The sequence below is a fragment of the Mobula birostris genome, chromosome 6 (assembly GCF_030028105.1).
Source record: "Mobula birostris isolate sMobBir1 chromosome 6, sMobBir1.hap1, whole genome shotgun sequence".
Taxonomy (NCBI): Eukaryota; Metazoa; Chordata; class Chondrichthyes; order Myliobatiformes; family Myliobatidae; genus Mobula; species Mobula birostris.
The window spans coordinates 77859523-78003701 of record NC_092375.1 but is presented as its reverse complement, the minus strand read 5'-3'; the positions used below and the strand labels follow the sequence as shown (position 1 = coordinate 78003701).

Genomic DNA, 144179 nt, shown 5'->3' with positions numbered 1-144179 from the left:
ATTTTCCAATGTCCTATAGATTCAGGATCAATTCCTGTGGATCGGAGGGTGGCTAATATTGTCCCTCTCTTCAAGAAGGGAGAAAGAGAGAAAACAGGGAATTATAGACTGGTTAGCCTGATGTCGGTGGTGGGAAAGATGCTGGAGTCAATTATAAAAGATGAAATTACGACACATTTGGATAGCAGTAACAGGATTGGTCCGAGTCAGCATGGATTTAGGAAGGGAAAATCGTGCTTGACTAATCTTCTGGAATTTTTTGCGGATGTAACTATGAAAATGGACAAGGGAGAGCCAGTGGATGTAGTGTACCTGGACTTTCAGAAAGCCTTTGATAAAGTCCCACATAGGAGATTAGTGGGCAAAATTAGGGCACATGGTATTGGGAGCAGAGTACTGACATGGATTGAAAATTGGCTGGCTGACGGAAAACAAAGAGTAGCGATTAACGGGTCCCTTTTAGAATGGCAGGCGGTGACCAGTGGGGTATCACAGGGTTCAGTGCTGGGACCGCAGCTGTTTACAATGTATATTAATGATTTAGATGAGGGAATTAAAAGTAACATTAGCAAATTTGCTGATGACACAAAGCTGGGTGGCAGTATGAAATGTGAGGAGGATGTTATGAGAATGCAGGGTGACTTGGACAGGCTGGGTGAGTGGGCAGATGCATGGCAGATGCAGTTTAATGTGGATAAATGTGAGGTTATCCACTTTGGTGGTAAGAACAGGAAGGCAGATTATTATCTAAATGGAGTCAAGTTAGGAAAAGGGGAAGAACAATGAGATCTAGGTATTCTTGTACATCAGTCACTGAAAACAAGCAGGCTGTGAAGAAAGCTAATGGCATGCTGGCCTTCATAACAAGGGAAACTGAGTATAAGAGCAAAGAGGTCCTCCTGCAGCTGCACAGGACTCTGGTGAGACCACACCTGGAGTACTCTGTGCAGTTTTGGTCTCCAAATTTGAGGAAGGACATTCTTGCTATTGAGGGAGTGCAGCATAGGTTCACAAGGTTAATTCCCGGGAAGGCAGGACTGTCATATGTTGAAAGATTGGAGCAACTGGGTTTGTATACTCTGGAATTTAGAAGGCTGAGAGGGGATCTTATTGAAACATATAAGATTATTAAGGGATTGGACACACTGCAGACAGGAAGCATGTTCCCGCTGATGGGTGAGTCCAGAATCAGAGGCCACAGTTTAAGAGTAAGGGATAGGCCATTTAGAATGGAGTTGAGGAAAAACTTTTTCACCCAGAGAATGATGGATATATAGAATGCTCTGCCCCAGAAGGCTGTGGAGGCCAAGTCTCTGGATACTTTCAAGAAAGGGATGGATAGAGCTCTTAAAGATAGCAGAATCAAAGGTTATGGGGATAAGGCAGGAACTGGATACTGATTGTGGAAGTTCAGCCATGATCACAGTGAATGGCGGTGCTGGCTCGAAGGGCCGAATGGCCTACTCCTGCACCTATTGTCTATTTTCTATTGTTTAACGTACAGAAGTATCTTCCAGTCTTTTACATGAACCTGGTCACAAATAACACAAACTAATGCTCTGATTTCAAAAAAATATACTTTTACCAAATTGAGGTTCTTGCAATTATTGATACATTTGAACCTGTTAACTTTTACCATTGTGCATCTCCTTTTTCCATATATGATTAAATACTTCAATACAGCAATATAATTTCTTGCTCTTAGTTGATTATCTTCTTGTTTTTGTTTGGCAAGTCACAATTATTCAGCCATATAATGCACACAAGATAAGCTGATGATTAGTAGTTGTCTTGACTCTGAGGGAACAGCTGGCAAGCTTACACTTTTTTTTTACACGGACTTCTCTGAGAGGGAATGCGTTACTAGTGAATTTGTCTACTAATCAGTGCATTGAACCAAGGCCCTATTATCATTCATAGGTGCGTGCAAAATGTTACTCTGACAGGAGCTTGACAGACAGAAATGCTGTCAATACTCAATAGGCCAGACTGCATCTATGGGAAGAGAGACAGAGTGAATGTTTTAGGTGAAGAGCATAAGACCATAAGACATGGGAGCAGAATTAGGCCATTTGGCACATCAAGTCTCCTCTCCGATTTCATCATGGCTGATTTATCATTCCTTTCAACCTCATTTTCCTGCCTTCCCCCTATAACTTTTGACACCCTGGCTAATCAAGAACCTATCAACCTCTGCTTTAAATAACTTGGCCTCATTGTCTGTGGCATTGAATTCCGCAAATTGAACACTGAGAAATTCCTCCTATTCTTTGTTCTAAGGGGACAGATGTTCCTCTATGTTGAAGCTGTACCTTCTGATCCTAGATTGCCCCACTATAGGAAACATCTTCTCCACATTCACCCTATCTAGGCTTTTCAAAATGAGTTCCCACCTCATTTTTATAAACTCTGGCGAGTACAGGCACAGAGCCATCAAGTGTTCCACTACATTAACCCTTTCATTCCTGGAATCATTCTTGTGAAGCTCCTGTGGCCCTCCTCCAATGCCAGAACATCTTTCCTTGGATAAGGGGACCAGAACTGCTCACAATATTCTGTGTGGTCTGGCCAATGCCTTATAAAGCCTCAGCATTATATCCTTATTCTTATATTCCCAGTCCTCTTTGAAATGAAAGCTAACATTTCATTTGCCTTCCTTACCACCAAGTCAACCTGCAAGTTAACCTTTATGGAATCCTAAACAAGGACTCTCAAGTCCCTTTGCACCTCTGATTTTTGAATTTTCTCCCAATTTAGAAAATAGTCTATGCATTTATTCCTTCCACCACAGTGCATGACCATATACTTCCGTCGACTATATTCCATATGCTACTTCTTTGTCCATTCTCCCAATCTGTTTAAGTCCTTCTACAGACTCCTTGCTTTCTAAACACTATCTTCCCCTCCACCTATTTTTGTATCATCCACAAAATTGGACACAAACCATCAATTCCATCATGCAAATCATTGACATATAACATGAAAAGAAGTGACCTTAATACCAATCCCTGCAGAACACCATTAGTCTCTGGCAGCCAACCAGAATCATTTATTTTATCCCCACTCTGTCTCCTGCCTGTCAGCCAATCTTTTATTGACGCAAGTATGTTTCCTGTAATACCATGGGCTCTTATCTAATCAGACACGTGCGGCAACTTGTCAAAGGTCTGAAAATCCAAATAAGCAACATCCAAAGACTCTCCTTTTCTATCCTGCCTGTTATTTCCTCAAAGGAATCTAACAGATTTGTCAGGCAAGATTTCCTCTTAAGTAAACCATTCTGACTTCAGCCTATTTTAACACAGAAAACCTACAGCACAATACTGTGCTGAACATATACTTACTTTAGAAATTACCTAGGGTTACCCATAGCCCTCTAATTTTTTAAGCTCCATGTACCTATCTAGGAGTCTCTTAAATGGCACACTGGCTTTCAGTTCGACGTTCTAATCTATAGATGATTTTAATGGCATCAGCCTTATGCCTTATCATGCAATGTGCAATTGACATCTCCAACGCAGAAGTTAAACCAAGTTTTTCTGACTTTATATAGTCTGTGCTCAGGGATTTCAAAAGACTTCACATACTCCTTTGACAAGGAAAGGATTACAAAGGAAATCTCACCATCTAAGCTCACTTTAAAATCAAATTCTAATTTTGTATTGTTCTATATATTTTCTGAATTTATTGACTGACAATATATTCAGGACAATAAGGTTGTAAAACTTTCACAGCTTATCAGTAACAGAGCAGATCAAGCAGAATCAACTAATGTTTCTTACGTTAACTTGGCTCAATTGCTAATCTAAGAGGCTCTTCCCCTGCATCTTATTGAAGAATATCATTAGAGGTAATGAAGGACAGGAAATTCTAAGTATGAAATAGCAAATCCATTCAAAGAGTAGATAAGACTGGATTCATAAGGAAGAAGAATGTTTCGATGGTACTGTATTTCCCAAAACATCCCAAAATCCAGGTCACCTTTTTGCAGTGCATTGACAAATGGCCAATTTGAGCATAGCAAAATACTCCAAAACGGCAATGTGTTCTTTTCAGTGACATTGAAATGGGATATAAAAACATAGAAACATTCAAAATCTACAGCACAATACAGGCCCTTCAGCCCACAATGCTGTGCCGAACAACAACTTACTTAGGAATTACCCTAGGTTAGCCATAGCCCTCTATTTTTCTAAGCTCCATGCACCTATCCAGAAGTCTCTTAAAAGACCCTATCATATCCACCTCCATCACTGTTACTGGCAGCCCATTCCACGCACTCACCACTCTCTGCGTAAAACACTTAACCCTGACATCTCCTCTGTACTTACTTACAAACACCTTAAAACTGTGCCCTCTCGTGCAAGCCATTTCAGCCCTGGGAAAAAGCCGCTGACCATCCACCCGATCAATGCCTCTCATCATCTTATACACCTCTATCAGGTCACCTCCCATCCTCCGCTACTCAAAGGAAAAAGGCCAAGTTCACTCTACCTATTCTCATAAGGCACGATCCCCAGTTCAGGCAACATCCTTGCAAACCTCCGCTGCACCCTTCCTATACTTTCCACATGCTTCCTGTGGTGAGGTGACCAGAACTGAGCACAGTACTCCAAGTGAGATCTGATCAGGGTCCTATATGGCTGTAGCATTACCTCTCGGCTCTTAAACTCAATTCCATGGTTGATGAAGGCCAATGCACCATATGCCTTCTTAACCACACAGTCAATCTGCGTAGAAGCTTTGAGTGTCCTATGGATGCAGACCCCAAGATCCCTCTGATCCTCCACACTGCCAAGAGTCTTACCATTGATACTATATTCTGCCATCATATTTGACCTACCAAAATGAGCCACCTCACACTTATCTGGGTTGAACTCCATCTGCCACTTCTCAGCCCAGTTTAGCATCCTATCAATGTCCCACTGTAACCTCTGATAGCCCACCACACTATCCACAACACCCCCAACCTTTGTGTCATCAGCAAATTTACTAACCCATCCCTCCACTTCCTCATCCAGGTCATTTATAAAAATCAGAAAGAGAAGGGGTCCCAGAAAAAATCCCTGAGGCAGACCACTGGTCACCAAACTCCATGAAGAATATGACCTGTCTACAACCACTCTTTGCCTTCTGTGGGCAAGCCAGTTCTGGATCCACAAATCAAGGTCCCCATGGATCCCATGCCTCCTTACTTTCTCAATCAGCCTTGTATGGGGTGCCTTTTAAAGTGCCTTGCTGAAATCCATTTACACTACATCTACTGCTCTACTTTCATCAACATGTTTAGTCATATCCTCAAAAATTCAGTCAGGCACATAAGGCACGACCTGCCTTTGACAAAGCCATGCTGAATATTCCTAATAATATTCTGCCTCTCAAATGTTCATAAATCTTGCCTCTCTAGATGTTTTCCATCAACTTACCAACCAACCACTACTTTATCATGTTCAACTACCCTGAATACTCATCCTTAATAATGGATTCCCAAACACTGAAGTAAGGCTATAATTTCTTTTCTTTTGCCTCTTTCTCTTCTTAAAGAGTTGAGCAACATTTGCAATTTTCCAGAACCATTCCTGATTCTTAAAATCATTATTAATGCTGCCACAATCACTTATTTCAGATCCCTGGGGGTATAGTCCATCTGGTTCAGGTGACCTTTCCACTTTCAGACCTTTTAGCTTCCCAAGCACCTTCTTCACAGTAATAGAAACTACACTCACTTCTGCCCCATGATACTCTCAAATTTCCGGCATACTACTGAAGTCTTCCACAGTGAAGACAAACACAAAATACTTACTAAGTTTATCTGCCATTTCTTTGTCCCCATTATGATCTCTCAGGTGTCAATTTCCAGCAGTCCAATATTCCAATTTGCCTCTCTTTTACTCTTTATATATCTGAAAAATCTTTTGGTATCCTCTTTGGTAATATTGTTTAGCTTACCTTCATATTTCATCTCTCCTTATGGCTTTTTATTTGCTTGCTGTTGATTTTTAAAAGCTTTTCCATCCTCTAAATTTCCACTAATTTTTTGCTATATTATGTACACTTTCCTTTCTTTTTATGCATCTCTGACCTCCCTTGTCAGCCACAGTTGCCTCATCCTCCCTTTGGAATACTTTTTCATCATTGGATTTATCTATCCTGCGCCTTCTGAATTGACACAGATCAGTCATTGCTGTTCTGCCGTCTTCCCGGATAGTGTCCCCTTCCAAAAAACTTTGGTCAGCTCCTCTCTCCAAACTCTATAATTTCCTTTTAATCCACTGTAATACTGACACATCTGATTTTCCTTTTTCCCTCTCAAACTGCAGGGTGAATTCTATCATAGTGATTACTGCCTCCTAAAGATTCCTTTACCTTAAACTCCTTAATCTAATCTGGTTCAGTTCACTACACCAAATCCAGAATTGCATTTCCCCTAATGGGCTCAACCACATGACGCTCTAAAAAGCTATCTCATTCTACAAATTCCCTCTCTTGGGATCCAGCACCAACCTAATTTTCCCAATCTACCTGCGTATTAAAATCCCCCATTGACTATCATAACTTTGCACTTTTTACATGCTTTTTCTATCTCTGTATTGATTTATATCACACATCTTGACTACTGTTCAAAGACCTGTATATAACTCCCATCATGGTATTTTTAGCCTTGCAGTGTTTTAACTCTGCACCAAAGGATTCTACAACTTCCGATCCAATGTTTCCTCTTTCTGTGGATTTGAATTCATGTCTTTTACCAACAGAGGCAGACCAAACCCTCTGCCTATCAGCCTGTACTTTCAGTACAATGTGTACCCTTGGATGTTATGCTCCCAACAATGATCTTCTTTCGGCCATGGCTCAGTGATGCCCACAATGTCATACCTGCCAATCAGTAACTGCTACAAGATCATCTCCCTTATTCCGTATACTGTGTGCATTCAACTATAACGTTCATCAGAACATTTCTTGAGCAATGTTTGTCCATTGATTTCTACAGCCCTGGAACAGGCTACATGTTTACTTTTTCCCTGCTTTTGGAGGAGCTTGCTATGTGTCTATGCAGCCAGACTTCCTAACTTATCTTTCAAACGTACCAGCACTGATTGCAACATATTCACTGATGTCCTGAGCTGAAGGAAAGCAATATTTGAATGCAAATCCTTGAAGCAATAGCTTATGATTAGGCACTTCCTCCTTCATGTAAAGATCAAAGATATTGCCAAATAATCTGTCAGATGGTCAAATCACTAACAATTTAATGTAGTAAAACAGATTTTTAAAAATGATATATATAAAAGTGTTCAGATACAGCTTAATTCAGAAACTATTCTCTGAACTAATGGTTTGGGTAAAGGTGTTGGAGGTGATAGAATTCATTTGCAGCTATAAAGCTTATTTCATTGAAGGCTACCATCAGATAACAATGTCACCATAGGATTACTAATGTTTTATTACCACTGACTATTTATTATAACACCTGTGTGGCTCTTTCCTGAATTTCCTCACCTGAAGCATTCAATTCTATCAGTGCACGGTCACATTTCACAACTGTTTGAATTATCATTAGTTTGCATTGTCTTGGATAGATTTGGATTTCTATTTCCTTCCCACACTGGCACTTAGAACCACCATTAATTCTACTGCAGTAATAAAATGAGCAACTGTAGCACTGAACTTATTGAAGGTCTTTCAAGTTTTATCGGGAATGTGAAGGAGGAGAAGGCCCTTCTAATGTTTGTCACTTCAGTTTGCTGACTTGCTCACAGGAAGTCACAATTCTCACATTTATTGCCTGTTCCTAATTTCCACTCAACTGAATAGTCAAACACATGTAGGACAGATAGGCTAAGGGTGGCAGATTTCGTGTCCTGAAGGAATTTGGGTATTTACAACATTTCACTGGTTTCATGCTTTACAGTTATTATTTTTTTGTTACTCGAATTTAAATTCTGCATCCAGCATTGAGGTGGAAGTGAAGATTTCCAGATCCCAGCCCCCTCCCAGATACTAGTGCAATAATATCACCATAGTACCACACACCCATTATAAGCATAAACATCATGGAATTCACTTAAACTACCCTCTCTTTGTGCTCAAAGCTTTAATAATCTCATCAGTGTGGTAAATTCCAAAGGTCTGTCGTCCTTTTAATGAAGGAACTTCTCTCTGTCTTTTTAGTTTATCCCATAACTGAAGTTACAGACTGTTGCTTTCAATAATGTTTTTTGCCCAACTACTACTGAACAGAAGTGTAGTAGTAGTTATTATATGAAAGAGTGAATGATTTAATGAACCAGAAAAAACTGAATAATTGGAACTAGCAACATCATTTGTAATACTAAATTTAGAATAGGTCCTGTACTTGTATAATCAATAACAGCATTGATCTTAATTATAAAACAAAATCAAATGCATCAATATCAGGTGTAGAAGTTGAGATGATTAGTGAGTAAGTGTAGATGATACAAGTGAAGGTAATTAATATATCTGCTATATTCCAATGAACTCTGTGCTGTCATAGCATCACCAATTGACAATTGAGGTTCAACTGGTTCATGAGGTGCTCCAAGGAAGGAAAATCATTCTTCTTTGGCCATCTGAACAGAGCTGTAGTCACATACCAACACTTTTGACGTTTATCTGTCTCCTGAAGTGGATACGTGGGTTTGAATGGGAAATCCTGGCCTCTGTACCACTGATCTGTTTCTTTAAATAACTGGCCACTGTCATTTCTACCTAGTAACTGTCTGCATTTGCCTCACGAGGTCAGGGTTAATTACTTTTATTAAAGCCAACATTTAAAATTAAGCTTTTTTAAAGACGTTAATACCAGTATCAAAAGCAGAAGGGTGCTTTATGAATGTGTTAACACGCTTTACTCTTAACATGCATTCTTAATCTGTGCATTAAGATTACACATAGAATATGCATAGCAGGTTGCTAACTATTTGAAGTCATTGGTATCTCATTGGCAAACTAACTCTATTGCCATGCTGATGTTCATATACTTATCCTACTGTGGGCTGCTTTGAAATTAACACAGATTGATACACTGATATCAGCACATTCTCAGCCTGGGTAATCCTCATTCTATCCTCGTGTTCCTTTAATGTTTGGGTAGGGATAGATATGAGTGTTATCAAATAATATTGTACTACATGGTTCTTGTGGAAAAGGCTGCAACTTGTCCATAAGCAAGAGATTGGACTGAGTAGAAATGAAATGGGTATTGTACATTCGGAAAACAACTCTGATTGAGCTAGAGACATGATCAGACGCACGTCAGCTCTGGCAGGGTTTGCAGGCCATTGCTTCCAAAAAGGCGAAGCCTAACATTATGAATAGCTGGGATGCTTCACTCCCAGATGAGCTCAATACCTTTTATGAATGCTTTTAATGGGAGATTAAAACTATACCTGTGTGAATCCCTGCAACATCTGATGACCCTGTGATCTTTGTCTCAGAGGCCAACGTCAGAATATCTTTCAAGAGGTGAATCCTCACAAAGCGTCAGAGCCTGATGGTATACCTGGTAGGGCACTGGAAATCTGTGCCAGCCAACTGGTGTGAGTGTTCAAGGACATCTTCAATCTCTCACTGCTGGGGTTAGAGGTTTCCACCTGCTTCAAAAGGGCAACAATCTTACCAGTGCTCAACGAGCATAGGGTGAATTGCCTCAGTTACACTCACATCTACTGTCATGAAGTGCTTTGAGAGGGTAGTCACGGCCAGAATCAACTCCTACCTAAGCAAGGACCTGGACCCGCTGCAATTTGCCTAACATCTCCATAGGTCTATGGCCAATGCAATCCTACGAGCTCTCCACTCAGACTTGTATCATCTGGACAATAGCAACACCTACATTAGTCTTCTGTTTATAGATTACTGCTCAGCATTCAACACCATCATACCCTTAGTGCTAATCAATAAGCTTCAAAAACTAGGCCTCTATACCTTCCTCTAACTGGATCCTTGTCTTCCACATCAGAAGCCCACAAACAGTGGCGGATTGGAAATAACATCTCCTCCTTGCTGACAATCAAGACACAATTGCCTCTGATCTGGGCCGACATTTACGTGCTGGGTGGCACCTCATTAATTAGCTTGTTTATTTCCGCTCTTTTCTTAGATATGTGTTGGGTGTGTCCCGGCTACCGCTGCATTCTTCGTGGCAATGTATCGGTCCGCGGCCCAGGGGTTGGGGTGGTGGGGCACTGGGGTGTCGTCTCATTGTTGTCTGTTTCCATCAGGTCAGGCAGGTCATCTTCTTCTATGTCTGCCTGCCTCGATGTTGAAGGTCGAGGTTCGTCGTCTGTTGTGGCTGATGTGGAAGGCTTAAAAAACGACAGTATGCTTGACTGCTTAGCCTCGCACATTTTTCTATCATACAGTTCTTTGTAAGCACTCAAACCATCCTGCGAATATGCCGTAAACCTATGTACCCTTTCAAACCTAAAGTCGTACTTTTCTGCAATTATTGCAGCGAAAATCTCACGAAGTTGCTTTACGTTCAGTTCCTGGACGATTTCACTTTTGGTCCGTTCACTACTGCATTCGGTTTCAATTGTTATCCTTTCCTCTTCCAATTGCATCAGCTCTTCATCTATCAGTTCTTGGTCATGGGATGCCAAAACCTCTTCAACATCATCTTCATCAACTTCCACAAGCCAAACTCACTTTGTCCTTACTTCGTTCACCACGATCGAAACGCTTAATTATGTCTAGTTTTACGCTAAGTGCAACACCCTTACGAGCTCTTTTAGGCTTTTCTGATACCTTAGAACTCATCTTGCTAACGGCTGCTCACAGGCACGTGTTTAAGCAATGCCGGCGAGAATGCAGTTCCAGGGGAGGAGCTTGGCTGCTTGGGGGCACGCGCTGCCTTTTTTTCGCGCGCTTGCCTTTTATCGCACGCTGCTTTTTTCGTAACGGTGAAAACACCTTCTGTTAACGAAAACAGGTAACTAATGTAGGTCTTTCGTAACAGCGAGGTTTCGTAAAGCGAACGTTCGAAAAGTGGGGGACACCTGTAAACCAAAACTGCTCTATACATTTATATCATTTCTTTGCCACTTAGGTAACTCCACATTTATATAGTATTTCCTCAGTTCAAAGTAAATTTATTATCAAAGTATGTATATGTCACTATATACAACCATGAGATTCATTTTCTTGCAGGCATACTTAATAAATACATAATAGACTAATAACCATAGTAGAATTAATTAAAGACAGCACCACCTTGGTACTCAACCAATGTGCAAATGACAATGAACTGAGCAAATACAAAAAGAAGAAATAATAACAATAATTAAATCAGCAATAATTTCTGAGAACATGAGATGAAGAGTCCTTGAAAGTGAGTCCATAGGTTGTGGGAACATTTCAATGATGGGGCAGATGAATCTGTCTCTTTTGGTTCAAAAGCCTGATAGTTGAGGGGTAATAACTCTTGCTGGACCTGTTCTTATGAGTCCTGAGCGTCCTGTACCATCTTTCTGATGGTAGCAGTGACCTGGGTGGTGGGGGTCCCTGATGATGGATGCTAGTTTTCCGCAACAACGCTTTGTGTTCATGGGGAGGTCTTTACCTGTGATGGACTGAGCCATATCCACTACTCGTTGTAGGATTTTCCATTCAGTAACATTGGTGTTTCCATATCAGGATGTGATGCAGCTAGTGAATATACTCTCCACCACACACCTATAGAAATTTGTCGAAGTTCTAGATGTCATGCCAGTTCATCACGAACTCCTAAGAAACTAGAGGTGCTGCTGTGTTTTCTTGGTAATTGCACTTATGTACTGGGCCCAAGACAGGTTCTCCGAAATATTAACACTGAGGAATTTAAAATTGCTAATTCTCTCCACCTCCGATTCTCTGATGAGGACTGGCTCATGGATATCTGGTTTCCTCCTCCTGAAGTTAATAATCAGCTCGTCGGTCTTGCTCACATTGAGTAAGACGTTGTTGTTATAGAAACATAGAAACATAGAAAATAGGTGCAGGAGCAACCCATTCGGCCCTTTGAGCCTGCACCGCCATTCAGTATGGTCATGGCTGATCATCCAACTCAGAACCCTGTACCTGCCTTCTCTCCATACCCCCAATCCCTTTAGCCACAAGGGCCATATCTAACTCCCTCTTAAATATAGCCAATGAACTGGCCTCAACTGTTTCCTGTGGCAGAGAATTCCACAGATTCTACTACTCTCTGTGTGAAGAAGTTTTTCCTCATCTCGGTCCTAAAAGGCTTCCCCTTTATCCTCAAACTCTGACCCCTCGTTCAGGACTTCCCCAACATCGGGAACAATCTTCCTACATTTAGCCTGTCCAATCCCTTTCGAATTTTATACGTTTCATTAAGATCCCCCCTCAATCTTCTGAATTCCAGAGAGTATAAGCCTAGCCGATCCAGTCTTTCATCATATGAAAGTCCTGCCATCCCAGGAATCAATCTGGTGAACCTTCTTTATGCTCCGTCTATGGCAAGAATTTCTTTCCTCAGATTAGGGGACCAAAACTGCACACAATACTCTAGGTGTGGTCTCACCAAGGCCTTGTACAACTGCAGTAGTACCTCCCTGCTCCTATACTCGAATCGTCTTGCTATGAATGCCAGCATACCATTCACCTTTTTCACTGCCTGCTGTACCTGCATGCCCACTTTCAATGACTGGTGTACAATGACACCCAGGTCTCATTGCACCTCCCCTTTTCCTAATCGGCCACCATTCAGATAATGATCTGTTTTCCTGCTTTTACCACCAAAGTGGATAACCTCACATTTATCCACATGAAATTGCATCTGCCATGAATTTGCCCACTCACCTAACCTATCTAAGTCACTCTGCATCCTCTTCACAGCTAACACTGCCGCCCAGCTTCGTGTCATCTGCAAACTTGGAGATGCTGCATTTAATTCCCTTGTCTAAGTCATTAATATATATTGTAAACAACTGGGGTCCCAGCACTGAGCCTTGCGGTACCCCACTCGTCACTGCCTGTCATTCTGAAGAGGTCCCGTTTATTCCCACTCTTTGCTTCCTGTCTGCCAACCAATTCTCTATCCACATCAATACCATACCCTGAATTCCCTGTGCGTTAAGTTTGCACACTAATCTCCTGTGTGGAAACCTTGTCAAAAGCCTTTTGAAAATCCAAATATACCACATCCACTGGTTCTCCCCTATCCACTCTACTAGTTACATCCTCAAAAAATTCTATGAGATTCATCAGACATGATTTTCCTTTCACAAATCCATGCTGACTTTGTCCGATGATTTCACTGCCTTCCAAATGTGCTGTTATCACATCTTTGATAACTGACTCTAGCATTTTCCCCACCACCGATGTCAGGCTTACCGGTCTGTAATTCCCCGGTTTCTCTGTCCCTCCTTTTTCAAAAAGTGGGGTTACATTAGCCACCCTCCAATCCTCAGGAACTAGTCCAGAATCGAAAGAGTTTTGAAAAATTATCACTAATGCGTCCACTATTTCTTGTGCTACTTCCTAAAGCACTCTGGGATGCAGACCATCTGGCCCAGGGGATTTATCTGTCTTCAATCCCTTCAATTTACCTAACACCACTTCCCTACTGACATGTATTTCCCTCAGTTCCTCCATCTCACTAGACCCTCGGTCCCCTACTATTTCTGGAAGATTATTTATGTCCTCCTTAGTGAAGACAGAACCAAAGTAGTTATTCAATTGGTCTGCCATGTCCTTGCTCTTCATGATCAATTCACCTGTTTCTGACTGTAAGGGACTTTTGTCTTAACCGATCTTTTTCTTTTCACATATCTATAAAAGCTTTTACAGTCAGTTTTTATGTTCCCTGCCAGCTTTCTCTCATAATCTTTTTTCCCTTTCCTAATTAAGCCCTTTGTCCTCCTCTGCTGGACTATGAATTTCTCCCAGTCCTCAGGTGTGCTACTTTTTCTCGCTAATTTGTATGTTTCTTCTTTGGAATTGATACTTATGACACCACCCAACCAAATTTTCAATCTCCCTCCTCTCTAATGATTTGTCACCATCTTTGATTGGGCCTATGACAGTGGTGTTGTCAGCAGACTTGAATATGGCTTTGTAGCTGTGCTTAGTCACACTGTCATAACTGCAAAGCAAGTAAAGCAGGAGGCTAAGCTCACAGCCTTGTCTGCACCTGTGCTGATGGAGATTGTAGAGGAGATGTTGTTGCCAACCTGAACTGACTGGGGTCTGCAAGTGGAGAATTCAAGGATCCAATTGCACAAGGAGTTATAGAGGCCAAGGTCTTGAAGCTTATTGATTAGTTTTGCAGGGAGGATGGTTTTGAATGCTGAGCTTTAGTTGATAAAGAGCATTCTGAAGTATGCTTCTTTGCTCTTCAGACATTCCAGGGTTGAGTGAAGAGCCAATGAAATGGCATCTGCTGTGGACCTATTGTGCCAGTAGATAAATGGGAGTGGATCCAAGTCACTTTGTAGGCAGGAGTTGATATGTTTCATAACAAACCTTTCAGAACATTTTGTCACTATGGACGTTAGGCATTGAGGCACGTTACCACATTCTTCTTAGGTGCCAGCATAACTGAAGACTGCTTGAAGCAGATAGATACCTCAGGTTGCCGAAGCAAGTGGTTAAAGATCTCAGTGAGCACTCCAGCCAGTTGATCAGCACAGGTGTTTAGGTACATGGCCAGGTACCCCGTCTGGGCTGGATGCTTTTTGTGGGTTCACCCTCCTGAAGGCTGCTCGCATGTCAGCCTCAGAGACTGAAATTGCAGGATTATCGGGGGTTGAGGCAGTTCGTGATGGTTCCTCCATGCTTTATCAGTCAAAGTAAGCATAGAAGACATTGAGCTCATTTGGAAGTGAAACCCTATTGATGCCTTTGTCTCTTGATTTTACTATGAGCGGTGATAATATTCAATCGCTGCCACAACTGTCGAGCATTCTTTATTGATTCAAGTTTAGTCAGGAATTCCATTTCACCCATGAGTTGGCTTTCCGGAGACTGCACCTGGACCTTTTGTAACTTCCTGGTCACCAGACTTGAATGCCTCTAACCTGGCCCTCAGCAGTTTGCGGAACTCAGGGTTCATCCAGGACTTTTGGTTGGGGAAGATCCTGAATGACTTTGGGGGACACACTCATCTACAACTTTAATAAAGTCTGTGACAACCATTCAGATCCACAGATGAGTCCTTGAACAAGCCCAGTCCTCTAAATTGGAGCAATTCCATACCTCCCATGACCACCTCTTTGTCATCCTAATCTCTGGAGTTTTGCTTTTTAGCCTCTGCCTCAAAGACAGCCAAGTGATCCAATTTTCAATTTTTACACAACAGGTCTAAAAGCTTTTTGGGGAACACAGGTCCCAGCTACCCACCATTTACACTGTGAATCTAATTTCCTTGAGTACATAAAACTCCCAACTTATTAACAGATTTGTTATTGATATGCTGCTTGATTTGTTTCCCTCTACTCTGCATGCTTCTTTGAGCTAAGCAACTTAACTGGTGTTACCTGTTTTGAAACAAGCCAAATTAAATAACCCATTGTCCTATACCACACCTCTTGAGCAGTTAGATGGGATTATGGCCCTGCAGTCTGCAGTCTGCAGGATGAACCTACGTTCTTACGGGATATGGGATGTCTCGGAACGGGTCCAGAATATTCTGAAGGGGGAGAGCGAGCAGTCAGTTGTCTTGGTACATGTTGGTACCAATGACATAGATAGGACAGGGGAGGAGGTCCTGAACAGAGATTTCTGGGAGTTAGGAAGGAAGCTGAGAACCAGGACCTCCAGGGTAGTAATCTCGGGATTGCTACCTGTGCCACGTGCTAGCGAGGGCAAGAGTAGTCGGATCAGGCAGATGAATGCGTGGCTGAGAGACTGGTGCAGGGAGCAGGGCTTCAGATTCTTGGATAATTGGGATCTCTTCTGGGGGAAGTACGACCTGTTCAAAATGGACAGGTTACACCTGAACCCGAAGGGGACCAATATCCTGGCGGGAAGGTTTAATTGAGCTGTTAGGGAGGGTTTAAACTAATTTGGCAGGAGGATGGGAACCGGAATGATAGAGTGGAGGAAGGGGAAAACAGAAATAAATCTAAGATAGTGAGCAGTAAAGATGTCAGGAAAGACAGGCAGGTGATGGGGCAAATTTGTAGCCACTGGGATGAGTTGCAGTGCAATAAAATTGCAGTGAAATCAAAGCGAAAAGTACCAAATACTGGTCTTAAGGTGTTATACTTAAATGCACGCAGCATAGGGAATAAGGTGGATGATCTTGTCATACAGCTACAGATTGGCAGGTATGATATTGTGGCCATCACTGAGACCTGGCTAAAGGATGCATGTCTCGGGGAGCTGAACGTCCAAGGATACACGGTGTATCGGAAGGATAGGAGGGTAGGCAGAGGGGGAGGCGTGGCTTTATTGGTAAGAAATGATATTAAATCATTAGAAAGAGGTGATATAGGATCAGAAGGTGCAGAATCTTTACGGGTTGAGCTAAGAAATCGCAGGGGTAAAAGGACCGTGATGGCAGTTATTTATAGGCCTCCAAACAGCTGCAGTGATGTGGACTACAAATTAAAACAGGAAATAGAAAAGGCTTGTCAGAAGGGCACTGTTATGATAATTGTGGGGGATTTTAACATGCGAGTGGATTGGGAAAATCAGGTCAGCACTGGATCTCAAGAGAGAGAATTTGTAGAATGACTGCGAGATGGCTTTTTAGAACAGCTTGTCGTTGAGCCCACTAGGGGATCGGCTGTACTGGATTGGGTATTGTGTAATGAACCGGAGGTGATTAGAGGCATTAAGGTAAAGGAACCCTTAGGAGGCAGTGATCATAACATGATTGAGTTCACTGTGAAATTTGAAAAAGAGATGCCGAAATCCGATGTGTCGGTATTTCAGTGGAGTAAAGGAAATTATAGTGGCATGAGAGAGGAACTGGCCAAAGTTGACTGGAAAGAGACACTGGTGGGAAGGACGGCAGAGCAGCAGTGGCTGGAGTTTATGCGAGAAGTGAGGAAGGTGCAAGACAGGTATATTCCAAAACAGGAAAAAATTTTCAAATGGAGAAAGGATGCAACCATGGTTGACTAGAGAAGTCAAAGCCAAAGTTAAAGCAAAGCAGAGGACATACAAGGAAGAAAAAATTAGTGAGAAGACAAAGGATTGGGAAGTTTTTAAAAGCTTACAAAAGGAAACTAAGAAGGTCATTAAGAGGGAAAAGATTAACTATGAAAGGAAGATAGCAGATAATATCAAAGAGGATACTAAAAGCTTTTTCAGGTATATAAAGAGTACAAGACAGGTGAGAGAGGATATAGGACCAATAGAAAATGATGCTGGAGAATTTGTAATGGGAGATAAGGAGATGGTAGAGGAACTGAATGGGTATTTTGCATCAGTCTTCACTGAGGAAGACATCAGCAGTATACCGGATACTCAAGGGTGGCAGGGAAGAGAAGTGTGCGCAGTCACAATTACGACAGAGAAAGTACTCAGGAAGCTGAATAGTCTAAAGGTAGATAAATCTCCCGGACCAGATGGAATGCACCCTCGTGCTCTGAAGGAAGTAGCTGTGGAGATTGCGGGGGCATTAGCGATGATACTTCAAAAGTCGATAGATTCAGGCATGGTTCCGGAGGACTGGAAGATTGCAAATGTCACTCCGCTATTTAAGAAGGGGGCAAGGAAGCAGAAAGGAAATTATAGGCCTGTTAGTTTGACATCGGTGGTTGGGAAGTTGTTGGAATCGATTGTCGAAGATGAAATTACAGAGTACCTGGAGGCATATGACAAGATAGGCAGAACTCAGCATGGATTCCCTAAAGGAAATTCCTGCCTGACAAACCTATTACAATCTTTTGAGGAAATTACAATTTGGCTAGACAAGGGAAATGCAGTGGATGTTGTATATTTGGATTTTCAGAAGGCTTTTGACAAGGTGCCACACATGAGGCTACTTAAAAAGATAAGAGCCCATGGAATTACAGGAAAGTTACATACGTGGATAGAGCATTGGCTGATTAGAAGGAAACAGAGAGTGGGGATAAACCTATTCTGGTTGGCTGCTGGTTACCAGTGGTGTTCCACAGGGTCCGTGTTGAGGCCGCTTCTTTTTACATTGTACATCAACAATTTGGATTATGGAATAGATGGCTTTGTGGCTAAGTTTGTTGATGATATGAAGATAGGTGGAGGGGCCGGTAGTGCTGAGGAAACAGAGAGTCTACAGAGAGACTTGGATAGATTGGAAGAATGGGCAAAGAAGTGGCAAATGAAATACAATGTTGGAAAGTGTATGGTTATGCACTTTGGCAGAAAAAATAAATGGGCAGACTATTATTTAAATGGGGAAAGAATTCAAAGTTCTGAGATGCAACGGGACTTGGGAGTCCTCGTACAGGATATCCTTAAGGTTAACCTCCAGGCTGAGTCGGTAGTGAAAAAGGCAAATGCAATGTTGGCATTCATTTCTAGAGGAATAGAGTATAGGAGCAGGGATGTGATGTTGAGGCTCTATAAGGTGCTGGTGAGACCTCACTTGGAGTACTGTGGGCAGTTTTGGTCTCCTTATTTAAGAAAGGATGTGCTGGCGTTGGAGAGGGTACAGAGAAGATTCACTGGAATGATTTCGGGAATGAGAGGGTTAACATATGAGGAACGTTTGTCCACTCTTGGACTGTATTCCTTGGAGTTTAGAAGAATGAGGGGAGACCTCACAGAAACACTTCAAATGCTGAAAGGCATGGACAGAGTGGATGTGGCAAAGTTGTTTCCCATGATGGGGGAGTCTAGTATGAGAGGGCATGACTTAAGGATTGAAGGGCGCCCATTCAGACAGAAATGCAAAGAAATTTTTTTAGCCAGAGGGTGGTGAATCTATGGGATTTGTTGCCACGGGCAGCAGTAGAGGCCAAGTCATTGGATGTATTTAAGGCAGAGATTGATAGGTATCTGAGTAACCGGGGCATCAAAGGTTATGGTGAGAAGGCGGGGGACTGGGACTAAATGGGAGGATGGATCAGCTCATGATAAAATGGCGGAGCAGACTCGATGGGCCCAGAAGCCGACTTCTGCTCCTTTGTCTTACGGTCTTAACTTCAAGCTGATTACTGCTTTCCATTTACATTGTAGGATCTGAAAACTGGCTCTTATTTATATCCGGAAACTAAACAAATCATATAGTTTGAAGTTTAACTTACACTGTTTGAACCTGCAAATGACAGCTGCTATGTTAAGGAAGCTGAGATTGGCAAAACATGAGACCCCCTATTCCTGGAAGCGAATATCCAATACCCTAGCAAGTTCTACCGATGGACCATGGAGAGCATTCTAACTGGTTTCATCACTGTCTGCTATGGAGAGGCCACTACACAGGATCAGAAAGTTGCAAACTCAGCCAACCAAGTTGTTTCAGATTGCGTCCACGATATCCTGCAGTGGAAGGGAGAACAGTCAGAGGTCGTGGCACTCATTGGTACCAATGACATAGGTATGAAAAGGGAAGAGGTCCTGAAAACAGACTACAAGGAGTTAGGAAGGAAGTTGAGAAGCAGGACCTCAAAGGTAGTAATCTCAGGATCACTGCCTGTGCCACACGACAGTGAGTATAGGAATAGAATGAGATGGAAGATAAATGTGTGGCTGAGGGATTGCAACAGGGAGCAGGGATTCAAATCTGGACTTCTTTTGGGGCAGGTATGACCTGAACAAAAAGGATGGGTTGCACTTGAATTCCAGGGGGACCAAATCCTGGCGGGGAGGTTTGCTAAGGCTACTGGGGAAAGTTTAAACTAGAAATGTTGGGGGGTGGGAACTGAACTGGGGAAACTGGGGAAGAGGCGGTTGGCTCACAAATAGAGAAAGCTTGGAGACAGAGTGTGAGGGAGAATAGGCAGGTCATAGAGAAGGGACACGCTCAGACCAATGGTTTGAGATATGTCTATTTTAACGCAAAGAGTATTGTGAACAAAGTGGATGAGCTTAGAGCGTGGATCAGTATTTGGAGCTGTGATGTAGTGGCCATTACAGAGACTTAGATGGCTCAGGGACAGGAATGGTTACTTCAAGTGCCAGGTATTAGATGTTTCAGAAAGGACAAGGAGGGAGGCAAAAGAGGTGGGGGCATGGCACTGCTGATCAGAAGTAGTGTCACGGCTACAGAAAAGGTGGATGCCATGGAGGGATAGTCTACGGAGACTCTATGGGTAGATGTTAGGAACAGGAAGGGGTCAATAACTTTACTGGGTGTTTTTTTATAGGCCACCCAATAGTAACAGGGATATCGAGGAGCAGATAGGAAAACAGATCCTGGAAAGGTATAATAATAACAGAATTGTCATGGTGGGAGATTTTAATTTCCCAAATATCGATTGGCATCTCCAAGAGCAAGGGGTTTAGATGGGGTGGAGTTTGTTAGGTGTGTTCAGGAAGGTTTCTTGACACAATATGTAGATAAGCCTACAAGAGGAGAGACTGTACTTGATTTGGTATTGGGAAATGAACCTGGTCAGGTGTCAGATCTCTCAGTAGGAGAGCATTTTGGAGATAGTGATCATAATTCTATCTCCTTTACAATAGCATTGGAGAGAGATAGGAACAGACAAGCTAGAAAAGCGTTTAATTGGAGTAAGGGGAATTATGAGGCTATCAGGCAGGAACTTGGCAGCTTAAATTGGGAACAGATGTTCTCAGGGAAAGGTACGGAAGAACTGTGGCAAATGTTCAGGGGATATTTGTGTGGGGTTCTGCATAGGTACGCTCCAATGAGACAGGGAAGTTATGGTAGGGTACAGGAACCGTGGTGTACAAAGGCTGTAATAAATCTAGTCAAGAAGAAAAGAAAAGCTTACGAAAGGTTCAGAGAGCTAGGTAATATTAGAGATCTAGAAGTTTATGAGGCTAACAGGAAGCAGCTTAAGGAGGAAATTAGGAGAGCCAGAAGGGGCCACGAGAAGGCCTTGGCGGGCAGGATTAAGGAAAACCCCAAGGCATTCTACAAGTATGTGAAGAGCAAGAGGATAAGACAAGTCAAGTCAGGTCACTTTTTATTGTCATTTCAACCATAACTGTTGGTACAGTACACAGTAAAAATGAGAAAATGTTTTTCAGGACCATGGTGCTACATGAACAATACAAAAACTACACTGAACTACACAAAAAAAACACAAAACCACACTAGACTACAGATATACCCAGGACTGCATAAAGTGCACAAAACAGTGCAGGCATTACAATAAATAATAAACAAGACAATATGCACAGTAGAGGGCAGTAGGTTGGTGTCAGTCCAGACTCTGGATATTGAAGAGTCTGATGACTTGAGGGAAGAAACTGTTACATAGCCTGGTCGTGACAGCCCGAATACTTTGGTGCCTTTTGCGTGTGGTGTAAACGTCTGTAATGGCGGGAAGAGAGACCCCGATGATCTTCTCAGCTGACCTCACTATCCGCTGCAGGGTCTTGCGATCTGAGACGGTGCAATTTCTGAACCAGGCAGTGATACAGCTGCTCAGGATGCTCTCAATACAACCTCGGTAGAATGTGGTGAGGTTGGGGGGTGGGAGATGGACTTTTCTCAGCCATCACAAAAAGTAGAGATGCTGCTGGGCTTTCTTTGCTATGGAGCTGGTGCTGAGGGACCAGGTGAGATTCTCTGCCAGGTGAACACCAAGAAATTTGGTGCTCTTAGCGATCTCTACAGAGGAGTCGTCGTTGTTCAGTGGAGAGTGGTCGTTCCGTGTCCTCCTGAAGTCAACAACCATCTCTTTTGTTTTGTTTACATTCAGAGACAGGTTGTTGGCTTTGCACCAGTCTGTTAGCCACTGCACCTCCTCTCTGTATGCTGACTCATCTTTCTTGCTGATGAGACCCACCACGGTCATGTCATCGGTGAACTTCATGATGTGGTTCGAGCTGTGTGTTGCAGCACAGTCGTGGGTCAGCAGAGTGAACAGTAGTGGACTGAGCACACAGCCCTGGGGGGACCCCGTGCTCAGTGTGATGATGTTGGAGATGCTGCTTCCAATCCAGACTGACTGAGGTCTCCCAGTCAGGAAGTCTAGGATCCAGTTGCAGAGGGAGATGTTCAGGCCCAGAAGACTCAGCTTTCCAATCAGTTTCTGAGGAATGATTGTGTTGAATGCTGAACTGAAGTCTATGAACAGCATTCGAACATACGTGTCTTTTTTGTCCAGGTGGGTTAGGGCCAGGTGGAGGGTGATGGCAATGGCATCGTCTGTTGAACGGTTCGGATGGTACGTGAACTGCAGAGGGTCCAGTGAGGGGGGCAGCAGGGCCTTGATTTGCCTCATGATGAGCCTCTCGAAACACCTCATGATGATGGATGTGAGTGCGACGGGACGGTAGTCATTGAGGCAGGACACTGAAGACTTCTTCAGCACGGGGATGATGGTGGCGGCCTTGAAGCACGTAGGAACGACGGCGCTGCTCAGGGAGATGTTGAAGATCTCAGTAAGAATCTCTGCTAGCTTCTCTGCACATCCTCTAAACACTCTGCCAGGAATATTGTCTGGTCTGGCAGCCTTCCGTGGGTTGACCCCACACAGGGTTCTCCTCACATCGGCCACGGTAAGACACAGCACCTGGTCGTTTGGAGGAGGGGTGCTCTTCCTCGCCACCATGTCATTTTCCGCCTGAAAACGAGCATAGAAGTTATTCAATGCATCTGGGAGGGAGGCATCACTGGCAAAGGCGGATGGTGTTGTCTTGTAGTTGGTGACGTCCTGAATGCCCTTCCACATGCACCGCGTGTCACCGCTGTCCTGGAAGTGGCTGTGGATTCGCTGGGCGCGTGCACACTTTGTCTCTCTGATGGCCCGGGACAGCTTGGTCCTCGCCTTTGTTAGGGCTGCCTTGTAGCCTGCTCTGAAAGCGGAGTCACGGGTCCTCAGCTGCGTACGCACCTCCGTGGTCATCCATGGCTTCTGGTTAGGGCGTGTAGTCATAGACCTATCTATATAGACCTATATACACGTGAAAGAATAGGACCTATCAATGTGTGACAGTGGGAAAGTGTGTATGGAACCAGAGGAAATAGCAGAGGTACTTAATGAATACTTCAGTATTCACTATGGAAAAGGATCTTGGTGATTGTAGTGCTGACTTGCAGCAGACTGAAAAGCTTGAGCATGTAGATATTAAGGAAGAGGATGTGCTGGAGCTTTTGAAAAGCATCAAGTTGGATAAGTTTCTGGGACTGGATGAGATGTACTCCAGGCTACTGTGGGAGGCGAGGAAGGAGACTGTTGAGTCTCAGGCGATGATCTTTGCATCATCAATGGGGACAGGAGAGGTTCCAGAGGATTGGAGGTTTGCGGATGTTGTTCCCTTATTCAAGAAAGGGAGTAGAGATAGCTCAGGAAATTATAGACCAGTGAGTCTTACTCCAGTAGTTGGTAAGTTGATGGAGAAGGTCCTGAGAGGCAGGATTTATGAACATTTGGAGAGGTATAATATGATTAGGAATAGTCAGCATGGCTTTGTCAAAGGCAGGTCGTGCCTTATGAGCTTGTTTGATTTTTTTGAGGATGTGACTAAACACATTGATGAAGGAAGAGCAGTAGATGTAGTGTGTATGGATTTCAGCAAGGCATTTGATAAGGTACCCCATGCAAGGCTTATTGAGGAAGTAAGGAGGGATGGAATCCAAGGGGATATTGCTTTGTGGATCCAGAACTGGCTTGCCCACAGAAAACAAAGAGTGGTTGCAGACGGGTCATATTCTGCATGGGGGTCAGTGACCAGTGGTGTGTCTCAGGGATCTGTTCTGAGACCCTTACTCTTGGTGATTTTTATAAATGACCTGGATGAGGTAGTGGTGGGAGGGGTCAGTAAGTTTGCTGATGACACAAAGGTTGGGGGTGTTGTGGATAGTGTGAAGGGCTGTCAGAGGTTACAGCGGGACATTAATAGGATGCAAAACTGGGCTGAGAAGTGGCAGATGGAGTTCAACCCAGATAAGTGTGAGGTGGTTCATTTTGGTAGGTCAAATATGATGGCAGAATATAGTATTAATGGTAAGACTCTTAGCAGTGTGGAGGATCAGAGGGATCTTGGGGTCCGAGTCCATAGGACACTCAAGGCAGCCGTGTAGATTGACTCTGTGGTTAAGATGGCATACGGTGTGTTGGCCTTCATGAATCGTGGGATTGAGTTTAAGAGCCGAGAGGTAATGTTGCAGCTATATAGGACTCTGGGCAGACTCCACTTGCAGTACTGTGCTCAATTCTGGTCACCTCACTACAGGAAGGATGTGGAAACCATAGAAAGGGTGCAGAAGAGATTTACAAGGATGTTGCTTGGATTAGGGAGCATGCCTTATGAAAACAGGTTGAGCGAACTCGGCCTTTTCTCCTTGGAGCGACGGAGGATGAACGGTGACCTGATAGATGTGTATAAGATGATGAGAGGCATTAATCATGTGGATAGTCAGAGGCTTTTTCCCAGGGCTGAAATGGTTGTTACAAGAGGACACAGGTTTAAGGTGCTTGGGAGTAGGTATGGCAGAGATGTCAGGGGTAAGTTTTTTTTACGCAGAAAGTGGTGAGTTTGTGGAATGGGCTGCCAGCAATGGTGGTGGAGACGGATACGATAGGGTGTTTTAAGAGGCTTTTAGATAGGTACATGGAGCCTAGAAAAATAGAGGGCTATGGTTAACCCTAGTAATTTCTAAGTTAGGGACATGTTCGGCACAACTTTGTGGGCCAAAGGGCCTGTATTGTGCTGTAGGTTTTCTATGTTTCTATGTTTCTAACTCCATCATGGTACGAGCCTACCCAGCAATGAAGACATCTTCAAAAGGTGATGCGTCACCTTTATCCATTATTAAGTGACCCTTCATCCAGGACATGCCCTCTTCTCATTGCTGCCATCAAGTAGGAGGTACAGGAACCTGAAGACACACACTAAGCATTTTTGGAACAGCTTCTTCCTCTCTGCCATCAGATTTCTGAATGGACACTGCACCTTTGTACACTACCTCTATATTTTTCTCTCTCCTTTTGCACTACTTAGTGATGCATCCCACCCTGTTGACCCTGCTAGTGCTTCCCTGTATTTGCTGAGACTAAAACGTCAAGGAAGTAACTGCAGCATTGGAGGACAGTGTAAAACAGATGGAATAGCTTGGTAACTTACTCAACATTGTTCAAGATGTACAGAACTTTTTAAGTAATTTAAAGCAGAGATTGGGGATTAATGAATAATAAAGCTGATATACTATCTTTCAAAATGCAAATAGCTCTGCTAGATTTCTACCAACCTGATTTGTAATCTTCTCAGTGTTGATCCAATCCACTTTCCCTTCACGTGTTACACTAAACATCAAATATATTCAAATGTTTTCAGTTATATTGCAGTTTGTGAAATCTATCTGGTATACTTAAAACAGTGATTTTCTACCTAAGCATCATTATTAACTTGCTTTATCTTTAGGGACCAAAAACTTTTATATGGCTTTCCTAGATTTTCATTTCAATATAAATTTCCTGCAGTAGACCCTAATAATAGGCTATGCTGCTGTTACTTCTCAGAACCAAATAGGCAGCAGGGGCATTGGTATCTCTGCAGGGTCCTCCAGTATGTGAATTTAATAAGGGCTCACAATAAGATATATTTTTCCTTTGAAAACCTCTCGACACCATGGTACCACAGACTAATAGATAATGTTGAGCTAAGAAAACAGCCAGAGGAGGAGTAATTCAGTGGAAGTGCTAATTGGAAATGTAACTCTACAGCCAACAACGTGAAGACACCTCTGCACTAATGAGCTGAACATAAATATGCACAAACAGTTATATAGCCATTTGAATTCAGAAACAATAACCCAAGTATGATTTTGCTTCACATTTTCAGCATTTATAAATAATTCTTCATTTTGGGCTTGACACATTGCTTCTGGCAGTTTGGTATTTAAGTGCACAGTCTTAGAAAATTAATAAATTGTAAATTAAACATGGAGGCTTGGAGCATCCTCTCTGCAACTGGAGGAGATGCCTTCCACACCTACCTTTCAGAGGCTTGGGTGCTCATTCCCCAAGTACAATAGGCTCCTCAGAGCTTTTGCATTAGCAAGAGTGAAGTAATTTTGTGAATGCTTCAGGTGTCATTATTTACTCAATGTCATTTTTAGCTGATACTGTTGTGTTGACTTGTTCTGTTTTTTTTCCTGGAGTTAATCCCGTCCAGGCAGTGGTGCAACTCCCAAACTTTATCATGTCTGATACTTTCAAGCAAATTGGTCTGGAAGTGGCAGTTGCTGCTTGTTTGCAGAAGATGCAATGTTTATCAAGGCTGCAGGAGAACAATAAAATCAATTTACAAACCAATGGCATGAACCTGTTCATAGTTGTGTCACCTTACACTCATAGACAGCTCATTCTGTACACTGCTTGTATTGACCATTGACTCTTCTTTTCAAACAAACACAAAACTGCCTTCTGATACTTCTTGTTCAGATATATCATGATGACACAGATGAATAAAAGATGCCTCCTGAGCAACCAAAGGGTCACTTGCGTGCTTACTGTGACCTTATAAAGCCACTTGAGCAAACTCTCACATGCTTGTTCTGCCCCTAAGTGGAAGTGAAGGTGATTCTCAACTCCCTAGACACTGCAGCTGCTAGATGTGTCACATCTCATACCTTTCTGATCTCTGCATCATCAAAGAGGCCACTAATGCTCTCTAGTCAGGTTCATCTATTTCTCAATCGGTCCATTCCAGGCTTCCCCAGAGTGCCAGCATGCAGCCTCTCACTCACTCCAAAGGCCAGGTTCGGCCAAAAAAAATCTTTAAGAAGCAAGAAGCTATGTTCTCCTGAAAAAAGGTTAATTAAATAGCCAATGACATGAACCAGCATTCATAGGCACCACACATTAAGCACTCACAACTTACTCTGAATACTGCTGTACTGAACACTAACCCTTCCTTGCATCCTTTGCTGCAGTCAAAGCTGTGTGCTTAGCATGAGACTGTTAGGGTATGCACCCGACCCTGCTAACCTCCAGGGTTTAGATGCTCAAGTTTGCCGGGGTACAGATAACTGCTGTGTTCCCTTTAAAGATTCGGGGTCCGCTCCACTAACTGGCTGTCTTGTTTTGGTGCCAAGATTTGGATATTCAAAGAGCACCTGGACTCAAGCTCAGGGCTCAATCACAGCTCAACTTTGATTCAGTCTGTGATTGTGTTTAGGATTTCTGTCTTGTTTGGATTCTTGTCTTGTCTCAGCAGGTTCTTGTCTAGCACCTAGTCAGGGACCCTGTTCTCTTCTCAGCCTCGAAATCATGTTTCGATTCTAGTGTCGGATACTCCAACAGTTGGGTCCTAACCGTCTTCGCCCAGGCCTCTCATCACAGAGACCATCAGAAGTTCCAGTGATACCATTATTTATTTGTTTCTAGCCAGCTGTTGCTTTCAAGAGGCATACTGCCCCTAAGGATGGACTTTAGGGGTTCATGGTATCCCTCCCTCGATACATTGATCACTCCAGTCACAGCTATTTCACCTTCCATAGCTTAGTGGACAATCCTGAAGGAAATATCAACACCACTCCAGCAACCCTAGGCAGAATTTAGTATGCAGGCTGGTATACTTTACAACCGCCCTGCTATTGACTGAAAACAAAGTCAGCTCATTTCTGCTTCAATAGAGCAAGGCAGGGAGCAGCTGCTAAGACAGAATGAGAGAGAGGGAAAATGAAGGAGAGGGAACAAGGTAGAAAGGCAAACGGGAAGGGAGAGGGAAGGGGACTGAGGGAGGGAGCTTATTTTAAGGAAGTTTGAACGCAAGGTTTGAATAGATGGAAGAGCTAGACATGTGAAAGAAATATCTTAACTTGTGGGACGCAAGAGATTCTGCAGATGCTGGAAATCCAGAGTAACACACACAAAATGCTGAAGAAACTCAGCAGGTCAGGCAGCATCTAAGGAGAGGAATGAAGAGGCAACATTTTGGGCCAACGTCTTAATGAAGGGTCTTGGCCTGAAACCTCAGCTCTTTATTTCTCTTCATAGATGCTGCTTGACCTGCTGACTTCCCCCAGCATTTTGTTGTGTTAACTTGTGAGAATTTGCCTTGACCTAACTGATAAAAAGGGGATCCCTAATGATGAATCTGCCTTCTTGAGGCACTGCCTTTTGAAGAAGTTCTCAAGAGGCTTGCGCACGTGATAAAGCTAGCTGAGTCTACAATCTTTTGCAGTCTCTGTTGATTCTGCGCATTGGAGCCCCCATAGCAGATGGTGATGCAACCAGTCAGACAGCTCCCCACAGTACACCTGTGAAAATATACTAGAGTCTTTGGTGATATACCAAACCTCCTCAAACTCACCGAGGAGTGAAGACCCAAGGTCAATATTTTAGGAACAGCTATTCCCCGCACTTTCAGATTTCTGAACTGTCTATGAACCTATGAATACTACTTCACCATTTCTCTTTTGCACTATTTATTGCAGCTTATAGTAATTTCATTTTGCACTATACTGCTGCCACAAAATAATACATTTTATGACATATTTAAGTGATAATAAACCTGATTTTGATTCTGAACTCGAGAGCGCACTAAAAATATTTGCGAGGATGAAAGGATATAAAAGGCCACGATAGAGTAGATATGGAGAGTATGTTTCCAATAGTGGGAAAGTCTGGAACCAAAGGGCACAGTATCAGCATAGAAGGATTGTCCCTTATGAACAGAGATGGGGAGAAATGTCTTTAGCCAGAGGATGGTGAAACGGTGGGATTCAATGCCACAGAGGGCTGTGGAGATCATGTCATTGGGTATATTTAAAAAGGAGTTAGATATGTTCTTGATTACTGAGGGTGTCAAACGTTACAGAAAAAAGGAAGTAGAATGGAGTTGAAATGGAACATAAATCAGCCATGATCAAATGGCCTATGCCTTATAGTTTTATGGGCTTATGTTGCCTGGGACTGCTGGGATAGAGCTATCAAGAGAGATTGGATAAGCTGGGTGTGTCTTCCCTGGAGTGAAGGAGGCTGAGGGTGTGACCTTATAGAATATATAAAATAGTGAGGCATGTAGATAAGACAGATGATCACAGACATTTTCTCCAGTGTACGGGAATCTAAAATTAGAGGGCATGCATTAAAAATATGAGAAAAATATTTGAATGAGACAATGGGGCAATCTTTTCTTACTGAGGGTGTTCGGCATATGGAAAAAGCTGCCAGAGGAATTGGAATCAAGTTTATTATCACTAATATGAGAAAATCTGCAGATGCTGGAAATCCAAGCAACAAACACAAAATGCTGGAGGAACACAGCAGACCATGCAGCATCTATGGAATAGAGCGAACAGTTGACGATTCAGGCAGAGAGCCCTCAGCAGGACTGGAAAGAAAAAGATGAGAAGTTAGAGCAAGAAGGTGGGGGGAGGGGAGGGATAAGTCCATGGTGATAGGTGATGAGTGAAACCGGGAAATGGGGGAGGGGTGAAGTAAAGAGCTGGGAAGCTGATAGGTGAAAGGTATAAAGGGCTGCAGAAGGGGAATCTGATAGGGGAGGGTAGAAGACCATGGAAGAAAGGGAAAGGGGAGGAGCACCAGAGGGAGGTGATGGACAGATAAGGAGATAGGCGGGTGGGAAGTGGGAATAATGAAGGGGGAAGCAATTACTGGAAGTTTAAGAAATCAATGCTCATGCCATCAGGTTGGAGGCTACCCAGACAGAATATAAGGTGTTGCTCCTCGAATCTGAGTTGGTGATTGAAAGTGTGGATCTGACAGAGGATAAAGTATTGCCAATTATTAATTTTTATTGGGTTGGCAGCAGTAGACTGTAGAAGTTGTAGAATTGGGCTAAGCATTGACAGAAGGGACTATCTCAGATTACCACTTTGGTCAGCATGGAGGAGCTCAGCTGTACTGTATGATTGAGGTTTTCAAAATTATAATGAGTTTGGATTTTAAAAATTTGTGCTCGGAAAAGCAAAACCACAGTGATGACTGGGAAGTTTAATGCATTCAAAAATATTCAACAATCAACAAATTGTTATAGTCCATTTATCAGATCTGACTGGTCTTTTAAAACATATTCTGTATTAAGAGTCAGTGTGGCTGACTACATAATAAAAGTCTGGCTTTCTTAAATGATAATGCAAAGACAAACTTACTAAGAGTGGATGTAACTTAGATTAATTGCCACTTAACATAAATGTGGTACAGTCAACTACATTTTGCTTACACTTCAGAAGATGTCAGCAAGCAGCAACAGTGGGTTAAGTTCCCCACTTCCTTTCATGAACGAAGGCATAATCGAAGTACTGCGTATGGGAGTTGGGATGTTATGTTCAAGTTGTATAAAGCATCGGTGAGACCTAATTTAGAGTATTATGTGCAGTTTTCGTCACCTACCTACAGGAAAAATGCAGGTAAGGTTGAAAAAGTACAGAGAAAATTTACAGGATATTGTCAGGACTGGAGGACCAGAGTTATAAGTAAAGATTGAATAAGTAATTGGTACTTAGAAGTAATTGGTACAAGCTGTGGCAGCCGGATCTCTGGCACTGAGTCTGGTTCTGCAGTGCAGAAGGGAGGGTGGAAGAAGAGGAGATTGGTAGTGATAGGGGACTCGATAGTTAGAGGTACAGAAAGGAGTTTCTGTGGTCGTGACAGAGACTCCTGGATGGTTTGTTGCCTCCCAGGTGCCAGGGTCAGGGATGTCTCTGATCGCGTGCACAGCATTTTGAAGTGGGAGGGTGATCAGCCAGATGTCATGGTACACATCGGTACCAATGACGTAGGAAGAAAGAGTGAGGAGGTCCTGAAAAGTGAATATAGAGAGCTTGGTAGGAAGTTAAAAAGCAGGACCTCGAGGGTGGTAATCTTAGGATTGCTACATGTGCCATGTACCAGTGAGGGTAAGAATAGGATGCTCTGGCGGATGAACATGTGGCTGAGGAACTGGTGTAGGGAGCAGGGTTTCAGATTTCAGGATCATTGGAACCTCTTCTGGAGCAGGTGGGACCTGTACAAGAGAGACAGGTTACACCTGAACTACAAGGGGACCAATATCCTTGCAGGGAGGTTTGTTACTGCTTTTGGGGAGGGTTTAAACTAGATTTGCAGGGGGATGGGAACCAGAGTGCCCGAGCAGATAGCGGAGCGCGGTGAAAATAAATGATGTTAAAAGTTCATGCAAAGTCACAAATAGAAGGGTTGTGAGTGGTGGTAATAATCTTCTGAGGTGTGTCTATTTCAATGCAAGGAGTATTGTGGGGAAGGCTGACGAGCTGAGGGTGTGGATTGACACATGGAATTATGACATTATAGCCATTAGTGAAACTTGGCTGCAGGAGGGGCAGGACTGGCAGCTTAATGTTCCAGGGTTCCGATGTTTCAGACATGATAGAGGCAGAGGAATGAAGGGTGGCGGTGGCATTGCTAGTCAGGGAAAACGTTACAGCAGTACTCAGGCAGGACAGATTAGAGGGCTTGTCTACCGAGGCCATGTGGGTGGAGCTGAGAAACAGGAAAGGTATGACCACATTAATGGGGTTGTATTATAGACCACTCAATAGTCAGTGAGAATTGGAGGAGCAAATCTGCAGAGAGATAGCAGACAACTGCAGGAAACATGAAGTTGTGATAGTAGGGGATTTTAATTTTCCACATATTGATTGCGATTCCCATATTGTTAAAAGTCTAGACAGGTTAGAATTTGTAAAATGTGTTCAGGAAAGTTTTTTAAATCAGTATATAGAGGTACCAACTAGAGAGGATGCAATATTAGATCTCCTATTAGGAAACTGGTTAAGACAGGTGACGGAAGTGTGTGTAGGGGAACACCTTGGTTCCAGTGATCATAACACCATTAGTTTCAACTTGATCATGGATAAAGATAGATCTGCTCCTTGGGTTGAGGTTCTAAACTGGAAAAAGGCCAAATTTGAAGAAATCAGAAAGGATCTAAGAAGTGTGGATTGGGACAGGTTGTTCTCTGGCAAGGATGTGATTGGTAAGTGGGAGGCCTTCAAAGGAGAAATTTTGAGAGTGCAGAGTTTGTATGTTCCTGTCAGGATTAAAGGTAAAGTGAATAAGAATAAGGAACCTTGGTTCTCAAGGGATATTGGAACTCTGATAAAGAAGGAAAGAGAGATGTATGACATGTATAGGAAACAGGGAGCAAATAATGTACTTGAGGAGTATAAAAAGTGCAAAAAATTACTTAAGAAAGAAATCAGGAAGGCTAAAAGAAGACATGAGGTTGCTTTGGCAGTCAAGGTGAAGGATAATCCAAAGAGCTTCTACAGGTATATTAAGAGCAAAATGATAGTAAGGGATAAAATTGGTCCTCTTGAAGATCAGAAAAATGGTTCAGCACAGCCAAGAAGGGCCAAAAGGCCTGTTTCTGTGCTGTATTGTTCTATGGTTCTATGGTTCTAAGATTGAGGGGAGATTTGATAGAGGTATATAAATTTAACAAAGGTTTCACTGAGGTTGGGTGGGACAACAACTAGAGGTCAAGGGTTAAGTGAGAAAGATGATACTAGCATGGATAAAAGATTGGCAGACTGGCAGGAGGCAAAAGTGTGGGAATAGAGGGTTTTTTTTCTGTTTGGCTGCCAGTGATAAGTGGTGTCCCGCAGGAGTCTATGTTGAAACCACCTCCTTTCATGTTATATGTCAATGATTTGGATGACAGAATTAATGGTTTTCTGGCCAGTTTTGTGGACAATATGAACATAGGTCGATGGGCAGGTATTGTTGAGGAAACAGGATTCTGTTGAAGGACTTAGACAGATTGGGAGAATGGGCAATGAACTGGCAGATGGAATATGTGTAGGGAATTGTATAGTCATGCATTTTGGTAGAAGGAGTATTTTCTAAATGGAGAGAAAATTTAAAAACAAATCAAATGGACTTAGGAAGGATTTGGGAGTCCTAAAAATGATGGAACAATGTACAGGGAGGAGGTCAAACACCTAGAGAGCTGGTGCAGTGATAACAACTTGATGTTTAATGTCACCAAAACCAAGGAGATGATCGTCGATTTCAGACAGTCTCAGCCTGAGCACACACTCCTCAGCATCAACGGCTCCACAGTGGAGAGAGCGGAGAGAGTGGAAAACATCAAGTTCCTTGAGGTGCAGATCTCGGACAATCTCACCTGGTCCAGGAACACCACTGGGATTGTAAAACAGGCCCAGCAGAGATTGCACTTTCTGAGGAAGCTTAAACAAGCATCACTCCCCACTAACATCTTAACTACATTCTACAGAGGCGTGGTTGAGAGTGTGCTGACCTTTTGCATCACAACCTGGTACTCCAGCTGCAGTGCTGTCGACAAAAAAAGCCTTGCAGAGGGTGGTTAGGGGAGCAGAGAAGGTTTTTGGGATCTCCCTACCTTCTGTCCAAGACCTCTTTCAGAGTCGATGCCTCCAGGAGGTACGGTACATCATTAAAAACCCCTCGCACCCTCTCCATGAACTGTTTGTTCTTCTGCCGTCAGGCAAACATTACAGGAGCATCAAAACTAAAACTACAAGGCTATTAAACAGCTTTCTCCCACAGGCAGTCAGACTGCTAAATAGCTGCTCTACCTGACTCTGCTTTGGACACTTTTAACTTGCACTGGACACTTATAACTTGATTTTAACTGATATGTGGCTATTGTGTTTTACTATTTATTGTTATTTTCATTATTTAGTGTTGGTTTTGTTATGTTATGATTGCACTGCTCCTGGGAAACGCTGTCTCATTCTGCCCTGCGGAGCTGATGTACGGTTAGAATGACAATAAAGCTTTTTGTATCTTTGTAACTTGCAGATTGTGTCACAACCATGGACTTGGCCGCGGTGTCGGTTCACCCTCGCAGGGAGGCTGCAGAAAGGGTTCAGCAATCTCGCTCATGACTGAGCAGGTTCCAGCCAAATAGTGTTTCATTGTGGTGGTACTTAACTCTCTTCTCTCATTCTGGTCTTGGGGAGATAGGACAAAAAGCACAGCAGTGTCTACACTCCCTGCTTACCTTTGTCCTTGTTCTCAGAACGAAGACTACTATTTAGACTGATGCTGTAAAAGAGCAGTATGAATTTAGTATTAAGTTACTGCTTCCTAGACACGGTGTCTGTGTTAGCTTTCAGTGTCAGGATTTTAGTTAACAGCCTTGTTGACAGAGCATTTATTGTTTTTCCTTAATTCTGTACAGTTCATATTAAATGTCAGTGAACTGCTCATCTGCTTTTCTTTCCTTCTGCACTTGGGCTATAACAGCACAAATGTCAGGCTGACTCAGTGGTAAGGAAGGCAAATGCAATGTTAACACTTATTTCAACACGACTATAATACAACAGCAAGAATGCAATACTGAGACTTTCTAAGGCATTGGTCAGGCAGCATGGAGTACTGTAGCAGTTTTAGGCCCCTGATCTAAGCAAAGATATGCTGGCATTGGAGAGGGTCCTGAGGTGGTTCAAGAGAATGATTTTGGGAATGAACGGGGTTAATGTATGCATAGCATTTGATGGCTGAGCCTGTACTCACTGGAGTTTAGAAGAATGAGGGGGATCTCATTGAAGCCTATCAAATATTGAAAGGCCTAGATAGAATGGAGGTGGAGAGGATGTTTCCTATGGAGAGGGAGTCCAGCCTCAGAATAGAAGGATGTCTCTTTAGAACAGAGCTGAGGAGGAATTTCTTTAGTCAGAGAGTACTGAATCTCTGAAATTCATTGCCACAGATGACTGTGGAGCCATATCATTGGGTACATTCAATGCAGAAGATGATAGGTTATTGAATAGTCAGGGTGTTAAAGGTAAGGGGGAGAATTAAGAGAATGGGATCGAGAGAGATAATAAATCAGCCATGATGGAATGGCGGAGCAGATTCAATGGGCTGAATAGCCTAATTCTGCTCCTATGTCTTATGGTTTTATGAACTATTTAGTACCTGAGCCAATTCATCCACTTTTTTTTTAAATACAAGTATAAAGTGCCTTGGGATTCTCCTTGACCCTTCTCACAAGGATATTTCATGGCCTCTTGGTTTTCCTGTTTCATGGCCACCAGCGTTCCTTGCCTGAACACTTTCCTGTTTTCTCTGTATCCCTCAAAGCCCCAGTCTGATTTTAGCTTCCTAATCTATACATATGTTTCTTTTCACTTGGGCTAAATCTTGGACCTCTCAGGTCATCTAACATTCTCTTAGCTTACCACCTTGTCCTTACTCTACTAAAACGTGCTGATCCTGAACTCAGATCAGTTGATCTTTAAACAGTTCCCATACATCAGACGAGGACTTGTCCGACAACCACTGCTTCCAGTCAACGTCTCAATGCTCCCCCCTCATCCTGTCTTAATTTACCATTCCCCAATTTAGTACCTTCATGTAAGATCTAATTTAAGCTTACTCATAACTATCTCAAAATATAGTGAGTTGTGGTCACTATTTCCTAAATGCTCACCCACTTTCAAGCCTGTCATCTGGCCTGGTTCACTACCCAAAACCAGATCCATTATATTCTCTCCTTTAGTTGGAATCTCCACATACTCTTTCAAGAGCCAGACTTAGGTGCCTTGAGGAAATCCTGCCCCATCTAAGCCTTCAGATTTAAGGACGTGCCAATCAATCCAGGGAAGCTCATGTCCTCTCAGAATGACAACCCTGTTGTTTCTGCACCTTTCCATAATCAGACTATTTTAGTTATTGCAGGGAGGGGGCTAAAGTATAATCTCTTCAGTGTAATTACACATTTATTTCTGAACTCCATCCAAATAGGCTCTGTGTAAAAGCCCTCCAGTTTACTCTTTGAGTACTGTTGTAACATTCTTCCTTGTCAGTAGTGTAACTCTCTTACCATTTTAATCATGTCTAAAGCAATGAAACCCCTGAATGTCGAGTTGCCAGTTCTGTCTTGTAAGGAAAGTGTTAATGCGATTCCCCCTTGGTATATTCTAACATGTTGCTGGAAGATGATAATGAGAATGTGTACGGGAGTCAGATAGATCAGCGAGTTGAGTGGTATCACAACAACTCAATGCCAGCAAGATCAAGGAATTGATTGTGGACACTCTGAAAGGGGAAATCAGGAGAACACACACTGGACCTCATCGAGAGGTTAACAGTGGAAAGAATGAGCAGCTTCAAGTTACTTGGCATCAATATCTCAGAAGGTCTATCCTCGGCCCATCATATTGATGAAATCATGAAGAAGGCATGCCAGCAGTTGAACTTCATTAGGTGATTGAGAAGATTTGGAATGTCATCAAAGACTAGCAAAGTTCTACTGATACACTAGGGAGACCATTCTGACCTGTTGCCTCACCACCTGGTATGGAGGCTCCAATGCACATGAAAAGAACTGTAAAGGACTGTAGATTCAGCCACTCCATCATGGGCACAACCTTCCCCACCATCAATGGCATATTCAAAAGAAAGTGCTTCAAGAAGGTGGCATCCATCATTGGGTACCCTCCCCATTCAGGACATGCCCTCTTCTCATTTCTGCTATTGGGGAAGAGGTACAGGAGCCTGAAGATGCACACTCAATTGTTTAGGAGCTTTCAGTCATGTTAGGGAGCAATTATGATCCATAGAGAAATGCATCAAAACGATGTGGAAAGAACTGGGATAATCCAGGAAAATAAAGGTCAGGCAACTTTATATCAGTGGTATGAAAACCAATGGGGAAAAAAAATCAGGATTTACTCACGTGTGGAAGGCATGGATTTATTAGGAATAGTCTGCATGGCTTTAAGGTGAGAGGGAAAGAATTTAAAGAGTTATGAAGGTGTCTTTTTACACAGAGTGGTAGGTACCTGGAGTGTTCTCCCATGGGAGATGGTGGAAGCAAATACGATAGCACATTTAAGAGAGCGACAAATGAACAGGCAGTGAATAGGTGGGAACAGGAGTTGGGAATAATTAAAAATACATCATGGATGGTGCAGACATGCTCTTACCTGTGCTTGTTCTATATTCTAGAGGAAAAGTGAAAAAGTGGTTTCATAAGCATGAATAAAGAAAGGCAATCAACAAGCCTGAGGTACTGACAAGGACAGAGAGAACTCTGATGGTCTAAATTGATTTGGTATGTTAGAGAATGTATCCTGGGGGCAGCCCTTTGCAAAGAGTGAGTGCAGGAAACAGTGAAGGTGGAGATGAGAACAGACAAACTCTTAACTGTGATACAGCACCTGTAAAACTACAAACTAACTAGAAGCAAACTGAGACTGTTATTGCTCACTGCTTCTGGAGAAGATTAATATTTAAAAGAAAAAGTAAGAAATGAACATTAAAAATGGGTCAGGAAGAAACCACTTGCCATATCTGTCCTGAAAAAGAGTTTTCTTATTTTGTGTTTGTGATCTCAGGTTTCAGACACCCCATTCTGTATCTATCTCATCAAGCCCATAAGAATTCTATACATTTTAATGTACTCACTTCTCTCACTATTACAAAGCAGCACACAAAAAACGTTGGAGGAACTCAGCAGCTCAGGCAGCATCTATGGAAATGAATAGGTAGTCGAAACGAATAGATGGCAGAAGTTGCAGAATACAATGTGTTGGATGTGGAGTCTGATGGGTTGGTGGATAAGAACAAGAGGAATCCTATCACTATTAAGGTGGTGGAAAGTTGCGGTGATACTATTACACATAGCAGCACAGGCCCGATCTGCTTAACCTTTCCTCATATGACACATCCCTTTGTTGCACTCCTTTTATTGAAAGTGTATTTTCTTTAGGCAGGGATACCAGCTAGGTACACGTTATTGCAAGCAGGTCACACAAGCTCCCAAAGTAATGTCTCTACATTTTTCATTGGGTTATGTTAACACTGAGTCCATTGTCAGTCATCAAGCACCAATTTCTACTATCCTATACTGATAGTGCCCTAACATTCCAATCAAATCTCCTGAGATTCGACCACTTACCCGCACACTTTCCATGGCCAGTAACCTACCGATCCACATGTCTTTGGGGTGTGGACGGAATCCATAGTAACCAGGCCGACGCACACACTCACACAGGGAGAATGTGCAAACTCCACATCGACAGCACCCAAAGTTAGGATTGAACCGGGTCATGGAAGCGGTGAGCCCGTTCTACTAGTTGCACTGTCATGCCATGCATTGACGCTGACCATGTACTCATGCACACGTGCTGATTGCTTGATGTACCTTCATGTTAATTTTAGTGTTTAGTGTACCAAGTCACTCCAACACCAAAATACTTTTCAAGCTCTTACCTGTTCTACAGATCTTGCATTTCTCTTCAGGAGATGACCCAGTCACTGTCTTTTGGGAAGATTATGCGTGTATATCAAAGGTAATGAGATGTGAAGTTAATCCCAGTGGCTTCAGACTGAGAGAGATAACAGATTAAGGATTGTATTTTTATATATACTGGAAAATAATCTTCAGCAATAAACTAAAGTACACTAAGCTTAGCATTACATCACAACATAGTTGATAAACCTTTCCTTTAATCATCAGAGCACTTTGCAGAAAACTGAGAAACTTGTGAAAAGTAGGGTTGCAGATCTTGGCGTTTCTGAATTGTAGGAGTATTCATCTTATGCTGCACATTGTGTTAGTTTATCACTGACTCACTAAAATAATTTCACTAGCATTACAGCAAAAATATATCCAATTTCACACATCCATTTTCATTTAGTTTGATAAGATTGGATGTCCTTTTGAGAATATTGAATACACCTTATCACAACTGTCAGATGTTGCTCTAAGCTGTATTGAAACTGAAACGTCTGCCTGCAGGTCCCTATCTAATTGGCACATCAGTCTAATTTACAACAGTATAATCATTGATTCTTCATCATTGCTGGGTTAAAATGCTGGAACTCTCAACCCAACAGACTTTGAGAATACTCATGGAATACAATAGAGTCATGGGGCATGGAAACAGGCCATTCTGACCACCATGTCCATACTGACCCAACTGTTATTAATCACATCTTTCATCAGTTGATCTATGCTGTTCCATGACTAGATGATTCAAATACTTTGTCTAGACACCTTGTAAATGCTATCAGATACTCTGCCTCCAGCACTCTCTGAGACACTGTATTCCAAGTACTCTCTGGATGGAAATCCTCCCCCAGCATGTCCTCTCTAAATCTCCTATCACTTTCTCCAGATCTATACCACCCAGTTTTACCTTCAACGGGACAGTAGCAGTTTCAGCGGATGTCTCAGCTTCGTCTTCTTGCTGACAGGAGATGAGAAACATAAAAAAGAGAAAGAAAAAAACTTACTTAAGTTTTAGGAAGTGATGATCAGACAGGGATCTAGAGAGTTAAAAGGTAGCCAGGAAGGAGCTGAAAAATGGACTTAAGAGAGCTAGAAGGGGGCATGAGAAGACCTTGATGAATAGGACTAAGGAAACCCCAAGGGGTGCAACATGTGTGTGAAGAACAGAAGGATGACTAGAGTGAGGGTAGGACCAATGAGGGATCGAAGAAGAAACATGTGCCTGGAGACCGAGGAGGTAGGGAAAGTCCTTAATAAATACCTTGCTTCAGTATCGCACAAGAATCTGCACTGGGTTGAGGACTGTGCACCCGCAACCCCCCCGCCCCCCCTCTGCTCAGTGCTGCCCTCCTCAGTGAGCTAGTCGGAAGAACAAGCTGGGCTAGGACAACTTACCATCAGTTTCGTCATGCCACTGAGGGACTTGGGCTATACTTTCACTTCTTTGTATGCTTTTCTGCAATCACAACTATATGTGCTATTTGTGCTATGTGTAGTGTGCTGTTGGTAATGTGCTTAACTGGCTATATTCATGTATGGTTGAATAGTAATTAAGCTTCAACCTGAACTAGTCACCAGTGAGACGGACCTTGATGTTTGTGAGGATGGCATAAAGCACACTGATATTCCAGAACATGTCAACATGAAAGAGAAAGAAGTTGTGCTGGAGCTTTTGAAATTTTAGAATTAAAGAGACAGGAGCGGGTAACCATACTCCAGGGAATTGGAGTGTCGTAACTTCGATTCCTGTTGTTGTTCTGTTGGAACCATGACAGGATCTGGGGAAGTTTGGCCATGTAGATTCAGAATTGGCTTGTACATCGAAGAAAGAAAGTGGCTGTAGATGGAACATGTTCCACCTGGAGTTTGGTGACCAGTGGTGTTTTGTAGGGATCTGCTCTGCGACCACAGCTGTTTTGATTTTTATAAATGACTTGGATGAGGAAGTGAATGGATGGGTTAGTAACTTTGCAGATGACATGAAGGTTGGCGGAGATGCAGATATTGTAGAAGGTTGTCATAGGTTGCAACAAGACAATGACAGGATGCAGAGAAATGGCAGATGGTGTTCAACCAGGAAAAGTGTAGGGTGATTCACTTTGGAAGGTCGAATTTGAAGGCATAATTCAGGGTTAATGCAGGATCCTTAACTGTGGAGGAACAGGGGGATATTGGGGTTCACATCCACAGATCCATGAAAATTGCTGCACAAGCTCGTAGGTCTGTTAAGAAGACATACGTTGTGTTGCCTTTCATTAGTCAGGGGTCTAAGTTCAAAAGCTCTAAGGAAATGTTGCAGCTGTTCAAAGACCTGTTATGTCACACTTGGGATATTGTGTTTAGTTCCAGTTGCCTTATTATAGGAAGGATATTGAAGCTTTAGAGGGTGCAAAGGAGATTGACCAAGATGCCACACGGATAGGAAATTATGTCTTTTGAAGACAGGTTGAGCAAACTAGTGCTTTTTCTTTGGTGTGAGGAACAATGAGAGGCAACTGGATGGTGGAGTACAAGATGTTAAGAGGCATAGATTGAATGGATAGTTGGAGACGTTTTTTTGCCAGGGAAGAATGATTGAATACAATGGGGCATAATTTTAAGGTGATTGGAGGAAAGTATATAGGGGATGTCAGAGGTAAGTTTCTTGCGCAGAGTGTGGTGGGTGTATGGAGTGCCCTGCCAAGGATGGTAGAGGCAGCTACATTAGGGGCATTTAAGATGATGGATGGAAAATGGAGGACTATGTGGGAAGAAAGGGTTAGATTAATTTTAGAGTAAGTTAAAAGGTTAGCACAGCATCACAAGCCAAAGGGCCTGTACTGTGCTATATCTCAAGTGCAATAATGGATATCAGTGGTGCAATGATACTGAAAAACAAATTTAAATCAAAAAACATGAGATAAATTTAATCCCAAGTGTGGGTGAAAAGATTAAAAGTTTAAATTTTTTGATCAATGCAACCTGCCATCAATACTCCCACCTCCTGATTTTATCTGCGTGTTAGCAAAAAACCGTTGTAACCACTTAATGAGTTTAGGCACACAAGCAAGCACATGCTAGTATATTTAACAACCTTAATTGACACTAATGAGGCTTTTCTGCTTTCTTTTAAGCAGCATTCTAGATTTTGTCTGTCAGTGAATTTTGTTTTGTGGTTTCAAGGAACTGATAAGTATGCACGGATGTTCAGGTAGACATAAAAAAAACTTTACAGCACCTTATAAATAAAATGTCCTTGAATTGGTACCCAAATTTGCTCTGGCAAAGGTTTGTGGGGAGTTCTTGTGTGCACACAACTTTCTGTTAACAGAGGATCTCACATTGGCAGAGGCAGCTGGGGAAGCAAGCTCGATGCCTTTATGGCATTTCAGAGGACAAAGACTAAAGGAGGCCATGAGGGCCTGGCATGGTCAGAACATTCACAAAAGGATTTGCACAGAGACGTGCATATTTGTGAAGTGAGAATGACATGATGGGAACTACTCAAACTGCAGGATTCTTTACAATTGACACATATACTCACTTTTCTCAAGCTGGTTAAATCACTAAACCACATCCTAGTAGGAATCCAGGTCCTGAACACCGCACTCTTGCCTCTCTCTCTCTTTCCCCTTCCTCTGACCAAGCCCAAGGTCAACTGATTCATTGCCAGCTGGGGAAAGCTCCCAGACTTCAGGAAGAGTCGTTAAACCTTCCTGATGGTCCCTGCTGGAGATCAGTGCTGAGTACTTCCAATTTCTATTTACATGCTCATCTACTAAGTACAGTTGTGACCGTGCCACCTCTGCATCTCAGTTGAATGAAATCCAAGGGACAAAATTAATTATTACAATTAAGGAGATTATAGACTACAAATCTGTTCATTTCACATTTGAGCTGCGCTCGAACACTTCCATCCTTCCCACTCAGAAGCTGCCTTCTTATTGATATCAGGCAAATTAGGAAGTTGGGTTCTATGGGTTCAATGAAACAAACAATAAATTCACAGGGACTGTCAGTAGCAGAACAAGTTGTGCGGGTGGCATGAATTGTACAAGAAGCCAATGGGTTATCTTGGTGCCAAACTCACTTCCAACACGTGGAAACTCATGCAGCATCCAAATCTTGGCCTATAAAAGCTAAAGTGGTCAGGTTATTTGATAGTTTTATATTATTTCCAATAAAGGTTAATATATTCATAGAGTCACAGAGTACCGCAGTACAGGAACAGGCCCTTCAGCCCGTCTATTCTGGAAAATTCACTATTTCTATCCACCCTGTTTTTTATTTATTTATATCAAAGTCAGTCTCAATTAATGAACTGCCTCCATCTGCTGATGGAGATGACCAAGCCAAGTGCACCCTCCAAAGCAGCAGAGAGAATAGAGGAGTTTACATCAATTACTCACCCTTGTGTGCAACCCACTCACATATATCCTCCTCAAAGAGCCCTGGAAGGATCCAGATTTGAGAGAATTGGGTGTCCTGGCTCAGTAGGTCCAGCAAAGCGCCAACTTCTATCGAAGCCAAAAACTGATAGCTCTGTCTGAGTATCTGTAAACACCGCTCAATCTCAAATTCTCCTACTTTGGGTAAACTGCATTCTTTGTATCAAAACTGGTGACTTCTGCTGCAAGTCATCCATCTGATGGCGAGTTAAAATTTCTCTCTGCTGGTCCACTGAGTATATCCCACAGCCCTGTTATTGGCAACTTGTTTTGCTTCTTCGTCCATGGAATCACTCTCTAACTGGTCTCATTAACACACTTGACTCAATGACTGCTCATCCTCACAACAACCTTACCTCATTATCACTGATATTCTCTTCATCAGATCCATACTCCCTTCCATGTCATCTACAACTTAAAATTATGTTCCTTTTGATCTTCCACATTTCTGGAAAAGGATATTCAATTTGAGACATTAGCTCTGTTTCTCTTTCCACAGATGCTGACTGACCTCTTGTCCTGTGGGGGCATATGGCTTATTCTGCTTGTTGAAAGCTGCTTCCATCATGATTGGTTAATTTAGAAACTGCATTAGCTTTTCCCATTGGCTGGCTGCCTGATGTCCAGTTTCAAATATCCCAGGTATAAAATAACACATGGAAGAGGCTTGCTCTCTCTCTTCCTTTGTTTAAGGCAAGTGGTGCACATAACCATTGGGAAGGTATGCTCTCCTCACTTTTAGCTAAGTGTGTCAGTTGAATGTTCAACTTTCTAGTTTCTGTAAATTGGGGAACATGAATGTTTGGCCGAATTTTTACTGTTTGCAAATAAATGATTAATGTACTTAATCGCAGTCAGTGTTTTCTGTCTCACTCGCCAAAACTGTGAACCTGATTCAACTTTACACCTACTGAGTGTTGCTAAGTTTCTTTCCACGATCCCATCAGTTGCAGTGTTTTAACTGTCATAGAAAAACATTTTTTCCTGCGGATGTCACAAATCAGACAGGATTAAAACTGACTATTTGCACAAGGACACCAAAATGAGTGGCAGGTGTGGACATGACATCTGAGGAGCCCCTGTATTATGGCTCATGCTTCAGAATCCCTGGGGAAGTTTCAGAGCATTTTCTTCAGACCTTGATAGAGAATTAGGCTTTACATCTGTGCAGAAATAATTTCTCTGCTGACATTTGTTGGTTGAGTTCAATAATTCAAGTCATTATTTCAGTACCTAAACAAAAACAGAGTATCTTAGCTCTGGGCTGAAGTTATTTCATTGGAATTTTGAACAGTACAAGTGTTCAGAGGCACATTTCATTGGGATCACATTACCAAATGTACACACTTCACCATGGCTATAATTCCCTAGTATGTGCTCCAATTGATAAATTCAGAATGACAAGAAGACTATCCAACAGTAACACTCATATTGAAGAGATCTGGTATGTCAACAAATACACTCAAAAACCTCTATAGATGTACCATGGAGAGCATTCTGACAGGCTGCATCACTGTCTGGTGGTGGGGGGGGGGGGAGGGGGAGGTCCTACTGCACAGGACAGATGTTTGTAAATTTAGCTGGCTCCATCTTGGGTACTAGCCTACAAAGTACCCAGAACATCTTCAAATCTTCAAGGAACCGTGTCTCAGAGAGGCAGCATCCATTATTAAGGACCTCCAACATCCAGGGTATGCCCTTTTCTCACTGTTACCATCAGATAGGCGGTACAGAAGCTGTGAAATTTATTTGTTATTATTATTATATTTTGTTTTTTTTCTTATATATTATGCATTGTATTGAACTGCTGCTGCTAAGTTAAACAAATTTCACGACACATGCCGGTGATAATAAACCTGATTCTGATTCTGTTCCACCATAATGAAGAACTTTGACAGGCTGGTGATGGTTAGAATTAACTCTTGCCTGAGCAGGAATCTAAAGCCACTCCAATTTGCCTAATGCAGCAGCTGGTCTCCAGTGGACGTAATCTCACTGGCTCTGCCCTCTGCTTTGGAGCACCTAGACAACAACAAAGCATACACCAGGCTGCAGTTTATTGATCACAGCTCACCATTCACTACCACCAATGCCTCGTAACTGATCAATAAGATTTAAAACCTGGTCCTCCCTATCTCCTTCTGCGACTGGATCCTTGACTTCCAGTGAACGTAGCTCGGTAGCCTAGTGGTTAACACAACACTTTACAGTACAGGTGACACGGGTTCAATTCCCACCACTGCCTGTAAGGAGTTTGTACGTTCTCCCCTGACCACCTGGGTTTCCTCCTGATGTTCTGGTTTCCTCCCACAGTCCAAAGACATACCGGTCGGTAGGTTAATTGGTCATTGTAAATTGACTGGATTAAATTGGGGGATTGCTGGGTAGCACAGCTCAAAGAGCCAGAGGGCCTATTTTGCGCTGTATCCCAATAAATAAATAAATAAACAGGAAGTGGATCAATAACATCTCTTCCTCACTGACAGTCAACACAGGTGCACTTCAAGGATGTCTGTTTAGATCAATGCTCTACTCTCTCTATGCTAATGACTTGTGGCTAACCACAGCTTACATGTCATCTATAATATCACAGGTGATGGTACTGTTGTTGGTAAAATCTCAAATGGCGATGAGGAGGCTTACAGGAGCGAGATAGGTGAGCCGGATGACCGATGTTGCAAAAATCAAGCAGAAACTCAACAACAGCTAGACCAGGGAAATGACTGCGGACTTCAGGAAGAAAACACGCCATTAAGTCAACAGAGACTCTACAGTAAATTTCTACAGATGCATGGTAGAGAGCATTCTGACAGTTTGCATCACAGCCCAGTACAGAGGCTTCTGTGCACAGGATTGCAAGAGGCTGCAGAGGGTTGTATTCTCAGCTAAATCCATTAAAGTGCACAATGTACCCCATCGCTGAAGGTGGCAGCATCCATCACTAAGGATTCTCACTATCCACGATATGCCCTCTTCTCATTACTATCATCAGGGAGGGAAAACAGGAGCCCTATGACCCAAACTCTAATTCAGGAACAGGTTCTTCCCGTCCACCATCAGATTTCAGACCATGAACAAACACCATCTCATTATTCCTTTCTTGCACTAATTTATTTATGCAGTATTTTATATCTTTGCACTGACTTGCTAATACAAAACAACAAATTTCACATCATAACAACGAGATCGTAAATCTGACGTATAGCCAGAAGAAAAGAATAAGGACCAATGGGAATGCTGGGATTTTCTATATATTCTACTTTCGAGCAGGAAACTAAGGTAAGAGGATGAAACTGACTCGCAAGTGCCGGTTCACATGACATTTGTTTTATTGAAAAAAAAGGGCAGCAGGTACAATGTAAACAAGAAAGCATACAAGTATTCTGCATCACCTCAGTGCAAACATTTGCAAAGTATTAAGCACACATCAGATGCAGTGCCACTGATTCACTATTGTATGACAATTGCCACTTCACTTATTAAATGTACACAGATATACAAAACAATAAATACTTTTGCCATTGTTTTCTAAGTAATAAAATTGTTCAGTGGTAACTTGTCTCTCGATATATTCTTGATTTTGGTGAAAAAAATAAATATCTTTACCATATTACAAGTTTACTTCTTTGGGGAGGAAAATGCAATAAAGGGAAGGAGATGGCAGCTTTAGCTCTACAAGGCTGCCATCCATATCATGCCACTGGACAAATGGACAATCACAGCATCATAAGCACTGATCTGTGTGTTAAGCCATAAAGAATAAGAGGTACTGCAGGCAAACATAAAGAGTCCTTTTGTGGTCCATATGTTCACACAACTCAAGAGTAATGCATCACCACAGACTTAATGTCCATATTCTTGCACAAATGTAACACTTTAAATCCTAATAGCTTGTTCCTGTGCTTTACTGGTCTGTGTTCCACATTCTGCTTTCTAAATGTTGGTTTCAGTAGCAAATGGACTAAGAGGGTATCGGAGGTGTATGGAGGCATCTTTACAATGGACGGGATATTCCTCTCATGAGAGGGATTATTAGTACGTCATGTGAGTGTAGATGCCTCAGAAGGAGAAGTTAGTAACTATGGCAATGTATGGCTTCAGAGAAAGTTGGGAGGTAAAATGAGAAAGCCAAAGTCTTGGTCAAGAGAGAGTCAGGCCTGGGATTGGCAACAGGAGAACAGGAAGTTAGGAACATGGCAACATAGGAGATGAAGTCAGTTCTTTAGCCCTTGAACCTGTTTAGTGTTGTCATGCTTAATCTGTCACCTAACTTTTTCTGTTCCTCCATATCCATTAATATCTTGATTTGCAATAATCTGTCAAAAAAGATATAGCATAGCTAATACACCAGCTCTCCAGGTTCGAAGGCTAGTATTTCAATAGCATTTGTGGTTATTTCTGATACTTGTCTTCAATCACCAAACCTCTTTGGAACTCTACTATTTCCTGCTTCTCACACTTTTAGAAAATAATCCATTCTGTTCAATTGTCCCACACTGAAAAGTTAGGGTAGGGATTTGGGGAGTCAAAATATATGATTGAGTAGCAAGAAAGAGAGGAGGTGGGAGAGGAGAGCTGATTAAAGGAGAAAAGAGTAATTGGAGATTGAGATAGTGAGGTGAAGTGGTACTCAAAGCTATAGTGCCTATAAAAAGTATTCACCACTCCCTCTGGAAGTTTTTATGCTTTATCGTTTTACAACATTGAATTACAGTGGATTTAATTTGGCTTTTTTGACACTGATCAACAGAAAGCAAATTTCTACAAATTGGTCTAAATTTATTACAATTATTTAAAACAAAATAATTGATTGCATAATTAATCACCCCCTTCAAGTTGGTATTTAATACGAGGGGTGATTGATAAGTTCGTGGCCTAAGGTTAAAGGAGTCAATTTTAGAAAACCTAGCACATTTATTTTTCCTATATTTACACACTTTGTCCAGCGGTCGTGGAGCATACAAATCCCTTCTTTGTAGAAGTCGGCGTCTTGGACCTCCAGAAGTGGTCCACAGTAGGGGTGATTGATAAGTTCATGGCCCAAGGTAGAAGGAGATGAGTTATTCACTTCAAACTTTCTGCATTTTCACTCAAAGAGTTGAACTGCACGTATGTTTAATGGGAGCTGTATAACTCATTTCCATCTACCTTAGGCCACGAACTTATCAATCACCCCTACTGTGGACCACCTGGTGGTTCAAGGTGATCTCATTACGTGCACGTGCAGTTCAACTCTTTGAGTGATAATGCAGAAAGTTTGAAATTAATAACTCATCTCCTTCTACCTTCGGCCACAAACTTATCAATCATCCCTGCTGTGGATCACTTCTACAAAGAAGGGATCTGTATGCTCCACGACTGCTGGACTACATGCATACATGTAGGAGGCGACTATGTTGAAAAATAAATGTGCTAGGTTTTCTAAAATTGACTCCTTCTAACTTAGGCCACAAACTTATTAATCACCCCTCGTAGATGCACCTTTGGCAACAATTACAGCCTTGAGTCTGTGTGGATAGGTCTCTATCAGCTTTGCACATCTGGACACTACTATCTTTCCACATTCTTCTTTACAAAACTGCTCAAACTCTGTCAGATTGCATGGGGATCATGAGTGAACAGTCCTTTTCAAGTGCAACCACTTCTCAATTGGATTGAGGTTTAGATTCTGACTTGACCACACCAGGACATTAATTTTGCTGTTTTTAAGATATTCCTGTGCAGTTTTGGCTTTATGTTTAGGGTCATTGTCTTGCTGGAAAACAAACCTTCTCCCAAGTTGCAGTTCTCTTGTGGACTGCATCAAGTTTTCTTCCAGGACCTCCCTGTATTATCATGTATTCATTTTGCCCTCTACCTTCATAAAGCTTTCCAGGGCCTGTTTCAGTGAAGCATCCCCACAGCATGATGCTGCCATAAGATCTGGGTGCAGAATTAGGCCATTCAGCCCATCAATTCTGCTTCTTCATTCCATTATGGCTGATTCTGGATCCCCACTCATGCTTCACCATAGGGATGGTATATTTTTGATGATATGTGGTGATTGGCTTCTGCCAAACATAGCCTTTAGTCTGATGGCCAAAAAACTCAATTTTGGTTTCATCAGACTATAAAACCTCCCTCCAACTGACTTCGGAGTCTCCCACGTGCCTTCTGGCAAACTGTAGCCGAGATTTCATGAGAGTTTTTTTTTCAACAGTTGACTTTCTCTTTGCCACTCTCCCATAAAGCTGTGATTGGTGAAGCACCTGGACAACAGTTATTGTATGTACAGTCTCTCCCATCTCAGCCACTAAAGCTTGTAACTCCTCCAGAGTTGTCTTAGGTCTCTTAGTAGTCCTCTTACTGGTCCTCTTCTTGTACAGTCATTCAATTTTTGAGGACAGCCTGCTCTAGGCAGATTTACAGCTGTGCCATATTCTTTTTATTTCTTGATGATTGTCTTAACTGTACTCCAAGGGATATTCAGTGACTTGGAAATTTTCTTGTATTCATCTCCTGACTTATGTTTTTCAATATCTTTTTCACAGAGTTGCTGGGAATGTTCTTTTGTCTTCATAGTGTAGTTTTTGCCAGGATACTAATGTATTTTTAACTACAATCAATTGAAGCACCTCAACTGCACACAGGTGATCTCCATTTAACTAATTATGTGACTTCCAAAATCAGTTGGCTGCACCAGTGATGATTTGGTCTGTCATATTAAAGGGGGTGAATACTTAATGAAATCAATTATTTTGTGTTTTTATATCTATAATTAATTTAGATCACTTCATAGAGATCTGGTTTCACTTTGACATGAAAGAGTCTTTTCCTGTTGATCAGTGTCTAAAAGGCCAAAATAAATCCACTTTGATTCAATGTGATAAAACTATAAAACACGTATGCTTGCAATGGGATCCAGTGGAAAGTGATGTCACCCAGGCTTAATAAAGGTTGGAACAGATATGCTCCAATTGTAAGCGGAGGAAGGAGTGATGAAACAAAGGTATGCAGATGTTGAAGCCAAGTCCTATGGTGCATTGTTGACATGCAAGTTGGATAGAGTTACAGATATGCATGAAGGACAAATGAATCTAGCGAATGGTCTTGGTGCTACCTGGGACTAAGTATGGCTTAACCCATTTCATTAAGGACCCATTGTGATAACTGGAACACATCATCTCATCATTCAGAGAGAGGAATGCACAATATATTGTATCATCCACACCTCCTGGTTTACTCTGGAAAAGTGCTCAAATTACAACCATGATTTGCATTTTCTATGTCAAAATACATGCAGGTCATGCATTCTTCAGATCTATGGGAAATGATGGAGTTCACAGTTCCCTTCATCATTGCACCTTTCTACGAAATTCAGAGATTCAAAGAGACAATGACAGCTAGTTTTGGTTGCTAGTGATTGCTAGGTCTGGCAAAACCAAAAGTACAGGCATTGACATCACAAACTCTATTAATGCATCATTTCCTAAAGGTATTTCAGTAAAGTATGCACCATTTATTTACAATTACTATATTAGTTATATGTAACAAACATACTGTATAGATTGTCATACATTTTAGCTAACAAATTAGAGGTTTTAGAGAAGTGAATATGCTGATCATTTTCTTTGCACACTGTTGAGGCTTTCATACAGGGGACAATGCACTTGATCAGGCTCAAGTTTGAAAATCAAAATTAAAATGACAGCATCAATAACAGAGTATTCTATCAAAAACACAAAGTAGCAGATTTAACATTAATTGATTTGCTAAATACTGAAAATGTGTAATGAGCAACAATGGATTTGTGGTTTTCCCAATGCAAAATCATCCAAACAAGTTGAAGAATAGAGGAATTTATATTTTATTTCCCAAAGTGACCAGAGAATCTCCAGAACTTGCAAAGCACAAAGACACAAGAAAGTTACGAAGGGCTTCTTCACAAGGGGATCCTGAAGGGATTCTTCACTAAGGCACTACATTTTTCCTTTGCACATGGCCCTTACAAAATATCTCAGAAGATACAGAAAACCTGTTTCTGTGCTTTAAATCTTGAATGAACTTTGCAGCTGTGATGCTCATTTTATGCTGTGTGAGATTCTTCTGTCAGTTATTTTGAGTCCTGAAAGTGAATAAGATTGGAAACTACTGGATTTCCAGACTAGATCTTTAATGAGACTTTTAAACACAATGCCTTAACTATAAGTAACACACTTAAAGTGCCGGAGGAAATGAGCAAGTCAGGCAGTATCTATGGAGGGGAATAAACAGTTGATGTTTTGGGCTGAGACCTTTCATCAGAACCAGAATGGAAGAGGGAAGAAAACAGAATAAGAAGCTGGGGGGAGGGGTAAGAATACAAACTGCTTTGTCTTAGGTGAAACCAGGTGAAGAGGAAGTTGGATGGGTGGGGGTGGGGGAGGTGACAGGTTGAAGAAGAAGGAATCTTATAGGCTAAGACACAGGACTATGGAAGAAGGGTAAGGAGGAGATCACCAGAGACAGGTGATGGGTAGTTGAGGGGAAGAGAAGGGAAGAGAGGGGAATCAGAATTCCCTCCTTTCCCTCTGACCTGGTTTCGCCTATCACTTGCCAGCATGTATTCCTTCCCTTTCCGCCACCTTCTTACTCTGGCTTCTTCTCCCTTCCTTTCCAGTCCTGATGGAGGAAATCAGCCCAGAATGTAGGCTGTTCATTCCCTTCCATAGATGCTGTCTGACTGGCTGAGTTCCTCCAGCATTTTGTGTTGCTCAAGACTTCCGGCATCTGCAGAATCTCTTGTGTTAACTGTAAGTTAGTGGTTTAATATTAAAGGAAAATGATGAATTATATTACATGTTACAGGATTGTAATCCATTGATGAGCCTTTACATGAATTACAACACTTTTGCACTAATTGGGCAGAAAACCTTTGAGAATTTCGGAGTCACAGAAATGGGGTGGAAACTATAGGTTTCATTCCCATTTTATCACTCATGCACAGCATGCTTGCATTGAACATAAGAGCATAAGAAATAGGAACAGGAGCAGGCTATCTGGCCCATCGAGCCTGCTCCGCCATTCAATAAAATCATGGCTGATCTGGCCATGGACTCATCTCCACCAACCTGCCTTTTCCTTGTTAACCTTTAATTCCCCTACTATACCATTCCCCGACATTGTGTATTTAGAAGAGCTAAGTTATCAAGAAAACACATGTATTTAAAAACTAGGACTGTAGCAGGCTTGGTTTTGGAGTTCATAGATGCATGACAATGTAAAGTTTACTAGGAGTGACACGACACCCAAATTTATATCTTCCACCAATAAATGCTTGGGAAATATTGCTATCTTTAATTTTTAATTTCTTTCCGGTGATTTCAATAACTACCCTAAAAGCTGTGTATGTCCCTTTGAGCTATCTATATTTAAGAGTGGTGCTTATTAATTGCTTAACATCCTTTTTACAGCTAAGTTTATCCTGATTTTATTTTAATGTGACACTCAGCATTGAGGAAAACCCAACAACAGCAGAGAATGGAATGACCCCACACACTCCTCAGAGTAGATCTTATTTTATGAAAAAGCTTTCCCTGGTATATTTCAATAGGCACCTAATCAATGAAAAAAATGCTAAATTAAGTGTCAAGTTCAGTCTGGGTTTGATTCTTTTTCTACTAATATTTCCATCTATTTAACTAAAGCTGATTTCATTCAAATCACTGGTTGAGCAAATTTAAATTGCGATGACGTCATTGGGACTGTGGGAAAATTCAAATATTTGCAAGCAGCATTCAAAGCAGTGAGCAGCAATGTGAGCAGATGTGAATGCAAGTTTGCTCATTGTCCCTGTAAGCCTGCTGTGGGAAAGTAGCAGGCAGAAGATAATTCTTTGTTCTGGTAATTTACTGGAACATTTACCTGTTTAAAATAAGTAAGGATCATCTCCAGGTTCGAAACTGGATATATCATTAGATTGAATTGAAATCAACAGGGGTCCCAAATTCTGGCAATGATCCACTAGATTTTCATTTAGCATTGAGAATCCATTTGGGTTTTTGATTTCACTACAATGAGTTTTTGTTGATACTGACAGTGTCCCCTATATGAAAACATGATTGCACTTCTGTCCAGGTGTACAGAACAAGATAGATTTAGGACTGACCTGGTCCTGAAGTCATTATCTACAGGGTGATATGGCAGAAACTGGATTGCCTTTTGTTGAACCTACCAAGATACTCATAGTCCCAAATAAGCACCTCTGAAATGTTACCCTTACAATATGTTTTAAAATTGTTTATCATGTAGTGATTCTGTTCTCCTGCTTTGGCAGAGTACTTCTCTCTACTATAGAAAGCAGTGCATTAACCTTAACAGAATACACACACTCAGTGGCCACACTATTAGATACCTCCTGTCCCTAATAAAGTGGTCACTAAGCATATGTTCACGGTCTTCTGCTGCTGTAGCCCACCTACTTCAAAGTTCGATCTGTTGTATATTCAGAGATGCTCTCCTGTTCACCACTGCTGTAAAACACCATTATGTGAGTTCCTGTCACCTTTCAGTCAGCTTGAACCCCTCTAACTCCTCTCATCAACAAGGTGTTTGCGCCCATAGAACTGACACTCCCTGGATGTTTTGCTTTTATTTTACACACCATTCTCTATAAATTAGAAAAACTGCTGTGCATGAAAATCCCAGGAAGTCAGCAATTTCTGAAATATTCAAATCACCTTATCTGGCAGCCACAATCATTCTACGGTCCAAGTTATTTAGATCACATTTATTCCCCATTCTGATGTTTGGTCTGAACAACAGCAGAACCTCTTGACTGCACGTCTGCATGCTTTAATGCACCAAGTTGCTGCCACATGATTAGCTGATTATGTATTTGCATTAACAAGCAGGTGCACCGGTGTACCTAATAAAGTGGCCACTGAACGTATTATCCTTTCTTTGTATGAAACAAAGAATGGTTTCATACGGAAAGTGAAAAGTATCTGTGTCAATAACTAAACTGTATACAGGTTCTGTTTACTGCCAGTGGTAAAATCCAGCTCTTTCTTTTAAAAATATGTTTTCTTAACATTCCTGCCCATAACCTTATCAACTTGGTGAGCCTCCCAACTCAAAAGGGCAAGTCCTCCTCTAATACCAAGGAGTATATCCTGCTTGCTCATGACTGAATGCAGATCCACATTTAACATTCAGTTTTGTTTTTTAATTCGGTTTACCTTGTTATAAGTTTGACACCTGTGGAGACAAACGACAGGAGCTCCTCAGTGAAAGACTGTATGCTGCTCCCTAACCTTCAGGACTGCACATCTCCTTGGAGTTCCAATCCTTGAGGTTAAAGAAAGTCTTCAAATGACCATGATCCATTCCATTTTCTTCCAGTTTTTTCATTGCTTCTCTCATGAAATCAGAAAATCTTGTCTGATATTATTTTAAGACTGCTACCTAGGTGATATCTCATCCTGCACAGCTGAAAAACTATGATAGTCAATGTGGTTTTGATGATGGCGACATCAAGATTGAGCCCTTTCTTTACTTGGAGTCCATGCGAGGTCACTTTCCCACATAGGTAACTGGAGAGTGAACAGGTGCTGCCTACATTCCAGTCACATGCACAATAAAATGGCTTCTTTTTAAACTGAGTCCACAAAATCACACTTGATAGTGTTATTTTTGCTCTTCTCATCCAGTTCTTTAGGGAAATTATCACCCTAGTACACTACAACCAAAGACATTCCACCTCATTCTTGTTCATTGGGGGAAACATTTAGAAATAGAAAGCTGTCCTTTTTCTGGTGCAGTAAAAGCACGATATGGTTGTGCTGCACGTCATTTGTGAAATTTGATTCTATCGATGGCGATGGAATTTCTGAAACAGGCAAGTACATAACCTACTACAATACACATTCAATGAGAACAAATTCCTACCTGATTTCTATACAGTACAAATTAGGAATTCTGTGTGGATACACATCCCATATCCATTGTACCTTTCAATATGATAAACATGCTTGATATACCTCAGCATTAGATGTCATGTATCCATCTAACATTTAAACAAATGCCTTGCTTTACACTTATATTAATAAATGTCCACGCTTTGAAAGAATACCAAACTGGTCCTTCTGTAACAAACAATATTACTTATTGCCTCCCGCAACTCGCCCTGAGAGAGAGTCTGGCAAACCACTACTTCTGTGGCTTATCTTTGGTAAACCTTTACTCCCTGATGGCTTTCCCATTAATAGGGAGGGCCCACTGCATATCAAGACTATCCCTGGCATTTCAAAGTAAACTGCTTTAATCTGAATTACATCCTTTACTCTGTCAAAAACCCAACTTTGTTCCAAGTCCCAACATTCTCCACCTGGCCCAAAGATTCTTTTCACATTCTCTTCATTGAGACTGGCTTTCACTGGGCATGCTATGATTGAAAGTCCAGATGTGCATCTTCTAATGGTGCTGCCTGGCAGCCCTATACATAACCTTCTTGATGAGCAAAGTTCCCGTTGATTAGACTGAAGCTTCCAATTGAATGGTTGGTGCTCTTGAGGGATGTCATGCGTGAAGCCGTGGTGCTCTTGCCCATGCTGGCCGATCGAATGAGCAGATGGCTCCTGCAGCAAAACAGATTGTTGTTGAATTGTTTTCTGAAGGTCTTGCTTAGCAGGTAGAGGGCGAAGGGGTTGATGCAGGAGTTGCTGAAGGCCAGAATCCTTGCACAAATGCTGCCAACCAAGTGTGCCAAGGAAGTGTCCACCTGCCTGTAATGGTAGGAGCGGTACAGGTAGATGATATGACTGGGGAGCCAGCTAACAGCAAAGAAACCCACAAATACCAGCACCGTCTTTGCAAGTCTTTTCCTGGATTCCATCTGTGAATAAAATGAAACAGAAAGACTGAGACTTTCCAATGCATGAGAAATTTGTGGAAAAATTAAGACTGTAATGAACACTCAGCATGATTCTACTGATTAGAGTTGCATAAGAAAACTAAATTAGGAACAATACCGAGAAGAAACTAAAGAGACAAGAGGTTAAACACAATCTTTCAACAGACCACTGAATTATAACCTTTGAATTCATGGGACAGTTTCCGACAGATCTTTTAACAGCATAAGGAACTGGTAGCGGTGGGTTATTGATTCATCAAACAATGTGCCGGTCCAGAAGAGCTGCTGCCACTTTGCTCAAAAACTCTGGGTTCGATTCTGACCCCTGATGCTGTCTGTGTGGGGCTGACCCTCCCTGTCTATGTGGGTTCCCTCCAACATCCTAAAGACGTGCAGACCAATAGGCTAATGGACAGTGGTACATCTTGTGGGCGACTGGTTGAAGCTGAAGGCAATTGATGGGAATGTGGGGAGGATAGAATATGATTTGTGCAGTATCAGTGTAAATCAGTGTTTGATTGTCAACGCAGACTTGGTGATCTGATTGGCCTGTTTCTCTGCTTATGACTCCATAGATTTCCTTTGAGCAGTTTGTAGACTAGGAAGCAACAGACAAAATGCTGGAGGAACTCTGTAGGTCCTGCAACATTAGTAGAGGGAAATCGACAGTCAATGTCTGAGGTTGAGATCCTTCACCTGGACTCGGAGAACAAGGAGTGGGACAAGCAGCTTTTGATCACTCCGTTGACATTGGGCCAAGCTAGTATGCAGAGGATAGTCGTGAATTTTTGTATCCCTGATTGCTTCTCATCTAGACTGGACCTATGCTTCAGGTTGTAGCGTCCCTTTGAGTCAAACTCTCCTATAAACACAGACCTGAAATAAATCAGAAGAAAAGTGAAGAAATCAGTCAGCTGAGCAGCAGTTTCCAGTGCAATGGACTATTGGTTGGCAACTGCTACAGAGAGTCAAGGTGAGGTGACCCCTAAAGAATCAAAATTCTCATTGCTCAAACTGAAATATTTAAGCAGATATTAATCCTGAAGTAAAGAAGAGCATGCAAATGAAAACTGTGCGAATAAAACAATAATTGGAGGTTGCATCACAAGCTGGTGATGAGAGTTTATGCTAAGAAGGATGGAGTGCAGAAGCCTGGGTTGATCTACATTGAGCAAGGAAAGACAGGAGTGGAAAGAAGAGAGAATATCTGTAGTGGAAGGGATTTTTGATTATATTGTTTTTTTTTTCCAAGACAAGAAGTGAGAAATGATCTCTTTGACACTGTACTAATCCATAGAATTGAAATTAAATGAAAAATATGATACTCTCCTAACTTCTAGAAAAGAGAATTCAATTACAAAGAGTTCTTACATATAATTAAGGCTAACTACAAAGTATCCAGTTATTGGAATCAGTAATTTAATTGGTATCCAAGAATCCAATTAGACAAAATGGAGAACCCCAAAATGCTCAGCTTTAATTTGCAATAAATAACTTACTGATATCTACAGGAAATACTTCAATGCGACATTTAGTTTTTCTTTCACAACATGCACACCATATGGAATAAGGCAGATGAACTCGTAGCACAGCTACAGATAGGTATGTATGATGTTGCAGGCATCACTGAATCATAGCTGAAAGAATATTATAGCTGGGAGCTTAATGTCCAAGGATACACATTGTATCGAAAGGACAGGCAGGAAGGCAGAAGGGGTGTTGTTGCTCTGTTGGTAAAAATGAAATCAAATCATTAGAAAAAGGTGAAATAGGGTTGGAAAGTATTGAATTGTCATGGGTAGAACTAAGGAACTGTATTAGTAAAAAGACCCTGATGGGAGTTATATTCCCACCACCAAACAGTAGTGAGGATATGGTCTACAAATTACAATGGGAGATAGAAAATGCATGTCAGAAGGCCAGTGTTACAATAGTCATGGGGGATTTCAATATGCAGGTAGATTGGGAAAATCAGGTTGGTGCTGAATCCCAAGAGGGGGATTTTCTAGAGTGCCTATGAGATGGCCTTTAGAGCAGCTCATGGTTGAGCCCACAAGGGGATCAGCTATTCTGGATTGGGTGTTGTGCAATGAACCAGAATTAATTAGAGAACTTATGGTAAAAGACTTTTAGGGGCAAGTGATCATAATATGATTGAATTCACCCTGAAATCTGAGAAGGAGAAGGTAAAGTTGGATGTATCCATAAGACAGTGCCATGAGAGAGGAGTTGGCCAAAACTGACTGGAAAAGAACACTGGCAGGGATGATAGCAGAGCAGCAATGGCTGAAATTTCTGAAAGCAATTCGGAAGGCACAGGATACATACATCCCAAAAAGGAAGACGTATTCTAAAGGCAAGGCGACAGAATGCGTCTGACAGGGATGTCAAAACCAACATAAAAACCAAAGAGAGGGCATATAATGAAATCAAAAATAGAGGGAAGTTAGACAATTGGGAAGTTTTTGAACACCAACAGAAGGCAACAAAAAAAAGTCATTAAGAAGGAGGATGGAATATGAAAGTAAGCTAGCCAATAATATTAAAGAGGATACCACAAGTTTCTTCTGATATATAAAGTGTAAAAGAGAGATGACAGTGGATACAAGAAAACTGGAAAATAATGCTGGAGAGGTAGTAATGGGGGAATAAGGAACTGGTGGACAAACTGAATAAGTATCTTGCATCACTCTTCACCGTAGAAGAGACTAGAAGTTCTAGAGTGTCAGGGGTTAGAAGTGTGTGAGGTTGCCGTTACTAGGGAGGAGGTTCTTGGGAAACTGAAAGGTCTGAAGGTAGATAACCCATAGCTCAGATGGTTTAGACCTTAGGGTTCTGAAAGAGATGCACTGAAGTGATTGTGGAGGCATTAGTAATCATCTTTCAAGAATCTCAAGATTCTGGAATGTTTCCAGGAGACTGGAAAATTACAAATGTCACTCCACTCCTCAAGAAGGAAGAGGGACAAAAGAAAGACAATTATAAGCCAGTTTGTCTGACCTCAGTGGTTGGGAAGATGTTGGTATCAATTGCTAAAGACCACTTCTTTTTACGTTATATGTCAATGGCTTGGATATTGAAATTGATAGGTTTGTTGCAAAGTATGCAGATGACACAAAGATAGGTGGAGGGGCAGGTCATTTGAGGAAGTACTGAGGCTACAGAAGGACTTAGACAGATTAGGAGAATGGGCAAAGAACTGGCAGATGGAATACAGTGTCGGGAAGTTTATGGTCATGCACCTTGGTAGAAGAAGTGAAAGGATTGACTATTTTGTTAATGGAGAGAAAATTCAAAAAGGCGCAAAGGGCCTTGGAATTCCTTGTGCAGGATTCCCTAAAGGTCGATTTGCTGTTTGAGTCTGTGGTGAGGAAAGCAAATGTGATGTTAGCATTCATTTCAAGAGGTCTGGAATATAAAAGCAAGGATGTAATGTTGAGGCTTTATAAAGCATTGACGAGGTTTCACTTGGAGTTTTGTGAGCAACTTTGGTCTCTTCATCTTATAAAGGATGTGAACGATGTGAGAAGGTGGAAAGGAAATTCACGCAAATGATTCCAGGGTTGAACAGCTTTTCATATGTAGAGCGTCTGTTGGCTCTGGGCCTGTATTCACAAGTTCCTACACATAGCAGTAAAAACAAAATGAATGAAAAATCCACTCTTCAGAGTTAAATATTAACTGGACATCAAGGAGGTCTGCCACATGGCATGGTAAGTATAACAGGGTAATCACAATATACTGTAGCTAGGAGGAATGTGAAAAGAGCTTTATTCTTAGCTGCTGCCTGTGGTTGTTTGATGTTGAGTATCTGTAGCCCCAAATTAGGCAATTTTTCCACTTCTTACCTTCCTGACTGTTTATGGTTTGTTTCTACTAGTTTTACATTTTTTCTAGAGATCTCCAGGGATTGAAACCACTGGAAGAACTCAATGCGTCCAGCATCATATGGGGAGACAAACGGATGAATGATGTTTCGGGTCGAGATCCTGCATCAGGACTGATACATAGTCTCAAGCATGCAGAGATCCTCCAGCAGTTTGCTTTGTAGCGCTGGGAGTGCAGGCAGCTTGCTACTGACATGGACTCGAGGCAGACGGCAGTGGTTCAGGAGATAACATTCAACCTGGGATATACCATTAAACACTCCTAGCATGAAGAATGCAGACACAGCAGCAGAACCAGGACTAAGTCAACATGAAATCCCACAGCTCATAACTTCTTGATTAATAATGTAATTAAGTAATAACTCCATTTGAATTAACAAATCAAAGTGATTCATATTGAACAATTAACACAGTGTGTGATATTCCGCAGGACAGGAAGGGACAGCATCCTGCTACTCTAGACTTGTCTGTCGGTTTCTGATTTATATGACATACTCAGCTGCATCCAACTACTGTTCCCAGTTGCTATGATATGGGATAGCATTTGTAGAAAGTATTTTCAAAATAGGAAGCAATGCTTTCTCGCTGACACAGTGCAGTCATATCTGTCTCCCTGCACATTAATCCATAGACTACCCATACAGCATTGTACAAGATCAACATATTTCAAAAGTACTTCACTGGCTCCAAGGATATCCTGAGAATGTGGCAGATGTTCATATATTCTTGATTGGTCATACTTTCTCCTAATGTTTCCACTCTTGTTGTAACACTTTCTGTTCATTTCCACCATCCAATGTCTCAGCACTCACTCCTTATGACTGTTATAAATCAAATAGTACATTTCCAGCACCAGAAAGGGCACAGTGATTCCAGTCCCTCTATTCTGTCTGTCATAATTTCCATTTCCACATCCCAGGAAATATCTTAATTCCTATTTCTTTTTTTTCTGTGTCAATATCACCATTCCCATCTCAAATCCTTGGCTCATATCACATTTTCTATTCCCATATCAGAATCCCCAACCTGTGTAACATTTCCCTGGCTCAAATTCTTTGTTGTTACTTAGTATTCCTGTAAAGTGCTGTAGGATCTATTTGGCCCGTAATGTATGAGCTCTGAATAGAAGTGCATAGAAGTCAGAAGGTAGTGATGGAAGAGACTTATTCAAGCTGGTGGTCTTTAATAAGAGGTGTTCTGCAGGGATTGTGCTGGGACTTTCGCTGTATGCGATGTATATAAATGAACTGAATGAAAACATAGATGGGTGGTTTAGTAAAACAGCAGATGTAACCAAGATTGGTGGAGTTGTGGATAGTGTAGGAGACTGGCAAAGAATACATGCGATATAGATCACTTGCAGTTATGGGCTGAGAAATGGCGGATGGAGTTTAACCCAGATAAATGTGAGATGCTGGTAGGGCAAATGCAAAGAAACGGTATACTGTTAAGAACAATGTCCCAACATTATTGCTGAGCACAGAGATCTTAGGATTCAAGTTCACAGGTCCTTGAAAGTGGCTATATAGTTCGATAGGGCGGTTCAGAAAGCTTATGGAAGGCTTGCTTTTATTAATTAAGACATTGAGTTGAAGAACTCCTGAGGTTAGGTTGCCACTTTATAAAACTCTGGTTAGGCCACATCTGGAATATTGTGTACAGCTCTGGTCACCCCATTACACGAATGATGTTGAGGCTTTGGCGAGAGTGCTGCAGAGATTGACCAGGATGCTGCCTGGTTTAGAGGGGTGTGCTATCACGAGAGGCCAGATAAACATGGGTTGTTTTCTCTGGAGTGACTGAGGGGACATCTGATTGAGGTTTAAAAGATTTTGAGAGGCAAAGATAGAGTGGACAGAAACTACCTGTTTCCCAGGGTTGAAATGTCTAATACCAGAGGGCTTTCATTGAAAGTGAGAGGGTGTAGGTTCTAGGGGGATGTGAGGGGTAAGGGTTTCACTCAGAGGGTTGTGGAGGCCTGGAATGCGCTGCCTGGTATGGTGGTAGAGGCAAATACATTTGAAGCTTTGAAGACATGCTTGGATAGGCACATGGATGTAAAGAAGATGGAGGGATATGGGCATTGTGTAAGTTAGGAGGGATTAGTGTTTAGGTGTTTTTGATTTGCTTTTTAGCTGGTTCAGCACAACGCTGAGGGCCAAATGACCTGTTCCTGTGATGTACACTTCTATGTTCTATGTTCTCTGTCAACCCACTAGCAAAAGAAACTTAAATTTTGAATTAATGCTTTAGTGTATTAGTGCATTGAAAATAATCCGTCAAGTTGTTAAGAGATTAGGCTGACCTTTTGCCTTAACTCCAATCCCACAAAACGTGAATATTTTGAACACTGATCTCAGAAATCTAGGATAGAAGCTTTTCCACAGTACTACACACACGCAGGTATACTTTGATAGAACCATGTTGCAACGTCAGTCACTATGATGTAGAATAAGGCTCAGTACTGTGGCTGAACAAAAGACATTTCATCACAATTTTGTAATATTTTAGTCCATGCTTGTGATGATTATTATTCATTATAAGGCCTGTGCACAACCCATGGATACAGTATTTGCTCTGTAATAGAAACACAATGCTTTTAAGAAGATGTGGTAGATTTTAAATAATATTGCATTACTGGGGGGTAAGCAAAATTACTGAACACACACTTACATGCTCTTGGGCAGCCACATAAAAAAAGAGAATATCAGAGGCCAAAGCTAAAGATTTAGTTGTGCTTTTAAGAAGAAATGCAACCATTGTTTGAAAAGGAAGGCATATAATAGCCTTTGGGCCTACACTGGAATTCTGAAGAACGAGGGCTTATTTCCCTGAAACCCGTCAAATGTTGAAAGGCCTTGATAGAGTGGATGTAGAGAGGATGCTCTCTGTGGTGGGGAAGTCTAAGACCAGAGGACACAGCTGTGAGAAGAGACTTTGAAGGGGATGGCTTGGACCCAAATGCTGCAGTGTCCGAAGTAAGGATCGAGATATGGTATCAAACTGGATCGAGAGCTGAGCACAAAACAAACGCTAGATGATATCACTAGTAGGGCCTACGATTGAGCACCGACCTCAGCTCAGGTGCTCTTTAAATTCTCAATTTTTGGTGTCTGAAATATGATTGCCAATTAGCGAGTCCGTCCTGAACCCTTAAAGGGACAGCGCCAGCCATCCATACGCCGGAAAGTTCGAGCATCTGAATTCCAGCAGACGATAGAACTGATTGTGGACTTCAGGAATGGTAAGATGAAGGAGCTCATACCAATCCTCATAGAGGGATCAGAAGTGGAGAGAGAGTGAACAGCTTCAAGTTGCTTGGTGTCAAGATCTCCGAGGATCTAACCTGGTCCCAACATATCAATGTAGTCATAAAGAAAGCAAGACAGTGGCTATACTTTATTAGGAGTTTGAAGAGATTTGGCATGTCAACAAATACACTCAAAAAGTTCTATAGTTGTACCATGGAGAGCATTCTGACAGGCTGCATCACTGTCTGGTATGGTGGGGCTACTGTGCAGGACCGAAAGGAGCTGCAGAAGTTATAATTCTAGTTGCTCCATCTTGGGCACTAGCCTACAAAGTACCCAGGACATCTTTAGGGAGCGGTGTCACAGAAAGACAGTGTCCATTATTAAGGACCTCCAACATCCAGGGCATGCTCTTTTCTCACTGTTATCATCAGGTAGGAGATACAGAAACCTGAAGGCACACACTCAGCAATTCAGGAACAGTTTCTTCCTCTCTGCCATCCGATTCCTAAATGGACATTGAAGCTTTGGACACTACCTCACTTTTGTTTAATATACAGTATTTCTGATTATGCACATTTTAAAAAATCTATTCAATGCATGTAATTGATTTACTTGTTTATTTATTATTATGTTTTATTTTTTTTCTCTCTCTCTGCTAGATTATGTATTGCATTGAACTGCTGCTGTTAAATTAACAAATTTCACGTCACATGCTGGTGATAATAAACCTGATTCTGATTCTGGTGCAGTTGGGAGCATCTCATAACAGGACCCTCATCCCTACAGCTGACTGCTGACGGCGCTGGCTGCTTGGAGGGGCGGTGATGGTAGTCATTGATGAGAGCTGGATCCAAGGTGTCTCTTTCAGGCACCCAGCATCTCTCCTTGGGTCCGGATCTTTCCCAGTCCATGAGGTATTGCTGAGCATCCCAAACAGTATGTGAGTCCACTGTGAAGGCCTGTTCACCATAAATAAACTTGGGAGGTGGCAGGGCTGATGGTGTTGGGGCTAAGGGGCTGGTGCAGACAGGTTTTAATTTAGAGATGTGGAAGGTGGGATTGATCTTTAGGGTCTTGGGGAGCTGCAATGTGCAAGCCACTGACTTTACCTTCCTCAGGACTTTGAAGGGGCTAATGAACTTGGATGCCAACTTTCTAGACTCCTCCCGAGAAGGCAAATCATGAGTGGACAGCCAGACCTGTTGCTCCGGCTGCAAAGCAAATTCCTGTCTTCTCCTTCGGCCTACCTTGGTCTCTGCCTTCCAAGTAGAGGCCAGCAAAATCTCCCTTGCCCTAATCCATTTTTATTTGCAGTGTTGGAAGAGACTTTGTCCAGAAGGACCCCAACCTCAGCCTCCTGTTCCAGAAAGAGAGGCAGAGGATAACCAAACTGGCACTCGGACGGCGATACCCCATGCCCTGAATGCTGTAACCTCTGTCCACATCAAATGGTCGCTCCACTCATCAGGTCTTTCTGAGGCCTGGCATCTTAGGGTACATTCTAAATCTTGGTTGGTCTGCTCCTCTGGCCATTGGACTGTGGGTGAAACCCAGAGGAAAGATTGCTGTGGCCCCAATCAGCCAGAAATATGATGTGAATTGTGGACCACGATCCGAGACAATGTCCACTGGGAATCAATGGATTCTTAAGACCTAGTCCAGGACAATTTTGTTCATCTCTGCCACAGATGGTAGCTTCTCAAAGGCAATGAACTTGCAGGCTTTTGAACATTGATCAACAACTACCATGATGACCGACTTCCCCTTAGATGGCAGGAGACCCATGACAAGGTCCATAGAGACATGCGCCCTTGGTCTTTCCAGAACAGGTCGGGGGTGGAGGAGCCCTTGAGGTTGGATAGGGGGCTCCTTGTTCCAGGCTCACATTTAACATGCCTGCTCGTACTGCCGAAAACCTTTCATCATTCCAGGCCACCAATAGCCCCTCTTGATAAACTCAAGGGTCCTGGCAATCTCTGGGTAAGTGGTCATCCTCAATGAATGTCCCCATTGGAGTATCTGAGACGGATGAACAGCTGATGCGGAAGACTGTTCTTAAACCCCTCTAGCCAGTGACACCATCCCTCCAAGGCTAACAACTGCAGGAAGCTCCCAATTCCTGATGTCAAGTCTCTCTCTGCCAGGGATAGCCACCTGGAGAAGAATGCACAATGGTATAGTTTACTGTCTGAAGGTGATTGTTGAGACAAGATGGCACCTACTCTGATGTCTGAAGTGTCCAACACCACAAGGAATGGAAGGTCCGGTTTAGGAGAAACCAAAATGGGAGATGATGTGCACCATTGCTTAAGCTCTACAAAGGCAACCTCCAGTTCAGCAGTCCAGATAAAAGGACCTGTGGATCTCTTAATTAGTGCTGTCAGTGGAGCTGCCACCAAGCCAAAGTTCCTGATGAGCTTCCAGTAGAAGTTTTCAAACCCCATGAACCGTTGGACTTGTTTGACACTGGATGTTTGACGCCAGTTTCTAACTGCTTGGGTCTTAGTAAGGCGTATCTTGAGATTGCCATCGGAGATAATGAAACCCAAAAATAAAAAGGTCGTTCACGTGAAATTTGGACTTCTCCAGCTTAATATAAATTCCATGGTACAGCTCTTTAAGATAACTCTGACGTAAGTGACATGCTTCTCCATGAACTTGGAGAAGATTAGGATATCATCCAAGTGGTCAAAGGCATACTTATGGAGCGTATCCTGGAACACGAAATTTATAAAGGCTTGAAAGACTGTTGGAGTGTTCACAAGACCGAAGGGCATAACCAGTACGCATAGTGTCCCCTTGGTGTATTGAATGTTGTTTTTCACTTATCATCCTCCTTCATACAAACCAGATTTTATGCACTCTGCAGGTCTAGCTTCATGAATACCCTTGCTCCTTGGAGCATCTTGAAGGCCCTATTCATTATTAGAAGGGGGTAATGATTCTTGGCCATTATGCAGTTCAACCCCCCCAATAATCAATGCATGGCCATAGGCTTCCATCTTTCTTTTGTATGGAGAAGAATCCTGCATCGGCTGCTGAGTTGGAGGGCTAAATGAAGCCCATGGTAAGAGTATCCTTTATATACTCTTCCTTTGAGCTTCTCTCTGGGCCTGAGAGCCTTTATAACTGACCCTATGGAGGACAAGTACCAGGCAGTAGGTCAATAGGACAGTCGCTGGATCGGTGCGGTGGAAGAGTCGAGGCCTTTCCCTTACTGAAGGTTTCCTCCAAGTCCTTCTAGACAGAAGGAATTTCGACTGATTTGGGTTCTGCAATCTCGTCCGGATCTTCCATTGAGGACAACTCCTGAGGTTTCTTAGGTAGTGGAGGTAATTCAACAGACCTCCGAATTCCCTCCCTAGGTTCACAGAACACTTTCACAGAAACAATGGCCAAATCAGAGACCAAATCCCTGTTTGTATCCTCAGGTGATAGCACTGAGGCAGACAGATGGTCTCAGTTCCGCTGGGAATAGACCTCAAGGGTCTCCATATCAGAACCTTTCCTTTCCTCGAGACTGAGTCGTTGGATTCCTTAGGCTTAGCTGCAACTTTCCGAGACTGCTCAGGCATCTCCTCGGTTTGGTCCTCTGCTCAACTAGAGATTCCCTCTCTCTAGTTTCCGTCTGATCCTGACTAGACTGGGATGGGACATGCACAGTCCCGTTGCTGGGACTGGCTTTTCTGTTCCTGAGGGAAGGACTAGGTCTCCAGAAGGCCCCAGGTTACCTCGCACTGAAGGCTGGCCCCTTGTTGGTTATTGGTCTCAGGAGAGTCTGGGGGGGCCGACACACCACCCCGCAAACAAATCTCTTCCAATGACTGGACCAAACAATGACTTTCCCCTCCCTCCAGTCCATGGATGGTTTATGCTGGGATAGCCAAGCATACCCGAGGATCAGGGGTATTAGTGATGAGTCAATGGTGTAGAAACTAATGTCCTCCACATGATCCCCTATCGTCATCTACAAAACCCCAGTCTGTTGCTGGATCTGCCTGGAAACTGGCAGGCGGCCGTCCAACACAGTTGCAGGCATAGACTGGCTCAACTCTCGCAGCAGAATCTCAAGCCAAGAGGCAGTTCCTAAGTCCAGGTAATTACCTGCTGCCCCAGAGTCCACAAAAGCCTTCACCTGCCAAGGGTTCTTACCCGAGGTGAACTCTGCCTTCAGCATGAAACCAGAATCAGTGGGATTGGGCATAGTGGCTGATACTGTCATAGTCCTCCTGACACAGGATGGTCATAGCAGTTTTCCCAGTGGATGCAGCCTGGGACATTCACACTTCCCCATGTTAAAAGCAGCTACCTTGATTCCGATGCCAGGACCTCTCATTGGTGGTGAGTCTAGTGCAACCAAACTGCATAGGCTCGACAGATCTTGAGTAGGAGACAGGCTGGTCATAGTCCACGGTTAGTGAGTGGAACTGCGATGCACTTCAACAGGACTTGGACCAGCTCTCTTCGGCCAGCTGCAGCAGTCCCACTCTCACTCTGCCAGGCAATTATTGAGATGAATGGACTGATAGACCAGGACCTCTAAGTTCTCTACTGGCTCGCCCAAGGCACGGGTAACCTTCAACTCATCTCGGAGTCTGTGGCAGTGTTGAGTGCCCAAGGCCTCCCTGTTCCAGCCACGCTGTTGGGCCAAGGTCCGAAGTTCGATCACGTAGTTAGCACTGACCGTCCACCCTGTTGAATCAGGCGGTCTGATGTTTGGCTGATTACTGCAGAGTGATGGAATGCCTTCCTCATGGCGGCCATGAATTCCTCCGATTCCGAGCAAATCTCCGACCTACGTTTCCAATGTGCAGTGGCCCAGGCCAGGGCGCTCCCATTCAGAAGTGAGATAATGAAGGCCAATTTTCTGCTCTCCAAAGGGAACTGGGACGACTGGAATTCAAACACTAATAAGCATTGGATAAGGAAGCTACGGCAAGAATTCTAGTCACTGTCAAATCTCTACAATGTACTGGCTCCGCAGAGAGACTGACTGGCTCTCCCGAGTGACTCTGACATCCTTCCTGCAAAAGTTGACAGGAGTCTACCTGCAGGTCATGAATCTCCAGGCTCTGTCTGGAAATTCTCTCACTGTGGTTGGCCACAGCAGGCGAAAGCCTCTGATATTCCTCTGGCTCCATACTGGCTCAATTGTACTGTGACAATAGTCCTTGGTTTGGCCCCAAATGCTGGAGTATCCAAAGCCAGGATCGAGACACAGTATCAAACTGGATGGAAGACTGAGCACAAAACAAATGCTAGATGGAATCATGAGCAAGACTTACGATTGAGCACCGAACTTCAGTTCAGGTGCTCTTTAAATACTCAATTCTTGGAGCTCAAAACATGATTGCCAGTTAGCAAGGGCACATCCTGAATCCTTTAAGGGACCTCGCTAGCTATCCATACTCCGGAGAATTAAAGTGTCTATATCCCAGAAGCTGGTGTGGTTGGGAGCATCTCATAACAACAGTCTCAGAATAGAGAGGAGTGCTTTTAGAATGGAGATAAGGATAAATTTCTTTAGCTAGAGAGTGGTGAATCTGTGCAATTCATTGCCACAGGTGGCTGTGGAGGCTAAGTCGTTGGGTACATTTAATGCAGAGGTTGATCCATTCTTGATTAGCCAGGGCATGAAGGGATACGGGAGAAGGAGATCGGGGCTGAGAGGGAAAATGGATCAGCCATAATAAAGTGGCCAACCATTTTGATGGGCCAAATGGCCTAATTCTGCTCCTATATCTTATTCAACCTTCATCAATTGGGTATTTAACTTATAAGTTATGAGTTAATTTAAAAAAAACAATTTCAGCTTGTTAGATATCTTAAATAAATGCAGGAAGTTGCTGAAGATATTCAGCAGGCCAGACAGTCTTTACACAGAGAGGAATAGAGTTAACATTCCAGGTCAATATGCTTTTTCAGAGTTGTATAAGCTCAGAGACAGAGAAGTTTTATGTGGAGAGAGTATTGAAGGAAAGGTCAATGTGAATGGGAATTTCTCGCAAGTCCTGTAATGCAGAGAAAAAAATAAAAGGAGGAGAAACTGCAAGGTAAAAGAATTAAATAGATAAAAAATCTGAGGACATTACAACCTCCAGGTCCTCCAGCGGTCCACAGATGGTGTCTGACCAACTGGGTTTCTCCAGTTGGTTGTTTTTGGCTTAAGTCCCTAGTGTCTCCACTCTTTCGTTCTGTCATTTTGCCTGTCACCTTTTTGGCTCAGCAACACACACAAAATGCTGGAGGAACTCAGCAGGCCAGGCAGCATTTACAGAAAAGAGTAAATAGTTAATATTTCAGTCTAAGACCCTTCATCCGGATCTTTTTGCCTCAGTTTCTTTTTGTGTACTCTGGCTTTCTTGAATATCCTATATTACCCTCAGTGGCACATTTTACAGGTAACAGACCTTAACCTACTACTTAACTGCCATATTAAGTCTTTCAGTTTTCTCAAGTCATCTTGGTATTGGAGAGAGATTAGATGTTCCTGGTGGTAATGCAATAGTTGGAAGAATAAAAATGGAAAATTGGAAAAAACATGGTTGTAAAAATGGAAATACACTGGTCTTGCTGATTTTTATTCATCCTGAAAATGAATATAAAAGAAAGATGCAGCATCTGCTAATGAATGCTGCTGGCAATCTAAATTCTGTGCCAGAAGCACTATATCCTAATAGTCTCCATTGCTGTTCCATGTTAATTCATCTACACAAAATGCAGAGTAGATAAATAGTCTGCATAAACTTGTGTTGTTGTCCATTTAAGTATAAGAAAGTAGAGTGATTAGTTCAGTGTTTAAAACATTACAAGGATTCAGTAGGGTAGACATTTCCCTCCACTAAGGGTTTCAGGAATGAGATACAACATAATTAAAATGAGGACATTAGCCTATTCATGCATGGATTCAGGAAACAAATTTTCACACAAGATTTTTAACTGTCTCTTTACCAAAGACTGTGACTGCAGCAAGAATTTGCAATTTCAACACGGAGAATTTTAACACTGAGGAACATGGGCCAAAGGAAGATAATTGATGCTGAATTACAGGTAAACTGATCTAAGTGAACAGTGGAATAGACTGACAGGGCTGGGAGGTTTGTCGCTGGGTCCCATGTTCAGCACGTTCAATCACAGTGCACATGCTGTCCTCATTAAAATGAATAGATGAAACAAATAAGATTGGCTGTGAATCAGATACACTGATCGTTTTAATTGAATCCCCTAAAGATGCTGCTGTCAATGAAAAATCTGTGATAGGAATACTAATTCTTAAAGTATCAACTAAGCCAAGGTTTACTAATAACTCTTACTGGGGCAGCTGTGGAATGTTATCTCCCATCAGTCAATTTTAGATTACATTTGTAGACTAGACCCAAAATGACATCTGTGTTATGAAGTAATGAACTCCAGCGAGCTTTGTCAAATGAACTTTCTGACTCTCAGAGTCAGAAAACGGTCCAGAAAAATAAGCCAGACCAAAAATCTCCACAAAGCACTCATCGTGAGCTTCACCTTGACTGTACTTTGCCCACTTAATCTTCTGGTAAAAAAAGCTCCTAGGTGGAGGTCATTAATTCCTAGGTCCATGAGAGCTGTTTTTCACCCAGCTCTAACAGTACAATGGAGAGCAGAAACTTTCTTATGGCAACTAACCAGAAGTGGTTCTCCATAATGTGAGGCTGTCACTGAGAAGGCTGCTCTAATGTGGCAAGGGGGCTGGAGTTTGAGAGTCAGGTTAAAATGCAGCATAGATCAGCACGTTGTAAATTTCACAGTTAAGTATGCTGCATGGATTGAACTAAGGCAATCAGAGTACCATGTGGTGTGGACTTTATGACTTAAAAACGCTTACATTTTCATACTAATTGCACTAATTTGGCTAATTGATTCAAAAAGACAGAAACAGCTGCTTTGGGAAATGAAATAATGACCTAATGGAGCATGTTCTTAACTCAGGATGAAAGTTGTAGGGTAATATAATGGATGACAGATGATACACATTGCTGATAATAGAAACTGTTCTCCATAATTCACAAACACCATCATTCAGTTGTTGTGTTCACTTTAGTAGACCATGTCTGACGTAATGATGTCAGTGTAAGGCAACTGCTTTTGTTTTGTTCGTAATGGAAGTAAAGGGCTGTGACTTTTGTTAAGCACATAAACTGACTCTCACAAAATCCTACAAGTGAATGTTTAAAAAAGGACAGAAAAATACTTTAAGTTGAATTCAACTCTTTGAACCAAGCTTAGAGCACATCATGCCCTTGCCAGATGAAAGCAAATTATTTCCAAGGCAAATTATTTCCAAGACAAATCATAATCGGGATAAAAATCCTTTCTTTGAGCATGAACAAAACCTTAAGTGCACAGGTTGAGTATTGAATTGCAACATCCCCAGATGCTCTGCAGAATTGATTATAAAACAAGATTTTATACTAAAGAATCCCCAGGAGGAATAACAGCAAGCGACCTTCCCCCGCCCCCAGAATTGAAGAGCTCTAGGGATATTGGTTGACAGTGGAATTTTGAGTAGATCAAGTTTCCATCTACAGCTGGAAAATTGAATGTTTAGTTCCCAACACAAGATCAATCTTCTGAACGCATTTGCTCTCACAGGTTATTATAAATGAAGAAAGTAAGAAGTAGGAGCCAGGATAAACCATTCTGTTCCATGAACGTTCTCCCTTGTTCAACAAGATCACCTGCATCAGCACTTTCCCCCCGATTCTTCCAATGTCCAAATCAATCAATATGTTATGAATGTAGTCAGTGACTTAGCCTTCAAAACCCTCCAGGCTAGGACAGTTCAAAGAAGCGAAAGAAGAAATGCTTCATTATTTCAAATTTAAATGTCCTAACCCTTTGAGACAGCAACCACCAAGATCAAGGATTTAGTTTCAATTTGTTGAAATATGTTTTCATGTCTATATACACTTTGGCATACCAAAATATAAATATTCAATAAAATAGTTTTACAATAGACTAGTTGATATGCATGTGCTCAGTTGAACCTCGAGCAATTTTGTAATTTTCGATGAGGTCACCTCTCATTCTTCTGCACTCCAGCGAAGTTTTGAAGAATGTGATATGATCACAATAAAAGGTACTCAGGCAGGCAAATGCTCAGTCTGACAGATACCACATCCCAGAAACGAGTCTGGTGAATATTTTCTGCACTTGCACAAGAGCTAACTGGGTAAGGAAATCAAAGTTGTCAGCAGTGTCCAACTGCGATTTTACCAATGTCACAACCACGGACTCTGTTGCGGGTGTCTACACGTCCCGCAACAGGCTTGGCAATTGCACTCGTGAGCACGCAAGTTCCAGCTAATTAGTGTTTAATTATGGCGGTATTTTAACTCCCTTCTTTTCGTTGTAGGCTTGTCAAGACTTGACCAAAAACACAGCAATGTTACGCTCTCCACTTACTTTCATCCTTGTCTGGGAAAGAGAACTACCACTTTAACTGACACTGGAAAGGAGCAGTATTCATTTTGCATTTAGGTCCTGCTTTCAGTCGCGGTGTTGGCATTTTACTTTCAGTTTGAGAGTTTTAGTTAACAGCCCTGTTGGCCTAGAGTTTATTGCTTTACTTTTCCTTTAAATTCTGCAACAGTCCTCATTAAAGACAGTGAACTGTCCACCCACTTCAGTGTGTCTCTCTCTCTCTCTTTCTCTTCGCACTTGGGCCATATCCAAACGTTCTGCATGTGATTCAAAAGAAGGCTGAATTGAGAAGGCAACAAGTAAATTAACCATAAATGGTAGGATCAAGAGACAACAGAGATTACTTTAACACAGCCTTAAGGGGAAAAAGATCAGAAGTAACTACTTTCATACGAGTACTTTCAAACTGACTCAATAAACTATAGGTACTGACAATGGAAAGTAGCAGCCTTCAAGAGTGATATGGTCCTCATGCAGGCCAATGGGATTAGCACAGATAGACTAAAAAATCAGAATGGGGGTGGTGGGCTGAAGTATTGTACAATTCTGTGACTCTAAAACAAGTCCCGATGTCATGGACACTGTGAGAGAGCGCCAGAGAGCGCTTGGTAAGCATACTCTGTATGTGTGCACATTTACACACACACACACACACACACACACACACACACACACAGAAGGGTTTGCCTTTCCCTCAATATATGGCAGAATATTCTATTTCTTTACTATTGGGGATGTGTAAATGCTGTGTATATGTAGCTGGTATACTGTATTTAAGGTAGATATTACTGTGTGCTTTGTAATATGATACATAAACGAGCTTATTCAATTTGCCTACAGTTGGCCCAGATCCCTCTAAATCCTTCCTATCCATGTAACCATCCAAATAACTTTTAAATGCTGTAATTGTACCTGTCGCTACCACTTCCTCTGGCAGCTGTTCCATATACTCACCATCTTCTTTGGGAAAAAATTGCTCCCTGGGACAATGAAATATTTGCTATTTTCCAAACCAAGACTGATAGATTAGGATTTGCTTATGGGTCAGAAGGGAATTTAGATGTAACCTAGTAAGTGGAAATTGAGTTGGACGAGAACATGTTCAAGGGAATGAATGTTCAGGTGCCGATCTTAAGTCCTGTGTTCCCACCTTCCATTCCTTAGCATGCGGGCTAAATTGACTTCTAAGATTTTTCCTCATCCACATACAACCCCACTGGCACTATAAGAATCATGAAAACTTCATAGACATTAAAAAATAATAGAAAGCGCCACTGAAAAGTGGATGGCTGAGACTAACCATAGGCTGTGTACATTAGGGAATGAGAGCAAAGGTGAATTCATGGTCTTGATGGAGAGGTTAGCTGTGACTGAAGTAAATAATAGGATGAGTCTCTATGGCTCCATGTTACCTATTTAAACAGTAACTGATGTAGTTAGTAGTAAACTTACGGATCTATGCAGATTAATCTTTTAAATATTAAAATGTGATACATATTGCAAAATTCTGCACTGCCAAGTACAGGTCAGTATTACCAGTCATGGAAGTTATGCCGTCATGCGTATCAGTAAGGAAGGTGAGAACTATATAAAGTATCTGCTTGCTGCATAGACTTAATACAACTATTACATGTTTATATCTCAAGCCACTGAATGTTCCAACAAATCTGCACAAATTCCCTCCACTTCATCTGCGAATCTAATGGGGTCATCTATTGTATCCAGTGCTCCCAATGAAACTCCTCTATATCAGTGAGACCCAATGTAGATTGAGGGACCACTTTGTCAAGCACCTCCACTCCATCTGCAGAAAGCAAGATTGCCCAGTGTCCAACTATTTTACTTCAAATCCCCATTCCTATTCCTACATCGTCTGCCATGATGAGGCCAATCTTAGACTGAAGGAGCAACATCTCATATTTCATCTAGGTAGTCATCCAATCTGATGGAATGAACATCAATTTATCTAACTTCTCATTTTTTTTCTCCTTTCCCTTCACTCGTCTTCAATTCCCCACTCTAGTCCCACTCTCATCTCTGCTCCTCACGTGCCTCTCACCTCTCCCTGGTGGCCCTCCTCTTTCCTTTTCTCCCATGGTCCTCTCTCCTCTCCTATCAGGTTCCTTCTTCTTCAGCTCTTTACCTTTTCCACCTATCACCTCCCAGCCTCTCACTTCAAACCCTCCCCCACCCACCTGGCTTTACCTAACTCCTTCTAGCTTGTACTCCTTCCCCTCCCCCCACCTTCTTACTCTAGCAACTTCCCACTTCCTTTCCAGTCCTGATGAAAGGTCTTGGCCCAAAACTTTTATGAGTAAAATAACTGTTTATTCATTTCCACAGATGCTGCCTAACCTGCTGGGTTCCTCCAGCATTTTGTACAGTACATTTAATTCTGTTTTCACACAGTTTAGCATCCAATCTCAGAGTAGTATACCCTGGTGATGTATATGTACTTTGATAATAAATTTACTTTGAACTTTGAGCTTCTGATTTCTCATCTGAAGTAAATATTTTCTTATTCAAAGTGAATGGGTTCATGAATATCCATATTTAACTCCATTTACCCACTCAATTAATCTTTCTATTGTCTTTTGATAGTTCCTTATCCTATTAATCCTAATTCCTCTGTGCAGCTTTAGACATGGAATTCATCCATACAAGAAGAGGAAAAACTAAACACTGAATGCAGATGCCTGAGGGATGTTATCTTTCTTATCCTGCTGTGTGAAGAAATCTTAATTTAATGCTTCACTGTCTTCTTCACTCAGAAATACATGCACCCTCATCTCAATGTTGCCAGCAACTAAAGCCAATGGAAATGACTTATGGGGCTACATACTATACACTGCCTCTTCTGTACAATGCAGTTAGTGCTACTGACTGGGTACTGGAGTTTCAGTTGCTACAAACTCTTACTGATCCTCTTGGCACAGAGTTTTACAAAGTTAATATTGATGAACAGGGTCACATGTAATAATGTTCTAGCTTTAATCTAAACTTGGCACAGAGGCTGCAAAGTAAATTTAATTCAAGCGACTTTACATTATCTAAGGCCAAGTGATCCATTTGACTGGCATTCCAGCCAGCAGGTAGAGCATTCACTCATTTCACTACTAGCACACCACTATTGTATGCCATCTACAAAATCCACTGCAGCAATTTGCCAAGCTTTCTTTGACAGCACCTGACAGACCTGTAACTTCAATGGCTCAGAAGATTAAGGACAGTAAATGCAAGGGATTACTTTCTCCTAGCCATTGTCATTCATATCCTGTATGATTCTGACTTAGAAATATGTCCATGTTCTTCAATGTGACTGGGTCAAAGGCATGGAACTCCCTACCTAATGATAGATTGTATTGCTTCAAGAAAGGCACTCACCACATTCTTCTCAAGGGCAATTCTCAAGAATTCACAGTTACTGTATATGCCACAAATACTGACTTGGAAAATTCACACAAATATTTCATATTGAAGCATAAATCTAAAAGATCTACATAACAGGCCTTGATAGCTACAGATAAGATAGCCATACACACAATAGCCTATCATACTTGGCTCCAACCATTTATTTTTAATAATGAAATAACATGTAAACATGTAACAAATTTTGAAACTAAGGACATTCCAAAAGCATACTGCAGTCAATAAAACATTAAATAGATTGCAGATACATTTGTAATAAAGCAAAGACAGTCATTAATTTGCAGACAGTATGGCATGCAACAAAGAGATAACTTCTACATAATCTGGTTGTTGGCTATGGTTTATGCTTCATTTCGTCTCCTGTTCCTTCTCAGGTGCCCCTAAGCACCTTGCTCTGTGATTTTTTTTTATAACTTTACAGTAACTCGCTGAGCTTCTCCAATCTTTACATATTGAGACAAACTCCTGCATCCCTTGGATCTCTAATGGATATCACCGTGGCCTGCCCAAGACCACAACATCTTTCTCAAAGTCAGATGTCCTGTGGAGGTCTCACCAGTGAGTTGGGGATCTGTACTATTATTTCCCTATTTTGCTGGGAGGACCCTGCTTTAGAAAGCCAGGTATACAGTATTTCATCATCTTATCAGCTGCCCTACCACTTGTTAAAATTTGTGCATTTCTATTCTGCAAACTTTGGTTCTGACATAACAATTTAGAATCAAAATTAAAAACCTGCAGATGATGGAAATCTGAAATAAAACATAGAAAAGGCTTGAAGCACTCAACATGTCGCCTCTCAAAGTCCAACTCTATGTCCCCATCACGAGAGGTGGGAATGGGTAAGGCCGATCAACAGGGCTCTACTGAAGCTGTATAGGCCAGTACCCTGTACAATGGATCCAATGGGTTCCAGAGACACTGATGAACTCCAACTGCACCATCAATTTTGGATGATGGAGACGGGAGGTCATCAATGGTCTAAGCTCCACTGGGAGCTGAGGGCCCAAGAAAAAGACTTAAGATGTCAGACAGCATTTGTGGTAAAAAAGTAAAACACTTCAGGCCTGGGACCCAGTCCTGGACCTGAAAGGTTACTTATCCCTCTCCCTGGGTCTTGTCTGACCTGCTGAGTGCTTCCAACTGTATTCAGTTCCTATTTAAAAACTTAATTTATGTAGAAATAAACACTTTCTATAGCTATTTGCTAACTGTGGGCTTGATTGAAAATAATCTAGTGCTTTCCCAGCATATCTGACAAATAAACTCTTCTCGGGCTTCCGGCAGGGTAGAGGTATTGGTTTTAACCGACGTTTCGATGGCAATGTTGGTCATCGAAACATCAGTTATAAATAATATCTGTATCCAGCTGGAAGCTTGAGAAGAGTTTTTTCATGAGCTTGATTCTTTACCCAATGTGAATAATTCTGTCAGAAATGTCACAATATATTTTTCTGCTTTAGTAGATTCCCTCTATCAGCAAATAACAGCTTCTGAAAGAAACATTTTTCCTGCTGTAAATCCGTATACCCTTTTAGCCTTTCATCAATGCATTTGGTTTCATTAAGTGAAGGGATGATTCAATATTAAATTTGCACTACCAGTACAGAATGTTTGCTGTTCTCTATCTTTCCTGACAAAACTTATTTAAATTGCTCCAGTCAGTCCTGGGCAGATTACTCAAGCCTTGGCTTTGGGCTGACAGCTAAAATTATCCTATCTCTATTTGAAATCAAACCAGTAAATGCTTGAAATACTCAGGAGGCCTAGAAGTGCCTGTGGAGAGGGGCGCAGAGTTAATCTTTCAGACTGAAAGATTAACTTGGTGGTACCTGACCTGTTGACAATCTCTCATTTAATCCCCATCTTTCTTCTTTGTTTTTGCCGCACATTTGGCATTTCTTGAAACCCACATCCCCTGCTGAACATCAAATCCTTAAATTTTAATGTTCAATGTGAACTTTTATTTCAAAATACCCATATGGATCACCTCAATATAAACTTCAAAGGCAGGTAACATATCTACTTCAGAGAGATAGAAATATGCCTTGAAAAGCCAATGGTGTGAACATGCAAACCTTTTACTTGTTTCCACCTGTTTTTTCTGCTGGTGTCCCAGACATCTCTGGCACAGACTGCTGTTGCAATTATTTTCAAATCGCAGTGTTGTGCCAAAATTCTAGTCTTCTATAGATCAATATATCTTACAGATCCAGTTGCATAAAAATGAGCTTTTATGTTTCCTCATTACAGTGCAGTTACATTTTTAAAAAATTACCTAATTGGCTATAAGCCTAAGGCACTGTGTTTGTGAAAGACATCAAGCTTTTCTTTTAATGTGACAAATAAGAAATAGATAGGTGCTACTTAAACTCTGATTTGCGAATGTATAAATCCCAAACCACTGAGTTATCAAGCTATATAAAGCAAAGCACCTCTTGTCAGCTGCCTTTAGCAAAAGTGGTGATAGAATTTTGCAAAAACCCTCAGGATCATTTAGCAAAGAGTGGGAGAAAACTCTGGAAACTTTTGCTGCTTCCTAATGATGTACAAATCTGTAAATACATGTCAATATGCATTTTCACACCTTGCAGAAGTGAAATTGTAGATCAGGTATCTACTTATAGGAAAGAACGCGGGAGAATGGAGAGGTGGATATTTGCTGAAATGGTCTAACCTGATGCTGAATGGTGTGGGGCTAATAAGAATGAGCTTGGCTAGAGATGCATACACAGACACACATAGGTTTAGCACTCAAACAATGATTCAGTACAATCTTGGTTTTTCTGGTTTTATTCTATAATGTAATGTAGAGCGCGACAGGAGTAATACATTTTATTGACATTTTCTGAAAATTTCTGAAATAAGTGTTAATAGGATGGTTGGCTCTCGACAATGAATTGTATCCCAATTAGGGACAGAAAATACCCCAATATTTTTCACAATTTCCCTTCAAGCTTCCAGCAGCAATTGAACATAAATAGTTGTACAAGTTTAAGTGGTAGTCAAACTCCTCAGCAAAAATTTGTTGGGGTGGAGTTTGGATCAAGTACTATAGTATCATAGCAACACTCACAACTCGCTGGAGGAACTCAGCAGGTCGGGCAGCATCCGTGGAAACAATGAGTCGACATTTCGGGCCGGAACCCTTTGTCAGGTTCCGGCCCGAAATGTCGACTCATCGTTTCCATGGATGCTGCCCGATCTGCTGAGTTCCTCCAGCGTGTTGTGAGTGTTGCTTTGATTCCAGCATCTGCAGAGTATTTTGTGTTTACTATAATATCATAGTTTGAATTGAATTGAATTGACTTTATTTCTTACGTCCTTCACATACATGGGGAGCAAAAATCTTTATGTTACATCTCCGTCTAAATGTGCAATGTGCAATTTATAGTAGTTTGCAATAAATAGTATGTGCAACAGGACAGTCAAAAGAGCATAAAAATAGAAATGAATCCCAATTCCACTGATGTCAATAGGAGCTAGCCTGTCTGCATTCCCCCTATAGTCCTCAACCAGCTCCTTTGTTTCTGAGACACTGAGGGAGAAGTTGTTTTCTTCACACCACTGTGTCAGGGTCACAGTTTCTTCTCTGTAGGCTGCCTTGTTATTATTTGAGATAATCAATGTAGGCCAATCAATCTAATATCATCAGCAAATTTAATTAGCAGATTGGAGCTGTGGGTGGCGAAACAGTCATGGGTATACAGAGAGTAAAGGAGGGGGCTTAGGTCAGAGCCCTGAGGGCTTCCTGTATTGAGAATCAGAGGGGCAGAGGTGAGGGAGTCCACTCTTACCATCTGCTGGTGATCTGACAGGAAGTCTAGGATCCAGCTGCACAAGGCAGGGTGAAGATCGAGGTCTCTGAGCTTACTGGAGGGAAATATGGTGTTGAGTGCTGAACTGTAGTCCAAGAACAGCCTTCTCACACATATTGGCGAGACCCGACGCAGCCTGGGAGACCGCTTTGCTGAACACCTACGCTCTGTCTGCCAGAGAAAACAGGGTCTCCCAGTGGCCACACATTTTAATTCCACATCCCATTCCCATTCTGACATGTCTATCCACGGCCTCCTCTACTGTAAAAATGAAGCCACACTCAGGTTGGAGGAACAACTCCTTATATTCCGTCTGGGTAGCCTCCAACCTGATGGCATGAACATCGACTTCTCTAACTTCCGCTAATGACCCACCTCCCCCTCATACCCCATCTGTTATTTATTTTTATATACACATTCTTTCTCTCACTCTCCTTTTTCTCCCTCTGTCCCTCTGACTATACCCCTTGCCCATCCTCTGGGTTTCACCCCCCCCCGTCTTTCTCCCCGGACCTCCTGTCCCATGATCCTCTCATATCCCCTTTGCCGATCACCTGTCCAGCTCTTGGCTCCATCCCTCTCCCTCCTGTCTTCTCCTATCATTTTGGATCTCCCCCTCTGCCTCCCACTTTCAAATCTCTTACTAACTCGTCCTTCAGTTAGTCCTGACGAAGGGTCTCGGCCTGAAACGTCGACTGTACCTCTTCCTAGAGATGCTGCCTGGCCTGCTGCATTCACCAGCAACTTTGATGTGTGTTGCTTGAATTTCCAGCATCTGCAGAATTCCTGTTGTTTGCGTTCTCACATAAGCATCCTTTTCTCCAAATGCGTAAAGATGGTGTGTAGAGCTGTGGCTATTGTGTCATCTGTCAGTTGGTTGTGTTGGAAGGCAAATTATAGAGTGACATAGCAAGGAAAGAGTTTGTATATTTTCGCTGTGACCACATAGGTTTCCTCTGGATGCTCCAGTTTTCTGCCACGTTCCAAAGATGCACGGTTAGGGTTAGTGAGGTGTGGGCACGCTACGTTAGCTGTGGAAGAGTGGCAACACTCATAGGCTGACCAGCACACTCCTCGCTGATTTGATTTGACATGAATGATGCACTTCACTGTAGGTTTCAATGTAAATGTGACAAATAAAGCTAACCTTTTAACTGCCCCAGATTCTCTCACTTGCCCACATATTAGGGGAAATTTAAAGTGGCAAATTCATCTAACAGCATACAAGTCTTTGTAATGTGGGAGGAAATGGGGGAACCTGGGGAATCCCACTCATTCTCCATCCTAAACTAAACTGGAACTTCTGTGCAATGAATTCCAGGGAATGAAAAATTCTGCCTACATTAAGTATTGAGGCCCGCACATTTTAAAAGATATCTATAGATTCTACTCCAGTACATTGTAATAGACAAGACCCTCTGCATTATATTTATTATTTGTTTTATTTAAAGATACAGCACAGGACAGGTGCTTCCCACCCAGCAAGCTCTGCTGCCCGGCAACCCATTTATTTAATTCGAAGAAGGAAGTCTGAGAATTGGAGCGAGAGTGCGGAGGAAGTCATTTTTGAATTTTTCAGTTTTTTTTCCATCGGCGTTCAAAGAAGCAGGACTGCACAGGCGTGTGACGTCGGGCAGTGAAGCGCAGAAAATTTGAAAGGACAGAAATCCTGCTTCGGGTTTGATTCGAAGAAGGAAGTCTGAGAATCGGAGCGGGAGTGCGGAGGAAGTCATTTTTGAATTTTTCGTTTTTTTTTCCATCGGCGTTCAGAGAGACGGGACTGCGCAGGCGTGTGATGGCGGGCAGTGAAGCGTGGAAGATTTAAAAGGACAGAAATCCTGCTTCGGGTTTAATTCGAAGAAGGAAGTCTGGGAATCGGAGCGAGAGTGTGGAGGAAGCCATTTTAGAATTTTTCGGTTTTTTTTCCATCGGCGTTCAGAGAGGCAGGACTGCGCAGGCGTGTGATGTCGGGCAGTGAAGAGTGGAAGATTTAAAAGGAACAGAGCCTCATACAGCGGGCAGTGTAGTTTGCGGGCGGCAGAGTGAGTCGGGAGCAGAGTGAAGGCTTAAGGGCTTCGGCTCAACAGGCTTAGGTGGAAACGGGCGAGGTGAGGAAGGTTTGGTATTCATTTTTTGTTATTTGAGGAGAGGGGCAGTATGAGTGTGAGGGCGGTTTGTTGCTCTCGGTGCCGGATGTGGGAGGCCCTGGAGTCTCCAAGCCTCCCGGATGTCCACATCTGCGCCAAGTGCGCCGAGATGCAGCTCCTAAGGGGCCACATTAGGAAACTGGAGCTGCAGCTCGATGACCTTCGTCTGGTCAGGGAGAGTGAGGAGTTGATAGAGAGGAGTTACAGGCAGGTGGTCACACTGGGGCCACAGGAGGTAGACAAGTGGGTCATGGTTAGGAGGGAGAAGGGGAAGTGCCAGGTAATAGTGAGTACCCCGGTGCTTTGCCCCTTGACAATAGGTACTCCTGTTTGAGTACTGTTGCGGGGGACAGCTTACCTGGGGGAAGCAACAGTGGCCGTGCCCCTGGCACAGATTCTGGCCCTGTAGCTCAGAAGGGTAGGGAAAGGAAGAGGAGGGCAGTCGTAATAGGGGACTCGATAGTAAGGGGGTCAGATAGGCAATTCTGTGGATGCAGTCCAGAGACCCGGATGGTAGTTTGCCTCCCTGGTGCCAGGGTCCGGGATATTTCTGATCGTGTCCAAGATATCCTGAAGTGGGAGGGTGAGGAGACAGAGGTCGTGGTACATATAGGTACCAATAACATAGGTAGGAAAAGGGAAGAGGTCCTGAAAGGACAATATAGGGAGTTAGGAAGGGAGTTGAGAAAAAGGACCGCAAAGGTAGTAATCTCGGGATTACTGCCTGTGCCACGCGACAGTGAGAGTAGGAATGCAATGAGGTGGAGGATAAATGCGTGGCTGAGGGATTGGAGTAGGGGGCAGGGATTCAAGTTTTTGGATCATTGGGACCTCTTTTGGCGCAGGCGTGACCTGTACAAAAAGGACGGGTTACACTTGAATCCTAGGGGGACCAATATCCTGGCAGGGAGATTAGCGGGGGCTACTGAGGTGACTTTAAACTAGAATGGTTGGGGGGTGGGAATCAAATTAAAGAGACTAGGAGAGAGGAGGTTAGTTCACAGCAGGGGGATGGGAACCAGTGCAGAGAGACAGAGGGGTGTAAAATGAGGGTAGAAGCAAAAAGTAGTAAGGTGAAAAGTAAAAGTAGCAGGCCGGCAAATCCAGGGCAAACATCAAAAAGGGCCGCTTTTCAGTATAATTGTATAAGGGCTGAGAGTGTTGTAAAAGCGAGCCTGAAGGCTTTGTGTGTCGATGCAAGGAGCATTCGTAACAAGGTGGATGAATTAAAAGTGCAGATTGTTATTAATGAATATGATATAGTTGGGATCGCAGAGACATGGCTCCAGGATGACCAAGGATGGGAGATCAACATTCAAGGATATTCAATATTCAGGAGGGATAGACATGAAAGAAAAGGAGGTGGGGTAGCATTGCTGGTTAGAGAGGAGATTAACGCAATAGAAAGGAAGGACATTAGCCGGGAGGATGTGGAATCAATATGGGTGGAGCTGCATAACACTAAGGGGCAGAAAACGCTGGTGGGAGTTGTGTACAGGCCACCTAAAGGTAGTAGTGAGGTCGGAGATGGTATTAAACAGGAAATTAGAAATGTGTGCAATAAAGGAACAGCAGTTATAATGGATGACTTCAATCTACATGTAGATTGGGTGAACCAAATTGGTAAAGGTGCTGAGGAAGAGGATTTCTTGGAATGTATGCCGGATGGTTTTTTGAACCAACATGTCAAGGAACCAACTAGAGAGCAGGCTATTCTAGACTGGGTATTGAGCAATCAGGAAGGGTTAATTAGTAATCTTGTCATGAGAGGCCCCTTGGGTAAGAGTGACCATAATATGGTGGAATTCTTCATTAAGATGGAGAATGACATAGTTAATTCAGAAACAAAGGTTCTGAACTTAAAGAAGGGTAACTTTGAAGGTATGAGACGTGAATTAGCTAAGATAGACTGGCAAATGACACTTATAGGGTTGACGGTGGATATGCAATGGCAAGCATTTAAAGATCGCATGGATGAACTACAACAATTGTTCATCCCAGTTTGGCAAAAGAATAAATCAAGGAAGGTAGTGCACCCATGGCTGACAAGGGAAATTAGGGATAGTATCAATTCCAAAGAAGAAACATACAAATTAGCCAGAAAAAGTGGCTCACCTGAGGATTGGGAGAAATTCAGAGTCCAGTAGAGGAGCACAAATGGCTTAATTAGGAGGGGGAAAAAAGATTATAAGAGAAAACTGGCAGGGAACATAAAAACTGACTGTAAAAGCTTTTATAGATATGTGAAAAGAAAAAGATTGGGTAAGACAAATGTAGGTCCCCTACAGACAGAAACAGGTGAATTGATTATGGGGAGCAAGGACATGGCAGACCAATTGAATAACTACTTTGGTTCTGTCTTCACTACGGAGGACATAAATAATCTTCCGGAAATAGTAGGGGACAGAGGGTCCAGTGAGATGGAGGAAGTGAGGGAAATACATGTTAGTAGGGAAGTGGTGTTAGGTAAATTGAAGGGATTAAAGGCAGATAAATCCCCAGGGCCAGATAGTCTGCATCCCAGAGTGCTTAAGGAAGTAGCCCAAGAAATAGTGGATGCATTAGTGATAATTTTTCAAAACTCTTTAGATTCTGGACTAGTTCCTGAGGATTGGAGGGTGGCTAATGTAACCCCACTTTTTAAAAAAGGAGGGAGAGAGAAACCGGGAATTATAGACCGGTTAGCCTAACATCGGTGGTGGGGAAAATGCTAGAGTCAGTTATCAAAGATGTGATAACAGCACATTTGGAAAGCGGTGAAATCATCGGACAAAGTCAGCATGGATTTGTGAAAGGAAAATCATGTCTGACGAATCTCACAGAATTTTTTGAGGATGTAACTAGTAGAGTGGATAGGGGAGAACCAGTGGATGTGGTATATTTGGATTTTCAAAAGGCTTTTGACAAGGTCCCACACAGGAGATTAGTGTGCAAACTTAAAGCACACGGTATTGGGGGTAAGGTATTGATGTGGATAGAGAATTGGTTGGCAGACAGGAAGCAAAGAGTGGGAATAAACGGGACCTTTTCAGAATGGCAGGCAGTGACTAGTGGGGTACCACAAGGCTCCGTGCTGGGACCTCAGTTGTTTACAATATATATTAATGACTTAGATGAGGGAATTAAATGCAGCTTCTCCAAGTTGCAGATGACATGAAGCTGGGTGGCAGTGTTAGCTGTGAGCAGGATGCTAAGAGGATGCAGGGTGACTTGGATAGGTTGGGTGAGTGGGCAAATTCATGGCAGATGCAATTTAATGTGGATAAATGTGAAGTTATCTACTTTGGTGGCAAAAACAGTAAAACAGATTATTATCTGAATGGTGGCCGATTAGGAAAAGGGAAGGTGTAATGAGACCTGGGTGTCATTATACACCAGTCACTGAAAGTGAGCATGCAGGTACAGCAGGCGGTGAAAAAGGCGAATGGTATGCTGGCATTCATAGCAAGAGGATTCGAGTACAGGAGCAGGGAGGTACTACTGCAGTTGTACGAGGCCTTGGTGAGACCACACCTGGAGTATTGTGTGCAGTTTTGGTCCCCTAATCTGAGGAAAGACATTCTTGCCATAGAGGGAGTACAAAGAAGGTTCACCAGATTGAATCCTGGGATGGCAGGACTTTCATATGATGAAAGACTGGATCGACTAGGCTTATACTCGTTGGAATTTAGAAGATTGAGGGGGGATCTTATTGAAACGTATAAAATCCTAAAGGGATTGGACGGGCTAGATGCAGGACGATTGTTCCCGATGTTGGGGAAGTCCAGAACGAGGGGTCACAGTTTGAGGATAAAGGGGAAGCCTTTTCGGACCGAGATTAGGAAAAAATTCTTCACACAGAGAGTGGTGAATCTGTGGAATTCTCTGCCACAGAAAACAGTTGAGGCCAGTTCATTGGCTATATTTAAGAGGGAGTTAGATATGGCCCTGGTGGCTAAAGAGATCAGGGGGTATGGAGGGAAGGCTGGAACACGGTTCTGAGTTGGATGATCAGCCAAGATCATACTGAATGGCGGTGCAGGCTCAAAGGGCTGAATGGCCTACTCCTGCACCTATTTTCTATGTTTCTATGTTTGCTATGTTAACATTAGCCTAATCACAATTTACAATAACCTATTAATCAATATGTCTTTGGAATATAGGAGGAAACCAGAGCACCTGGAGGAAACCCATGCAGTCATGGGGAAAACGAACAAACTCCTTGTAGACAGCATTGAATTTGTACCCTGAACTCCGATGCCCGGAGTTATAATAGTGTCATGCCAACCTCTACACTACTGTGGCGTCCTAGTACGCATTGGACCCTTACATATGACAAGATACACATGAATTACATTTCACAGCATCTCAGAGCAAGAGGGAAAGAAAACGTAGGTTTATTGTTGGAAGGAGATCTTGGTATTGCCAAGAAAATACAGTTGCTAAGCATTGTAAATAATAAATCACACACTGCAAAAAGAAACAGAAGGAATAAAATTAAGCCACCTAGACAGTTAAGATACTTTTTCTGAAGTCAGTGATCAAGTAGTCTCATCATGAGATTAAACATTTTACTTATTTGCCATAATTGTTCTGTCTGACAGGTGATGATTTTCAGGGATCTGCCTGACCATCCGCTTCAAATCTGACCACTATTAAATTGCCATGACTAGCTTTATGAACAATTCAGAACCATTCGACAGTGAGTGAGTTGTCAGGGAATGCACCTGGACATGATTCTACATAGAAACATAGAAAACCTACAGCACAATACAGGCTCTTCAGCCCACAATGCTGTGCCGAACATGTCCTTACTTTAGAAATTACCTAGGGTTACCCATAGCCCTCTAATTTTCTAAGCTCCATGTACCTATCTAGGAGTCTCTTAAAAGACCCTATCGTTTCCACCGCCACCACCCATTCCACGCACTCACCACTCTCTGCATAAAAGACTTACCCCCGACATCTCCTCTGTACCTACTTCCAAGCACCTTAAAATAGTGTCCTCTCGTGCTAGCCACTTCAGCCCTGGGGAAAAGCCTTTGACTATCCACATGATCAATGCCTCTCACCATCTTATACACCTCTATCAGGTCACCTCTCATCCTCCATTACTCGAAGGAGAAAAGGCCAAGTTCACTCAGCCTATTCTCATAAGGCATGCTCCCCAATCCAGCCAACACCTTTTCTATAGTTTCCAAATCCTTCCTGTAGTGAGGTGACCAGAGCTGAGCACAATACTCCAAGTGGGATCTGATCAGGGTCCTACATAGATGTAGCATTACCTCTTGGCTCCTAAACTCAATCCCACAATTGATGAAGGCCAATGTATCATATGCTTTCTCAACCACAGAGTCAACCTGCGCAGCAGCTTTGAGTGTCCTATAAACTTGAACCCCAAGATCCCTCTGATCCTCCACACTGCCAAGAGTCTTACCATTAATACTATATTCTGCCATCATATTTGACGTACCAAAGTGAACAACCTCACACTTATCTGCGTTGAACTCCATCTGCCACTTCTCAGCCCAGTTTTGTATCCTACCGATGTCCCGCTGTAACCTCTGACAGACCTCCACACTATCCACAACACCCCCAAGGACCCCTAAAAGTTCGCGGGAAGCATTTTCACAAAGCAGAAGAATGGAACTGCTAAGATGTCGAAGGAAGAGTTGGAAGATCGCCTGAAGCTGATTGATATACTCAGACAGCCTGAGAGCCGAACACATCTCCATGCCTTCAGGTATGCCACCCATCCACCCTCCACATCAGTCCCCCCCCCCCCCCGATATAATGAGATCATAAAAGCAGTAAAGTGGACAAGGGCTGCTTCAGCACCAGGGCCAAATGGAGTTCCATACAAACTCTATAAAAATGCACCACAAGTTCTGAAATTCTTATGGAAGCAAATGAAGGCGATTTGGAAGAATAAACTTATTTCTAGAGCATGGCGGCAAGCAGGTGGAATTCTAATTCCTAAAGGAAAATATTCCTCAGAACTTGGACAGCTTCAACAAATAAATCTATTAAATTTTGAAGGGCAAATACTTTTCAGTGTCATAGCACAAAGGTTGTCTTCGTACCTGGAGAAAAACAACGCAATTGACATACATGTGCAGAAGGCAGGGACGCCGGGTTTCTCTGGCTGCTTGAAACACACAAGTGTAATCTGGCAGCAAATACAATCTGCCAAAAGGGAAAGCAGGGACCTCCATGTCTTGTTCTTAGACCTAGCCAATGCCTTTGGGTCAGTCTCAAATAACCTCCTGTGGTCTTCATTTGAATTTTTCTGTGTACCAGAATGTGTTACAACCCTGGTCAAAGCCTTCTTTCGAAATCTCTGGTTCTCATTGATAACCACAGAGCACAACACAGCCTGGAGCCTGTGGAGATGGGCATGATGGCAGACTGCACCATTTCTCCACTGGCCTTCACTCTGGCAATGGAAGTAATCATTAGAGCTTCTAAATGGGTAGTAGGAGGAGAACGACTGAAGTCAGGACTACACCTACCACTAATCCGGGCATTTATGGATGACTTAACCATCCTGATAACTATCTTCCCATGTACCAAACAGCTGCTTGAGAAGCTCCATTCAAACATCAGGTGGGTCCGAATGATGATTAAAACCAAGAAGTCAAGGAGCATTTCTATAGGGAAGGCTGGTTGACTATAAGTTCCATGAGGATGGGAAAGTAATTCCTACTGCCTCGAAATGCCAGTTAAAAGCTTGGGACATTGGTATGCCATAAACCTCAGTGATACAAATCAAGTGAAACTGCTGAGAGAAGAAATAATCAAAGGGCTTAAAGCTATCGATAAGACCTTGCTGGTAGGAAACCTCAAGCTCTGGTGCCTTCAGTTTTTGATTGCTCCCTTGGGTGCTGTGGCCACTGACTCCGTATGAGGTTCCCATCACTCATGTTGAAATGATGGAGAGGTCAGTTAGTTCCTTCATTAAGAAATGGGTGGGCCTACCCAGATCGCTAAGTAACAACTACCTGTATGGCAAAGGAGCTCTGGACTTGCCTGTCATGGGGCTGACCGAAGATTTCAAGTGTGCTGAGGTGAGGGTAAATCTCATGACAGTGTTGTCCAGGATACTACATTCAGGACCTTAGCAGGGAGAAAGTGGTGTCCAGCAGAGTCAATAAAACAGGCAAGAGCAGCATTCGGGTTTGCAGACATGGTGGGCCAGGTCCAATTTGGAAGAAGGGGTCTTGGCACAACACAAAAGCAAAGGCAACCTATGGCGGTGGAAGAAGTGCAGCGACAGGGGGAGCTGACGAGGTATGCAAGAGCAGTGTTTCAGGCAAAACAGGGACAGTGGACAAGCTGGGAAAAGAGAAAAAAGAGAAAAGAGGATTCAGCTGGAAAGACTTAAGGGAAAGGGAAGGAAGAAGGATTAGCTCCTTGTAAGAGCTGTTTATGATGTTCTCTCAACTCCCAAAAATCTAAACCAATGGCCCGGTGAAGACCCAGCTTGTCCACTCTGTGGAAGAACAGCAAACCTCAAGAACGTCCTCTCATCTTGCAAAGTAAGCCTCACTCAAAGAAGATGCACATGGAGACACAACCAGGTCCTCAGATGTTTGGCATCCATTGTGGAGAAGCAAAGGCTGAACCACAACTCTAACCCCCATATGACTGGAAGAACCACCATCACCTTTGTCTGTCAAGAGCAGTCAGTGCCACCCTCAGTGACACGGTTGGTGTCAGGCATACTGGAGCCTACTCATGACTGGGACATGCCTGTCGACTTTGGCAAAAGGTTAATATTTCCCCCAGAGAGAGCCACTACAACACTCAGACCAAACTTGGTGCTGTGGTCCAGCAGTCTGAAGGCTGTAGTAATCTCAGAGCTCACAGTGAGTGCCCTGGGAAGATGCAGTCTGCGAGCCATATGAACGGAAACGTGTAAGATACGCTGAGCTGGTGTGGATGGAAGGTGCAGATTTGTGGCTACTTCCGTGGTCAGATTGCTGAAGGGATTGGGAGTCCGAGGCCAGGGCCAGCAGCGAGCTATAAAAGAACTCTCAGAGGTAACTGAACGAAGTAGCCACTGTTTATGGATGAAGAGAGGTGACGGCACCTGGGCCCTAAGGTGACCCATGGATGGCCAGGTGTGAAGGGGGGTGCACCTGGGATGCCGGGTTGCACTGTTGATCCCTCTGGAGATGTAGTGGGCTTAAACTGACAAAATATCTAAAGCGGGGAGTGCCCACTTGATGACCCCTGGGAAGCATTTGCGACCCACCAAGCCCCAACTGAAGATCTCTATACTATGACCTGAGTTAGGATCTGCTTATCAAAGAAATTGAATCATCTAGTCCTACAAGCTCACACAGGACAGAGTCTCGTATATAACCCCTCACCACTCAGAGATTTCTCCCCCTTTGCCTGTTGGGCGGGTGGTGAGGGTCAGCCTGCTCAGTGCTCTGTAGCTTCACGGGGTACACAGGAATGGACTGTCACAACAAAAGATGAGTCCAAACTAAGGAAACTCAACCTATTAAAGGCAGGATGAGCCCTGCAGATTCCCCTTAATCTCCAGTCTCGGAATACTGACAGTGAATTCAGTCCTCTCAAGTTTGAACCTTCAAGTTGGTATGAGGGGTTCAGAACCTACAACTAAAATTGCCACCCTTCATGTGCAACTTAACCTTGGGAGTGAAAAATCAAAACAAAAGTTGCAAATACAGGACGTCTGAAGTCAAATCGGTAAGCTGTTGACTTGTTGAGTTACTTTATCATTTTCCGTTTGTATTTAACATTGTGAATGCTGTGTTTACCCCTCCAAGGTACTGATTTTCCATCTGTTTTCCACAAAGGGATTTCATAGCAATTGAATCCATCTGCATTTATAATATTCAACCCTCATTCGAGTGTAAATAGCTTCCAATATTTATACAGTGATAACCTTAACCTTGGTGCTTTTTAATAACATTTTAATATAAAGGTTACAGCATACTAGCTGCTAATAAACACATGATCAAGTGCAAATTAAGTAAATTGCTGAATTGTTTCTGCCCTCTAAATGCTGAGGCCAGAGTTAACCCCTTCTGCCTTTAGTCAGAGGAGACAACTGTGGTTCACATGTTCCATATGACCGGGTGTTTTTCCTTTGCAGGTTTCAGTTACCTCCCACATCCTAAAGATGAGTGGATTGGCCATTGTAACTATGTGTAGATGAGAGGTAGGCTCTGGGAGAGGTGGTGCGAATCAGGGAGTCAGGTGGGGCAGGGGTGAAGGAATAACTAAGACAGGGTTTATGTGACAAAAAAAGAACTGTAGGAGGAATTCAGCAGGCCGGGCGGCCTCTGTGTCTAGTCCCTTCATGTAGGATTAATGTCGGATCAGTGCAAATGGGGGGTTGATGGGAACAAAGGGCCTGTTTCTGTGCTATGTGTCAGTACTGTGCCTTGATTTGCCACCGGGAGGTACGTCCCTCGGGGTTGACCTGGAGTCCCATAGAAGGCTTTTCCCCAGGTTTGTATCAAAGTGTGCTGCTGCTGTGAAGCGAACCATCGAATGGGTCTGGCTGTACACTGTTGTGGATCATGCAGAAGGCAGGCACAAGTCGAAATAAAGGGCAGAGCAACATTTCACATCATGGGATCAGCGTTCCACTACATGATTTCTTACTCGCGCTGCCAGAAATATTTCTGTTCACTTAAGCTCCCTCATTTTAATCAGCTTATTTAAAGAAACAACAGCATGATTGTAACTCTGAGCTGGTTTTAGGACAGCAGTCTGCAAAACAGCTTCAAACCCATTTGTAACCGCAGGAAACAGGCCTAGCGCATTGTCACTCACAAATTTTGTTAGAGTTACTTCATATTCCAAAGAGTTCTGGGAGAGCTGTGGGACAGCAGCACTACCTGCAGCACTGTTATGACACCTGCGGATTAAACCGACAGTATCCATAAGACCATAAGACAAAGGAGCAGAAGTCGGCCATTCAGCCCATCGAGTCTGCTCCGCCATTTTATCATGAGCTGATCCATTTTATCCTGTTTAGTCCCACTGCCCCGCCTTCTCACCATAACCTTTGATGCCCTGGCTACTCAGATACCTATCAATCTCTACCTTAAATACGCCCAATGACTTGGCCTCCACTGCTGCCCGTGGCAACAAATTCCATAGATTCACCACCCTCTGACTAAAAAAATTTCTTCGCATTTCTGTTCTGAATGGGCGCCCTTCAATCCTGAAGTCATGCCCTCTCGTACTAGACTACCCCATCATGGGAAACAACTTTGCCACATCCACTCTGTCCATGCCTTTTAACATTCGAAATGTTTCTATGAGGTCTCCCCTCATTCTTCTAAACTTCAAGGAATACAGTCCAAGAGCGGACAAATGTTCCTCATATGTTAACCCTCTCATTCCCGGAATCATTCTAGTGAATCTTCTCTGTACCCTCTCCAACGTCAGCACATCCTTCCTTAAATAAGGAGACCAAAACTGCCCACAGTACTCCAAGTGAGGTCTCACCAGCGCCTTATAGAGCCTCAACATCACATCCCTGCTCCTATACTCTATTCCTCTAGAAATGAATGCCAACATTGCATTCGCCTTCTTCACTACTGACTCAACCTGGAGGTTAACTTTAAGGGAATCCTGTACGAGGACTCCCAAGTCCCATTGCATCTCAGAACTTTGAATTCTTTCCCCATTTAAATAATAGTCTGCCCATTTATTTTTTCTGCCAAAGTGCATAACCATACACTTTCCAACATTGTACTTCATTTGCCACTTCTCTGCCCATTCTTCCGATCTATCCAAGTCTCTCTGCAGACACTCCGTTTCCTCAGCACTACCGGCCCCTCCACCTATCTTCGTATCGTCAGCAAACTTAGCCACAAAGCCATCTGTTCCATAATCCAGATCGTTGATGTACAATGTAAAAAGAAGCGGCCCCAACACTGATCCCTGTGGAACACCACTGGTAACCGGCAGCCAACCAGAATAGGATCCCTTTATTCCCACTCTCTGTTTCCTGCCAATCAGCCAACGCTCTATCCACGTATGTAACTTTCCTATAATTCCATGGGCTCTTATCTTGTTAAGTAGCCTCATGTGTGGCACCTTATCAAAGGCCTTCTGAAAATCCAAATATACAACATCCACTGCATCTCCCTTGTCTAGCCTACTGGTAATTTCCTCAAAAAATTGTAATAGGTTTGTCAGGCAGGATTTTCCTTTAAGGAATCCATGCTGAGTTCTGCCTGTCTTGTCATATGCCTCCAGGTACTCTGTAACCTCATCCTTGACAATCGACTCCAACAACTTCCCAACCACCGACATCAAGCTAACAGGTCTATAATTTCCTTGTTGCTTCCTTGCCCCCTTCTTAAATAGCGGAGTGACATTTGCAATCTTCCAGTCTTCCAGAACCATGCCAGAATCTATTGACTTTTGAAAGATCATCGCTAATGCCTCCGCAATCTCCACAGCTACTTCCTTCAGAACACGAGGGTGCATTCCATCTGGTCCAGGAGATTTATCGACCTTTAGCCTATTCAGCTTCCTGAGTACTTTGTCTGTCGTAATTGTGACTGCACACACTTCTCTTCGCTGCCACCCTTGAGTGTCCGGTATCCTGCTGTCTTCCTCAGTAAAGACTGATGCAAAATACTTGTTCAGCTCCTCTGCTATCTCCTCATCTCCCATTACAATTTCTCCAGTATCATTTTCTATCGGTCCTATATCTACTCTCACCTGTCTTTTACTCTTTATATACTTGAAAAAGCTTTTAGTATCCTCTTTGATATTATTTGTTAGTATCCTTTCATAGTTAATCTTTTCTCTCTTAATGACCTTCTTGGTTTCTTTTTGTAATGTTTTAAAAATTTCCCAATCCTCTGTCTTCCCACTAATTTTTGCTTCCTTGTATGCCCTCTCCTTTGCTTTAACTTTGGCTTTGACTTCTCTTGTCAACCACGGTTGCATCCTTTTTCCACTCGAAAATTTCTTCTTTTTTTGAATATACCTGTCTTGCACATTCCTCATTTTTCGCATAAACTCCAGCCACTGCTGCTCTGCCGTCTTTCCCACCAGTGTCTCTTTCCAGTCAACTTTGGCCAGTTCCTCTCTCATGCCACTGTAATTTCCTTTACTCCACTGAAACACCGACACATCAGATTTTGGCTTCTCTTTTTCTAATTTCACAGTGAACTCAATCATGTTATGATCACTGCCTCCTAAGGGTTCCTTCACCTCAATCTCTCCAATATCCTCCGGTTCATTACACAATACCCAATCCAATACAGCCGATCCCCTAGTGGGCTCAACAACAAGCTGTTCTAAAAAGCCATTACGCAGACATTCTACAAATTCTCTCTCTTGAGATCCAGTGCCAACCTGATTTTTCCAATCTACTCGCATGTTAAAATCCCCCACAATTATCATAACACTGCCCTTCTGACAAGCCTTTTCTATTTCCAGTTGTAATTTGTAGTCCACATCACTGCAGCTGTTTGGAGGCCTATAAATAACTGCCATCAGAGTCCTTTTACCCCTGCGATTTTTCAGCTCAACCCATAAAGATTCTGCACCTTCCGATCCTATATCACCTCTTTCTAATGATTTAATATCATTTCTTACCAATAAAGCCACGCCTCCCCCTCTGCCTACCTTCCTATCCTTCCGATACACCGTGTATCCTTGGACGTTCAGCTCCCAGAGACATGCATCCTTTAGCCAGGTCTCAGTGATGGCCATAATATCATACCTGCCAATCTGTAGCTGTACAACAAGATCATCCATCTTATTCCTTATGCTGCATGCATTTAAGTATAACACCTTAAGACCAGTATTTGATACTTCAATTTCACTGCAACTTTATTGCACTTCAACTCATCCCAATAGCTACAAATTTGCCCCATCACCTGCCTGTCCTTCCTGACATCTTTACTGCTCACTATCTTAGATTTATTTCTGTTTTCCCCTTCCTCCGCTCTATCATTCTGGTTCCCAACCCCCTGCCAAATTAGTTTAAACCCTCCCCAACAGCTCAATTAAACCTTCCCGCCAGGATATTGGTCCCCTTCGGGTTCAGGTGTAACCTGTCCATTTTGAACAGGTCATACTTCCCCCAGAAGAGATCCCAATTATCCAAGAATCTGAAGCCCGGCCCCCTGCACCAGTCTCTCAGCCACACATTCATCTGCCTGATCCTACTACTCTTGCCCTCGCTAGCACGTGGCACAGGTAGCAATCCCGAGATTACTACCCTGGAGGTCCTGCTTCTCAGCTTCCTTCCTAACTCCTGGAAATCTCTGTTCAGGACCTCCTCCCTTGTCCTATCTATGTCATTGGTACCAACATGTACCAAGACAACTGGCTGCTCACCCTCCCCCTTTAGAGTATTCAGGACCCGATCCGAGACATCCCGCCGGGGTGTTACTTCTGACCAGCCATCCATTTAACATACAACAGAGGAGAGGTAGATGACGCAATACCAACATGAACACAAGGCAAATGTAAGGCCTCACTGGTGGCACTCAACAAGATGACCGGGAAGGAATTAGAAATAGATGAAGAGTTTTTTTTTCTGAAGAGAGCTCCATGCGTTTTCCTTCCATTCACCAAAGGTGTACCGAAAAAATGAAATACTCCAGAGCTACATATCAATTTGGTCACTACAATATAAGAAAGCTGTGGTGGAGTTGAATAATAAACTTACCCAGAATGAGAACAAGACCCTTAGCACATCTGTACTGTCAATTAAGCACTCACTTCTACCAGTCCTACTCTAATCCCATTTTACTTTCCCCTTCTTCTCACAAACTCTCCCTAAATTCCATCACTAACCAATACACTAGGAGCAATCTCAGTGGCCAATTAGCTTTACAACCTGCATGTGAGAGGGAAATGGAGCATGCTGGGAAACCCACCAGTAACAGGGCGAATGAGCAAGTTCCACACTGCCCAGGTGGCTGGAAAGCTGAGGCATCAGCTTTACTCATTGCAGCACTGGAGAGACAATTTATGAGGATGTTGCCAGGACTCCAAATCTGTACTTAGGAAAGACTGGATAAGCTGGGTTTGTTTTCTTTGAAGCAGAAGAGACTGAAGGAAGATTTAATTGCTGCATATAAAATCATAGGGGTTGGCCTGGTGATAACACTTTGTGCATCTGAAGAGGCAGATGAGGTGGACAAAATGTCAGCACTAGGCTAACCCCCTACAATGAATCTATTAGGAAATGTAGAGGAGAATTGACCCAAACACTTAGCAGCAGAGATGATATAGCAGTGATGGATCACTTTAAACTGCAAAATAACAAGCCACGAGAAAACAGACCCTTAACACAACAAGGTAACTGAAGACTAGGAGCAACTAGTTCAGGCTAGCTGGTTCGGTGGTGAACAACAACAACTGTGGATGAGAGCTGGGTTTAAATAGGCTGCAAGTGATGCGATTGAAATGAATGGTGGATGATTCCGGTTAGCTGGGTGGAGACTGGGGGGTGCCTGCCTGTGCAGGCCTGACAGGAACCAGCTCCCACCCCACCCCATGGCAGGCATACAATGGCCCAGGATGATCTGGATGGATCCAGTGGGACTTCTTGATGAGTGATGGATCCAAGATGAAACAGAATGGTACCCAATGTCTCTCCTTCACATCATAACCTTCCAGGTTGACAAGGTATTGTGCACCCCACCCATCAAGTGGTGAACTGTGTACACTGGATCACCTTCCATCATCTTAGGTTCCAGGGTGCAGACTCAGATGGGTTGTGTGGTCCACGGACAATGAGCTTGAGGCACGACATGTGGAAGGTCGGTGTGATTCTGAATGATAGACCAGGCCGAGAGCTGGTGCACATGGGCAGATCTCAGGTGGACAGCCAGACACGGTCCCTAGACTGAAGTACTCTGGCTGGGTACCACTGGAAGTTGAACTGGCAACTAGGATGGTCCTCCGTGCCTCTTCCAAGCCTCCTGACAGTGGCAAACCAGGGCCCTGGTTGATGGTACCTCCACCATTAGCTCCTCCATGGGGAACAACAGGGGTAGGTAGCTATGAAACCCTTCAAAGGGTTAGAAGAACATTATAGAGGAGGCATGTAGAGTTTGGGACACTTTGGCCCAGAGTGGATACTTCTTCCATGTGGAAGATTTAGAGGTGGCAAAGAATTGCAGAAGTTTCTCCAGTTGCTGATTGACTCTTTCTGACTGCCCACTGGTCTGCAAATGATAGCCAGAGGACAAACTCACTGAAGTGTGGAGGATGGAACAGGAGGCTTGACTGAAGCAGTTGATAAATTGTGAGCCCTGGTCCTCAGGGAAGCCTCAGTGATGAGCTACATATTGAAGAACCAGATCTTCCGTCTCAACAGCTGACAGAAGTTTGGGGAGGGCAATGAAATGGGCTGCCTTGGAGAACAAGTCCACCACAGTCATGATCACCATGACCCCATCAGAAGGTGGCAAGCCCGCGATGAAATCCATAGCAATGTGTAACCACAGATGCTGAGGTACCAGTAGAGGCCGCAAAAGCCCAGAGGGTGTCTGGAGTAATTGAACTGGGCAGGCAGCGATGAACTGAGTTATATCTGTGATCATGGTGGGCCAGCTGAACTGGCATCGCAGAAAATCCAGGGTCTGTCATATGCCTGGATGGTCAGAGAAGGATGAAGAGTGGGCCCACTGAACTGCCTCAGAGTGCATGGCCACCAGCATATACATAGGTGTGTTGGTCAGAGGCTGATCTGGTTCTTAAGATCCCAGTTGATCAGGGCGAGGACTTGCAAGGACAGTATGATGGGCCGATGATTGACCTCCATTTCAACTGGCTTGAACTGTTGTGACAGGGCATCTGCCTTCGTGTTCTTGGACCCAGTTCATTAAGAGATGGTGAAGTTCCATTGCTTGAAGAAGAGTGTTCAGTGAGTCTGATGTGAGTTGGGCTGGTGGGTCTGTTGTATGGACATTAGGTTCTGGTAATCAATTCAAATCAGGAAGAGCTCAGTGTTTTCGATCAGCCAATAAACGTACATGACAGCCGTGGTCTTTGGGGACTTGGAGAAAATGTGGATTTCGTTGAGGTAGACAAACACATATGTGTGTAGCACATGTCAGAAGAATGAAGGCTTGGAAAAAGGCTGGACTGTTGGAAATTCTGAAATTTTGAATGCACTGTCCATCAAGGAGAGAGGGTAGCACAATTGTTGAGTCTGCAATAGTGGATGCAGGGACAAAGACCTCCGTCTTTCTTTTTGACAATAAAGAACCTTGCACAGATTGATGATTGGGATGGTCGAATGAAGGCATAATGTAGCACTTCGGTGATGTAGTCAGTCATGGCTTTGGTTTCAGGAGGAGAGAGGGAGAACACGACTTCGGGGAGGTGTGGTGCCCGGGAGGAGGTCGATCGCGCATTCATGTGGTCTGTGAGGTTGCGGGGTTCTCTCTTCCCTTTTACTGAAGGCAATGGCTAAATCCTGGAATTCCTGCAGGAGATTGGTGAAGTCAAGGGTTTCTCCAGCCTCTACGGATTTACAGGGTGAAGTTAGTTACCTGAGGTTGCAGACCGGTGGGTCCCCAACTCAGTAATGAATTGGATGACCAGGTGAAATGAGGGTCGTGAGTGGAGAGCCAGGAGTAACCTAAGATGGGAGGAGTGTTGTGTGAGTCAATCAGGAGGAATTGGATGGACTCATGCTCTCCGATGCTCACATGCACAGACTCTCTGTACACTCTGACCATCTCAAACCTCAAGGGATGTCTCTCAGTGGCTGCGATGCAGATGGAGTGCGAGGTAGACTCGGTAGAGAGTCCAAGCTGCATACACAGAGTCTGATCCAAAAAGTTGCCTGCAGCGTCCGAATCTACCGGAGCCTCCTATGCACATAGAGCTGTCGGGGTGTGGAGGAGGGCAGAAGAAGTGAGTTGGGCTATGGTGCTGGAACGAGGATCTGGGTGGGGTGGGGGAGGAGCGGAAGCTTATCAGATAGAAGGGGCCTTGTCTCTACCTGGCTGTTCCGTTTTCTGGGATGCAGGGGCCCTTTGATGCGTGGCTGATCAGCTGCTCCACAGTAAAGTGTCCGAGGTGTTTCTTCACTGACACTTATGCTCTTTGGGTGGGGGTGGGGGGGTTCAGGGAGTCTCCTTATCTGCATGGGTTCTAGAGGTATTACTGGTAAAGGTCCTACAACCTGAAACGATTCTGAGAATGGAACTGGGGTTCTGGCTGGTGATATGGAGGGTTGTCCCATAAGGTGTTTGTCAATTTGGAGGGTGTGATGTGGCTTTCGATGTTGGTGGGCATATCCTGGGTAAACAGCTCACCTTTCAAGTGCTCCAGGAGGCCATGGCTAGCAATGCTTCCACATTGCAGATACACTCTGCCACGAGAGTCCTGAATTCCATGATGTAACTCAGCACCAAGCATGAGCCTTGATGCAGGCAAAATATCCGATCCACCTGGGATGGTCCAAAATCCAGCACATCGCAATGGTGAGTTCCACATGTTTCTTGTAGGTGGTAGTTTTATTTCCCAGTTAGCGTGGGCCAGATCAGAGTTTGCCCAGTCAAGAGAGAGATGATGAAGGCAATCTTGGCTCAGTCCATAGAACACAGAGTTGGCTGCAGCTCAGAGTGCAAGACACACTGGGACAGGAAGCTGTGGAATCGGGTTGGGAATCCATCAAGGCGTTCGGGCTCCGGAATCCAAAGTCCCAACGGAAGAGATTGACTGATGTGGAGTTGCTGTAACAAGACAGAGAGCTGGAAGAGAGCGGTGAGCAGACTGTCATGACTTCCCGCTGCTTCTGGACCATGTACACGTTAATGTGTATGACTTCCTTTAGGTGAGCAAACTCTGCTTAGAAAATTCCAAGTTCACAAATTCGTTAGTTCCCTGCCCTTTGTACACTGGATTGTGGATTATTGCAATTCTCAGTGCACTAAGGTTTCTAACACAGCAAATAGGATCATTAAAGGTATTTCCTGAGGTAATTAGCCTAAGCCGTACAGCATACATGTGATACAATAATGCTGGATATTTTTAAGGACTATTATGCTTGTCCATGGCTGAGGCCTGTTAAGCATTAGGTTAATTGTTGCACTATAACATATTTGATATAATAAAACAGCTGTAGTCATGACTCAGAGACAAAATGTAAGAACATTTGGTTTGTTTTATTGCATGTGATAAACAAGTCTTCATGTCACCATCAGCTAGGTCAGTCGCAGTTGTACTATCCCAGACACATGGCTGAACATAACTCCTGACAATTCTAACTAGCTGAGCCTAAACCTGCGATGTCATAATAAGAATCCACTTGAAGTTTAATGTTGAACTTTTCACTTTGAATGACATATTCCAGTTTCTAGCTTGGAAGCAGGAATGCTCTGAAAGTGGTTCAGATCAAAATCAAAATAAATTTATTGTCAAAGTGCATATATATCAATGTTTACTACGCTGAAATTCATTTTTGTGCAGGATTTTATGTGAAAATAAAGCAATACAATAGAACTGAAAAGCTAAACATAAACACACACTAATAAACAACCAATGTGCAAAAAAGACAAATAGTATAAATACAAAGATTGTTTGATTCGAATTTTGTTTCCATCTGATTTATATAGGAGCAGAAAGTTTCATTGAAACTCGGCTGTTACTTAATGTGATTGTCTCAAAAGTGCTTTCACACAACCGTAGGGGGTGGAAATGCATTGGGTGTTGCTCGGAAAATATTAAAAAGCCTACAAAGTTTCTTAGCAAGGCTATTTTAACAACAGCATGAGCCCACTCATTATAAACAGTGCAACGTTTTATCTTCACAACAAGCAGAACACTTCCATATAAACACATTTCTGTGCCTGCATTTCACAACATGGCTCTTACCATGGTCATCTTTGGGATTTCGTTTTAACTCGACTATTTACTTTGGGTTCTGGTAACGAGCTAATAAATATCTTTGTGTCAGTGACTTTAGTGCTGGTTAATGCTGGGAGTTTGCAACAGTCTCCATTTCTGAATTACAGGAAGAGAATCAGTAGAGTTCTTCCTAGCCTGTGTAGAAGACTGAGGTGTGAGATGCCTGGGGTTGATGGAGCAGGCGAGTAGTGGTTATAGATCAGAAGGAGAGGGCATCAGAACAGGATGGCAAGAGTGACTATCAAGCTTGGATTGGGAGTACGAACAAGAGGAAATCTGCAGATGCTCGAAATCCTAGCAACACACACAAAATGCTGGAGGAACTCAGCAGGCCAGGCAGCATCTATGGAAAAGAGTACAGGCGATGTTTCAGGCCGAAACCCTTCGGCAGGACTGGAGAAAAAAAACTGAGGAGTAGATTTAAAAGGTGGGGAGAGGGGAGCAAGAACCACCAGGTGACAGGTGAAACCTGGAGGGAGAGGGATGAAGCAAGGAGATGGGAAGTTGACTGGTGAAATGAAAGGGGATGTAAAATGGTGGAGGGGGGGCATTACTGGCATTTTGAGAAATCAATGTTCATGCCATCAGGTTGGAGGCTACCCAAACAGAATATAAGGTGCTGCTCCTCCAACCTAAGTGTAGCCACATCACGACAGTGGTGGAGGCCATGGATAGACATATCAGAATGGGAATAGGATGTGGAATTAAAATGGGTGGCCACTGGGAGATCCTACTTGTTCTGGCAGATGGAGCATAGATGCTCGGTGAAGCGGTCTCTCAATCTACATCGGGTCTCACCAATGTACAGGAGGCCAAACCAGGAGCACCAAACACCGTAAATGACCCCAATAGACTTACAAGTGAAGTGTTGCCTCACCTAGAAGGACTGTTTGGCGTCCTGGATGGTAGTGAGGGAGGAGGTCCAAACACAGTAAATGACCCCAACAGACTGCTCCCTCACTACAATCCAGTTTAGTTAGTTTAGATCTAACTGTATTCTTACTTCAGTGGTTGGTAATTTGATGGAGAAGATCCTGAAAGGCAGGATTTATGAACATTTGGAGAGGCATAATATGATTAGGAATAGTCAGTATAGCTTTGTCAAAGGCAGATCGTGCCTTACGAGCCTGATCGAATTTTTTGAGGATGTGACTAAACACATTGATGAAGGTAGAGCAGTAGATGTAGTGTATATGGATTTCAGCAAGGCATTTGATAAGGTACCCCATGCAAGGTTTATTGAGAAAGTAAGGAAGCATGGGATCCAAGGGGACATTGCTTTGCGGATCCAGAACTGGCTTGCCCAGAGAAGGCAAAGAGTGGTTGTAGATGGGTCATATTCCGCATGGAGGTCGGTAACCAGTAGTGTGCCTCAGGGATCTATTCTGGGACCCCTACTCTTCATGGCTTTTATAAGTGACCTGGATGAGGAAGTGGAGGGATGGGTTAGTAAGTTTGCTGATGACACAAAAGTTGGGGATGTTTTGGACAGTGTGGAGGGCTGTCAGAGGTTACAGTGGGACATTGATAGGATGCAAAACTGGGCTGAGAAGTGGCAGATGGAGTTCAACCCAGATAAGTGTGAGGTGGTTCATTTTGGTATGTCAAATATGATGGCAGAATATAGCATTAATGGTAAGACTCTTGGCAATGTGGAGGATCAGAGGGATCTTTGGTTCCAAGTCCATAGGACACTCAAAGCTGCTTCGCAGGTTGACTCTATGGTTAAGAAGGCATATGGTGCATTGGCCTTCATCAATCGTGGGACTGAGTTTAAGAACCGAGAGGTAATATTGCAGCTATATAGGACTCTGGTAAGACCCCACTTGGAGTACTGTGCTCAGTTCTGGTCGCCTCACTACAGGAAGGATGTGTAAACTATAGAAAGGGTGCAGAGGAGATTTACAAGGATGTTGCCTGGATTGGGGAGCATGCCTTATGAGAATAGGTTGAGTGAACTCGGCCTTTTGTCCTTGGAGCGACGGTAGATGAGAGGTGACCTGATAGAGGTGTACAAGATAATGAGAGGCATTGATCATGTGGATAGTCATAGGCTTTTTCCCAAGGCTGAGATGGCTAACACGAGAGGGCATAGTTTTAAGGTGCTTGGAAGCTGGTACAGAGGAGATGTCAGGGGTAAGTTTTTTATGCAGAGAGTGGTGAGTGTGTGGAATGGGCTGCCAGCAGTGGTGGTGGAGGCGGAAATGATAGGGTGTTTTAAGAGACTCCTGGATAGGTACATGGAGCTTAGAAAAATAGAGGGCTATGGGTAAGCCTAGGTAGTTCTAAGGTAAGGACATGTTCAGCACAGCTTTGTGGGCCGAAGGGCCTGTATTGTGCTGTAGGTTTTCTATGTTTCTATGTTTCTATGTGTTGATTCCTCACATCAGCTCTGGCCAAAATGAATGCCTGTTCCTTGGGGTGGGGAGGAGGGGGAGGACTTCCTCACTGGCACATCATTCCATACATCAAACTGAGCATTAAAAAAACTATCAGCTTATCAGGAAGAGATGTGTCACTCTCGTTGATGTGCAGGGTAGACTTGTCTTCCAGGCATCTCCCCCTTGATGTCTGCAAGTAAAGAGGCTGACAATCACAGCCAGCTGTACCAAACTGAATGAACAGCAGAAAACATTGGAGACATTTTCAGGAGAAGAGCTCTTACAGGTCACAGAAAGAACCTAAGCCGACAGTATAGTGCAAAGTGTTAATTGCAAGCAGGATCTGTACTTACTGTGATCTTTGAAGTGAATAGAAATTGATTTGTCCAAGTGAACTGATTGATTCACACACTGTCAGTGCCGACTCATTATGTAAAGATACAATGGCATCCCATCTGGACCTGAGCAACCTGAAATCTGTGGGCTTACCTGTCTCAATATGTGCTGGTTGCCCTCTGCTGGAATGTTGTAAGCACTCCTGATCAAGTTCTTGGCAATGTGAAAGTAGTACACAGAGATGATGAAGAGAGGAATGATGTAGAAAATCAGGAAGGATGCCATGGAGTGGATTTTAGGATGCAAGTCATTGCCATGTGGATACGGAGCACAAGCTTTAAAAGTTTTATTGATATCGGAGTTATTGAAAGAATGCAGGTCGGAATAAACGGCATCGGGAACAGCCAGCAGCATTGAAAACACCCAGATGAATGCAGCTTTCACACAGATCTTCATCAGAGCATTGGTAGTTTGGATGTCCATTGGTCTGACTATAGCCTTATACCTGCAAAAAGAACAAATGAACAGCATGTAACAAGACTCTAAATGGTGCCTGACAAATCATAATGGTTGCAAAGAAATAGATCACAATGCATTCAGTTCACAGGTGGTCAGTGTTTCACCAGGTTAAATAATTAAAGGAAAAAAGGAACTTCTCAGGCTTCTCAGCAAGAGTTCAATAATTGCTGCCTATACCCTCATTCCTCATCTGAATTAGAAACAAATTATAATATTTATTACTCCCAGGAGGAATCATGGAAAGAATATGCAGTGATCCGTTCACCTAATGCCGAAAGGATTCCTTCCGAACTCCTTCAGTACAGTCATTCCATCAGCTGCTCCTTTAAATCCTGGATATCCTAACAATAAGAAAAGCACCAAGGAAGCTGACCCAACAATGCAATGCAATCCAATTCTCTGAGACCAACAATGTGTGCAGAAAAGTGCAATCTCCACGAGCACTGGCCTGATGCTTACCGTTTTAACGCACAGCACGTATCGTTGTAAGATCTGTCATCTATGAGTTATGATTCTACGACTCATAAACACATGGTGAGGGGAATTCAAACATTAACAGTGGCATATTTTCCACAACTTTTAAAGACAGCCTTATAAAAGGGCCTGCTGTGCTTTGGCATTGATGCATTACTGATACGAACATGATAAGAGGTTCTCTCCAGCAGTATTAACTTTCTCATGTTACAACTTAAACATCAGTCAACTAACATAATCAGAACACCATTATATTTGCACATAAAGTTATCACAATGCTGCAGGAATGTAATCCTTTGACCGCTAGAAGTTTTATGCTCCCTAAAGACTGATTAACCTATTAAAACACGGGTAATAATTACACTGACCATTTGTGAAGCATTGGCTAATTGGAATTTACATGAATGGTGAATAAATCTGACTGCTTTGGTTGAGCAGAAAGCACAATTCGCAGCAGAACTACAGAAAATTGCTGCAGATGGTTTAACACAAGTGTAAAGAAGCAAAGAAAGAAAGAAATATGTGTTATGTTCTGAGAATACTGCTAGAATATGTGTATACCAATTGCCCAGAGACTTAGGCAATCCCTTTACTTCAGTCAACACACACTAAATGCTGGAGGAATTCAGCAGGCCAGGCAATATCTATGGAAAAGAGGAAACAGTTGATGTTTTGGGCCGAGACCTTTCATCAGGACTACAATCCTGCTACCTGTTTGCACAAGTCCTGATGAAGGGTCTCAGCTCGAAATGTGAACTGTTTACTCTTTTCCAAAGATGCTGCCTGGCCTGCTGAGTTCCTCCAGCAGTTTTTGTATGTTGCTTGAATTTCCAGCACCTGCAGATTTCCTCTTGTTTGCTCTTTACTTCAGTGCTGTATCTGTGTGACTTTGGCACCAGTCTGCTGGAATTCCCTCTCTAAATCCCTTTTCCTCTGCACCCCCCCACCATCCCGTCCCCAATATTTTCAGCACACTGCACAAGGTACTGCAGAGTCTGGCTTCAGCTGCAATGTAATCTCTGAAGCTGCATATCACTGTTCCTTCTCCTCCAGTCTACCTGCCAGTTTGGTTCCAGATATTGTCCTCTGCCAACGTCTGCACGGCGCATGCAGTGTTGTTGGCTACAGGGCTGCTTGGTTCTGTGTTACAGTCTTATGTGGCCCTAACATCACTTTTACTCTGTACCACACTTACACGGGAATTAGGAAGTCACATGGGGGCCGGCTGGTGGCACAATGACATCAGCACCGGACCTAGGAGCGGAGGTTCCCAGGTTCAAAACTGGTCGGGTCTGCTCCCGAGTACACTTTCCCATCCATGCTGGGTTGAGTGTCGAGATCGCAACTCGGCCTCGCAAAATAAAGGGAAAATACTGCGAAAATGTCTGTGTGAGGAGTGTTGCACCACACAGTCTCTCTGTCGCTCTGCGCCTTGTCAAAAAAGTCATGAAATAGACATCATCACGGATGCACACACGTGCACAGACGCACATGCACCGATTTGCACACACACAGGCACACGCCAAAAAAAAAGGAAGTTACATGGACAGATTAGAAAACTAGAATTGTTTTCAAAGGGGAGATGACTGGGTGGAGAGGGGGGAGGAGATGTAAACTTATATGGAACTTTGATAAGGTAAATAGGAAGAATCTGTTCCACTGGCAAGAGTCTTGATAATCAGAGAGCACAGATCTAAGGTTATGATGAAGGGTTTCTGCCTGAAACATCGACTGTTTATTATCCTTCACAGATGATGCTTGACCTGCTGAGTTCCTCCAGCATTTTGTGTGTGTTGCTCTGGATTTCCAGCATCTGGGAATCTCTCATATTACATATCTAAGGTAATTAGTTCCAGACGTAGATAGGAAGAGAAGAGATTTTCCCTTGCATCATGAGATGTTATGATCTGGAGTAGTCTGCCAGAAAGAATGAGGGAAATATACCAAAAACTGACCATCAGAAGGTCATTAGACAAAGACTTGATGGGGAAAATACTGAAGAGGTAGAACAAATGAGCAGGGTAATTGAATAGCTCTTGCAATAGAAGCACAGAAAGAAAAAAAAAAGTAGGAATAGGAGTAAACATGATCACGGATAATCTTTTTACTTCAGCTACTTCATATTTCCACTCTCTGTTTTTCTTCAATACATTCAGCAACGTGATGTCCACAACAGTCAATAAAAAGAGTTCCATATGATCATCAGACCCTGAGGGAAGAAACTTCTCATCATTGTTCCAAGTGCCCTACCCCATACCTTGATACAGCAACCCCTTCTTATAGAACCATGGCCATAATCTATTGAACTTTGGAAGACGACAACCAATGCATCCTCTGTCTGTCTGTTGTACTGCCTGCAGTGCGGGTTATAAGCCCCTAGCACTTTATCAGCTTGGTGCTATTAGTTTCTTAAATATTTTTTTCTTAAAAAACTATTTCTTTTTATTCATGTATTTCATTAGATTCTTGGTTCTGCAATATTTCTGGTTAGCCATTTGTGTCCTCTTTCAGGAAGGCTATACTGTACCAAGGTATTTGTTTAATTGCTCTTCTGTTTCTGACTATATACATTGTTTTTTTTTGTTTAAGATACTGTAGTCTCTTCTTATGTTTTTGCAAGTTTACTCTATTTAATTCTGCTCCCTTAATCAATCTCTTGGCCCATGTTTGCTGAACTCTAAATTGCTCCCAATCCATAAATGTGCTACTTTTTTAAAAAAAGCGTTGAATGACTGCTCTTTGATTTAATACTATGCTTAAATTATTTTGCTTGATTATTTTTCCTTTTGGATTTTAGCATCAGGAAGGAATGCATAATTGTTGCTTTCTCTCCATTCATTCCTTAAATGTTAGCCATTGCCACTGTAGTACCATTCAATGATACCCAATCCAACTGAGCCAACACCCCTTCATAATTTCCTTGGTTAAGATTTTTAACCATAATCTGAGACTGATGTACTTCAGTTTTCTTCTTAATAAAGAATTCCCTCCTGTCACAAGCACTCTTCCCTAAAGGACCACAAATAACAAAACCATCAAATAATCCACCCCATTACACAGTACCCATTCTTGTACAGCCAAAACCCCAGCTGGCTCTTCAACATAGTAGTCTAAATCCATTGCATACATATTCATCTTCCACAATATTAATGCAAATTTTGTTTGATCAGCCTAAAATTGACCATTAAATGTAATGAATCAACACAGGTTGATTGGGCTAAATAGCTTGGTTTGGTGCTATGTGAATCTGCCAAATATTCTGAGGGATCTATACTGGAGCCACAACTATTGATCACATCAACTTAAAATGGACAGCACACTAAAGAAGCAATGAAATAAATGCATGGATTACTATAAACCACAAATACTTGTCACTAATAACAACTGTTCTTTAATAGCAATCAGCAGAGGTACTGATTGCACGAAAACTCTCTGCAAAACAAAATACTCATATTGATTTGTCTTACCGTGGAAAGGTTTAATAAAGCTTCAACTTCTGTACCTAATCTATTAGAGAGAATGTTGCCCATGACTAATCACCGTTCTGAAAGATTAGCATGGGAATATTGTACATACTCTGTTATCCATCCACAGCATCAGAACTGCCAGAGGCTCAAACACTGGAGAGTCAGAAAGGAAAACTATTTACATTCCATATCGTAAAATGAATAATGTAAATGGTATTATTCCCCATTTCAGCACTCGCCATTATTATAATATACAGACATTATAAATCAAACATCTAAATGTTACAATTTTCTCAATGAGATATCATTAACATAAAAAATTATCCTACAATCCTTAGGAAGAGGTGCAGTCGACGTTTCAGGCCGAGACCCTTCATCAGGACTAACTGAAGGAAGAGTGAGTAAGGAATTTGAAAGTTGGAGGGGGAGGGGGAGATCCAAAATGATAGGAAAAGACAGGAGGGGGAGGGATAGAGCCAAGAGCTGGACAGGTGATTGGCAAAAGGGGATACGAGTGGATCATGGGACAGGAGGTCCGGGAAGAAAGACAAGGGGGGGGGGGGAACCCAGAGGATGGGCAAGAGGTATATTCAGAGGAACAGAGGGAGAAAAAGGAGAGTGAGAGAAAGAATGTGTGCATAAAAATAAGTAACAGATGGGGTACGAGGGGGAGGTGGGGCCTAGCGGAAGTTAGAGAAGTCGATGTTCATGCCATCAGGTTGGAGGCTACCCAGATGGAATATAAGGTGTTGTTCCTCCAACCTGAGTGTGGCTTCATCTTTACAGTAGAGGAGGCCGTGGATAGACATGTCAGAATGGGAATGGGATGTGGAATTAAAATGTGTGGCCACTGGGAGATCCTGCTTTCTCTGGCGGACAGAGCGTAGATGTTCAGCAAAGTGGTCTCCCAGTCTGCGTCGGGTCTCGCCAATATATAAAAGGCCACATCGGGAGCACCGGATGCAGTATATCACCCCAGCCAACTCACAGGTGAAGTGTTGCCTCACCTGGAAGGACTGTTTGGGGCCCTGAATGGTGGTAAGGGAGGAAGTGTAAGGGCATGTGTAGCACTTGTTCCGCTTACACGGATAAGTGCCAGGAGGGAGATCAGTGGGGAGGGATGGGGGGGACGAATGGACAAGGGAGTTGTGTAGGGAGCGATCCCTGCAGAATGCAGAGAGTGGGGGGAGGGAAAGATGTGCTTAGTGGTGGGATCCCGTTGGAGGTGACGGAAGTTATGGAGAATAATATGTTGGACCCGGAGGCTGGTGGGGTGGTAGGTGAGGACCAGGGGAACCCTATTCCTAGTGGGGTGGCGGGAGGATGGAGTGAGAGCAGATGTACGTGAAATGGGGGAGATGCGTTTAAGAGCAGAGTTGATAGTGGAGGAAGGGAAGCCCCTTTCTTTTAAAAATGAAGACATCTCCCTCGTCCTAGAATAAAAAGCCTCATCCTGAGAGCAGATGCGGCGGAGACGGAGGAATTGCGAGAAGGGGATGGCGTTTTTGCAAGAGACAGGGTGAGAAGAGGAATAGTCCAGATAACTGTGAGAGTCAGTAGGCTTATAGTAGACATCAGTGGATAAGCTGTCTCCAGAGACAGAGACAGAAAGATCTAGAAAGGGGAGGGAGGTGTCAGAAATGGACCAGGTAAACTTGAGGGCAGGGTGAAAATTGGAGGCAAAGTTAATAAAGTCAACGAGTTCTGCATGCGTGCAGGAAGCAGCGCCAATGCAGTCATCGATGTAGCTAAGGAAAAGTGGGGGACAGATACCAGAATAGGCACGGAACATAGATTGTTCCACAAACCCAACAAAAAGGCAGGCATAGCTAGGACCCATACGGGTGCCCATAGCTACACCTTTAGTTTGGAGGAAGTGGGAGGAGCCCAAGGAGAAATTATTAAGAGTAAGGACTAATTCCGATAGACGGAGCAGAGTGGTGGTAGAGGGGAACTGATTAGGTCTGGAATCCAAAAAGAAGCGTAGAGGTTTGAGACCTTCCTGATGGGGGATGGAAGTATATAAGGACTGGACATCCACGGTGAAAATAAAGCGGTGAGGGCCAGGGAACTTAAAATCATCGAAAAGTTTAAGAGCGTGAGAAGTGTCACGAACATAGGTCAGAAGGGATTGAACAAGGGGTGATAAAACAGTGTCGAGGGAACAAGGGGTGATAAACCACTAAGCACGTCTTTCCCTCCCCCCCTCTCTCTGCATTCTGAAGGGATCGCTCCCTACACAACTCCCTTGTCCATTCGTCCCCCCCATCCCTCCCCACTAATCTCCCTCCTGGCACTTATCCGTGTAAGCGGAACAAGTGCTACACATGCCCTTACACTTCCTCCCTTACCACCATTCAGGGCCCCAAACAGTCCTTCCAGGTGAGGCAACACTTCACCTGTGAGTCAACTGGGGTGATATACTGCGTCCGGTGCTCCCGATGTGGCCTTTTATATATTGGCGAGACCCAACGCAGACTGGGAGACCGCTTTGCTGAACATCTACGCTCTGTCCGCCAGAGAAAGCAGGATCTCCCAGTGGCCACACATTTTAATTCCACATCCCATACCCATTCTGACATGTCTATCCATGGCCTCCTCTACTGTAAAGATGAAGCCACACTCAGGTTGGAGGAACAACACCTTATATTCCGTCTGGGTAGCCTCCAACCTGATGGCATGAACATCGACTTCTCTAACTTCCGCTAAGGCCCCACCTCCCCCTCGTACCCCATCTGTTATTTATTTTTATGCACACATTCTTTCTCTCACTCTCCTTTTTCTCCCTCTGTCCCTCTGAATATACCTCTTGCCCATCCTCTGGGTTCCCCCGCTCTCCCTTGTCTTTCTTCCAGGACCTCCTGTCCCATGATCCTCTCGTATCCCTTTTGCCTATCACCTGTCCAGCTCTTGGCTCCATCCCTCCCCCTCCTGTCTTCTCCTATCATTTTGGATTTCCCCCTCCCCCTCCAACTTTCAAATCCCTTACTCACTCTTCCTTCAGTTAGTCCTGACGAAGGGTCTCGGCCTGAAACGTCGACTGCACCTCTTCCTAGAGATGCTGCCTGGCCTGCTGCATTCACCAGCAACTTTGATGTGTGTTGCTTGAATTTCCAGCATCTGCAGAATTCCTGTTGTTTTTATCCTACAATCCTTAACCACATTTGAGTAATGTACCGCAGAATCCATTAAATGTGCAATCAATTCAATACTACCACTGTAAGGCTTGGATATTTGAGAGGGCAAGAATCAAGGCAATAAATAACAAAATTAGAGTAGAGAATGCTGGAAATCCTGGGCTGGTCAAGCCACAACTGTGGGAAGAGAAACAGTCAATATTTCAGTTCGGCAACTTTTCGTCAGAACTGAATGCTATAGGAGACTATACTGGAGAAATCAAACACAGATCACTTTGTGAAACACTTGTATACAGTCTGCAGTGGTGACCCTGAGCTTTCCACTTCTTGCCAGTTTATTTCTCCTTCCCACTCCCCCTCTGACCCATTGTCCACCTGTACTACCACAGTGAGGTCCAACGCCAGCACCTCAGATGTTGGTTGGGCACACGGCAATCCTTCTGGACTCAGTATGGAATACTTCAGGCAACTTGATTTCCCAGTCTGTCTGTCAGTGAGATTAACTCGGTTTTTAAATGTTTCTTTCCTTTTCTCTCTGAGAGGGAAAGACATGCTCAGCCTGAGCTTATTGGATTTGTTCTCCTGTTCTGCATTTCACCATTCCTGCATTCTTTTGTCAATGTTCTCACTCTGTAACTGCTCCTGTTCCCTCACTGGCTAGATAACCTTGTTTAAAGTTTATCCCATGGCCATCCCAGTTTTACTGTGTTATGTGAACATAATCTATCAAAAGAATTAAATATTTCAACACTTATTCTTCCATGTCAAACATTCCCTCTCTACTAATAGTCTGATGGTCTTAAGTGAACAATATATTTATTTTTAAACAGCAACTCCTAAATCTAGATTCTCCCATGTGAGGAAATATCATTTCTGTACCCACACAATTAAGATCCCACAATGTAAGCAGATTTCTAAAGGTTCATGCACATCATTGGACTTCCCCTATTCACATATAGCCCATCTTCTTGGTGATTTTGTTTAGGTTTACCCAGCAAGATCTTGAAAGTGAAAAAATCAAAAACCTGCAGATAACAGAAATCAGAAAATACTGAAAACACTTAGTGGGCCACGCAGCAACTGCTGAACTAAAAACAGGGTTAATGTTTCTGGTTGAAATCCCTTCAGCAGAACTGAGAAAGAGAAAACAAGTTAGTTTTAAGTTGCAGAAAGGGAGGGATGAATAGAATAAAGGGAATTGCTCCCATTGGGTGAGACCAGGCTTGCCATGGTGATAAAGTGAAGATGAAGCCATTGGTTGATTAGGTTAATGAGGAAAGGGGAAAGAGGGAGAGGGAGAGGATTTGTAAATACAGTTTAAAGATCTTGAAACATAGGATAGCTTTGACTAATTGATTAAGCAACTTTGTAAGTAAAATGAAACCGTGTTTAAAGGTCATGTTTCACATACAGTATTTTGAATTTCTCCAAATCAGCCCACTGCTAAGGAACGGGATTAACATAATAGATGGTAATGAGGCAGCCAGTTAGTGACAACAGGAAATAATTGCTTTGAAAAAATAGCATTGCGTGAGAACTCAATGAAAAATAAGAAAATAAACAGTAATTTTCAAACAAGCAGAGAACAGAATGAAGTAACGGTGGAACTGCATTTATTTTTGTTAGCAAAAGGCACCAGGGAAGGCTGGACAATGAGGTCACAGATCAGCCACTGAGTGACAGGACAGATAAGGGGTTCGGCATCCTCCTCCTGTTCCTATATTGCTCATTGTGTTTCATAAAATGATAGTAAAATTGCCATCTATTCTCATTCATGCTTCCTTTCTCTTATAGTGATTGATGTATTTTTCTCAGTAGACACTGTCAGTCCTGGGGCCACACTGTACAATATTAGCACACATCCATATTACATTTCTTTCCCTATTAAGGTAAGCGTCAATATAAACGGGAGTTGCATGCATTGTTCTAATGCTGGTTGTTTTGACATCATTAATTTCTCCCCCACTCTAAGCTGCATTATGTTATAATTCCATAAAAAACAGGCAGATGACAGGTAATTAAAACAAATAAGTCTTTTGCTCAGTACTGAGGAAGCCAAGATGGTTAATGGTCACAGACAGCATTTAACAAATTTCAAACTGAGTGTAACGATGTACTGCCTTTGAATGGTCATTTGGCAACTTTATCTTTGCACAAGTATTAGACCCTGCAGACCAGACAAGTGCTGGGAACAAGACAGCACATATTTTTCAGTTAAAGGCTCATGTCATAGAGCATGAAAGACCAAAACAATATATCAATACTATTTGAAACAAATGAAGAAATTGTTACCTTCACCTCACTCCTATTTTATAGGTTAGAAATGTTGTCACGTTGCAATTACGCCAGAGATAAATTATGCCAGTTATTATAGGCTGAGACAGCAGGATCTGCTCTCTGAAGTGTTTTCAACTGAATTTGCTCAAAGTACTTGGAGGAGACAATTTATCTAATTTATTGTCATGTTTACTCTTTGATCAAGAATTAGTCATGATAAAAGCTCCATTTGACGGAAAGTACACTTAACATTCTAATGGTATGGTGCAACATGTCAACTTATCCCATTTGTCATTCTTTATCTATTCTCAGGAAATGAGGGCAGCTGGCAAGGCACACTGTGATTGGATCCACTATGGCCCAACTATATAAAGAAGAGACAGATAACACTGTGATTAAGTAACTAGCTGTGCTTTTCTGACAGAGGGAAGGTAATACAGAAATCAAATAGTTGAAGATAGCTGGAAAATGCCACTCCCCAGAGGAACTCTTTTAGCTGTGTCCTACCATTGAGATGGAGATGATATAAGGAAACAAGTCCTTTCGACTACTAACTCCATGTGAACCATCAAACACCCACTTACACTCATCCCATTTTTATTCTGCCCACTAAATCCTCCCAGATCCTACCACTCACAAACAGAAGAAAGTCAGCAGCTGTTGGAAACCCAAAGCAGCATGCACAAAATGCTGAAGGAACTCAGGTCAGGCAGCATCTGTGGAGATGAATAAACAGGCAACGTTTCAGGCTGACACCCTTCTTCAGGACTGGGACAGAAGGGGGAAGAGGTCAGAATAAAAAGGTGGGAGGAGGGGAAGGATGCTAGCTGGAAAGTGATAGGTGAAGCCAGGTAAGTGGGAAAGGTCAAGAATGAATCTAATAGGGAGGAGAGTGGACCATGGGAGAAAGAGAAGGAGGAGGGGACCCCGAGAGAAGTAATGGGCAGATGAAAAGAGGTAAAAGGCCAGAGTGAGGATTAGAGGAAGAGAGGAGGGGAAGGGATTTTTTTCCCTCAGGAGAAATCAATATTCATGCCATCAGGTTGGAGGCTATCCAGATGAACAATACGGTATTGCTCCTTTACTTTGAGGGTGGCTGCATCTTAGGAGAAGAGGAGGCCATAGACGAGTGTTACACAAAGGAGTCAGGCTACAACAGGAATTACAAACAAAAGATACTTATTAAATTAAAATTAAAGTAAAGGGGGAAAAGGGTAATGTGTGGTGTGGTAGTGCTGACTGCAGAATGGGAGAGAGGGAGTGAGAGTGGCCTTGTTTCTAAGCAGTCCCCAGCAGGTGCTGCCAATGGAAGGGTAATTGCAGGTGTCTCAATGAACCACAATGCAGGTTCAAGAGGAAACACAGGCCAGGAAATATACAGGATATAACACCAACAGGTTGGAATGGGAATGGGAATCAGAATTAAAATGTTTGGCCTTCGGGAGGTTCTGTTTTTGGCAGGTGCTCGATGAAGTGGTCCCCCAATTTATGACAGGTCTCACCAATGTAGAGAAGGCCAAATCAGGAGCCCTGGACACAATAGGCAAACCCAGCAGATTCGCAAGTGAAGTGATGCCTCACCTGGAAAGACTGTTTGGGGCCCTGAGTGGAGGTGAGGGAGGAGGTGTATGGGCAGGTGTAGCATTTAGGTCACTCGTAGGGATAAGTGCCAGAAGGGCGGGAAGGAGATTAGTGGGGAAGGATGAATGGACAAGGGAATCACAAAGGGGGCAATCCCTGCATAAAGCGCATAGCTGGTGGGGGGGCTTAGTGGTAGGATCCCTCTGGAGATGGCGGAAGTTGCAGAGGGTGAAGTGTTGGATGCAGAAGCTCATGGGGTGGTAAGTAAGGACAAGTGGAACTCTATCACTGCTAAGGCAGCAGGGAGATGCGGTGAGCACAGATGTTCGAGAAATGGAGGAGATGTGGGTGAAGGCAGTGTCAATGGTGGAGGAAAGGAAACATATTTCACTGAAGAAAAAGGACATCTCTGATGTCCTGGAATGAAAAGCCGCATCTTGGGAACAGATGTAGCAGAGGCAAAGGAGCTGAGAAAAGGGAACAGCATCTTTGCACTCACTCTAGAGGCAATTTGAAATAGCTTATTAACCAACATATTTTTGAGATGTGGAGGAAAGCAGAGCACATGGAAGAAAGCACAATCTCATAGAACATCGAACAGTACAGCACAGGAACAATTCCTACTGCCCACAATGTTCTGTGGAACTAATTAACCTAGTAATGAAATGCCTAACTAAATTAATCCCTTTCTGCCTACACAATGTCCATATCCCCTCAATCTCTGCACATTCATGTGTCTATCTAAGAGACTCTTAAATGCCTCATTTGAATTTGCTTCCACTTTTACCCTTGTCAATACATTCCAGGCACCCACCACTCTGCATAAAAAACTTGTCCTGCACATCTCCTTTGAACTTCCCTCCTCTCATCTAAAACACTTGCGCTCTAATATTAGACATTTTGACGTTGGGAAGAAAGGCAGAAAGCTCACAGGGGAAGCTGGGAACATATCCAGATCACTGGAGCTATGAGGGGGCATCTCTACAAGCTGGGCTATTTTACTGCCTATCAACCACAACGATCTTACAGGTACTGGGCACATTTCCCACCGACTCCCACTGAATTGGCCATGTTCTATATTGCCCATTTATGTCATGCCTTTCACTACCTCAGGATGTTCTGAAGCATCCACTGGCAGATGGTTAACTTTTAATGTATAGCCACAGTGGTGATGTAGGAAACTTAGTTGTCAACTTTACATAGCAAGCTCCCCCGGACAGCTCCTGATAAAAGATCAGGTACTTTGCTTCCAATTTTAGTTCGGGGATAAATTTCAATCAGGACTGGGGACTGGGATAAAAGTGAGAGCAGCACAGTTGCACAGCTGGTAGAGTCAATAATTCGCAGTGCCACATTCAATCCTGATCTCTGTGGTGTCTGTCCAGGGTATGCATATTCTCTCTATGACCATGTGGTTCCCTCTAAGCTTCCAGCTTTCTCTCATATCACAGTGATGTGGAAGCTGATAGGATCACTAGCCATTATGAACTATCTCTAGTGTAGGTAGAGTGGTATCTTTAGAGTAGGTAAGTGCAGAAAGTATAAGGAAAACTAAAATATGGGAATAATATAGTTTAGTCTAAATTGGTGTGTGATAACTGGCATGTACTCAATGGGCCAAAGGGCTTGTTTCAACGTGTTACAGCTCTATGACGCACTGCTCTTCTTTAAGACAGGAAGCTTCAGTGTAGGGTGCCAAGGGGGCACTTACATTTATCAGAGATCTGAACTCGATTTAGTCTGATCTCCAAAGGACATTACAATGTAGCTGAAGAGTTGCAACTAACAATCTCCGTCCCACCATAAGCAGTCTTGAATCCAGAACAACAGACAGGGTTAGGGTTGCAACTCTGTGACACTGAACTCAGAGCGTTTTGGGATTGAAAACAAAGGAGAATTGCAATATCTTATATTTATCAGTGGCTATAGCTCCACAAGGATGTTTCTTTGCATAGCTGCTTCTCAAATGTACGAATGAAGCATACATGTTTTAAAGAATGCTTATTTGGAATTGGTTTGCTCTGGTTATATGCATGAAGGAGCTGTGGGTTATTCAATCAATAAGCTAACATTCGTCTTTATAACGAACGATAAACTTGGCCCCCAGTTATCTCCAGAATAAGCTCAATAAATAAGATAACCAACATAAGGAAAATATCCGAGAACTGGGCAATGTCAGGCTCAATGTGCTTTAAGGGGCAACAATTTGACGTGACAGGCATATGAATCTAAAAATCTGGCCTGATCTACCTATAGATTGTATTTCACTTTCAGGGGAAAGAAAACAAACTCAAAAAAGGGCCAGTTTAGGTCTCCTAAACCATGAGAAATATGCTACTCTGTCAGATGAAGCAAATTGTCTTGCTGACTGAGTTTCACAGTGTCTCTCAAAGAACTGATCTTTAATCTTACTTAAGGTTGATTGAAGGACTGAAATATTGGTTGCAAGACGTCCAGTGTACTGGGGTTATGCAGTATTGGTGTCATTTCATACTCCCAGTAGTTTCAGATCAGCCAGCACAGGGTCTTTGCACATCTGTTGCTTATGTCCGCTGTGCATCTGAGCAAGCACAAAAAAAACAGCATCTTGCATGCGATGTTTTAACATGCTTCTGTTTTAAACATCCTGTATTCTAGGTCTATAAACATGGTCAGTGTAATAATTCCATAGCCGCGCAGTTCTGCTATTTGATCCAAACAAGCAACGCAATGAACTCATAAGCTCAACCATGTCACGTCAAAGCAACTTCAACTCAGAATCAGATTTAATGTCACTGACATACAGGTATGGCATGAAATTCATTGCTTTCTGGCAGCTGAACATACGAATACAACAAGAATGAGGTATACAATTTTAATTAGAGCAAAACGAAAGCAAAAATAGGGAGATAGTGTTCATGGGTTGGCTCATTGTTCATTCAGAAATTTCAGAATCAGAATCAGCTTTCGTACACTGCATGTCATGAAATTTTGTTGTTTTGCGGCAGCGGTACATTGCAATACAAAATCTTTAAAAACTTTAAATTATAATAAGAAATATGTATATAAACTAAATTAAGTAAGTAGCACAAAAAGAGAGCAATAAAAAACGAGATATGCATATGGGTTCAGCGTCCGTTCAAAAATCTGATGGCGGAGGGTAAGAAGCTCTTCCTGTTCCGTTAAGTATGTGCCTTCAGTCTCCGGTACTAGGATATAGAAGAGAGCATGTCCTGGGTGATGGAGGTCCTTAATGATAGATGCTGCCTTTTTGAGACGTTGCCTTTTGAAGGTGTCCTGGATGCTGGGGAGGCTGGTGTCCGTGATGGAGCTGGCTGAGTTTACAACTTTCTGCAACCTTTTGCGAGCCTACGCAGTGGCTCCTCCGTTCCAGACTTCAAAGTACTTTAAACATGGGACATCTGAAACTCGCTGAACCCTTCCAGCATTTTCTGTTTGCAGTTCGGAAAAAAATATAATGTTGGCCTCAGAACAATGTTCAACTCACTACCTCCCGGGCTGAGCGAATGGCTGGGAGTTTGTTGCAAGCAGGCATAGAAACACATAACAGCGTTCCTTTCAGCGTTACTTTAAGACCACAAATGGCAGTGACCCGTTTTCCAATAGTAAGAACATTGATAGTAAATTCGCTGCTTTCATAATAGGAAGAGATTCTGAAGATGCTGGAGGAACTCAGCAGGTCAGACAGCATCTACGGAAATTAATAAACTGTCGGCATTTCGGACAGAGACTTAGTCCGAAATGTTGAATGTGTATTCATTTCCATAGATGCTGGTTGAACTGCTGAGTTCCTCCAGTACTTTCAAATCTGTTAACAATTGGCTTAAAGTTGAGGTATGCACCTCAATCTGAGGGGAGTGGACTACCAGTGTGCGTTTCACTTGGCACACATCTGAAAACCTTTTTCATTGGTGTATGGCTGTGTTCATTCTCAACTTACACTCTGAATAGACTTAGAGCAAGAGAGGAGATCTGCCTTTAGATAGATACCGACTTAACTCTTTGAAATGTCATTAGAAGTGCACGGTTTAGGATTCTACCACCGCTTCAAAGCAAGAATAATAATCCCGACGGAGAGTTGAGATGGGCGATGCTTCAATACTTTTGTAGTTCGTTTCTTTGGGCTAAGACATTTTTTTTGCAAAATTTTATTTCAAACTGCGGATTTTGTGAAAATTACGCAGCTGTTCTATCAAAACCTAAATGCGGCTAGCCAGAGATGAACTTTGCGTGTCCTATGCAAACTTTCGCACGCGAACGTGAATAGCTATGAATTGTTAGGACAAGAAAATGAACAAGCTAACAAATCAAAATGAACACGGCGCTTTATGGCAGGGAAATTGGACACCACGCGTGTGTTTTGTTTTCCACACTAGACGTTAGGCGTAAGTCTGATCTTTGACAGACGGTGATAAGTTTCACACCTGCCGCACTTAAATTTCTATTGATCACACAAAGTGCTGGAGGAACTCACTAGGTCAAGCAGCTTCTGTGGAAATCGACAGTCGCCGTTTCTGGCGGAGACCCTTCTTCAGCCCAGAAGAAGGACTACAGTATTCATTTCCACAGATGCTACCTGACCTGCTGAGTTCCTCCAGCATTTTGTGTGCGTTGCTTTGGATTTCCAGCATCTGCAGACTTTCTCGTGTTTATAAATTTCTAACTGAGTTAGACATGAACAATATTCGGTTACAGAGAACTCTTCACAGAAGTTGCCCCACAGTTAAACGTTCTAGCTGATGTATTTTTTTGAAATATGAGAGTTCAAAGTTGAAGTTAAATTTATTATCAAAGTACGTATATGCTACCATATACTACCTTGAGATGCATTTCCTTGCAGGTATAAGAAATGCAATAGAATTTACATGGAAAAACATACATAAGCAAAGACTGGCAAACAAGGGATGTGCAAAGGAAGAGTAATTGTGCAAATGAAACATAATACTGAGAACATGAGATGTAAGCAGCTTTGAAAGCGAGTCTGTAGGTCGCAGAACACCCCTTGGCTACTTGCACTAGTCATTAATCGTCACATTTAGCACGTTTACCTCGTCGTTTTCAGCCGGAAAGAGGGCTAAATATCTGGAGAGGGTCCTAACGAAGATACTCTTCATAACTTCCACTGGCACCTTATATTGTAACTACACTATCATAACTGGGTTTCATAGATAGCCCAACATGAGCAAGTTCCTACACCCACCGCTAAGCCACCAGTATCACGAGAGGAACGCTTCACGAAAGGCCACTTCCCCATCTGTTGGCAGATGGCTAACAGATGGGATTCTCCGGTAATTCTTGTACTGCAAGGTGAGCGCAGGAGTGTGTTCCGCGGCCACAAAGTATGATGTTCTCACAAATCTCACTCAAAGAGATAATCCACATCCCAAAGTTAAGAAAAACTTGACATTTCAAGAGGTCAAATCTAAATTGATCGAATTGGGACTGTGGTTTCGCGGTGTCTCGCAGACTGGGGCCATGATTTCTGTTTGTTCACTGACGGCGTAAAGAGGCAGAGGGTTCGGGAACAAGTCAATGCTAAATAAAGCGAGCGGGCAGGCCGGCAGACTGGTGTTATTATTTTTTATATCAACGCAACAAATAGGGTGACGTGTTTTATCAATGGCACTTCGCTTGGTCCATATTCTGGGCCACAGGCTGGGAGTGCACGATTCCTTAAAAAGACCTCCATAATAGGACTGGGTATAGACTAAAGCAGCTTGAAACAGAACTCAGACACCAGGACTGATTCTAAAACTTAGTTTGTTTAACAGCGTCTCCGATCCGCTTCTGATATCTGAGCACACTGCTCTGACAGTGGGTTGTAATAAAAAGCGAGGCAAATACCTGTTGCCCCCACTGCCCCTGGCCTCTGTCACGAGTATGGCTGCGATCTTTGGAACACATCTACCCCTCAAAAGCAACATCCCCTGTCCTCACACGCCACCATGGCACCGCCGAGGCTTCCTATAAGATTTTATGGAGTTTTGGTATTGCCAACAAGTTTCTCAGCAACCTCTCCCTTACATCACAGTGGGAGAAGTACTTTAGCAATAGGTATTTTCAAAAGAACCGAAACACGCATTAGAGGTGGTAGGAAGTACGAAGCAGAAGGGATAATCTGCAGTAGGAACCTGGAACTGAACGCGGGTCTGAGCTGCGCAAGGAACCTTACCGAGGTTTATAAAACTAAGAGATGCACTGACGGAGTAGGATCTTTTTCCCAGGGTGGAAAAGCCAGATGCTAGAGGGCATCCGTTTAAGACGAAAAGGGGATAGTTTAAAGCAGATGTGCAGGACAAGATTTTTTTCACACAGAGACTGACGGGTGCCTGGACGGGCTGTGGAAGCAGATGGGCTAGTAGCGTTTACGAGAGGTTTAAACAGTCGCACGAACTAACAGAGAATGGAGGGATACAGATCACGAACAGACAGAAGAGATATAGTTTCGCTTGAAGGGCCAGTTGTCGTGCTGTTCTGTGGAACATTTTCTGGAGCTTGGCTTGCCCCGTTCTGAAGCATCATTCCACAGTAGGAAAGGGTGTATGAGGGAGATAGCCTGCCGACACTCACCTGTCCGCACTGAGCGCAGTCAGCGTGAAGACGGAGACCCCGACCGATGTCAGCTGGATGAAGGCGATAAGTTTGCAGCCGACCCGACCGAACAGCCACTCGTTGGTGATGTACTTGCTGGCGTCTACCGGGGCGCAGGTCAGTAGCAACAGCAGGTCGCCCAGCGCCAAGCTAGTGATGAAGATATTAGGCACGTTCCTCATGGACTTCACAGTGCAGAAGATCTTGATGAGGGTCACGTTGCCGATCAGCCCCACCAGGATGATGAGCCCGTAGATGGCCGGGATAGCGTAGAGGAACAGGACCCCCTGGGCTTCGAGATCGACCGCCTGCTCACTCTCGTTGAGGGACTGGTTAAAATCCAGCCACCCCCAGTCCGACCGGGAGAAGTCCTCCGCACTCATTGTGCCCTGGGCTTAAACGTTCAGCCACCTCTCCTGACCTATGTGGGGCGGCTCTGGATTTTAAAGCAGGCTTCCCTTTCCCTCCCTCCCCGCTCCCTTCCCCCGCGTCCTGTGGTCCCGCTGCTTCCCCTTCTGCTGCGCGACCAGCCCTGGCCGCGGCAAGATTTAAAGTGTGAGCTCTCCGCGTGCGTCTTGCCTCTCTAGCACTTGGCGTTACTTCACCATGGATGCACGAATGTGCTGGTTTTGCAGCATCTACTACGGCGAACGCACGGAACACGGCCACCTGCTGGAGAAATCCTCCACCTCTCTCCCATTCACTCGCTTGTAACTGGTCAGTGAGCGCAATGCCGGAAACCCAAGGACACAGCAACACTAGAACCGCTCAGCGGTGCAACCAGTGCCCGCCCGCGGAAAGGCGAGGCGGAGTTGATGATTCAGGTTGAGGACCTGTCATCAGAAGGAACTTAATTCATTATGTCAGATTTCCAGCGTCGTGTTGTTTAAGTTTGAAGCATCACACGAAATGCTAGAGGAGTTCAGCTGGTCAGGCAGCATTCGTGAGAGGAAAGTGGACAGGGTTATCTTCCCTCAGTTTGGAATTCGACCCGAAGCGTTCAGTGTCATCTTACTCCTCAGAGCCCGCTGAGCAACACCGGCGTTTTGTGTATTCATCCAAATTCCAGGAGGTGCAATCTTTTGCGTCTCTTTTTTTTTGAAGTGCTTCACTATTCCCCCCTTTCCCAATTTCTTCCAATGTTTAACTTAGTTCTGAAAATAGAACGCTATTTGGTAATGCAGGCATCGCAGGTGATCAGCAAATCGACTGAATGTCGCCATTTATTGCAGTTAAGATGTGATGCATCAGTTACATGCGGCATTAGTCAGTGCGCATCTGAAATACTGTGTACAGTACTTGATTCCCAGCTTGATGAAGGGTGTTAACACTAGTTCTGAGAAATCTTATTAGACCGATCTCAGAGATGGGGAAAGCGGGCAGAGAAGCTCTGGAGGTTAGAAAGGTGAAAGGTTGCTGACTCTTCCGACACTCTACAGAATTTAGAAATAAATACTTTTGCTGCTAATTTTATAATTGCTTTACTCATAGTACAATCTGTCCTTTTGTGTCCCTGCTGTACTGCCAATGGCTGCAAACAGATACTAGATAGGTAGATAGATAGATAATAAAGTCCCTATCCCCAAAAGACCGTTTCCCTCCAAGCTCTCCCCATTGAATGGAAATTTCCCATGCAGTCACAAGAAACCCAAGGCCTGTTCTTTTACCTCTTCTTGTCATGGTCCGGTCCGTGAAGTCTGCATTCCGGTTCACGGTCTATTCCATTGACCCTTATTCCAGGTTTTCTGGTTTTCCCTTGTCCAGTTGTGTGCCTTAATTGAGGCACATGATTTCTCATTTTGTGCTGACTTCATAAATAGCTCCTGCATTCGGCTTCAGTTGCTGACTGTTCCCTCCTCTTCCGCCTGAAGCCCTGCCTACAACTGTCACAATGGGGGTGCTGGGAAAGGACCCAAATGCAAGACACAGACACTGAAGTACAAGGAACAGGACTTGACTAGAGTAAGGACATGACAGGATTCAGGCAAGGAACAGGGACAAGAGCGCAGACTTGGGCTAGGGAAATAAGGACCAGGACTAGGAACCATGGACTAGGAGACAAGGCTTGGACTCCAAGCCCGAGACTGGACAAGGACCCGGAACCTGGGTCTTGCCTTGGGCTCGGACCCCAGAACCAGGCAAGGACATGACTTGGCTGCCAGCTGGGATCTTGGGTCTTGAGCTTGGCTTGAGGCTGGGGTCTTGGGTCTTGAGCTTGGCTTGAGGCTGGGGTCTGGGGTCTTGGGTCTTGAGCTTGGCTTGAGGCTGGGGTCCTGGGTCGAGCTTGGCTTGAGGCTGGGGTCTTGGGTCTTGAGCTTGGCTGCAGGATCCTTGAGGCTGGGGTCTTGGTTCTTGAGCTTGGCTGAGGGATCCTCGAGGCTTGGGTTCTTGGAGCTTGGCTGCAGGATCCTCGAGGCTTGGGTTCTTGGAGCTTGGCTGTGGGATCCTCGAAGCTTGGGTCCTTAGAGCTTGGCTGCAGGATCCTCGTCTTGAAATGCAGAGGCTGATAACTCAGAGGCTGGAGCTGAGAGACTGAATGGGAACTGAAGATTAGCATAGAGCCGGGACTTGTCCTTTGAAAAGCCGGGACTCATCATTAATACGGCACTAACATGAGACAGGACAGAACATAAACATAGAGCCAGGACTTATCCTAAGACAAGCCGGGACTTAACTTCTCCACACCAAGGTGGGACAGGTCTCTCCGTCAGGTAATGGCAGAACAGCCAGACTTACCCAACAGAGGCAAGGACAAGACAAGACAGATCCCCCCACATGGCAACTGCAAAACAGCCTGGCTTACCCCCCAGAGGCGAGGACAAGACAAGACAAGACAGGACCCCCCACAGGGCAACAGCAAAACAGCCTGGCTTACCCCACAGAGGCGAGGACAAGACAAGACAAGACAGGACCCCCCCACAGGGCAACAGCAAAACAGCCTGGCTTACCCCACAGAGGTGAGGACAAGAAGAGACAAACACCAATGAACAACAGACAGTTCCATCTCTGCTCCGGGGTACCTCCAAGTCTCAGTTCGGCCAGCAACCTCAGCTGGCTACAGAAACAGCCAGATCCCTACCTAGTTCGGAGTGGCTGGCAGCCACTCGGCTGGCCTGGGAAACAGCCGAATCCATACCGCAAAGACTACGCCAATGAGTGACAACAAGGCTCCATGAAGCAGTGGTCCTCCACCAGGCCTAGAGATCACAAATGGTTTTACTAGCCTTCCATCAGCAGGTTGCTCCAAGGAGGACTGATGAGACAAACCAGCCGCCCATGCTCAACCCCAAGGCTACTTATATTGCAAGCCCAAAGATGGGAATCAGGTGCCTATGATTAACTCAAACAAGGGTCAGCTGGAAGACCCAGAGTCCTGAGTCCACAGACTGGACCATGAATCGGAATGGGGACTTCATGGACAGGACCATGACAGCAACTTCACCTGCGTCCTTGCCCATAATGCCATCAAGCTCAACTGCCGGAGCAAGACCAGGGCCTTGCTGTGTCAAGATAAGGAACTGTCTTTCATTGTTTGGAACTGTCTCTTTGTGTCCTCGCCTTCACTAGGTAGGTCCGGCTGTTTGCTGCTACCTTGAGTTGGGAACTGTCTCTGTGTCCACGCCTTTGCTAGGTAGGTCCAGCCATTTGCCGCTACCTTGTGTTGGAAACCGTCCCTTTGTGCCCTCGCCTCCGCTGTGTAGGCTCTGCGTTCCTGTTCTCTCATGACCAAGGCTCTGTGTTCCTGTTCTCTCATGATCAAGGCTCTGTGTTCCTGTTCTCTCACGACGAAGGCTCTGCGTTCCTGTCTCCCTCGACCAAGTCAAGGCTTCTTGTCTTGTCCTGTCCATATGCCTCGCCCAGCCCAGGAGTATCTCGCCCAGCCTGGTACTGGGGTTCCCTCGTCCTGTCCAAGCCACGTCCAAGAACCTCGTCCTGTCCAAGCCACGTCCTAGAAACTTGTCCTGTCCAAGTCAAGGCTTTGTGTTCCCGTCCTGTCCATGTGCCTCGTCCTGTGCAGGAGTTCCATGTCCTGTCCTGTAGCCACATCCTGTCCTTGCCAAGATCTTAGTCCTGAGTCCTAGCCTAGACCCGACTTCCGGTTCCGAGTTCCAACCAAGATCCAGGTTCTAGGACCGGAGTTCCGTGTCATTAGTCCAGGCTCCTTGTTCCTAGTTCCTTGTCTGGGTTCCGTGTTTCTTGTCCATGTCCTAGCCCAGGCCCTGTGTCAATGTCCTTTCTCCCCCACTTTCCTTGCTTTCTTGACACTCTGAGTCCTTTTCCTAGTACTTCAGTGTCTGTGTCTTGCATTTGGGTCTGCTCCCAGCGCCCCCCTTATGACACTTCCCTTTCATCCATCCAGTGATCAAAACAGGTTTTCCAGGTAAACCAAAATTTAAAAAAAATCCACTCCTTCCAGTCGAGTGTACTGCATTAGGTTTCACAATATTGGCTTCTCCATATTGGTGAGAAAAGAAACACAAATTGAGTGATCACTACATGAGCCAGCAGTGTTCAGTTCACAAAGGCTACTCTGAAATCTGTACTGCCTTCCATATTGCCTGGCACAGCTGTTGGTAGGCACAGATACATTAGGGTCATTTATGAAACTCTTGGATAGGCACATGGATGATAGAAAAATGGAGGGCTGTGTGGGAAGGAAAAGTTATGAAATTCCAGAATCTGTGGAACATTGGAAGAAGCTAACCAAAACACCCATTATTTCTATAGCTTTCAAAACTCTGGGATGTAGAGCATTGGGTCCATTATATTTATTTGCTTTCAATCTCGTAAACTTCTCTAGTATTTTATTTTTAACTAATGACAATTTCCCTTAATTCCTTATTCTCACCTAGTTTTCTAGAATTTGCACATTCTTTTCTGAAGATGGACATAGAGGACCTATATTTCTTTGGCATTTTCTTTTTCCTGTAATGTATTATTCTGTCTCTGCCTGTGAGTCTCACATTTGTTCCTGATAGTCTTCCTTTTTTTTTAAAAGACCAGTGAAAGTTCTTACAGTCCATTTCTGCATAACTCTCCAGTTTACTTCCATATTCTTTTTCCTGTTTTTAATAAATTTCTTGACCTTCCTCTGCTAAGCTTCTAAACTGCTTCCACTTATCAGATCTGGTGCTTTTTGTCAAATTTATAAGCTTTTTGCATTGTTTTAATGTACTTCTTAATTTTATCTTTTAGCCATGAATGGGTCATCTTTCCTTCTGTTTTTTTTTTGGTGTCTTAAAGGAATATAATTTTTTTTGCAGACCACACAGGATTTCTTTAAATAACAGCTATTGATTGTTCTCCATCAGACTTTTTTAAATTAGTGGGAAGGTAGAGGATTGGGAAGCTTTTAAAAACTAACCGAAAGCAACTAAAACGTCATAAAGAAGGAAAAGGTGGAATATGAAGGTAAGCAAGCTAATAATATTAAAGAGATACAAAAAGTTTCTTCAGATATATAAAATGTGAAAAAGAGGCAAGAGTAGATATTTGACCGCTGGAAAATGATGATGGTGTGGTAGTAATGGGGGACAAGGAAATGGTGGATGAACTGAATAAGTATTTTGCATAAGTCTTCATTGTGAAATACACTAGCAGTATGCAGAAGTTCTAGAGTGTCAGGGAGCAGAAGTGTGTGAAGTTGCCATTATTAGGGACAAGGTACTTAGGAAACCGAAAGGTCTGAAGATACATAGGTCGCCTGGACCAGCTGGTCTACCCTCCAGGATTCTGAAAGAGATGACTGAAGAGATTGTGGAGGCATTAGTAATGATCTCTCAAGAATCAATGAATTCTGGCATAGTTCCAGAGGACTGGAAAATTGAAAATGTCATTCCACTCTTCAAAAAGAGAGAGAGGCAGAAGAAAGGAAATTATAGGCCAGTTCGTTTGACCTCAGTAGTTGAAGTTGATTGTTAAGAATGTAGTTTTGGGGTACTTTGAAGCACATGGTAAAATAGGCTGTAGTCAGCATGGTTTCCTTAAGCGGAAATCTTGCCCGACAAATCTGTTGGAAATCTTTGAGGAAATAACAAGCAGGATAGACAAAGGAGTATTGGTGGATGTTGTGTACTTCGATTTTCAGGACGCCTTTGACAGGATGCCACACGATGCTGCTTAACAAGTTACGAGCCCATGGTATCATAGGAAAGATTCTAGCATGGATAGTGCATTGGCTGATTGGCAGGAGGCAAATAGATGGAATAAAGGGAGCCTTTTCTGGTTGACTTCCAGTGACCAGTGGTATTCCACAGGGATCTGTGTTGGGATTGTTTATTTTTATGCTATATGTTAATAATTTGGATAATAAAATTGATGGCTTTGTGGCCAAGTGTGCAGACAATACGAAGATAGGTGGAGGGCAGATAGTTTTAAGGAAGCAGAGAGTTTACAGAAGGGTTTAGACAGATTAGGAGAATTGGCAAAGAAGTGGCAGATGGAATACAGTGTTGGGAAGTGTGTTGCCATTGACTTTGGCAAAAGAAATAAAAGTGTAGACTATTTTCTAAATGGAGAAAAAATTCAAAAATGTGAGGTGCAAAGGGATTTGGAAGTGCTCACACAGGATTCAATAAAGGTTAATTTGTGGGTCGAGTTGGTAGTGAGGAAGGCAAGTGCAATGTTAGCATTAATTTCATGAGAACTAGGACATAAAACCAACAGAGTGGATGCGGAAAGGATGTTTCTTATGGTGCGGGATTCTAAGACCAGAGAACACAGCCTCAGAATAGAGGGATGTCCATTTAGAACAGAGCTAAGGAGGATCTTCTTTAGCCAGAGAGCGGGCAATCTGTGGAATTCATTGCCTCAGACAGCTGTGGAGGCCAAGCCATTGGGTATATTTAAGGCAGAGTTTGATAGATTCTTGACTGTTTGGGCATGAAAGGATATGAGGAGAAGGCATGAGATTGGATCTGAAGGGAAATGGATCAGCCATGATGAGATGGTGGAGCAAACCTGATGAGCCAAATGGCCTAATTCTGCTCTTATACAGTATTTATGGTCTTACGGTCTTATGATTTTAATGCAATTTCCTGATCAACTACAGCCAACTCAATGCTCATACCTTTATTTGATCCAATTTAAGAGTATAGTTTTGAATTAAACTGTGTAATTTTCAACTCAATGTACAATTCTATCATGTTGTATTCCAAAGGCCCCTTCATAATAATTCTTTCTTATTGTGTAATACAAGATCTAAAATTGTATTTTATTGAGTTCATTCTTCAACATAAAGGATCATGAAAATTATTCCAAATATAGTGCATGAATTTTATACTTCATTGTATTACTGCTAATTTGACTCGTTCAGTCCATACGTAGATTAAGGCCCCTCATTATTATTGTACTATTCTATTATATTAATCTTTAATTTATTGATTTGGTTAATGTTGCAACTTCTCGCTGATGGCCTGTAAATAATTCTCACCCATGATTTTAGTTCATTTTTCTGCTTCATAGCACCACTCAAAAAGGTTTTAATTTTACATCATGATCTGTCAAGCCAGGATGACTTCTCACTACAGGCCTGGCTGTATTCCTTATTTATAGCACAACCTCTTTTACTGACCCTTATTGCTATCCTTGTTATATGTCCAATATCTTTTAACATTCCCCTCCAAGCATTGGTCACTTGCAGCTTCATAACCAGAACTGGAATGAGATCACACTCATTTACTTCAATTTGTGCATCTCATTTATTTGCATTGCTTTGAATGGTGCATGAATTTGGTTGGTGTACCTTTAATCTTGCCCTTTAAGACCTTGGCTTCAATACCTCTTTACACAATTGCTTCCTGGATTTCTTCTCTTGTAGACCGCAGTCAATTCAGATTAGAAGACTGCATCTCCTCCACAGTCTCCATCTGCACTGGTGCACCACAAGGCTGTGTGGTTAGCCCCCTGCTCTACTCACTTTATACGATCCAATGCCGTAATCAAATTTACTGATGACACCACTGTCATAGGCTGAATCAAAGTTGGTGACGAATCAGCATATAGGAGGGAGCTGAAAATTTGGCCGAGTGGTGCCACAACAACAACCTGTCACTCAATTTCAGCAAGACCAAAGAGCTGATTATTGACTCAGGAGTAGGAAACCGAAGAATCATGAGCCAGTCCTCATTGGGGAATCAGAGGTGGAGAAGATCAGCAACTTTAAAATTCCTTGGTGTTATTATTTCACAGATCATATACTGAGCCCAGCACCTAAGTGCAATTATGAAGAAAGCATGCAAGGGTCTCTAATCCCTTAGAAGTTTGCGAAGGTTAAGCGTGACATCTAACACTTTGTAAAACCTCTATGGATGTGGTGGAAAGTTTATTGATTGGCTGCATCACAGCCTGATATGGAAATACCAATGCCTTTGAACAGAAAATCCTACAAAAAGTAGTGAATACAGTCCAGTCCATCGTGGGTGAAGACCTTCCCACCAGTGAGCACACCTACATGGTGCGTTGTTGCAGGAAAATTGCATCCATCATCAGGGACCCCTACCACCCAGGTCATGCTCTTGTCTTGCTGAGCCATCAGGAAGAAGGTACAGGAGCCTCAGGACTAATACACCAAGTTCAGGAACAGTTATTACCCCTCAACTATCAGGCTCTTGAACCAGAGGAGATAACTTACTTACCCCACTACTCAACTGTTCCCAAAATCTATGGTTTCACATTCATGAACTCTTCATCTCATGTTCACAATATTTATTCCTTATTTATTTATTTATTAATATCATTCCTTTCTTTTTGTATTTGCACAGTTTGTTGTCTTTTGCACATTAGTTGAAAGCTCAAGTTTGGAAAGTCTTTCATTGATTCCATTATGGTTATTATTCTATTATGGATTTATTGAGAATGCCCACAAGAATGTCATATGTGGCTCTCAGGGTTGTATATGGTGACATATATGTAGTTAGATCATAAATTTCCTTTGAATTTGAACTTTTGACAGTAACTTGAGCACCTTTGCTGCTTGTCGTTATTTCTTCTACCTATTTATTTCACTTCTTACTTTTCTTCCACTTCCTGATTTGTTTCTATCCTTCCTGAATTCTCTAAGAATCCTATCCCTTGCTAAAGTAGTTTCTTCTCTTAATTATTCTCAGAAATTTGTTTGTGATCAAAGATGATTTGCCTCCACTCAGGTTTTGGAGGTTCTGAGATGACTGAATGTGTGAACTCTAGACTCTTCCTCAGATGAGATAGGAGATGGCTGATGGGCTGAATGAATCATCTGTGAGGTGGTGTACTCTTTTCATGCCTTAGAAATTCCGTGTTCCTGAAGATGACCTTGTGATTCTCAATACCATTTCGAATCCTCCTCCTCCCCTACTTTGGGTAATCATGTGCTGGAAATTCCTAGGTGTTGGTAGAGATGTGGGTCTGACAGTCTCCTGACATGAAATATCTGGTGTTGGCCATGTAAACAACATGACCAGGCCTATCTGGTTGACCTCGATATTCGGAATGTTGGTCAGGTAAAGATCACTGACATCGATTTGCTTATCCTTAACTCTGGGGAAAAAAGCAATCTTAAACTTTCCTCAGATGCCCAAGGAACGCATCCCCACTCATCGCCTTCCTCTCACAGGGCATGTGTCCCTGTCCTGCTGAGATATAATCCTTCCTATTTGCACAGGTTCCACCTTCCTCAGAAATGGTTCCAATTCCCCTGAAATCTAACACGTCCATCAGCTCTATAAATTGCCACCCCTCTTTGTAGGTAGACAAGATAGGGAAGATGGCTGTGACACACTGGCCTTCCTCACTCAGGTCAGTAAGCACAGAAATCGGTTTGCTGTGTTTCAGTTGCATCAGATATTGGTAAAGCCACATATGACATTTTGTGTTTAGGTTTGGTCACCCTGCTATAGAAAATATGTCACTAAGCTGGAAAGGGTGCAGTGGAGGTTTCTGAGGACATTATCAGGAGTCAATGGACAAAGTTACAGAGAGATGTTGGGCAGGGTGGAGCATAGAAGAACGAGGAATGATCCTGTAGAGGTGTATAAAATTATGAGGGGCATAGATGGGGTGAATGCACACAGTTTTGTTCCCAGGGTTGGGGAATTAAGAACTAAAGTGAGAGGGGACAGAGGTTTAACCTGAGGGACAACCTTTTCATCCAGAGGGTGATTAGTATATGGAATGAGCTGCCAGATGACCGGTACCTCGACAACATTTAAAAGGTACTTGCACAGGTACATGGATAAGAATGATTTAGAAGGATATGGGCCAAATATGGACAAAGGGGACAGCATAGGTGGGAATTGTGGTTAGTGTGGACCTTTTGGACCAGGCTATATGACTCTATGATTCTATTGGCTTATTTCTGTGCTTATTAGCACATGGAATTTTAAGTGATCCTGAGATTACTTGCTTTGAGGTCCTTTCTAGTCCTCTGGAATAAAATATTGATGTGAAACTTCTTTCAGCCTACAGAGAAGAAGTCATCACCCTGACACAGTGGTGTCAAGAAAACAACCTCTCCCTCAATGACGCAAAAACAAAGGAGTTGGTTATGGACTACAGGCGGAATGGATACAGGCTAACCGCAATTGACATCAATGGATCTGAGGTTGAGAGGGTGAACAGCTTTAAGTTCCTCGGCATACACATCACCAAGAATCTCACGTGATCTGCACATACTGGCTGTGTGGTGAAAAAGTACAACAGCACCACTTTCACCTCAGACGGTTGAAGAAGTTTGGCATGAATCCCCAAATCCTAAGGACTTTCTACAAGGGCACAAATGAGAGCATCCTGGCTGGCTGCATCACTGCCTGGTATGGGAACTGTACTTCCCTCAATCACTGGACTCTGCAGGGAGTGGTGCGGACCAGCCTAGTGCATCTGTAGATGTGAACTTCCCACTATCCTGGACTTTTACAAAGACAGGTGTGTAAAAAGGGCCTGAAGGATCATTGGTGACCTGAGCCACCTCAACCACAAACTGTTCCAGCTGCTACCAACAGGCTCCGGGACAGCTTCTTCCACCAGGCCATCAGACTGATTAATTCATGCTGATACAATTGTATTTCTATGTTATATTGTCTCTCCTGTTGTACATACTATTTTTTACAAATTACTGTAAATTGTGCATTGCACATTTAGAAAGAGATGTAATGTAAAGATTTTTACTCATGTATATGAAGGATGTACAGTAAGTAATAAAGTCAATTCAATTACTTCAGTGTAAAGAAATTACATCCTTCTTCACATTAAACCAAACTGCCTTCAGTACTCCAGCTATGGTTTTACCAAAGTACTGTACACCTTGTACATTTAAGAACTATGCTGATTTACTATTCTTCATGTTATTCATTATACTCCATTTGGGATCCTTTTGATAACTCACTTAAGCAACCAATATCCCTATATCTCCACACAACTTACTGTATCTTCTAATGCCGTTCATCCAACTTTCAGTTCACAACTTATATTTGCCACCATCTGCAGAGTTTTCCCCCATTTGCAGTTACCTCTTGCATTTTTACGAAACCATGGACTTTATTTTCTTAAATCTACTGATGCTGAGTGCATTGCCAATCCAAAGTGACCAGTGACAGGGCAATACATAACCAAATCCCTTCACATGCAGGAGGTGAGAATAACCCCTCCTATAGGTGGCAAAACCACAATTCCAGCTACGACTGCTGTCAAAATTCAAAACGTCTATGAAATTTGCATCATGTCTCTTTTATTCAGACATTGGGGAGAACTAATTAATCAATCAAAAATTGTAACATATTTTAGAAATTAAGACAAGAAGTAAATCACTTAAAACCACCAAGTAACATATCTAAGCAAATATAAAAAAAATGCTACTCAACCAATTCAACTAAATTAATTCATTTGCTTCCTCAGTCTCTTCTGTCCATTTAAATCAAAGGGTTTGTTAATCTACAGCAGATTCATCAGGCATGTTTTCCACTGTTATTGCTGAAGAATTATAATGTTTGTGCAGGTTTTCTCAATTCCATGTGGAGTTGAGAACAGACAGCAGACAGCAGCCTGGTAATTGCTGGAGAAATTCAGCTGGCAGGAACGGTACTCCCATGCTTAGACATGACATGAAAAGCTTTGTCTGATGGTTTACCCTTTTGCTGCATCCACACAGATTCTGTTACCTAGCTATTGCCTTCATCTTTCTCCCAGTGTGAAGCTGAACCAGCTTCTTTGCACTTTGACATTTGACCTTGATTTAAATTTTGAACTATGTAGTAATGCTACTGCTACTTTCATTCTACTCCTGTTACCTTGTCCAATGATCTCTTTAATTCAGATTATTTGTTGTGAAGCCCTTTTCCATGCTTCTGGCACCTTATGCCAGCTTGATTCCAGTACCTGTCAGGCTCCTACATTTGGCCTTTGTGTCCAGTCTTTAGTGCTGTGTACTAACCTGTAATGGACCCGATTCACATGGTTATTGGTCCACATTGACTTCTGTTTCAACAACTGTTCTGGCCTCTAGAGGCACGGTACATTTTGTATGAACATCACTTCCTGTACTTTTGACATAATTTCCCATACGAGTTAATTTGGATTCAAATCGAAGCACGCAGTGGAAAGGCATCTATCTCCATTCTCTCTTTATTTGCACTTGCAACAGCAATATCTTTTCACAGGAAAGACCTCATTAAAAATCCTGAGGAAATCTTCTGCCTCGGGTGATTTTTGAGAAGGTGTTTAAGTTGTTGCATAGCTTTGTACGTACACACTGTGATGGCAGTAGACTGAAAAGATGACTCATCTTCCAAGGCATTGCCCGTGGATGAGAGATGCATTTGAACACCATCGATGAAAATGTTTCTGACCTGAGAAATGTCAATCGCAAAGACCTAGAAGTGAGGTCAGAATGTGGTGCATTTGTCATGTCTTTGTGATGCTCAAAAGAATGGACAATTAGCATTACAGCAGCACGGACCTGCACCAGAGCCAAAGTGGCAGAATGAGAATTGCTTACGCAAAGCACAAAGTCGAGACGCTCACATAGATATAAACAAACATAGAACATAGAATAGTACAGCACAGTACAGGCCCTTCGGCCCACAATGTTGTGCCAACCCTCAAACCCTGTCTCCCATATAAGCCCCCACATTAAATTCCTCCATATACCTGTCTAGTAGTCTCTTAAACTTCACTAGTGTATCTGCCTCCACCACTGACTCAGGCAGTGCATTCCACACACCAACCACTCTATGAGTAAAATACCTTCCTCTAATATCCCCCTTGAATTTCCCACCCCTTACCTTAAAGCCATCTCCTCTTGAATTGAGCAGTGGTGCCCTGGGGAAGAGGTGCTAGCTATCCACTCCATCTATTCCTCTTATTATCTTGTACACCTCTATCATTTCTCCTCTCATCCTCCTTCTCTCCAAAGAGTAAAGCCCTAGCTCCCTTAATCTCTGATCATAATTCATACTCTCTAAACCAGGCAGCATCCAGGTAAATCTCCTCTGTACTCTTTCCAATGCTTCCACATCCTTCCTATGGTGAGGCGACCAGAATTGGACACAGTACTCCAAGTGTGGCCTAACCAGAGTTTTATAGAGCTGCATCATTACATCGCGACTCTTAAACTCTATCCCTCAACTTATGAAAGCTAACACCCCATAAGCTTTCTTAACTATCCTATCCACCTGTGAGGCAACTTTCAGGGATCCGTGGACATGTTCCCCCAGGTCCCTCTGTTCCTCCACACTACCAAGTATCCTACCATTTACTTCGTACTCTGCCTTGGAGTTTGTCCTTCCAAAGTGTACCACCTCACACTTCTCCGGGTTGAACTCCATCTGCCACTTCTCAGCCCACTTCTGCATCCTATCAATGTCTCTCTGCAATCTTTGACAATCCTCTACACTAACTACAACACCACCAACACCACCATAGAGACTATGGAGAAAGCATGTATGGACATGGAGGGAGCAAGTGTAGAGCCTACATTAGGTGTGCTCAAGGAAGAACGTAAAGCTGAAGCTGCCTCAGCAGACGTAAAGTCATGTGAAGCAGCAGCAGGCTTGGACAGTGGTGTGTTCATAACCAGAATTAGTTATGCTTTTCCATCACAACAGACAATGCATCTTACTAAAGAATATGTCCAAATGCATTTTTGTTATAAAAAAACAGTCACCCAGCTCTCCAAGGAGAAGTTGCCCATACCACATAGCCAGCCTACCTTTCATACAGTCCAGCTATTCACATTTAAGACCTAAGTCAGCAAAAACCCACAACACGCTCTTTGCAGTTCCATCACAGCAAAGGCCTCACTCAAGTGTTGCTGCTGTTGCCAGCTCCATCTGCACAGACATGGACAGACTGAACCTCCATCCATTCCAGGGCACACATTTGGCAAACCAGTCTGCACAGGAGCTCCATGTGCATTAAACTTGGCTTGGCTTGTTATCTAACAATGCTATGGCTCTCTAGAGACAATTGAAGAATCTCTCTTCAGCAGACCCGATAATTTTCCAAAGCTCTCACACAAAGATCCACAGAAGCTACAGGAGTTTGTAGATCTGTTGCTGGAACAGCAAGCCACAAAAAAACATGAGTTACTACCAGGGCTGAGTTACTTGGAGACAGCAAGAGGAATAAACCCTGTAATGGAGAATCTGCTGACCAATATCCAAAAATAGTGGTTTCAAGTATAGAATGAAACATCATGTCCCCTGTCCATCATTTCCATTCTTTGCAGAATTTGTTTGCCACCATGCAGAAATGTGAAATGACCCTAATTTTATGCTCTTATCTTCCAGTGAAATGTCTTTCAAAGAGCTGTCTCCAGCAAAAAGCATAGAAAACCAGAACCCGAATCACAGTCAGAAAAACTGAAGCAGTAAACTTAGTCATGAACCCTGATGGACAACGCCCTGCCCAGAGGAAACCTCACCCCTTAAGGAACTGCGGAAGATTCAGGGAAAAAACACCTGCAGTCCGAAGCTGATTTCTCAATGATAACTGAGCGTTTCAAACTTTGTGCTTCAACAGCACACCAGGCAAAAAGCTGCAAAGCTATCATATTCTGCACAGAGTGCAACAGTGACCCGAATATATTATCAGCATTTCATTCAGGGACAGCACCTTGAGCTACTGCTGGTTCCTGCACACCTGCTGCAAAGCACAGCAGGGAGTCGGCTGAGCCTCCATCAGATGTAGGTACTTCTTCATGCTCGGAGATATGCAGCAAAGGATTCCAAAACAATTCCTGCTCTAAGATATGTCTAGTCAACATCTACCCAAAATGACATCCTAACCGCCATCGGGAGCCGCGGGCAGACACGCGGTAGCGCATTTGGAACTACCCACTCCAGGCGGACCTTCCGGGGACAGTCTGACATCACATCCGCCTCGCGAGTCGCAGGGGCCCATGGGAGGGGAGATTTAAGCGCGTGATTTTGATCAGTAAAGGCATGCTGAGTTCAGCTCTCTCTGCCTCCATGTGTTTCTTTAGCAGCGCGTTTGCACGTGACTACAGGCGTATGTGAGGGGCCGAGTATGGGCCGAAACGTGGCAGTGGGGTTCAGAGCCTGGGCGTATCAGAGAGTCGTAGAGAAACACAGCTTAAAAGCAAGCCTTTTGGCCCATGGAGTCCATGCCAAAACTGTTTAAGCTGCCCACTCCCATCGACCTGCACCAGGACCATAGCACTCCAGCAGGGTCCTAAAGCGAGGAACCACCCACTGTTTGAACTATTTAAACACCTGGTCAGATGGATTGAAAAGGCAGGGTGTCAGCACCGGAGGCAAGTGTCGAGCTGGTTCTACTCGCTGCTCTGTATCGTTTACTCTGTTTTTTGTTGCACTGAGGCTGAAGCTGTGGCCTGTTCAGCTGCTTCAGGCTCCATGTCAGCGAGCTCTGAGACATTTACACTATGTGCTGAACTGAGGCTGTGGCCTGTTCCGGCTTCTCCAGTCCTGGTCCGGATCGGGGTCCCTTTAAATTTACCTTGTTTATGTTACGATCTGGACCATTGATTCCCTGTTTTCCCATGTCCCTCGGCTTTGGTGATTAGAGGCCATTAACACTCGGCTGAACTGGTAGATTATAGTCTCCGGCTTTCAGCCGTTCGGTGCGAGAGCATCTGCAAAATCACGGTGTGCCAATGTCATCTGGCCAGAGCAAGCCTTGTCTCCACCCGAAGCGAGTGCCGGTGATTCGCCTTTCTTCACCAGAGCAACCCTGTCCAGTTACCTCACCAAAGCGAGCCTGCAAAGTTTCCTCATCAAGGTGGGTCCGTCAGTTAACCCGCCAGAGAGAATCAGGAGCCGCTGTCTACTATTCCTGGGCCGAGTCTAGAGCTCACCACTACCTGGAGGTTCCAAGTACCATGTCCTGGCTCCGGCAGCATCCAAGTACCACATCCAAGTCCAAGTCCTGTCCCTAGCAGCATCCGAGTACCAAGTAAGTCCTGGCCCTGGCGGCATCTGAGTACCAATTCAAGTCCTTTCCCTGGTGGTCTGTGATTCGTGTCCTACCCCCCCTGTCTGAATCCCTCCTCTGCCCCTCTCGCCTCTAGCCCTCATCTGTAGCCCTTGCCTGCACCTCGGTCTAGTTCTATCGCTGGAGCTAGATAGGAACTGTGTTGTTCTTTGGTGTTTGTGTTGTCTTGTCCTCGCCTCCGTTGGGTAAGTCAGGCCATCTTGCCGTTGCCCCGCAGGAGCCATGAGTCCCGGCCCTATGTCCTGTTCCCAAGGAGGGGTCCCGGCTTTGTGTTCTGTGTATGTGTCCATGGTTACATGTACCTGCTCTCCCGAGACCGAGGCTCGGTGTTCCCATGTTCCTCCTCTCCCTAGCCCATGTCATGTCCTTGCCTGGTTCTGGGGTCCGAGACATGAAGAGGCTAGAGTATGGACTCCGAGCCAGAGACTAGGCAAGGACCCAGTACCCAAGACCCAGGAGTTGGGTCCTTGTCCAGTCTCTGGCTCAGAGTCCATGCCCTGGCCTCTTCATGTCTCCTCTAGTTCTGGGATCCAATTCCGAGTCCTAGCCCAGACCCCTAGTCCCAGCCTAGTAGTAGTCCTGAGTCCCTGTCCAGTTTGCTACTCCTGCTCCTGCCTAGCTCTCCTGGTATCGAACAATAAACTAAATCTAAGTAACCTCACAAGATGTGTCTTGCATTTGAGTCCACCCTTGCTCCCAATGCCCCCGCCATTGTGACAGCTCCAGGCCCTGTTATGTGCTGAGCTGAGGCTTAGGCTGAGCGTGAGGGTGTGCCTGTTCTGGCTGCTCCAGCCCCTGTTACGTGCTGAACTGAGGCTGCGGCCTGTTCTGGCTGTTCCGGGCTTCGTGTCTGTGGACTCATTTTTGTGCTAATCCTGTTTGCTTACTTTCATTGCTTGCACAATTTATTTTTTCTTCTCTCTGCACATCAGGTGTCGTCAGTCTTTTTTAAATGGGTTCTTTTGGAATTTTTTGTTTTGTGGCTGCCTGTAAGGAGATGAATCTCAAGGTTGTATATAGTATACATACTTTGATAATAAATGTACTTTAAACTTTGTTATTAGATGATCAGAGCAATGTGTCATTCTTTGACATTTTCAGTTTGGTTTTGCTGTACATGCTCTGCAGCATCAGAAGTTGTTGGAAAGAGAGCCAGTGGATTTGTCGTGGAGTCAGTAGGAGGGGAGATCTTCTTACCATTTCCAACCCTCATTGAGACTGTGACCACATCCCCAACAACAGGGATGAAATCCCAACTCCTGAAGCTGTGCACAGTCACTCACATCTTAAATCTACACTGACAAGATCTTCCCACTTCTGCTGAGATTCTCCTTTTGCCTGGCAGAGACACCGTCCCCGCACATAAGGTATGTGAACAGTGGCACAATGCACCTTATCCCCAACAACTGGACCTGAGTTGGGCCATACTTGTTGAAGTCAGCTCCATGGTGCTCACCGGCTCATGTCAGCACATTCAGGATGAATGTCCTGGCGAATGGGTGCCCAACTCGTTTCAGAGCATGTAAGAGCAGAATCTGTATGAAAGAGAAGCTTGCACGTAAGCAAACCAAATGAGCTGGACACGGATCTAGATGATATCAAGCTCTTTACCAACAGCAAGGTCATGCTTGATTATATACTTAATGAAAGAAGAAGATTCTATGCTTCTATATAGAAAAGGACCCGACGTGTTAGGTGATCAACTCTAAGGAGCCAATGGAATTGTGAACTCCTGATCTCAACCCGGTTGATCATACCACAAGAGGTCTGCAAGCTAATCAGCTCACCCTCTCCTCACGGTTAACTAGCCCAGGAACGTCATCAAGGCCGGTACTTTCAAAGTGAGAACCATTAAAGATTGTGTAGTAAGATTGTTTTCAAAACCAGTCTCTGAGACTAGCCTTCTTTTACTAAAGACTTAATGAAGTGGTCACTTGACTTTTAGTTTCAGCAGTTAAGCCTGACATCCTATGAATGCAAGGAGGAGATTTCTGGCCTCTGGAGGCACAGTTCCTTTTGTATGCACATAAGCTGTTTTTTATACCATTTCCTGTATGGGATAATTTGGATTCAGTTTGAAGCTCATGGTGGAAAGACATCCATCTCCATTCTCTCTTTATTTACCCTTGAAGCAGCAATATCTGAGAGTTTTAAGTTTTTCCTCACATTGGTAAATACTTAGTAGATATACTTTGAAAGAATTATTATGTTTATCATTTAGTAAGTTATTGTTGCAACACAAGTTTAGTCCTGTATACATGGCACCATTATGGAATATTGTGTGTGTGTGTGTGTGTGTGTTACCTTGGTTAACACGGATTATGAGAATAACCAACAGTATTAGCATATTCAGGTGTGCAATGATTCTGTATTGAATTTAATATGTATTTTACTTAACTTTTTGCAGTTTCACAAGTAAGATCTCATTAAAAACCTTGAAGAAAGCTTCTGCCTCGGGTGATTTTTGCCTAGATGTTTAACTCACTGAATAGCTTTGTATACATGCACTACAAAGGCAGTAGCAAAACACTTCAGTTTTAAGATTCCCATTCTTGTTTTCAATCCCATCATGTCTTTCTAATGTCTTTTGCTTCCTCTTGTTGAATATCAAAGGGATCTGAATTCCTCTGATTTTGGCCTCTGGATCATCTTCAGAGCTGTGTTTTCTGCTGCCAGGTTAACTGTCTGAATGTCTATGACTATGTGCTTCTCTTCTTTCAATGTTTTGATCAGACTTTCATCTCCCATGGCTCAGTGTCAGAGTTGGTTTGATGATGCTTCTGCAAAGTGTCATTAATATTATATTGAATTAAATAGATCACATAATTAAATGATAAAATAATTAGAAATAGACGCTTGAGTTGTTTGTCCCACTCTCCTGTTATGACTGACCCTTTACTTCATCCACTTTTCAGCTGATCTCCATTTCTTTTGTTCCTTAAGATCAATTCATCTCAGTCTTGAATACATTAAGTATCTAACAGCTTCCCCTTAGGGACTGCCTACACTTCTCGTTTGCTCTGTAAAACAGTGAACCTAGTCGAGGACATTTTTTCCTCCATCAGAACCCACCCCACCCTTTCCCCCCACCCTTGCCCCCCACCCTTTCCATCCCAATCGGACAGAAGATACAAAAGCCTGAAAGCACTTCCCACCAGGCTCAAGGACAGCTTCTATCCCACTGTCTAAGACTATTGAATAGTCCCTTTGTACCATAAGATAGAATTTTGACCTTACGATCTACTTTGTCCTGACTTTGTACCTTATTGTCTGTCTGCATTGCACTTTCTCTGCAACTGTAACACTTTATATACTGTACTTGGTTATTTTTTCCCTTTATTACCTCAATGCATTGTTATGATGAATTGATCTACATCAACAGTATGCAAGGTAGAATTTTCACTGTACCTGAGAACGTGGTACAATGCCTATTTACCAATTTTCCAATCTTATTCTAAAACATTTCTGCTTTTTGCCCAAATTCTTCTAGATATCACAATTTACTAGCATCTCACTATATTAACAAGTTGGACAATAATGTGCCAAACTCTGATAATGTGGTGAACTGTACCAGCAAATTTGTGAATGACACCAAGATTGGGGGTATGGTGGACAGCAAGGAAGGTTGTCAAAGCTTGCTGCGAGATCTGGGCATGTTGGAAAAATGGGTTGAAAAATTGCAGAATGAATTTAATGCAGACAATTGTCAGGGTTCGCACTTTGGGAGAACAAACCAGGGTAGCACATACACAGTGAACGGTAGGGCACCGGGGAGTGTGGTAGAACAAAAGGATCTGGAAAGAGGCCCTCTGTTGTTTGGGGTTGACAGTGGCTATTGTCTCAGCTGTCTATATGATCTGCAAGCCAGAATAGTACGATATGGAGAACAAGCTGTTGCCCATGTTGCAGGCTCACCCTCTCCACAAAGCTGTTGAATCCAAAGGAATGGCAGAGACCAATGCAGTTTGGCACCAGTGGCATTTCAGGAATCGTCAGTCAGCAATGAAGTCAAAGTAAGACTGCGTTACTTACCCCAGCTCCTAAAACTGTCCGCATGAGTGGATTTAGCCACAAGGTAGGAGACGTTTGAGATCAGAGTTTTCCTTCTCCTAGATGAGCTGCTAACCACGGCTGATGAGCCCCACCTGCCCGAAGCAGCTGGCTTTAAGGCACCAGTAACCTGCCGTTGCGCCTTCTCCTGTCAGTAGAAACGGTTCTTCCAGGCTACTAAGCTGAGCCAAACATGAAGGTGAAGAGATGGACAGTTAATCAGAAGCTATTAGAGATGCATGCCATGGGGAGCATTTATTAGACAACGGGAGCTTATCCCCACAACCACCCAGCTATAACAGCATTAAGGGACTTAGGATCTGAAATACAGATCTGTTATTCCTTGAAATTGGGATCACAGATAGAAAGGGTTGGAAAGAGAGCTTTTGGCACATTGGCCTTCATAAATCAGAGCATTGAAGGCAGTAGTTGGAATGCTATGTTGAAGTTATATAAGACATTGGTGAGGCCAATATGGAGTATTGTATGCAGTTCTAGTCACCTCCCTACAGGAAAAATATCAATAGCATTAAAAGAGTATAGAGCAAATTTACAAGGATGTTGCTGGGACTTGAGGACCTAAGCTATCGAGAAAGGCTGAATAGTTTAGGACTTTATTCTCCAGAGCATAGGAAATAAGCTGTATGATTTGATAGAGGTATGAGGGTGAGTGAGACTAGAATGAGAGGTCATACTGTAGGTTAAGGGTGAAAGGTAAAATGTTTAAGCAGAATGTGAGAGTGATCTTCACTCAAAGAGTGGTGAGAGTCTGGAAGGAGCTGCCAGCGGAAGTGATGGGTGCGGGTGTGATTTCAACATTTCAGAGAGATTTGGATAAGTACATGGATGAGAGGGGTATGGAGGGCTATGGTCCAGGAGTGGGTTTACAGGACAAGGCAAAATAAGTATTCAGCCTGCCAAAAGCCTGTTTCTGATCTGTAGTGCTCTATGACTCTGTGCTTTATGTTATATCTTATACCCAAAGTGCTTAATTAAAATGAAACCTAGGCTGGAACAAGTGTACGTTGAACAGCACATTAACTACACTCCTTTATATTATGAGCAGCACTGTACAGATGGCACCATGCCATTTGTAGAAGAACTGCATTTTAATGAGTGCATTAAATGTACAAGTATCAGCCTCACGGACTGACATCAGAATCAGATGTACTTCTATTTGTTCAGCTGGTTTGAACGGCACTTAGCTAACTTGTATGGTAAATGATAATTGTGAGCATAAATGTTCTACCCCAATCTTAATTGCATATTTCTAATACTCACATATCATCCTACGAACTGAATCCTTATTGCAAATAATTTTGTCAGTTCCATCCATAAATCTGCAACTTCAACATTATCCCTTATCCAACTTCTTTTATTTTTCTTAAAATGGAAAATCACTTTGTTCATTCAGGTGTGTAGCCTTTTGGGCGACACTGAAGGCTTTCAGTGATCAGGTTACCACATCTGTAGGCAATATACGTGGATCAAGTTTAATCAGGATCTCTTTATGGCACCTTTGCTAGTCCTTTTCACTCTATAGAATGTCCTAACTAATGCAACATAGTCATTAATTATCATCTTCCTATACTCCGATGGCACCTTCACAGTTTTATTAAATCTTCACACATTTTCCAAGCATGATAATGTGCCAGCTCCATTCATGGTCTGCTTCCTGGTTTAGTTTCTTGCTTGTTCCATACCAATTACTGTTCAGTTAAAAACATGGGTTTACATTTTCCATTTATTGGCTGTCATTTATTGAATCCATTCTTTAATTTGCTCCTTTCTGAAGTTGAATAATCTATGTTAGAGATTTTCCTTCTGATAAACTCATCTATTTAACAATCTTTATTCATTATGAAGCATCTGGACTGACTCACGGAATTTAAAAATATATGTAAATTATTTTACACTGCCTCAAAGTTCAATTTGTTTTGTCCTATATTTGTCAGTCATATTGTTATCCAGTAGAATATTTTACAGACTGTATATTCTGTTCACAATAAAAGGACAAATTCAATCTGGATAATTATCTTCCATCTTGTTTACTCCCAATCGTCAGCTAATTTATGGAAATGGTTGTCAACAATGCTAACAAGTGGCACCTAGCTCTGTGATGTGCAGTTTGTGTTTTGTCAAGAACTCTTGGCTCATGACCTCAACACAGCCCATGTTACCATGTTAGCCATGTTAACATGGGCCAAATATCTGAATTTCGGCAGTGAGATAAGAGTTTGACATGTTTGACACCAACGCATCATTTCAGTGAGTCGAAGAGCCTTGCTGAAACTCAATTCAAGGGAATCAAAGGAAAAATATTTCAGTGTTGACTCATACTTCACACAAAGGAAGTCATCTGTGGTTGTCAGAGGTCGGTTCTCTCAGCCTCAGCTTATTATAGACCCTCCCAGCCTCAGGTGGTAGGATAGTGTCCTAGACGTCACCTTCTTCAACTACGTCACCTGAGACTCTTCTTCAATCATAAGGTGAGAAGTGAAGACCCAG

The 144179-nt window shown here is 43.1% G+C and overlaps 1 protein-coding gene across 1 annotated transcript; it reads right to left on the bottom strand.

The window, feature by feature from the left end:
* Positions 1 to 55137: 55137 nt before the first annotated feature.
* grpr (gastrin-releasing peptide receptor) lies at positions 55138 to 121688 on the bottom strand. The gene is made up of 3 exons (XM_072262327.1): positions 121158 to 121688; positions 103286 to 103637; positions 55138 to 55536 (listed from the first exon to the last, which is right to left on the bottom strand). Exons 1-3 carry the CDS (start codon positions 121559 to 121561, stop codon positions 55138 to 55140), a joined length of 1155 nt encoding a protein of 384 aa, XP_072118428.1. The 5' UTR covers positions 121562 to 121688.
* Positions 121689 to 144179: the final 22491 nt, after the last annotated feature.

Bases quoted from the DNA above. Each gene is read 5' to 3' on its own strand.
- grpr (XM_072262327.1), bottom strand. From the start codon at position 121,561: ATGAGTGCGGAGGACTTCTCCCGGTCGGACTGGGGGTGGCTGGATTTT. The intron at 103,638-121,157 runs GTGAGTGTCGGC...TTCTTTTTGCAG, and splicing joins ACTGCGCTCAGTGCGGACAG to GTATAAGGCTATAGTCAGAC. The intron at 55,537-103,285 runs GTAAGCCCACAG...TTTTATTCACAG, and splicing joins ACCAGCACATATTGAGACAG to ATGGAATCCAGGAAAAGACT.